Here is a 144,179-nt window from a genome sequence, read left to right on the forward strand (position 1 = left end):
TCTAACCCTACCATTGCCACAGACTAGCTATATACTCCTGAAAGTCACCTAATCTCTGTACATGTTTTTCATGTATAAAATGAGGTTGGACTAAATATTTGAAAGTTCTCAACTCTGAAATGTAATGATGCTCTATGGTAGAAAAGTCTGGTAGTGATCTCCAGCATTCTTAAGTACCGTCTACCATTCCTCCAACCTCACTGTTACAATGAAATATTGGATAGAAACTTCCTTCTTACATCTGTTGGTACCAGAATTGAAAGGGAACAAGTCTGCAGTGACAACCATCATCTAGCTCCTAAAGGCTCTTGGCAGCTCCTGAGCCCTGGAGATCTCAGGGTTGCTTCCAGTTTCTGACTGGACACTCACTCTTCAGTGAGTTCAGTCTACTAGACTCTCTAACTGAGGTGCTGATCCTTAGATCCTAATTTTGGATTAATTCTTTTCTAATCTTACATCAAGGCCCTCAATACTATTTCCAGGATTACTTCAGTAACTCACTGTTTCTCCCCACTTCAACATATTTTGGACTCTTGTCTTTAGAAAATGCACCTTGGCCCTGGCCGGTTGGCTCAGTGGTAAAGCGTCGGCCCGGCGTGCGGAAGTCCCGGGTTCGATTCCCGGCCAGGGCACACAGGAGGGGTGCCCATCTGCTTCTCCACCCCTCCCCCTCTCCTTCCTCTCTGTCTCTCTCTTCCCCTCCCGCAGCCAAGGCTCCATTGGAGCAAAAGACCCGGGCGCTGGGGATGGCTCCATGGCCTCTGCCCCAGGTGCTAGAGTGGCTCTGGTTGCAACAGAGCGATGCCCCAGATGGGCAGAGCATCGCCCCCTAGTGGGCATGCCGGGTGGATCCCGGTCGGGTGCTTGCGGGAGTCTGTCTGCCTCCACATTTCCAGCTTCAGAAAAATACAAAAAAAAAAAGAAAAGAAAAGAAAAGAAAAGAAAATGCACCTTGTCTAAAAGCTAAAAGGACCAATTCCAGATTCTTCCAGCAGCTTTGAAGGGAAATGGAGCAATAATAACCCCTCACAGAGTATCTTCTCTGTGTAAAGCCCATGGAAGAAATTTACAAAGATTGTCTCATTTAATCCTAACAATAATCCTGCAAGGTGTGTATGTATTATTGTACCTGTTTTAATGTGAGGAAACTGAGACTCAGGTATGTAAAGTAAATTGCCCAGCAAGGAGGTAGAGCAAGGTTGGATCCCAAGTTTGTTCCCCATATTCTTTGTGTGTGTGCTGTGGACAAACTGAACTCAGCCAGTGTTCCCCATGTGTCCCAGGTACTCTCTCCCTGAATCAATAAACACATGCCGAGTTCCTGAGTGACGCAGCTCTCCATGTACCCGTATATCCAGTGTGGCATGTTCGATTCCCTGTCCTTCAAATCCCAGTGTGAGTGTTATCTCTGCAGGATGTGTTGCACTAAATAGTCCCTAGCCTTTGGTCTGAGGTTTTCTGAACTTAAATATAGCATCATTCTACTGAGCAATGGGTTGTTCTCATTTGTATGTGCAGTCTAACCCTTTCTGTTGACTATGTTTTTACAGAAGAGTGAAAAGAATGTAATATGATGATGAAAATTATAATTTGATATCGCCAAGCAAGTGACGACACTTCCTGATTTAGTATGTTAAAAAATAAGGTACACAATTCCTTTTAAGAAATATGCACATAGTTTTAGTCATGAATATGACTAAATTTTAATTCAACTATGTAAGAGTATAAAAAATAGCTGGCAAACCTTGCTTAAATGAGGAACTGACAGCTAAGTATGGCAAGCACCTCTTAGATGCATAGCAATTTTATTCCATATAAGTTTTCACCAAAAAGGCATATACTTAAACTCAAGATTCTCTTTAGTATAACAAAAGCAAGATTCACCTGTAGTCTAATTTAATTAGAGTGAAACAGAATGTGCCCAGGCATGCACATCCTTTATAGGTCATAATGAATTATTCGTATTATAATTAAGGCCTTAGTGTTTAAATGAAAAGATATTACTATGTCATTACCATAAATGAGGAGACTTGGCTTTGCTCAGACTCAACTAACAATGGCTCGAGCATCTCTTTTCATTAGATTTAGTCTAGTATGCTTTTCAGGTTGAGTATTAAAGCTTCAGTTTTCTTCTAAGTGATATGTGACATAATATTGTGTATATTATGGATTTTTTCCTACTTTTCAGGGTCATTCATCTAAACGAGATAATTTAGCAGTCACTGCAGTTGCTTTACAAGATCACATTTTACTTGACCTTCAACTGCGAAATCTTTCATTAGCCAATCATTCCAAGACAAAGGTACAGAAGAGAGAGAGCACATCCAAATCTCTAAAAAGAAATACGAAAGCTGTGATAGATACAGGGCTTCCAAAGACTACCCAAGGCCCCAAAGAGGAAGACCCAGAAAAAGAATATGTTCTGGGTCCAAAACCGCCACCATTAACTTTAGGTAAGCCAATCTCAACATTCATATTTTGGCTTTTTTCAAACTAAAGAATTTAGTTGAGATTAGTAGTATAATTTTTTCTGGGACAGAAATAATTTGTAATCATAGAAATGTATATGCTGAAGTTGAACAATGATGATGGGAATAACAAAAAAGTAAATAGAGTAATGAAAAGTAGAATAAAATAAATATCCATTTATCCACGCTGATATAAATAACTGTATAAATGATGGAAAGAGAAAGCTCCATTTTTGCAGTATAATGACAACTAGCATACACAGTAGAGGGGCTACCATTGAAAAGTCACCATTTGGCAACCAGGACAGTGATAACACCCATCAGTGGGAAAAATCACGTTGAGATGCAGTCCCACAGGACCTCCCACATGTACGCATTCATGGCAAGGGCACAACCACTGCTTTACAGGGAGAGCACATAGCACAGAGCAAAGAGCACTGCACTAAGTGATCAAAGTGAACACCCCATTAGTGACACATTCTGACACCGGGTGCCTCTGTCTCTTCTGTGATATTCTCACCAAAGGGCACATCCAAATTTAATCCTGAGGAAATTGAAGGACATTCTACACAATTCCTGGCCAGTACTCTTCAAAAGTACTGAGTCCAGAAAAGCAAGTAAAAACTGAGGAACTGTCCCAGACTATAGGAGATGAAGGGGATGTGAGAACTGAGTGCAGCATGGAATCTGAGTCAGAAAAAAGGAATCCAAGTGAGACAAGAATGAAATCCAATAAGGAATAGATTGACAGCAGTAGATCAACATTAATTTCCTCGTTTGACCCTTGCACTGAGGTCGTGTAAAACACTAACATTTGGGGAAGCCGTGTTGAAAGATACATGAGGATCTTCTGTTTTTACAACCTTTTACAAGTCTGAAATTATTTTAAACTGCAAGTTAAAAACAGAAAAGATTTTATTTTATTTTTTTTTAAATAAATTTTTATTAATGGTAATGGGATGACATTAATAAATCAGGGTACATATATTCAAAGAAAACATGTCTAGGTTACCTTGTCATTAAATTATGTTGCATACCCCTCGCCCAAAGTCAGATTGTCCTTCGCCACCCTCTATCTAGTTCTCTGTGCCCCTCCCCCTCCCCCTAACTCTCCCCCTGTCCTCCCTCCCCCCACCCCTGGTAACCACCACACACTTGTCCATGTCTCTTAGTCTCATTTTTATGTTCCACCAATGTATGGAATCATGTAGTTCTTGTTTTTTTCTGATTTACTTATTTCACTCCTTATAATGTTATCAAGATCCCACCATTTTGCTGTAAATGATCTGATGTCATCATTTCTTATGGCTGAGTAGTATTCCATAGTGTATATGTGCCACATCTTCTTTATCCAGTCTTCTATTGAAGGGCTTTTTGGTTGTTTCCATGTCTTGGCCACTGTGAACAGTGCTGCAATGAACATGGGGCTACATGTGTCTTCACGTATCAATGTTTCTGAGGTTTTGGGGTATATACCCAGTAGAGGGATTGCTGGGTCATAAGGTAGTTCTATTTGCAGTTTTTTGAGGAACCACCATACTTTCCTCCATAATGGTTGTACTACTTTACAGTCCCACCAACAGTGAATGAGGGTTCCTTTTTCTCCACAGCCTCTCCAACATCCGTCTTGTTGATAATAGCTAATCTAACAGGGGTGAGGTGGTATCTCATTGTAGTTTTGATTTGCATTTCCCTAATAACTAATGAAGCTGAGCATCTTTTCATATATCTGTTGGCCATTTGTATCTCTTCCTGGGAGAAGTGTCTATTCATGTCTTCTTCCCATTTTTTTATTGGATTGTTTGTTTGTTGTTGAGTTTTATGAGTTCTTTGTAAATTTTGGAAATTAGGCCCTTGTCTGAGCTGTTGTTTGAAAATATCATTTCCCATTTAGTTGGCTGTCTAAAAACAGAAAAGATTTTAAAATGATGCTAGGCAAGGAAAATAGGTGTGTCTGGGGTACTGATCCCAGCACAGGAGTGACAGATGGAAGAGCACAGCATAGAGGGGAACCCGCTGCCGTTGTGATGCCCAATGGACACCTTCCTATTTCACTCTGAACTGCTAACAGTGCTGTGTTCCAGAAAAGGACACAGTTGGGGTCATTAAAAGCATATACGAGTACCATACTGTAAACTCTATTTTAACTCATTCTGTGTTGCTTTAACTCTAGCACAGAAGTTGGGCCTGTTTGAACTTCCCCCATTGCCACTCTCACCAGATGAATGGGAAAAAGTGAAACAGAGATCCATCTCACAGGGGGACTCCATGCAGCCCTGCCCAATATGCAAGGAAGAATTCCAACTTCGCCCCCAGGTAGGTAGCAGGAGGATTAGATGAGCAAGTCCGGTGGCCCCTCTCTAGGAGGACACTGAACTGGGGCTTAATATTCCATGTGCACTTAAATATGACTCATTAAGTACAAAAAAAAAAACAGGTTTCTTTTTCCCAGTTTCTTCCTACTGTGACCCTCAAATACTTACCTTTTCTTTTCCATTTATTAAAGTGCATGTGTGAGGAAGAGCTAAACGTGTAGTTAAGCAGTTCCGTTCACTTACCGGATATTAAGTACAAAACTTTATAGACAGAAATCTTCCATCCCACTGGCCATGAAAGCCAAACAGAGTCAAGGCAATGTATTCGTGGCCCGATGTAGGATACATGAAGGCAAAAAGGAATTTTTAATCTGTTTTGCGATTTGAAATATAAAAGAAAAGCTAGGCTTGAATATCTCTAAATAATCTGTGAAAGACTCTTTTAAGTAAAATCAATCTTCATCCATTAAACTTTGTCACAGTAAGATTGATACTATAGATTATATATAATCAATCTATGTCATAGGTTTTCTTCTACACATCTTTTGTCTGTCTAATTAATTGTAATCTGCAAGTTAGGGACACTTCTTTCCTAGAGTTTTCTTCTTTCTGAGCTAAGGGCCACCAGACAATGATTCTCACCCAGTAGCCTCATGCCTCCCACAGAGCAGGCACTCAAATGTTTGCTAGAAAAATACAGCAAATGGAGTTAAATGCAGGCATCACTTACTCCCCTTGCACATAGACTCTCAAACTTAATTTGTTTTAATAGGTTTTACTGTTGAGTTAGTTCACAATAAAACTTTTTGGTCTTTACTAATTTGAATTCACAACGTGGTTTAAACATACTATATTCCACTTCTCTACCAGGACCTAAACTTACATCTCTGAAACTCAGGTATTTTAGAAAGATTTTAGCCCTTAAACCACAGGATTATCATCTAGAATAATTTAGCATTTTAGTGTAGCAAGAGAGTTAATGAAGCCACAAAGAGTCTTTCTGGCCCTGGCAACCTCCTCCTTTTTTCATTTTTTTCAGGGGTTTTTAAAACCACTTTTTATTTTTCAATTACACTTCATATACATTATATTAGTTTCAGGTATACACCCCAGTGATTAGACATCTGACAATTTACTAAGTGATCGCCCCAATAAATTTTGTACCTATCTGACAGCAAACATAGTTATTAGAATATTATTGACTATATTCCCTATACTGTACTTTACATCCCCGTGACTGTTCTGTAACTACGAGTTTGTACTTCTTAATCCCTTCACCCTTTTCACCCTTCCCAACCTCCCCCCCATCTGGCAACTGTCAAAATGTTCTCTGTATCTATGAGTCTGTTTCTCTTTTTCTTTTTCATTTGTTTCTTAGATTCAATTGTTGATAGATATGTATTTATTGCATTTTATTTTTCATTATTCCTTTTTTTTCCTTTTTTTTTTTTTTTTTACAGAGAGAGAGATAGGGACAGACAGACAGGAACAGAGAAAGATGAGAAGCATCAATCATTAGTTTTTTGTTGCGACACCTTAGTTGTTCATTGATTGCTTTCTCATATGTGCTTTGACCATGGGCCTTCAGCAGACTGAGTAACCCCTTGCTCAAGCCAGTGACCTTGGGTCCAAGCTGGTGAGCTTTGCTCAAACCAGATGAGCCTGCACTCAAGCTGGTGACCTTGAGGTCTCAAACCTGGGTCCTCCGCATCCCAGTCCGATGCTCTATCCACTGCGCCACCACCTGGTCAGGCTTCGTTCTTTTTCTTCTCTCTCCTTCTTTTCTCTCTTTCTCTCTCCTTCCTCCTCCTCCTACTTCTTATTTTCTTCTTTTCCCTTTAACATTTCAATAATATGTACTGGTTTGGTGGTAATAAATTCCTTTTTCTTGTCTGGGAAGCTCTTTGTATATCCTTTGATTCTATATGATAACTTTGCTAGGTAGAGTAATCTTGGTTGCAGGTCCTTGCTTTATATCACTTTGAATATTTCTTGCCTATCACTTCTGGCCTGAAGTGTTCTGTTGAGAAGTCAGCTGACAGTATCATGGAAGCTCCCTTGTAGGTAATTAATTGCTTTCTTAATCACTCCACAAACAGCCTGATTTATCATAAATGGAGGGGTCAGCATATATCATGCCCACCATTTCTTGCATTTTGTTTTTCATAAATTTCTCACTAAACTCTCTATTTTTGTTTGATTATAAAAATAGACTCTTGTGTTCATTTTGCATTTCTCATTATTGTTCTCATACTTAGTTTTCCTTAGTAGTAAGCAACTATTGGCATTTTCCTGACACTGAATGATTTCAGAGGGTGCTTCGCTTAATCTCATGTCTCTAAGGCAGGCATTATACCCACTTAACACATGAAGAATAAACAATTTTAGTGACCACACACAGTAGGACAACTCAGGAAGTGTGCTCCAGTCTACCTGGAATCTAATCCTAACTTTTAGGATATTTTTTGTGTATTTTCCACCACTTAATCATTTTTTATAATCTCAGAGAACATTTGCAAATAACAGATACCTATAGACATTTAAAAGTATATTTTAAATATATGGAAGTATAATGTTGTTCAATACAGATCAAATATCTGTTGATAAAACACTCTGAAAGATTATTTTATTAAGGAAGAGTATTAAGTACTCTTAAATAGAAATTGCTATTTAATTAAATATCAATAATAATAACATAAAAGGACCCAAATTACTGAGGTTTTCCAGTTTAGGCTTATTGCTGGTGATAAGTTTCAAAGAAATATTTTAGGTTTTTGAGTTGTATCTATTGCGATATTTCTTCCACCTTTCCCTTTTAAGAAGTGTAGAATGAATGAAGGCAAAGGGATGGTCACTTTAAAAACTGGTAAGTTTAAATAAATTAAAATTAATAAAAATTTAAAAATACTTGAATCTATGTTAAAATAAAATTAACAAAAAAACTTTAAAAATACTAGTAAGTTTTCTGAGACCAGGCAGCCTGGGTGTTAGAGAAACACCTTTGCCCCAGAGAAGCCCCATGGCTGAAGCTCACTCCTTGCTGAATGCAGCCCTTGGGCTCCAGCCACACACACTCATCCTGGTCTCATCCCCTTGCTCTCCTTCCCTTCCAGAAGAACCAACTACCTTTTTCTCTCTTGGGCTTAAGCTTCTATCTTGTGTCAGAGACCATAATGTCACTATTTGATAAGATAGAAAGGGGAAATTTTCTCATGACCACACTTCCCCTGCATTTAAAAAACAAAAAGTGATTCATATGTATCTAAGATTTATAGCTATTTAACTTTGAGTATCAGAATTATCACTCAATGGACCCTGGCTGGGAGCTCAGTGGTAGAGCATCGGCCTGGCATGTGGAAGTCCCAGGTTCGATTCCCAGTCAGGGCACACAGGAGAAGCAACCATATGCTTCTTCACTCCCCACCCCCTACTTCCACTCTCACAGCCATGGCTCAAGTGGCTCAAGCGAGTTAGCCCCAGGTGCTGAGAATGGCTCCATGGCTTCACCTCAGGTGCTAAAATAAAATAGCTCAGTTGCCAAGCAATGGAGCAGCAACCCCAGATGGGCACAGCATCTCCCAGGAGGCAGCTTGCTGGATGGGTCCCAGTCAGGGCACACGCAAAAGTCTGTTCCTACTTCCCTGCCTCTCACTTAATTTAAAAAAATTATCACTCAATAAAGCTGTGATTTTCAAAAATTGAAGAGTGCAACATAGTTGAACAAAACCCTGCAAAACGCATTTGCTTCCCTGTCTCTGCTCCTCCTCCCTTCCCTTCCTTCCAGGATCTGCCCAGGAAATGCATCTACTTCATAACTGTCTCATTTTTAAATACACACTCATTTTAATGGCTTAATGGCAAACTTCATGTGTGTGTTTGATGTTGAACTGAGCTTTTCTTGTTGAGACTATATACCTGTGCCATGCTAAACTCAAACACTAAGCATTATGAATATCAAGGTTATTAATTTGCTTTTTTTAATTTCTCAAAGAAACAACACAGCGTACCTTTCAAGCATTCAGAATTTTTTAATTAATGCATTTATGCTATGTCTCTTTTAAACTCATTTAAACTTCAAACATTTTTTTTGTCTCCCTATGAACAGGTGCTGCTTTCATGTTCCCACGTGTTCCACAGGGTGAGTAACCTGCCCCTCTCCATCACCACGTGTGCAGCGTCACCCACAGCGTCAGGAGACGGGGCTTCGTCCTGTTCACTGAGCCTCCTCAAAGGGCCCATTTGTATTATCCATAATCACCATTTACAACTAGAAATATGACTTTGGGCTACAGTACAATTTATCCTGTTTAGAGCATCGTGAATCATATGTGACAAAAGAACCACAAATGTTTGTATAGCAGACTGTTAGTAATGTCCATCAGGGTGAGTGACAGCTCACGTCCTGTGACTATCTGCAGGGTAGCCCTGCACAAGGGATCCTCCACCTTTATGTGACTCGTTTTCAGAAGTTTTTGATGTATCTGCATGTATATTCTTGTAAAATATCATTTGGAACAAGTTGCATGAGGAAGGTGTTAACATCTGATGAAACTTCTTCATGATCTAAATTGGACTAAGTCTCATAATTATAAGAGAAAAGAACCTATAATTACATTAGAAGTAAAAAATGTTGTTTATAAGTAATTACTCATAAAGTTTTAAGTGAAATGTTTCTCTTCAGGCATGCCTTCAGGCCTTTGAAAAGTTCGCAAGTAAAAAAACCTGTCCCCTCTGCAGAAAGAACCAATATCAAACCCGAGTAATTTACGACGGGGCCCTGTTCTTCAAAGCAAAGTGCGCAACAAGGTGAGAAGGGCCTGCCACCTGAGACACCCCCCTGCAGCAGCAGCAAGGACATTTAGAGGTCAAGCCCCATTGCTCAAGCTGGAAGGGCTTCCCTCTCTCCTTGGCCACCACATCCCAGCCCCTGCCCTGTACAGCCACCTGACAGGCACTCTCCAACACCGTGTTCTAGGGTCCAAGCCTGCTGGAGGGGACATGTGGTTAGGAAGTGGTACCAAGACCTGAGGAGGATGCTGCCACCCACTAATGCCAAGTTGAGGAGAAAATTCTTTGAAGAAAAGGTAGGCATAGACCTTTAATTCTCCAGATACTTCAGTTTCTACACATTCTTTTAGCCATTACTTATCTTTTATTTTTACTTTTTTTTTTGGAGGGTCTTAACAATTTTCTATAATTGTGCCCCATACAAAAAGGACTGGCCGGTTGGCTCAGCGGTAGAGCGTCGGCCTGGCGTGCGGGGGACCCGGGTTCGATTCCCGGCCAGGGCACATAGGAGAAGCGCCTATTTGCTTCTCCACCCGCCCCTCCTTCCTCTCTGTCTCTCTCTTCCCCTCCCGCAGCCAAGGCTCCATTGGAGCAAAGATGGCCCAGGCGCTGGGGACGGCTCCTTGGCCTCTGCCCCAGGCCCTAGAGTGGCTCTGGTCACGGCAGAGCGACCCCCGGAGGGGCAGAGCATCGCCCCCTGGTGGGCAGAGCGTCGCCCCTGGTGGGCGTGCCGGGTGGATCCCGGTCAGGCGCATGCGCGAGTCTGTCTGACTGTCTCTCCCCATTTCCAGCTTCAGAAAAATACAAAAAAAAAAAAAAAAAAAGAAAGAAAAAAAAAGGACTGGCAAGGCAGAGTGGAGAGAGCCAGCTGACCATAGTAAGTTCAAATCCCAGTTCAACCCTCATCAGCTTTGTGGCTTCAGGCAAATAACAGCTGCTCATCACCTCTGTTTCCTAATCTGTTACATGAAGGAACAAATTTCTACCTTGCAAAGCTGTACTAAGAATTAGAGTAGTGTCTACAAAGGCCCAGCACACAGTAGGTGCTACGAAGTGTGTGCTCACTAAAAATGTTCATGTGTTGTTCCAGTTTGACTTTATCATTGCACCAGAGAAGAGCGGGGCATCTGGAGAGGATGTTAGCTCAGAAGCTAAGGAGGACCTTGTGGTCACTTTCTAGGGTCATTATTTATGGAGTGTAGATCCTGTCGGCACTTCCTTGTCGTTTACCTTGCCCTCTGTTTGGGATAATGATATGAATTACTCCTCATTGTAGAAAGGAACCCTCTGTACCCTGTTCCTGCCCTCCACATGGAGCATAAGTTGCCTTCCCTATGCTTTGGGCGAGGAAGGTGATGTTCACACACAGGATCCCTGCTTTCTCAGATGCCCAGTCAGACCTTCTCAGGCCAAGGTGCTGATCCTGTGCCCTCACACCATCCTTTTACATTAAAGTGTCCCAGAGCTGCATATAAATCCAGGAGGAAGTGGACTCTACCACAGTTGACATAGGGGTCACCCGATGCTATTCCTGGTCACTCAGCTGTCCCAGCAATGCACATACCAGAATGTGCAAAAGAGAATCAGAATCCTGGCTATGATGTCAGTATGCCTCAGATTTAACCGAGGAAATAGATGTGATTTGCTGTCAGCAGTAGGACTATGTGAGCAAATGACCTAAAATACTGATTATCTTGACAACAAAGCCGTTGAACCACGAGCTTGAAGAGATGAGCTTCCTTGGCAAGGGTCATGTGAGATGCCACAATCCCTGTCCTGGCATTGGGAGGTGTCCCTCCATGGGAGGTGCGGGTGGCTCTGGCAGAACGACTCTTGCCCCTAGGAGAAGTGGGGCAGCAGCAGAGTGCAAGTCCACACTTTTCTGCATATCTTTGAGGAACAATTTTAAGCAAGTCAGTCATTCCCCTTATTTAGGGAAAGGGGACAGAGTCCTGGTGAAAGACTCCCCCCTTCATTCTCCTTGGACTGTGAGCCTCTCTTCTTTATCTGCTTAGAAAACAATGTGTGCACCCCCTCCCTGGATCTCAGCTCCTTGGAGTTTATCACCTACTTTTAAAAAGTCCTTGTCCCTCAACCTCAATGATGTTTAGACCTTGCCTGTAGTCCTATGCTCACTCCCTACAGGGAACTTGGTTTACCAATCAGTTCTCATTTCCCAGCAGCATCTTTCTTCCTCCACAAGAGACTGGCCACCTTTCGTGCTGTCCTTCCTTCTCAAGTCTCAGCTGCTCCTCACTCTTCCCTGACATCCCCTCCAGGTTTTGCATACCTTAGCTCACTTGTTCCACTTGGCCATGAATATTTGAAATTTGTGAGCCAAAACTTCATTTTAAATAAATGAATATCTAATAATGCTGACTACAAGACAGCAAAAGTACTCAGAGACAAAAATGGTCATTTCATAATGATTAAATAAATGAAGACTGCATTTAATTTCAGACATTGTATTGGCAGTAGGCATATACTCTTGGCCAGGGCTCTTAGTTACCTTGTATCCTTAAATGCCTATATTAGCAGAGCCCAAGGGCTGTGCTTTAGGTTGTAAACCACTTCTTAGTCATTCTTTGGATGCCTCCTGCAACTTCATGGTCTTTTCCTACCTTTTCCAACTTGATGGAACTTACTTTATGAGCTATAGGCATGGCCTAGGAAATGATAAATTCCTAGAATAAAATTCAATATAGAGAAAAATCTCCTTGAAATTGGTCTTAGCAATGATTTTTTGGATATAACACAAAAAGCAAAAGCAACACAAGCAAAAAGAAGTGGGATTGCATCAAACTAAAAAGCTCTGCACAGCAAGGAAACCATCAACATAATTCCAGAATGGGGAAGAAGTGTTTTTGAATCACAGATCTGATAAGGGCTCATATCCAAAATATATAAGGGACTCATGAGACTTAATAGTAAAAAAAAATCTGATTTAAAAATGGACAGAGGTCCTGAAAAGACATTTTTCAAAAAGGACATACATATGGCCAATAAGTACATGAATAAATGCTCAACATCCCTAGTTATCAGGAAAATGAAAATCAAAACCACTGGAGAGATCACCTCATACCCGTTAGGATGGCTATCATCAAAAGACAAGAGATAAGTGTTGGCAAAGATGCAGAGAAAGGGAAACCCTGTGTGCTACAGGTGGGAATGTAAATTGGTGTAGCCGCTAAGGATGACAATATGGATGTTCCTCAAAAAATTAATAGTAAAACTATCATCTGATCCAGCAATCCCACTTCTGGGTATTTATCCAAAGGAAATGAAACCAAGATCTCAAAGAGCTGCACCCTCATTCACAATAATGCAGCATTATTCACAATAGCCAAGACATGGAAACAACTTAAGGATGTATTCATGGATGAATGACAAAGAAGATGAGGCAGGCAGGCGAACAGACAGACAAACATATATGATGGAATAAAGAAAGAAATCCTACCATTTGCAAAAACATGGATGGACCTTGAGGGTATTATGCTAAGTGAAGTCAGTCAGACAGAGAAAGACAAGTACCACTTATATGTGAAACTCACATAAACAGAGAATAGAATGGTGGCTGCCAGGGGAACTGGGAGGTGTTGGTCAGAGGGTACAAACTTCCAGCGATAAGGTGAACAAGTTCTGTAGATCTAATGTATAGTGACTATAGTTAACAAAACCGTATTATATGCTTCACAGTTGGTAAGGCAGTAAAGCTTAAATGCTCTCGCCACAGAAAAAGCAATGGTAATTACATGAGATGATAGAAGTATTAGCTAACCCTACTGTGATAATCATTTCACAACATGTAAGTATATTGAACCATCATGTTACATGCCTTAAACTTACCCAATTTAATGTGTCAATTAAAATCTAGAAATCACACATTAAGATACTTAAAATAAAACTATAACTCTTGGTCTGGGTTTCTCATTATCTATCTTCCCAGTTTTCCAGAACTAACAAGTCCAGCTTCACAAGAATCAGTGTCTGCAGGTTTCCTGGGATTACAGCCATTCAAAAATATTTAAACTCCACAGCCAAAATGAACAATGGCTTTATCAAAGCTCCTAGCTTTGGGACTAGTGACCTTCCTGCAGAGACCTGCCTTTCATCTGGGCCTCTGACACCTGTCCCTTCACACACCTTCACCCTATCACCCTCCCACAACCTAAATGTGCACAGAACTACTAGAAAGCCAATGTTCCGATTTTAGAACCTAGAAAGTTTACAAAGCAAAATGTGCAGTAACTGACAATATTGGATATGACGACTCTTCAATCATCTGTGGAGCAGGTCCAGCCTTTGATCTGGGATGACAGGTGCACCCTACAGCCACATTCCTAAGCCATATCATCTCTATTCTGACCACTGGTGAAGATTAAATTCATGCAAATTCACTTTATTTTAGTCTTTAAAGTTGAAATTGCCCCTTAATAGGAGAAATAAACCATGCAATGAAACCCACAGTCGGCAGTGGTCAACACGGCTCCACAGTCCCCACCGGCTGATGAATCCAACATGGAGTGGATTCTCCTTCCTCTCCCTACAGCCCATTCAGTTCTGTCCTCCACTGTCGCAAGACTGCTGGGATCAAAACAGCGTGCACCATCAGAGTCATCGCATAAAAGAAAACTGTTTTACACCAAAAAAAACAGGAATAGTGGGCCATACGCTAAAGGAGATTCTTTACACTGAAGACAATTAGCTGTATAAAACTTTTACTCCACTGAAGTTACTTTTTTCTTTGCTGGCAAGTGGGTGAAAACTTCTTTGCCTACTTGGGAACCACTGGTTTAGATCAACAGTAAGTTCCCTACAGGGAAAAAGAAGTCTAATCAATAGAAAAGAAAGGCAAAGAAGGGTAGTAGCAGGGTATTTTTAGGCACACTAAATTAGGAAGTGCTTGTTTCCTTTAAAATTTCAAGAGCTCAGAAGACAGATATGTTTTTAATACTCTGGAATAGATTAGCTCAGGCCATTCTATTTTTATAAACCAATCTATCTTCCTTGTGAAAGAACTGTGGCCTTGCATTTTCATTCCTCTATTACAAGGGGAATTAATGAAGTCTTTTCTTAGTTAACTTTTCATACACCTATTGGGTGTTAACTAATAAAATACAGAGGTCATCTTTCCACAAATCTAATGCTTCCATACACTGGGAATTCCTTTCCACAGCCTTGCCTTGCTTTAAGATGTCATTGGCACATTCCTAACAAGACTAAACCCGAGCAAAGTGATGTTGTGCTACAATGTAGGCCTTTCAAATAGACAGGCAGCCCTGGAGTAAGAACCCAGCAGGTCATATGTTGAGTTTCACACCTGTGAGTGTTGAGGACTGACCTTGAGTCAGCAGTGCTTTGTCAGAGAGGGCACCGAAGCTGTGAGGACAACACCGTAGTCCTGGTGCACAGTGAGCTCAGATCAAAGCCGCCTGGAGAGGTCCCCGAGCTGCCATGTTCACGCCTGTCTCCGGTGTGCACAGAGGGGCCAAGTGCTGCCCAGAATGCAGCGGCTGGTCGTTGAAAGCCTTTGATCCTTATCTGGAAATTCTGCTAGCATATGTCATATAATTGAGGCATGGTCTTTTATGGCTGCAATTAAAACTTTTCAAATGCATTATATTATCTCCACCCAAGCTAAAAGTCCTGACCATTGTTTAAAAAGTTAGTGATTTGTCAGACGCTATGGTTGACTTTAGGGGCTGCCCGCTCCCACACCCTCCTGCATGAGATTTCTCCTACTTTTTTCATTTACATCTCACCAAACAGTGTAATGGTCTGAAAGTTTGTTTAGTCCTTTGAGTTCCTTTATCACATAGAGATGGCAAACATTCTGTTGCTAACTTGAAGTGGCTCCAAGCAGCAAGACTGCAAGGATATTAAACCAGTAAAAGCTTATCAACTGATTCATTGATATGCTGTAAATTCCAGGCTTTTCATTTTGCTTTTGAGGGTGGCCCTAAGTCAACACATTAGTAAGCAATTTGCTGACATCAAGATGGATCACTCAGAGAGGCCTCCTGGGCAGACAAAGTTCACCTGGGTACTTTTGTGAGTATACTTTTTTTAATGTTTAGCCCATACGTTACTTGTAAATGACCAGTAATTGCTTTACATATCAATAACATGAACTCTTCTTACTAATGAAATATCTGAAATATGAGACTGAAAAGAAAAAAATATATGAAGACATTCTTATTAAAATTGAAAATTTTATGTATTTTGTCTATTTCTGTAGAATTAATAATAGTAACCATTAGTTTAAAAACTAGCATTTAAGGGTTTTTTCTGTTTGTTTGTTTCTGTTTTTTTGACAGTTCTTGCCCTTCACTTACTAAGGACATCTGACTCAGGTAACAGAGTTAGGAAAGGCAGGAGGATGCTGAGCTCATGAGAATTTGACATTTAAGAAATATTTCATAAAAGCTACACTTAGGACATGGCTTTGAATTGGCCATAGTAGGTAATGAATAAATATACATTGATTTAACTTTTTAAAACATTTCCCTTGCTAACTTTTGAATATCTGAAGCTACAAGAATGAAGACAGTCACACCAGCTCACATTCAGAAATTTGCCTTCAAAATTCACTGTAGGATTTTCAGTACATTTATCAACAAGCTAATGTTAATGTCAGGGTTATAAGCTAAACAATGATGTTTTGTGGAGTCTTGAAACTGGCAGTAAACTTCAAAATCATTCCACACGGACATTTTTTAATCTCATAAAGAAAATTGTTCTGCACCCCTTCAGAATATGTACAAACACTGGGCATGTGTGTTCCTCATGTCCAAACTATTGCAAGCTTAAATTCAAAATTTTTTACTGAATGCTAAGGGCCTTGTGGAGATGAATGGGCACTTTCCAGAATCAAAAGATAAATACACACAGGAAACGGACAACAGGATCCAGCCATGAGAGGAGTCAAAGGAAGGGACAGAGCTGCTCCAAGAATTGAGAGCGGGAACTCACTTCCAACCCAGGTGTGCTGGGACACACACACAAGAGGTCACAGATATGAAACTGAGGGAAGGCACTTGTCCAGATTCAAGATTCATGTAAGAAAATCATGAGAGGACGACAGGCACAAAACCCACAGGCCCTGAGCCTCCACAGGGTGCGTAGGGGAAGTGGATTAAATGGGAGGTGGGGAGGGCAGTACCAGCGACAATGTGGGCACCGGGTGCCCACCCTGCCACCCAGCCAGCCTTCCCTGAGGGGCACAATCCCGCCTGCCCTCCAGCCTCCTAACCCTCTGTTACGTGGCCCTGCAGGCAGAGCCAGTCCCAAGCAGCCCCATGATTCCCAGCTGTGGACACCACTGCTTCAAGAACCACTCCAGGCCTTCCGAGCACTCGCTGTACAAAAACTAAATGATGAAGTTAAAACTATTCAGCTGAGATGGAATAAACTGCAACTTAGTATAGTAGTCTTTAGCCATCATTCCCTATGAAGGCAATCGTTTTTCTCTCATTGACATAAAATAAAATCTTTATTATATGCCGGCTTAAGTGTCTGTTTGTCGCTGATAGCTTATTGGTTGCTTGCGTAACTGTACTAGCCAATGGGGTGAAGTTGCCACGGCTGAACGCAAATTGAGCGGGTCATGGGGAAGGTGAACATTTGTTTGCATTGGCAATCATCTGTTTTACATAAAAACTACGTCTTAACGTAATTTCTTTTAAGAATGCCTCCTAGAAAATACAGCAGTGAAGAGGAGAGAAAAGGAGCTATAAAGCTGCACAAAAACGGCTTTCTCGACAAAAAGAAACCACTGAGCAGAGAAAGACAAGGCTTGCTTCAGTCGCAGAGCAAATGCGTCTTTCTCGGCAAAATGAGACTGATGAGCATAGAGAAACAAGGCTTGCCTCAGATGCAAGACAAAAAAGCCTGTCTCGACAAAATTAGTCCCTTGAACAAAGGCAGGAGAGAAATGCAAAAAAACGAGTAATGCTGACCGAAACGCAAAAAGGATTAAAACAGTTCTTTGACATGTGAATTAACATTTTATTATTTAAATCACTTTTATTTATTGAGCTAGCGGTGGCTCTTAAGAAATGTACCACCAGTGGTTTTCCTTCATTGCACTCTACTTTAAGCAATTAAGCAAGTAGAAGGGGGAAACCCCGTGGGGCGCTAAGCGAAGGGGCGTCCTCGCCGCCTGCCCTGGGTAATTCAGTTTGAATTAGCAGACACCTTTGCACAAATCATTTTAATTACAATTTATAATATCTAGAACAGCGGTCATTTCGTATGACCGCCAGGCTTTCTAGTGTCATATAATCGAGGATTAAATGATAACTGAATTTCAACTGGAGAAGAAAACCTCATGCTTTGTTAACAAGTGTGAAAATGATCGTGTGTTCCGCAAGCCGAGTGGACATGAACTGTCCATCAAATGCAACTGGACCAGCACTGAAGGGGATCCCACGCCCTCTCCTCCCTAGCGAGGACACCAGTAGACATGCGCCCTGCAGACGGGAGCGGGGTGTCCTGCTGACAGAGAAGGGAGGTCAGCAGCGCAAGGGGCAGAGACCGGGGGCCGGGGTCTCGGGGCTGTAGGCAGCTGAGGATGGACTCCAAGGCCAGGGGGGGTATGCTGGGGCGGCCGCCAGGCTGGCCAATGACCCATGCTGAGGTCTGAGCATGACATGTGACGTCATGACCTAGCCGCAGTCATCGTGCTCGAGCGAGGCATCTGTGCAAGTGCCCGGGCACGTGCCTGTGCTGCTGCTGAGCACGCATGCGCTGGCCCATCCACGGAGACGCTTAACGACGGTGCTGCTCCACGCATGCATCCCTGGTACTTGGTCGTACTGCAGGGCGCTCCCGCTCTCTCTCTACTCTCTCTACACATAATAAAGTTTACACAGGTTGCTGGGACGCCAGTACCGCCCCTCGTGGTCACTGCCTCCCCACAGCAGTTTCCCCCATGCTCAATCCACATGTGCAGGGCTGCAGGTCTGAAGCCGCTGCGCTGTGGGCCACCCAGGAAGGTTGTCACAAGGCCTGGGTCACGTCTGCACAGGAGATTCCCGATGACATGGGCTGTACCGCGTCTGTGCTGGCTCTGGGAGGAGAAGGTTAAGCCCCGAAAATCCATTCTGTAGCCAAGGGGCATACAGTCATCCACAAAGTGATGGCACCGGCTTATGTTAGTAAGGTGACCAATTGTCCTCCTTTAGAGAGGACCATCCTTCTTTTGTAAGTTCTATCCTCCCTCGAAAAGTGTCCTCCTTTTTTTTTCTTATTCTTTTACAGGAACAGAGAGTCAGAAAGAGGGATAGATAGGGACAGACAGGAATGGAGAGAGATGAGAAGCATCAATCATTAGTTTTTCGGTGCGACACCTTAAGTTGTTCATTGATTGCTTTCTCATATGTGTCTTGACTGCAGGCCTTCAGCAGACCGAGTAACCCCTTGCTCAAGCCAGCAACCTTGGGTCCAAACTGGTAGCTTTTTTGCTCAAGCCAGATGAGCCTGCACTCAAGCTGGCGACCTCTGGGTCTCGAACCTGAGTCCTCCACATCCCAGTCCGACGCTCTATCCACTGCGCCACCGCCTGGTCAGGCAAATGTCCTCCTTTTTGATACTGGAAAACTAATCTGTCAATGTCTGTATTCGATCGATGCAGAGTCAATCCATTGCGTGTGATGTGACATATTTGTATCTAAATGAGTATTTTTCTTACAATTATTAAAAATTAATAGGTGTGCAAGCATAATTACAATATAAAATATTACAAATGTTTTTATTATGCATTTATCAGATTATAGTGTATTATTGTTGCAATGAATAAAATGTTTCTTTTATTTACAATATTGTCTTTTTTTCAATTTATTTTTGTCCTTTCCATTGTAAAAAAGTTGGTCACCTTATGTGAAGAGATGTCTAAGGTCCTTTGGCAAGTGGGGCATTTCAAATGGTGATTTTAAAGCTCGGTGAGAACACCAGCCTGAATAGTTAAACAGAAGGTGTTCATTTTCTCTTGATTTCCTTTTTTTATGGTCATGCTAAAACGATCATTCATCATCCGCAAGCACTAATAGGTACACCACGAGGTGGCTCTGGCAACCAGCCCTCCGCGAGAGCATGAGGAAATAGTGCGCTGCAGACCGTCCTCCTTAAATTAGGATCAGTAGTGCTAGGGCAGGATGCTAAGTGACTCATTTGGTAAAATTCTGGTCCCCTTCTTCAGTCAACTCTTAATTTCACTGTGTTTCTTTCTGATAGCCACCAAGGCCAACAACCAGGTGACCTTTTTAGTCATCTCACCATAAGTGACCTGGACCTGGAGTTACTGAGACAGCCAGCCATCTGTCTGTTTCCCCAGAAAGTATCATTGGAAGGAGAGACATGAGGGGACTTGGTGGAAAACGTGGTCGGGACTCCAGCAGGTGCTTCCCTTCCACCCACACCAAGAATTCCTGCTCAGCAGGTGAACTGGCTCTCCTGTCCTCAGTTCACAGAGATCAGTCAGCGCTTGCTCCGCTCCTACAACACAGACATCGACGAGCTGTTTGCAGAAATCGACCACTGCCTGGCCATAAACCGCAGTGTTCTGCAGCAACTTGACGGGCAGTACGGCCGCAAGCTCACAGAGTACGACTGGCAGGATATCCAGATACAGGTAGGCTTTGCTCAGTGACCAGAGCAGCACATCCACCAGGGTCTGCAGTGACCTCAGAGGGGAGATCCAGGGACCCTTGGACCTTTCCCACCCACTCTGGGGTGACTGCGGGGAAACAGACTGTCCCCTCCTGCATGTCACCTTCACATTTTCCTGCTTTCCCCTTGAGTCTTCCGTGGCCACAGGAGAAAGCGTGACTAATTCAAACCAAAGAAACACTTACTTGAACACCATAAAAATAGGAAAATTTATAAAGATATTTAGCAGCTACAGAAAGTTCATCGTTCTGGAAAAGACCACCCTACTGCTTAATTAAAAGGAAATCTATACTATCAATGTTCAGCATTTTATAAAGGATTTGTGTTTTTAGATTTCTTACTACAGGTGGGTTACTAACCCCTTTTCATATTCCAAAAGAGTAACAGAGAATGTGTACATAATTAATACATAATTAGTGTTATTTTACTACAGAATGGAACCTGTTCGTTTTGAGAAGATCCTGTCTGTAGGTATATCACTCTCATTTAAACTAGGATGGAAGTAAGAACCCGCAGAACAAGTTCACTCCTTCTCCTGTGTTGCAGGCCCTGCACCGGGAAAACTATGAATGTCCCATCTGCCTCATGCCACTGTCCATGAAGAGGGATGGCCACCGTGATCCATCGGGTACGGGCTGCAGCCGGCCTTCCCGGGAGACTGCACTCCTGTCCTGCTCACATATGTTTCACCACACGTGTCTCCTGGCCCTGGAGCAGTTTTCCTGGGGAGACAGTTCTCCCTTCCATGCCTGTCCCCTCTGCCGCTCTTGCTACCAAAAGAAAGTTCTTGAAAGTTGAATTCATAGGGGGAAAAAATTACATGATTCTGGGGCAAAGTCGACCTTAATTTTGGACAAATCAGGTGAAGAAAATCTTAGTTGTACATCGGGAAACATAACTATATTTTTACAGCTGACAATTCATCCAGTTTTAGCATTTAGTCTATAAAAAATAAATTTTCAAATTTGTGAGTTGAACCAGTTGAAATAAGTGAGGGATGGATAATTTGAGTTTCTGAGGTTCTGTATGTAACTCACCGACTTGATACGTATCTAGTGGGCCGGTTGGGATTGCTCAGAACAGTAAAACGTCCCTTCCTTTCACAGCAACCTTTTACCTGGCTTGTTTCCACAGAGCTCTAGTTGGCACTGCAAGTCATGGTGACTACACGTGGGAGGTGTCTCACAAGTGTCTCAAGGCCCCTCTGCCATCCTAACCCTGGCTTTGTGCTGATTGCTTTCTCCTGTATGTAATAAATCCCCCTTGTACTTGAGCACTTGAATACACAAACCCAAAATGTTAAAAATAAACTATTTGGTGGTTTTCAGCATCTTAAGATGGGTCAATTCCACTTTCATGACTTAGGGCCACAGGTCCCGTTTCAGCTCATTCATGACGAAATCCGTGAACTGCTTGATCGGAAGTGTCCTGACTTGGTAGACTCTTCCTGTGACCTGGCTGCTTGCAATGCCCAGGGACAGTTACATGGGACACCCACTTAGCTGCTGCCACAGACAAGTCCCCATGTCTCAGCAGCCGGGGGCAGGGAGGGGTAGAGGGTCTGCTCTCAGTGGCTCTGCTCATGGCTCCTTCCAACTCGTGGCTTGTGGCACCTGGCTGGTGGCCTGGCGTCCCATGCCAAGTCCCCAGTGACATGATGAACAAGTTGGGCATACAGGACCACATCACTGCAGCCACAGGTAGCAGCGGGCAGAGAGGGGGACATTCTGTGATGCTATTTAAATCCATCATAATCCACAAACCTCTGGAGTTACTTAAAAAGTTTTTACATTCCCATGCGGTTGCTATTTTATTACTATTTTGGTAGTAAATTCTAGTTCCATTTGATGAGGGAATAGATTTTATCAGCCTCATTGCTGTCATAATCTTGCCACAACAAGCGAATTTCTCACTTGTCGGATGGGGGCTAGGCTGGGCTTGACTTAGACCCAAATGTGAACGTTCCCTGAGCTTTGTGAATTGAGCTTCTGGCTCTGGCAATGAAAGGATTATGATGACTATGAGATGACAGAAACTCAGTGGAGACAAAGGGTCAGGAGCAAGAGTGGGAAGGTACACACTAGTTCTCAGCCAGCAGGAAGTGGAGTCTGTTACTCCCGTGTCCACAAGTAATAAACAAGGCAAGTGTCCAGGAAAAGAGGAACAGTCTCTTGTTGACAAGTTAGTACCTGGGTGGCCCAGAGGAGTAACCGCCCTCACCATCTGCTGTCCCATCAGCTCAGCCTCTGGCTCATCACAGCCACATGCTCCTGCTACTCCTAGACACTCTGGGTCCAAGCCCCACTGCCAGGCAGCGCTGCTCACAACCAGGGGTGCTCCCATCTCCTGGACAACTCCTTACACTCAACTCAGACATGACTTTTCCCAGGGAAAGGGCAAAATGCTGTTCATGTTGGTGTTCCTGCAAAGATGCAAATTCATGGGACAGATTCTATAAAGCATCCCTCACAGAGCTTCTGTGTGGGCTGCCCTGTGCATCATCGCACTAGCTCCAGGAAATCCCTCTACAATATCTGACAGCATGCTGACGGTGGGGCTTCAAGTAATTCTGAAGGGAAGTCATTTCTATATTTCTATCGCCTTGACATAGGTCTTCTAGCCATGAATGCCTGTGCTGTAGACAGACTCGGGGTGACCCAGTCCACAGGGGGTGGGGGAGGGGGAGTGCGGCACAGCCAAGTCAGGCAGATGTCAGTGCCCAAGAGCAGGTGTGCATGAGCCTTTACCACACCCGGGAATCAGAACCAGGGATAGGCGCATCCTCACCCACCAGCCTACGCCTCAGCATGGCACTGAGGAGGTGACCTGAGTGTATGCATGTATGCTTACAGCGAGTCTGTTTTACAGAGAATGCCCATGAAGCTAAGAAAACATTAAGTCTAAGAAATACCATGGAAAACCATCACACGTTATCATCTATAAGTTTTATAATTTTAAAATAACTGATATATGCAGAACCAATTAATTATAGTTAAGTCTCCTCAAGGAATCTATACCTGCAGTGCCTGATGCCTTTAGAACAGAGGCTGAAGGTAGGCAGGGGGAAAGGTCATGTGGTCAGTGATGTCACGGACACACTGCCTCCCACCCCATCTCAGCAGAAATGAGGCGGCAGCTCTAGCACCAGCCACCTGGATGGCAGGGGAAGCCAGGAAAGGCGCCTTTCCTCATCTGGCCTCACTTGTTATAGGTTCCTGCAGCCGACTTAGCGAGTCCCTGGACACTCCGCTTGGGGACTGTGTGACCAGGAGGTGCCCACTGACTGCACAGCATCATGTGGCTGCAGTCACGCAGGAGGCCGAGTATATAACAGGCTGTATGGTTGTCCACGGAGGCCCTCCCTGTGAAGATGCTGCAGGAAGGGTGCCACTGTCTCCTGAACAAGACTGGGCCCGGGCCCTCCACCGGAAACAGTTGCTGAACAAAAGACATGATGTCACTGAAGAGTGCCATTTCACTCATAAGCTTCCAGGCATCTAACGCATGCCTAGGAACTTCTCCATGGGATGAGCCCTGAAATGGGTATAACTTCAGAGGAACATTGTTACTGATACAAGTTTTTCTTCTTCACGGACCTGGTCTGCAGGCAAGCTTCAGTAAAAAAATCAAAGCATGCAATTAATGTTTAAGTAGGTGCAACTCCCAATGAAGTTAGAAAGCAGTTGATTTTCTCAGGATGGAGATCTTATGCTGACCAAGTCACCAATATGAGAACTAGTAGTGTTTGCCGAGGGGTTGTTTACAATCACAAAATGTTCCTTTCTTCTTTGAAGTAAGCTGCATTTTAAAAAGAGGCTCAGGAGGAAATTCAGAGGTATAAACAAAGGGCAGGTATAGTTAGTAGAGCTCACCAATATACAGATTAACTTTTTTTTCCCCCACAGATTGGAAGGGAAGGAAGGGACAGAGACAGAAGCATCCACTTGTTCCCCTTAGTTCCATTCAGTTGGGCACTCATTGGTTGCTTCTATGTTCCCTGACCGGAGATGAACTGCGACCTCAGACACACTGGGCTTCTAATACTTGATCCACTGAGTCACCTGACCAGGACCCAGATTTATTTTTCTGATTATTTTGGCTCTAGGTGGCAATTTTTTTGTCAAATATATACAACCTGGTTTTCAACATTTCTCACCACCCAAAAGAACTTGAAGTGCAATAATGTGAGAAAAAAGTTCTTTTACTTTTGTCTACACAGATGACCCAGTCCGTACACATTGTGCATGTGAAGACACGCGTGTGTTTATAGAGACCACATGGCAGCAGACTGTGCCATGGCCCTCGGATTCTGCATGCACGACTCTCCTAACTCAATCCCCCTGGATACAATTCAGGACAACTTTATTCAGTGGACTCAGAGTCACGGAACCATCCCAAGAATTATTTATAGCTTCATAATTGAATGGTTATCAGATCATGACACAGGGTCAAACTGTTCTTACATCACGAACACCAATGCTGTGCATTTGGTGTTCAAACTGGTCATTTCTACGGGTCTGAGGTTTAAATTGGCAAAAGTATCCGAAGCCTGAAGAGTGTGACAAAGAGATTTCTACCACCACATGTATAGCATCATAATGGACACAGGAGCACAAAGAATTAAGGGACTTCTGAAAAAAGGGGCTTAAAAAACTGAGTGTACAGATAGCCAATAAGGCAGCACTAAGTTACAAGTGTGTTCCACACTGGCAACCAGGTCACGAGAGGTAATACTGACTTACACACAGACTCTTGGGGACCCTGGTGAGTGCAATCCCCACTGCACAGATCACAGCGCAGGACTACCGAGGCTCAGGGGTTAAGAGTCTCCTATCAATCAACATCCTTCTGTGACATAAATCAGCGCCGTGCTGTGTTTTCTTCAACGATACAAGAACTACCACTGGGGTCACTGCAGTTCCCATGCCCCACTGCACTGATTCGGTCACCCCACGCTCTGCACAGCGTTGGCCTTGACCTCACACCCCAGCACCAAGAATGCCTTTCCTGCAGGCCTTGTCGCTCTGCATAAAACAGATCATGGGTTTAACCGAATCCTCAGAAAGCCCAAAGTTTCTCATGGGCTGTCTCACATGGTGAGCACATGTGGGTGTGTGGCTGGAAACCGCAGGGCTCATCACAGAGTAAAGGGGACCCGTGACAGCCAAGTTCTTCGTATATGATTAAAAAGTGGACAGAGAGCCACTGCAAAGCGCCAGTGACAGGTGGAATGTTGTGAGTTCGGGTCTCGGGTCTCTGCACTGTGGAGCGGTGCCGAGTGCCTCACAGGACTTTCTGATGCCCGTTTGCAGAAGGCTTGGTTGTTTCTGAATCCCTGGAAGTATTTGATAAGTGCAGCTTATGAAGCCCTGCGGAAAAAATAGAAAAATGGTGAAAACAGGTATTGCAGAGAGGCAGAATGGGAAGCGTCACTGTGGTCCAACCCCCTGTGGGGTATAAACTCCCCTCCCCATAGCTGGAGTCATCTCCTCCATCCAGGCGGCCCTGGGGCCAGTCCTATAGCACAGTATCCCATGGGGACAGCTGGGGCTTCTGCTGAGGTGCCTGTGGCCTGCCCACTTTGCATAGGGCTCCCTCCACCCAGTCCCCTCCCAGCCCAGCCCTCAGCACTGATCCTCCTGCAAGCCTATTCCACCCCCAGAGGGCGCTTCCCAGGGAGCTCAACTCCAGTCAAGCATGATCCATTTGTTTCAAAATACATACTCTACAAAGAACACACAGGAAAATGCATAAACACATCAAAATACCAAGCATATGCAAAATACCAAGCATGGAAAGAAAAAGAAATGGCGAAACAGCAGCTGAACACAGATCTTATTTTACTATCAGAGACATTTTAGTCTTGCCATGAGTGACAGGAACCTCCTATGTCACATGGCACTTACACACAGAACAACGCTGCACCCTCACGGGGACAGCGGGCACAAGGACACTGGAGCATGTCTGCACCACTCAAGGAAAAGCGTGTTAATAAAACAAAGCAGAGAAACAGTCAAGAACAAGAAGCACGACTACGGAAAGGATCTTGAGGAAACAATTTCTGTGAAGTTTAGACCTTTGTGAAACCTTAAAAACGCACTTTGCAAAGATGCTTTTCCCCCTAGAATCCCACATGGTTATCTACCTGACTAGTTTGCAATTTGATGTCACTTAAACCAACAGAGCACTCTAACTTTTAAATTTTCTATTACCTGCACATCTTGGTGAAAGTACAGATAAAGCTGAGCCTGTCTGTGCTGGGTGCAGGGTTAAAGAAATGAATCCAACGTAAAGCACTGCTGCCCCCAGGGGTGGCGGGCCACTGAGTGACAACAGCAGCCCAGCTGTGGGACGTGGGGAGGGGGTGTAGGGAACCAGAGAGGCCGTCCATACCCTGGCTGCCCCAGCATCTCCTCCTATGGGGCCACTTCAATCAGTTCCTTCTGATACTCAGGGGCTGCAGAGGCTGGGACTCTGAGAAACTGCCGGGTCTGTCTTCTGCAGAAGCTGTCACGGCACAACCACCCCATAGCTAAACTCTGAGTGTCCACTGTGTGCAGAAGCCCGGACAAAGGACACCAAACACAGAATGCCCGCTGTTCACCTGCATCTCAGCTCAGCGCATGCCGAGGAGGAACGAGTCTGACCGCATGGCTCAGGAGTCTTGCTGCTGTTACCAAGCAGGCTTCAGGCAACGTTGAATGCTGGGAACAGCCCACGTTACAAGAGTCAGGCACGGAAATCCACCTACTTTCTGGTGTGGAAGTGAGATGTGCCTTTTCCCTCTGAGACAATATTTCATCAGCTACCCCCTCTCTGGGTGACTATAAATCCCAGCACACATGAGGAGACAATCTGAAATCTTTTTTCCTTCCCAAAGGTCATCCTTTCAGTCACCTGGGTTGGAAAGCCTTGGTGAGCAAAGTTTTATTGCTGCTCCTGAGGTTCAAGTTATCTGAAAACAGGACCTCAGAAGTTGATATAATTATGTTGCCTTTTGCAAGAGCTAAAATCCACAATGGAATATGGAGTGTAAGCAATCAAATGATGTCAATTCAGGTGCATGAGCTAATGTCGGGGTTTTCTACAATAAATCACTGCCTCTCCCTTCTCTTATTATAAAAGTACACAGCCCCAGCCCCAGAGGGTTGATGTAGCGTGATACTTTGTATTATAGGGTTCCTAAAATGTGAAGGCTGAAACATGTTTAGCACTAATGTTGAAGTAAGCATGAAAACCTTAGCCAAACTAAAGGGTTTTTAATACTGTCACAATGCGTGTGACTCCAGGAAGTCACGATAAAGAATGCCTTCTCTCCTGTTATTGCCAAGGATACAAATATATCATCCTCAACTGTTATTTAGCTTACTGAAGAGAATTATGGGTCAGCCTGATACTTGTAAAATCCAGGCCTTAACAGGCCCAGCCAGGAGGCTCAGTGGCTAGATTGTCATCCCAAACAGCCAAGGTCGTAGGTTCGATCTCCAGTCAGGGCACATATGAGAAGCAACCAATGAGTGTACAACTAGATGGAACAATGATTGATGCTTTTCTCTCTCTCTCTCAAATCAGTCAAAAAATATTTTTTAAATATCCTTAACTAAAACACAGTTAATAGATACCATTACCAAAAAATAAGCCTTTCATACATTACCCTTCCCATCTCACAGAACCACCACCGTTGTAATAATAGAGAGCTAATGCTTCCTGAAGTCTTCCCACAGGCCAGGACTCTGCTCAGGTCCTTAGAAGAATGATGTCCGCTAAATAGTCACAATAGTCCTAAACCTTGAGACGATATCACCGTTTTACAGATAAGGGAGGGGGAGGCTTAACAAGGTGATTTCACACAAGAGTCAGGAGTACGACCGCAAAGGTTTCACTCATTTGGAAAAACGAATCAGTGAAAACGGAAAATGAACTCTAATCACAAAAGTATTAATTAGTAGAAACAGAAGAAAATACCCAGCACCTGAGGATTACCTAGGGCCTTGAGAAGTTCTTCCCGTACAGCAGAGGTGAACTTCCTGACCAGACACAGTGTCGTCACGATAGCAAAAATCAAATTGTAGGATAACACAATATAGAAATTTCCCAGCCAGTTAAACCTTCCAAAGTCTCCCAGTAGATCAAATCGAGTGATTCCTGTTAAAAAAATAAATAAACAACAGCCTTTAACCAAATACAATACATTTATAGATGGCACAAAATAAAGTGCAAATCAGATCAAGTTCCATGGATATTCCCATTTCTACCAGTGACGACTGAACCTCATGGAACCAGCCCTGCCAACCTCCTCACATGCTACTCACACAAAGTTCACACTCACCTGGCAGGAAACCGAGGTGCTATTTGAGTGCAGGGGGAGGGGCACTGACCCAGGAAGCCGGAGTTGTGACAGAAAAGACACCTGACAACCCCATCCTCCTCCACTGCATGTCCCCTCTTCCTGCAGGTCCCTGTTCAAAGTCACCTCCTCTGAGGGGGCACCTGTCTCCTGCTGTAAACAGCTGGACCCTCCGTGGTCCTCTATCCAAATTCTGTTTCTTCACTGCACACATGACCTGAAATGGTTTTTCTTTCTTCCTTTTTGGTTTATTTATTGCCTTCTTTCCCTACTAGAATGTAAGTTCTGTGAGACCAGGGACTTTGTCTTTTTTGGCTCCTGTGATCCCAATGCCCAGAGCAATGCCTTGCATATACAAACTTAATACTTACTGCATAAATGAATAATAAACAAGGTGAGTCCTTTTCAGAAAAAAACAATTATTAAGCTAAATCATCTTGTTGAATAAAAATGGCAAACCTGGTAATGTAATGTTGTGGTATCATATTGCATTTAAGTTATTTTAATTCACCTACACATTTGTTGTTTTTTTAACAAAAAAATTTAAACAGTCATTCGCTTTGGTGAGTATGTCCTCTGGCCCAATACTTACTGGAAAGAACATGTGAATGGTAAGATTTTTCTGACTGTTGGTATACTGTCAACATTTTTCAAGGAAGAAATTAAAAGCTATATGGGGTCACATAAAACTTTAATCATAAATGACTATAAAACAAAACCATGTACATTTATTTTTATGGGTGGCCTAAGGATTTCCAGAATAACTTTGAACTCAATTTCAACTTATTAGCCAACTTCTGAACTGAACTCTCATCCCCCCCCCCCACACACACACACAATGCAATACTATCACCTGTTTCAGGGCAGACTCTACAACAGCAGCTAACAGAGACAGTAGAAAACCCCTCCTATCTAAACAGTGTCATCAAAACAGGAGGTTTCAAAAAGTAACCCTTCTGTAGTCACACCTACCTGGAGCCAAAGACTCTTGAATTTGCGAGACAATGATCTACCCTCATATTTTAAGGAGATGAAAGATTAATGAACACATACAACAAAACTTTTCTAAAGAAAGGAGGGGCCCGGATGCAGCAGAAGGTGTGGCGCAGCTCACACACGGCCACAACCGTGGCTGCAGCTTCTCAGAAGCCTTAATAAAACTTTACTTGTTATGTATCTACTTATATATTCTATTTTACAAATAGAATACCCCTTAATTTAACCTAGGAAGTTATATGTAAATAAGATCTAGTCCTTTCAAACAAACAAGTGGTTTCGGCCCAGAGATCCCAAGTAAGCAGTTCATTTGATCTCTAGAGCCAAAGATGCCTTTGAGAATCTGGTGGGAACCATGGCTCTTTTCTTCAGAAAAATACACATATGCACACACAAAACTCTGCATATCATGATACTCATTTATGGAAAAAGCTAGAAGGTCACAGAACAAAAGTCCTTGACCAGATGCTACACAGAAGTCTTACCTAGTCCAAAAATGTTTGATCGTACACCACCATTAGCAAAAACACAATGATAGCACATATACTTAACATGTGTGTATGTAATTATTTATAAGCTATATATGGACTATAGACACTGACATAAATTATATACATAAATTAAAACAAAGACTTTAAATAAGAATTATAACAATTAAGGTAAATGCAGCCTAATGAATGACTGTGAATTCATGGGGCACAAGCCCCACTTTGAAAACTACCGGTATGACTAACGGTAATCAGCCACCAACCCAAATGCCGCCCCTGTACTGGGACTGCACCACCACACGCATGAGTGAAGTCGGGGCAGGCCACAGTCCACAGTGAGAATGGAGTGTAAGTATGAACAAGGGGAAAGTCATCTCACCACAGCTTCTCAGTGGCCTCAACGTGGTATACTGAGAATCACAGTCACGGCCCAAGATGAAACACCCAGCAAAGAGTAGTGCCTCTCACCAGACATTTCAGTCCCCAGGGTATCTCAGGTGGCCCTCACAGACAGAAATCCGAGAGATATCACTCACTACAGTGCACTGAGGCACTAGACAAAACAGTACACTAAGACATTGTTGTTTCCAGTTTAATATTTTTAAAAATCTAACTTATACTGACTAAAACATGACTTTGGACTATACGCACAGCTCTTCAATTCTGAAAATCTTCTGTAAGAATGGAGAGCAAGAAACCTTGAAAAACCACTGCTCCTAGCAATCCCGTGGTCACTGGCTTGAAGCCCAAGGTTACTGAATGAGCCCAAGGTCACTGGCCTAGTAAAGGGGTCACTGGCTTGGTTTCAGGGATACAATTCTATAATATATTAGCTATATATTGTATTATGTTCACCACCCCAAGTCAAATCTCCTTCCATCTCCATTTATCCCCTTTCTACCCTCTTCTACCTTCGCCGCACTCCCTTTCACTCTGTTAATCACCATACTGTTGTCCATGGGGGGGTTTTTGTTTTGTTTTGCTTAATCCCTTCATCTTTTCTACCCAGCTGTTATTAACTGATGGCATTTTAAAACTTTATCTTAAGGCTCCTTTCAGCTAAATTATCCTAACTGGAATTATTTCTATATGAAAAATATTTCATAACAAACTAGAAGTTCAAGTATGTAAATGTGTGTCAACCAATGGCTAAGTTATTTAGATCGTGTGTGGCCGTGACATTTTCTCCTGCAAAACCATGAGCCTGGAAGCAAGGCCAGCATCAGGGCACAAGTAGGCACTGGGAATGAAGGCGTGCAGGGGTGAGCACTGGTTACTCTCTCAATGCTTAGGCCTTGATTTAGAACACATCCTCTTTATTAAAAACCCTAACTAGATATACAAATTTATTGTTTAGACATGAGAACATTAGCAAGCATCAGAAGTTCATTAGCATCACTCATTTATTACTTTCTGCAAAATAACTGAACATAAGTAAGTCATACACAAATTTTTTTTGCTGAGAAATTTTCAATATGAGGTTTGAAAATACATATTTCTACATCAAAGTCATAACTAGGGGTGTATATTATGATTTACACTTTTATTTCACATTTATCATTTCCAAGCATCATTTACTCTGCTTCACACTGAGATCCCGAGAAGGAAAGCCCAGGGTCGAAGTGAGCAGTATTCGTGCAAAACCCAAGTGAAAACCTCTCCAAAAAGGATGGAAATTAAACAGGATCCCTTCATCAAAGAACAAACAAAATTAATCCACTTTATCTCCTGCAAGACCGTGGACTGTAAGGGACCCAGATGAGAAATATGCGATATAACACAAATTCAAGCTGATTTAAAGGGTGTTTTTCTGTTCATCTCACACGCACATTTTTTTAACCTGCATTTGGGCCCTGTATAACTAACAAGTCACAGAAAAACACTTCAGAATGAAAAAAGCAACTATGAAATAAAAGTTAAAATAGAAACTGGTTAAAGTACTGCGAGGTCTGTTGGTTACAACTGAGAAATTTCTTCTGGCTAAAGAAGATTTGAAATACAGAACAAAAAAATGGCAATCTCTCCATTATTTTTTGACTAAGCATAACAAAGAACATGTCAGCCACCAGACAAAATCTATTCTTACAAAATTCACTGCTACCTGTAAAATATTTTATTATAGAAAAGTTTGGCCATCCACAGATCCTTTATGAGGCGGATCCTGTTCTAATTTCACCTGTCAACCCTCTCCTCTAATCACCTGGAGAGTCTATTGTTTACTAAAACTACAGACATCAAATCCCCCCAGATGCTAGATTCTTCAGACTGAAGTCTGAACAGGCAGCAAACAGTGTTTTGGAAATCACCCATTGGCATGGCATTACTTATTTGTAAGAAGCTTTATTTATTATGTTTCCTATAAATAACAAAACTATCATCTATATTAATTGTATCTAAGAATACATGGTCCAAATTTTTCTCACAAACCTTTGTGGCAAGTGATATGCTTATAAAATCTACGTAGTGGTAATTTTTCAATTAGTACAATTAGTACTAATTTTTCAGTTAATGCAAAAATTTACATATTTAAATATAAGAAGCTATTCCATAAGAATTCTTTAATAAATGTGTCATATCCTACCATATACTTAAGTCTAAAGCTACAGCTTATGCCAACCAGGTAGCAACATTAGCAGTTGGCAAATTAAAGAAAAAAAAACCCTCACAGAACACCAAATTAATATTTTACACAGGATTCAATATATTTTCAATTTATAATTAAAATTATAATCGTCACGACAGTGTGAAAGCGAGTGAAAAGCGGCAGGTGGACAGACAGGGAGACGATGGTGTTCCTTGTTACTTCCTCTCTTACGTAACTGTAAGGTGGCTGCTGGCTGGACTCACCCCCAGGGTCAGGCTCTCCTTGTGGGAGGCGCGAGAAATGCTGCCTCCTGGAATTCGGGTGTTCTGCGTCCTCTATTCTAGCCTGATAAGCTCTTCGGCTAGTAAATCAAAGTCCTGTTATACTGCAGTGATATTCGTGACAATTCCCTATAGTTTATCTTCTTAAAAATCAAAGACTCCCTTCCAAAGAGTTAACAGATGAATGACCAAGTACCTCTCAAGTTTGCATTTCCCATAATACGAAGATAAAGCTTTTTCCTTTTCGCCTAGAAACATGCTTTTCTAATGCTGTGAAGAGCCTCCATGAATCTGTTGAGCGTATTTGCTCCGTTTCATCTATTCAGCGCCGCAGGCATCCCAGGTAGTGCGTGCATGGTGGCTGTGCGGAGAGCACGTGACTCACTGTACCCTCACACTCCCAGTTAATCCTGTTTGGACAGCTGGGTGCAGGCATTTGTGAACCGCGTTGTAATTGTTCCATTTTTCTTTTCTTTTTCTTTATCTCTATGGCAAACCACTGAGGAATCTAATGTGGTATTCTTCAAAAAGCAAAGTTTGCCATTAATTTGTTTTGTGTTAAAACTATACTCAGCATGCATTTTTCCCCATAAAATTAGGATATGATGCCATTAACAATTTTAAATAACAGCACAGTGAGTTCCATAAATGACAAAACGGTAGGGTGGCTGTAATATCACAGAAATTATTTGTCACACTGTCATAATACCTATGACAACACCTAGCTACAAATCAAGTTATGGAAGTGCACATTTTTGGCATATTCAAGATTAGCATACCATAAGCAGATGTCAAAACAATGACAAGTCCTTTAAAGCAAACACAAAGGAAAAAAATGAACGAGCTTTGTATTCCTCTGTGGAAGAGTGGCCCTTTTCCACTTACACTGAGGTCTCACTTTTTGTTAAACATGAAATTCCTCGTAAGATCACAAAGATCAGGATAAAGCATGTACTTTCTTGGCATGGCCTACACCCCTGATAGCTGAGTCCTGAATAAATAGTGATGCAACATAAGAACTAAACCAAAAGCAGTTCGGAGTTACTAGTCATTTGTTAGGAGCAAGTCACTGAGGTTGAATGAATTCTTTTCCTAATCATTTGTGAACACTCTCTAGTCAAACTCTAAGTCTAGAAAACCAAGCAGAACTGCCTCTTGCACATTTTTGTCTGCAGTAATATTTAGCCAAGAACTGAGTGCACAGAGTCTACCCGGTGCCTCACAGGAGACAAGACGGCCAAATGCAGAGCTCCAGCAACTCCTATGACAAACTGGAAATGCTTTACTTTAAAGGAGCAACATTCTGTAAATTAAAATACTAAGAAAATGTCATAAACGACAGGCAAGTGAAACCCTGAAGAACAAGTGTCTTTTAAACCAGCATGTACTTACTCATCAAGCTCTGATTGCTTTCAAGTCTATTTCATGGACACAAAGCCATTTAAAGTCAGTCTGACAGGTTTTCAGTTTTTTAAACTACATATGAAATTAGAAGTTTTAAAAACATTTCACATAAGAAAAACTTGTTTACTATTTTCTAAACATGAACATTTAAAAAAAATCAGTTTCCTCACCAGAGACTCAAAAGCTTACCTAGTCAGTAAACAAAAATGTCCATTGCTTGGAGAAGACATTTTTAAATATTGAAAAGAACAAGTGGTCTTTATTTGATAAAAGTACCTCTGGTGCAGCCCTATATATAATGAAGCTCAGAAGTAAAGGCATAAAATAACGTGGGAGGAAATAATGTTCCCAGGGGGAACCTCGTAGAAGCTGGAAGTTAAGGAAGAAGTTCAGAGAAGAGATGAACTTGGGGTGAGAATGTCTCACTTAAACTCACCCAGTGTTCTTGACATCACAGGCAGCGCGGAACTCAAGACCAAGATCGACACGCAATTCCCAATGATCTGTTACGGGAAGTCAGAACACCGGGCAGTTATGCGGTAGGATGATAATAATGGTACATTCCAGTTACCTCCTCAATCATACTGTTCACTATAGATTTTTAAAACGAGAAGAAACTGTCTACAGACACTTAAAGTTCTATCTGTAAGTTCTAGAAAATATCTACCATGCCTGGCACAAATACAGTTATAGGTCACTTAGGTTACATTACACCTCAGACAATGCATTTTACATTACTGAATGTGGTCACCAATTTCAGAAGGGCTCAAGTGTCAAGTAAAAATTAAAAATAATATATTTAATGCTTCTGACTCCATTTTTAAAGCCAATTGCTGTTCAAGGTATATATAAGATCTGCTTCTAAAATGTTTAACTATTATAAGATTTTAATACCAAAAAGCTAGAAATCTAAAACACGTACCTCCTAGTAATTCATTTTCAATGTAACCTATGCTTTTTCTTTCATAATAAATAAGTACTGAAAATAATATTTGTGATCACTTAAAATAGATGCTAAGTATCTCAAGAACTCCTAGTAATTTAGATAGACATAAGTTCTCCCTTAAAATAGAATGACAATATGGAATATATAATAAAAGAAACAACAGCTCTCCTTAGCTATTCTTCACTGTCAGCCTGTGGGAACATTTTACAAAGCTGCAGTCACTACACAACAGCCTGTGTTATTCCGAAGCCAAGGACATATTGTAGAAAGTCAAATCAGCCTCAGACGACAAAACGTTTCTGAATAGAACTCTTCCGTCTTGCTTTAATTATTCAAATTTGAAATACTTTGTCTCTACTACTTGTAGCGACTAGGTTCTTCAGATTTCAAACAAGCTCCCTGAAGTACAGTCAGCACAACCCAAGTAACTCATTAGCAGTACGTTTTCTTTAGAGGAAAAAAGAGTCCTTTCAGGGGCCTTCTATAGCCAGCTAACAAGCTCTGCGTCCTATGCATTTACAAGTGAATGGATGCCATCCAAATTAAACAGAGCACATCCTTTTCCCACTCGGTCAGCATTTTGAAAATCTTCCAGTTTGTGTTTACGCAATTTACAAACAAATACCTATCACTGCAAATGAACCATTCAGGGCGGTCACTAAATAAAATAGTTTGGCTTGGAAGGCAAAAGGGAGGTACAGTTGCCTTAGACTTCACCTTACCTTTGTCATGGTTGTGTCATCCTTCTTGGGAATAAAGTCTCCAAAAAATCGGAGGCTATAGAAACCGACGACAGAGGACACCATAAGATAGCTGTGAGAATCAAGGAAAAACCTCCAAAGAATGCAAGTTGCATTAAGTTCTCACTAGTCTCCAAAAGTCTTTAGGCTCAAAGGAAACTCAAAACAAAACCAAAAGCCACTTGGAGTGCTGGGGGAAGAAAGACTTGTTTTTTCTGTGAGGCAAGTGTCTTAGTAAATTAAAACTTGTTAACAGACAGAACATACAGTTAAAGAAAGGATACAAAATCAAAATGATTTCAAGGGCAGCTCCCACAAAACCAAAAGCAGAGAGAGAGGCATTTCCTATCCCGGGCCCCTGGGGGGAAAAATACTTTTCAGAATTCAATGACACTATTATATTTGGTTTCCCTAAAATATGTTGTTTCACAAATATAGGACAGTTGAAATTAGGAATGTTTAATATCCTGTAATAACATCTAGACTTTAAAGGACAATAAAACATGACATTAGACGAAATTCATCATAAACCACATGTTAACAATTTTAATAAGCTGAAAACATTTCTGATTTATCTCAAATTTAAGTTACTTATCAAAATAATTGGATTACGCTTACTGTGAAATCTTGAATATTCTTGAAAGGACTCTTTTAAAAATATAATAGCACAACAGGAATAAAATATATAAAATTTACACAATTAAAGTATGTCAAAAGTCAGCTGAGCAGGAAAAAAAAAGTGAATGTCCTATCTTGTTTCCACCCTTGGAAGTTTCTTTTCCCAAAATCTTTCTTGGAAATTCAGTTTTAGACGACATAACTTAATGAACCCAGATTTTTTTAATTACATGCTATAAGTTTTTTTCCTAAACATTATACCTAGTCTCAAAACCTATCTTTATCTAGGACTTAAAAAAACAAAACAAAACAGGAAAGTAGTATTTGCCAATAAGATGAGACAGACAATAAATTATTTCTTATTGAAGTAGGAACAATATTTTTACAGCTTACTAATTAAAGGAATTATATGTATATGAATGACTATTTTACTATCAGCTTCTATTATCTAACAGAAATACCAGGATAATTTAGAATAGTCACACCAAGAAAAAAATAAACAATGTAATATTTTAAGATAAGAGCAAAGACTTTATCAATTTTTCGTTAATCTTTTGAAGAAAGAATGAATAATGCCAACAGAAGCATACTGACTATGGTCAGGGTTCAGAGCGATCACCCCCAAATGTGAATAATTTCAAATTAGTTACTAGAGAAATAAGACAGTCAAGAACACTCTGACCCTCCTGTTTCAACACACAACACAAAGCTCCCCAGGCCACGAGGGAATGGCATTCTTATCTCCAGAGAAGGAAATCAGAACTGAGGTCGCTGTGCAAACAAACTTTGTTACTTCTTAAGTTGTTAACCCAAACACAAACCCTTTGTTTTGTTCCTCTTCACAAATTGTTTCTTTGTCTAACTAAATATGGTACATAGACTGCCTGCTTTGATCATTTCTTGAGGTCTCATTTCTATGCTGCCTTCTTACACACATATGTAATTAAATTTTATTTTCTCCTCTTTTTCTAGCTCACCTCGATTTAATTCTGAGACCAGCCAAAATAACTCACAAGGGTAGAAGAAAAAAGCTTTTCCTCCCCAACAACTGGAACAGAAAACATCTGAAGATATTCCCTGTCTCAAGAGAAGTTGTACAGGCAGGGTTCAGGTGACTGGTTTTATTTACACAATCACGCAAGGAGTCTACCAGGTGTGAGTCCTTCTCTACTATGCACTCAAGGGACCGCACAAAAGTGTATCTGAGACTCAGGACTTACCTAGCATACAGTATATAAGAACAGGTTAAAAGTGACTTCCTAGGCCCTGGCCGGTTGGCTCAGTGGTAGAGCGTCGGCCTGGCGTGCAAGGGGTCCTGGGTTCGATTCCCAGCCAGGGCACACAGGAGAAGCGCCCATCTGCTTCTCCACCCCTCCCCCTCTCCTTCCTCTCTGTCTCTCTCTTCCTCTCTGTCTCTCTCTTCCCCTCTGTCTCTCTCTTCCCCTCTGTCTCTCTCTTCCCCTCCCGCAGCGAGGCTCCAATGGAGCAAAGATGGCCGGGGCGCTGGGGATGGCTCCTTGGCCTCTGCCCCAGGCGCTCGAGTGGCTCTGATCGCAACAGAGCTATGCCCCGGAGGGGCAGAGCATCGCCCCCTGGTGGACAGAGCGTCGCCCCCTGGTGGGCGTGCCGGGTGGATCCCGGTCGGGCGCATGCGGGAGTCTGTCTGACTGTCTCTCCCCGTTTCCAGCTTCGGAAAAATACAAAAAAAAAAAAAGAAAAAAAAGTGACTTCCTTCTCTAAACAAAAGCCAAAGACCAGGCTGCAGGCAAGGCAGCCATTGCTGCTGTTGTTTGTTAATGGACTGCGGCACCTGGAGCCTGTTGTGGGCTCACACTAGTGAGTGCCTGTTCTGGACAGACACTGGTGAAGAAACAATGGCAGTTAACAGATGGCACAAGGTACTAAAAAGGTGTGAGAGGGACCTAAATTGAGAATATAGCTGAAAGATTTAGCTCTGGAAAGCGCAGGCTACCTTCACTGCAGATGGAAGGGAAGGAACTAAGACAGACAACGGCTTCTCTCTATGCGAGAACAGGTGTATCACCGGGTTCAGAGAGAGACATCAGAAGTCTAAAAGAGTTTTGAAGTTATTTCTGTGGGGAATGGGAAAGTGGGTATCTTAGAAAAATAAAATAAAATGTCAAAATTTAAATGCTACTTTAAGTATCCAAAAGCGTATAGAGATACCTAAAAAAACTATATCAAATATGAATATTAGTGGTAATTACCTTCTTTATGGAAAACACATACAATCAGCTAATTGGCAGAATTTCATAAAATCATCAATTTTTAAGCAAGAGAGAAAAATAAGTTAATTCATAAAAAAGATGTAGCTGACTCGCCTCTAATAACTGAACATTCTGACTCAGAATTATAAAACACGCCATTCTTTTGAAGCAGGACATTCTTCAATGAAACATTCAGATCTTTTGCAAACCAAATGAACCCATCTAATAAACTCTTCATATGTCACTACTGCAAAGAGTATACATTTTCTTGAAGAATCACAAACAACAAATTTCAGTAAAACAAACATAAACTCTGATATGAAGTATAAAAGGAAACTCTTTTTCTTATTGATTTTAGAGGGGGGGGGGAGAGGGAGAGAGACACACTGATGTGTTGTTTCACTTATTTATGCATTCATGGGTTGATTCCTATATGTTCCCTAAACGGGGATTGAACCTACAACCTTGGCATATCCAGAGGACACTAGTCTAACCAACTGAGCTACCCAGCCAGTTCCAAAACTCTGAGTGTTGATAAAAGGCCCAGACAACCCAAAGTAATAAAACAAAAATCATAGTTTATAAATACTGTTTATGAAGGTTTCTTATATAAAGAAATTCATACAACTTAAAGTGTACGAATGCAGAAAGGTGACTGTTTCAATTGGCTCATCTGAGATACTCAGGGCATATATGCAGAATATTTTTCAAAAGAAAGACATGTGAGAAGATTTTACTTTACCCTTGTTCCCTTTGGCATTGCTGTTTCATCAACCAACAGGCAAAGTATATTACAAGCCACCAGGAGGACTGAGATGGACTACAATACAAAAAGTAAGTCATCAGTTCTAAGTGTCACAGATATATTTTGCCAATACACATATAATAAAACCTAAATGAACAAACAACCGTTAGCCTCAGAAGAGAGAAAAAATTGTCAGGACCAAAACACTACGTATAAACCTAAAGTAATTAAACTATCCACAAAAATGCTAGAATAAATTCTCAAAGTCCGTAAATTATTATCATTTCAAAGCTCATGACAAAAGCTAAAAATATAGAATCATTTATTAACTGATTTCTCCAACTGAAAATCCAAAACTCCAGATTTTAAAAACCGGTTAAAATGTTCTCCTAAATTCACATCCTGTCACAGAATGTCAGTGAAACTAAAGAATGAATTTCCTGCTTTCATGAAGAAATGGATAAGCTTGAGGACTTTTTAAAAATTACCATTAACTTATATTTTTGCTCTGACAAGTTTTCACAAATAAAGGCATATGTGTACTTTAATCTTATTGACAGAAAACCAGTTTACCTGGAACCACTTACTTATAGGGAACTGCCATATTCAAATGGTCAAGTAAAAATAAAATAAGTTGACTTATATAACTGGGCAAATCAATTCTTACTGTCTCAATGAGAAGGAGAACCATAACAGCAGGATACACCAAATTTCTTTCCCAAGCTGACGCCTTTTTTCGCCTCTCTATTAGATGGAAAAACAACACAACAAAAAGTTTCAGTAATTGTCAAAAATTCTCTCCAGATTCACATCTTCATTCCTTACTATCATATATAGTAGCATATATTATTTTTACATAACTTTTTTAATTGTTTTACATTTTCCTCCACAAATTAAAAAAATCCATTTTAAAATCAGTTTGCTACATTAAATAGCTCAATCCTGTGATGCTTAAATTTAACTCCTTAAAGACATTTCAGTTGTTAATGAAATAAATTGTAAATATACAGCTTACTCTGAAAATAAAGAAATATTTGTATTTGACATAGATTTATATATTGATATATATTTGAATGAATAAAGTAACAGTAGTAAAAATCCCCTCTAATCTCATAACCCAAAAAATAAACTCTCCTGTTTTCTAAAGGCTAAGAGCAAACTTCTACCTCTACCTACAAGGGTGTACCTTGTATCACACCAATAGTCATGCCATAAACTAGAGAAGAGGGATCAAACTAATTCTTTAAAAATCTGTAGGAAGATATCAGAGAGTTACCATGACAATCAAAATTGAGGGAACAAGCCCTGGCCAGTTTGCTCAGTGGTAGAGTGTCCACCTGGCGTGTGGAAGTCCCAAGTTCAATGCCCAGGCAGGGCACACAGGAGAAGCAACCATCTGCTTCTCCACTCCTCCCCTTACCCCCCCTTATTTCTCTATCAATCTCTCTCTCTCTTCCCCTCCCGCAGCTGTGGCTCAAATGGTTCAAGCAAAGTTGGCCCCATGTGCTAAGGATGGCTCCATGGCCTCACCTCAGGCACTAAAATAGCTCAGTTGCCAAGCAATGGAATGGACCAGATAGGCAGAGCATCGCCTGGTAGGGGGCTTGCCTAGTAGATCCTGATCAGGGCACATGTGGGAGTCTGTCTCTGCCTCCCCACCTCTCAATAAAAAAATTTAAAAATTGAGGGCCAGTATTCTGTGAAATGAACTGAAATTAATATGCATTCCTTCCCCCAAAGGACATTTTCCAGTATGTCACTGCATGGACCCACAAGGTTGAGAAGTAAGGAGAAATCAGAAAGTGAAAGAAGACACACTTTGCTAAAGCAGAGCTTTCAGCAAACTCAGCAGAGCCAGAGAAAAAAATTGAAGTTTGGGCTTACTGAGGCAGTTACGATGACAGAGAAGAAGAAAGAGAAATAAGAGTCTGACAGGTAGCCACTATCCCCTTCAAGGCTTCAGTGGCTACAGGTTGAGGAGAACACAGAAAGGTGAAGCTCAGAGGCAGAGAAGCCAAGCAAAGCTCCATCAGCTTATGTTTCTTGAGAGATAAAAACTAGAGTTCAACGTTGAGGAAGAAGATGGCATGAGAGCCAACAAAAGAAGATCCAGGCTTTCAGGACCAAGGATGAGCTGTACTCCAGGAGCAGTGCCAAACTGGAAACAGACCAGCCCTGGTCAAGACCAAACCTCAGTCTCAAATGATTTCAAGCCCAGATTGATTAAATGGACCTGTCCCTACTCTGCCTACCAGAAGCAAAAGTAAATCCTCTCAAAAAAAAGAAAACATCACCCACATCTCTACAATTATCCATGAAATCAAATCCTCATAAAGGGAGGCACACATGGAAGAAGAAAAAATATTTGGAAAAGTAATAGCAAAAATTTCCCACATTAGATGAAAACTATAAATTCTCAAGTCAAAAAGAAAATAAATCAATGAACCCAAAGAATAAGAAACACAATGACAATTACTCAAAGACACATCACAATCCAACTGTTTGGTATCAATGATAAAGAGATTTGAAAAGATAAAGACACAGTAAAAGATAAGGATGACAGATGATTACCTATCAAGAATAATGCCAGAGAAAAGACAATGGAGAGATACCTTTAAACATCAGTATTTTTGAAAATTCATTTTGTATACATACAAAAAAAAGGGGGGAGTAAATACATGTTTATCCTCTCCCAATACTGAAACACGGTCTTTGTCAATGGCTTTGGAGAGACAGAAAACTTATAAACTAAAGATTTTTTTTTTAAATATTTCAGACTACAGGAAAGTCTTTAATAAGAAACCAAAAGCAATACACAAGTCGGGAAAAAATGTACAATACCTAATTTTGTTTTAAGAGTCTTGACATTGTCAAGTTCTTGTTCCAACTCCATTGCATTGTATTCCACTGATGAAGACAGTCCTGTTAAAAGCAAAAATACTTCAGAAGTATAGTGACAGAACTAAGAGTATACACATTTCATTAAAATATAGAAATAGCACATTGCAAATCCTGACCGTTGAGAATAAACACAAATGTTGTGATTTATAGAAAATTATATTTATTTTTTTACCACTTAAAACTTCCAAGTTCTCGCTGATTAAATACTATGTTTCCTAGAAAATGTGTTACTTTGGTAAAATTCTTATTTGATCTATTATTAATTTTTATTAATTATAAAAGTATCATATATTTATTATAAAGTAAAAGAAAATCAAGATCTCTTCTCCGTCCCAGCTTCCTATATAGTGACAAGCTGTTGTTTGATTGATTCTTCCATATCTTTCTTCATATTCATGTCCATAGTCATACATGCATATATATCTTACATATGGTTTTATTACATAGTTTATAAGAGTGGGTCAACCCAGACACATTACTTTACCAGTTGCTTTCCTAGTCAATGAAACATTCACGTTAACAGCGACAAGTCCTTAGCAGCTAAATAATATTCTCCTTTTTTTTTATTAAGTGAGCGGTGGGGAGGCAGAGACAAACTCCCGCATGCACCCCTACCGGGCTCCACCCAACAAGCCCCCTACCACGGCAATGCTCTGCCCATCTGGGCCACTGCTTCATTGCTTGGTAACCAAGCTATTTTAGTGCCTTAGGGGAGGCCATGGAGCCATCCTCAATGCCTGGGGCCAACTTTATTTGAACCATTCTAGCCATGGCTGTGGGAGGGGAAGAGTGAGAGAGAGAAAGAGAAATATAGAGAGGGAGGGGTGAAGAAGCAGATAGTCGCTTCTCCTGTGTGCCCTGATGAGGAATCAAACCTGGGACTTCCACACACCAGGCCAACACTCTACCACTAAGCCAACCAGCCAGGGCCAGTAATACTCCATAACACAGATATACTTCAGTTTTACTCAAAATTATTACATTTGTGAATATTCAAGTTTTCCTCAATTTTCTGCCACTAGAAATAACAACACTGCAGTAAACACTTCTGTGTCTATATATCCAATATATGCTGGCTCTATTATTTCTGTAAAACACATTCCCAAAATTCAGACTACTGAATCAAACGGTGTGAGCATTTACATATGAGATTTTTAAAGGTTACTTCCCCCAAAATATTTTAACTTATTATACTAGCTTAAATTATCAGAATAATTTACATTTCTATCAACAGCTTTTGAAAGTACCTATTTTCCAATATTTTCCCTGGCACTGGATGTTGTAACTCTTGAATTTTTGCCAATTTGACTTGTAAAATCTTTTCCTTATTGTTACTTAAACATGCATTTCCCTAAATGCAGTTGAGCATCTTTCCATGTTTATCCAACACATGGCTTTTCTCTATTCAGGTTATCTGCTTTGTTTCTCTAATAGTTTGTATATCTCCATCTTCTTCTACTTTACCTGTTGAATTCTGAAATAGGCATATTAAAATCCCCACCTCAAGTCCATTTTGATTAGGATCTCTTGGGTTTTATTTTTTTCATTATGTGTTTGCATTTGTCTGAGTTTGAGGAGTTCCTATAAGACTGTTACATCTTCCTTATGAATCACATCTTGTATCATTCCATAATGACCCTCTCTGTGCTTAATGCTTTTCAATGCTTAAATTGTTTTGTGGACTTTAAAGTTTACTTTATTCTTATTTTACCTGCCTACTTATTTACATATCAGAAACAAGGAAGGAAAGATTCAAATTAAATACACATACACACACACACACACTTTGAGGGTTAACCTTTACAGTTAGCATTCACTGGTTATAAACAACTGAAATTGACTCTGATAGTTAAAGCAGAAAAGGAACTAGAGGGAGACAGACCAGTCTTCAGGGAGTGGGCAGCTTCTTTACCTGCTGCTACTGTTCCCTATACACCTAAAATCAGGTCAGACACTCTCTCAAACTGTGACACACCATCTGGAGGGCCCAGCAAGTTCTGTTCTTGGGGGACAGGGGTTAAATTGGACAGAAACACAGATTCAGGAGGAAGAAGCCCACTACTGTGGGGTCCTCAATGTGTACACAGCACTATTTTCACAAGGGAAAGGACTGAAGGAGTCAGCCCCATGCAGGCATAAGACTGGAAGTGCACTGGGAAAACTTTGGGAACTCTTTTCAGAGCCCATAGTCCTACCCAAACTCCCAGGACAGGTGAATACTGACCCTCCATCCATCACTGAAGAAAAAAAGTCAACACCCTCTCGTTTGGAGAACCGGGGTCTTGAATGCCCTGGAATGTTTAAACAGTATTTCCAGAACTCATGAGTTTAATCATTTTACTTGTGAATATACCATTCATAAGAGAATGGGGTAAAGACAGTACAGAAATATTCATGAAGTGAGTCCCCAAACTACTCAATTTTAACTATAAATTTAGTTTCAAGTTTCTGGTAGGCAAAGCAAAAAGGGAATAATTAAGTTACAAGTTAATGGATATTTCCATATAAACCAGGGGTCTCAAACTTGCGGCCCGCCGAACAATTTTGTGCAGCCCGCAGACTAATCCACGAAGTTCAAAATATTTTGGATAAAATTAAGTAAGCCTAGGGGCCTACTTGTATTTTTCATTTCTCTAGCGTCCTAGCTAGATATTAGCTTAATTAACAGCAGTTGTGATGTGAACTACAGTTTCTGGTCGTTTTGTGACACTGAGTAAACTGCATGTACGATTGTGCTTGTTGTACTGATTTTTTTTTGTTTTCCACTGCAGTGAGAAAAGTGTTGCGTAACAGTTGCCTTTTGTAGACCTAGTGCGGCCTGCCGAACGGCTGTGATCTTGCTCTGCGGCCCACATGCTGAGTTGAGTTTGAGACCCCTGATATAAACCATGTTATAATATTCCATATAACAAGGAGATTGATAGTTTAAGGTGGCATAGCATTATGAAATTTTCAAGTGTTTTTGAATATCACAGTCTTCATAAGTACATTTTAATTTTTACTCAGTCTTTCGTAAGTAATATGGTATCAAGAGTTAATGATCATTTAACTTCTATATCTGATCAATTACAAATACAATTCCAAACTATATCCCATTCCCTATACTTGTAAAGAAGTATCATTCCAGCAACCAGCTCAGCGCTACAAAAAATAATCCGCTGAGTGTTCAGAATTCTGGAAGGTGGTAGGATTCAAAATAGACTGTATTGCTGCTACCACTTTAAAATGAAGAGAAATTACATAAATGCCTACTTTGTGGGCATGGTATCTAAAAACTGCGATACAAATGCCTAGATCAATCGACATAATCTTTTTCCAAAGGAAAATAACAAAAGTGGCATTTCTGAAATGCTGTGTTTATTTTGGGTTAACAGAATGGAGGCACAGTGAGCTGTTAATTGATACTGACTTGCATACAAAAATCAAGAAAACATTCTTACTGTCCTCAAAGAAATCATGCATTTATTAAATGACCAGATTCATCTGGAATAACAGATTTCAAAGACATTCCCATCCTTTACTGTACACATCATCACCTATGTGAAAACAGTAAGCCTTCTGTCTGAGCAGAATGCTCCACTGTAAGTGACCAGAAGGATATGATGGCTGTGGGAGGAACCATGACAACTGCAAACAAATCCCGGAATGTCACACAGACCAAAGTTGCACCAGCAAAATCACCACAATATCCTGAGAACTGTATCATCACTACTTTATTTCAGAACGAATCCACATTTTCACCATCAGCATTGTCTAGTCAGTAAGTCAAATTGGTAGACAAAACCTGTTTGGACTAGTCAGGAAAAATAAAAAGGGATTCTCCAAGACAACCACAAGGCAGCTTCATTTAAGGTCAATTTAACGGTATTATTCTGTTTTCCTTCCAGCCTGGACACAAGATTTCACTACCTCAAAGGAGGCTGTAAGAGTATCTATTCACATTCCCCCAGGTGATTGGCAGTTCAACACCAATTAGTTCAAAATTACACTGTTACTAGCGTGCAATAAAAACAATACCTTTCATCTTCCTAACATCGGTAAGAATGACTTTCAGAGTCAATAACTTTGATCAAATAAGTATTTTTGATCCTGCCCCACCTGTCTCTTTGGATTTAGGAAAACTAATAGCTGAAGGCAACTTTTCCCAGCTTTACTCTTAAGATGAAAAACGAGTGTGGTATTGGAAATGTTTTGATATTTTGCTTCCAAGATAACAGAATTTCCCAAAGTCCAGCACTTTTTCAATATCTGAGCTGTCCTTATACCTTTTCTTAATACACAGAACATCCCTGACTGACATTCAGATGTTAAAGGGCAGACACTATTTAATTGAAAATATACAATATTGTATTTGTTAAAACAAATATGTCTCCAACCTGGTATGTAAACAATCCAAACATGGAAAGCAATAAAACCATCTCCCTAAACAATACAGTGCCCTACACTTAGTCTCATAGTGAATATTATTTGGAAGTAGATACCTCCAGTATAAACAGATCATTTTCTTATTTAAACCTTTAAAAATTTTTAATATTTACTTATTGATTTGGAAGATAGAAAGAAACATCAACTTGTTGTTCCACTTAGTTATGAATTCATTGGTTGCTTCCTGTATGCGCCTTGTCTGGGGCACTACATTGGTATATATCCCAGGGGTCGGGAACCTTTTTGGCTGAGAGAGCCATGAACACCACATATTTTAAAATGTAATTCCATGAGAGCCATACAACCTTACGCATTATCCAATAAAAATTTGGTGTTGTCCCAGAGGACAGCTGTGATTGGCTCCAGCTACCCGCAACCATGAAAATGAGCAGTAGGAAATGGATTGTAATACATGAGAATGTTTTGTATTTTTAACGTTATTATTATTTTTATTAAAGATTTGTCTGCGAGCCAGAGGCAGCCATCAAGAGCCACATCTGGCTCGTGAGCCATAGGTTCCCGACCCCTGGTATATCAGGACGAGGCACCTGAATCACCCGGCCAAGGCCTCATTTAACTTTTTAATTTAGAATATAACCTAAAACTAGTTGATTAGAAGATCTGTTACCTAAGTAAAAAGAACTCTTAGTATATGTGCTGTCAAAGCGAGCATCTAAATAATAACTTTACATTTTTTATTATTATATATACTTGTTACTTTAAACTGACCAAGGTGATCTCTGTCGCCAAGAATGTGAGCTCACTCATGAACTATCCATTATTTCAAGTCACTTGGACAAAAAATTTTCTTGTTAAGTACCAACACTCCTAATAACTCACAGAGTAAACAGTCTCCAGCCCATGAACCAGCACTACATACTGTCTACCCCAGAGCCATGGCTGAGGAGGCAGACCCCAGAGAGCTTGTGAAAGACCGAAGCCTGGACACTTAAATCTCTGCCACACCTTTTCACATTGGACAGACACCTACAGAGGTGACAGACCACCCACACATTCAACAGCTCTAGTTCTATTCAATGTGCAATGCTAATATTCGTTAAAACAATAGTTTCTATTTACTTCTGACATATCCACAAATACATGGCTAAGTATGAAACCAAGAAACAAGAAAATTTCAATATCGAACACAATTTTGGAAATGCAGATATACTTTCATTATAACTGATGACAGGTAAGACAGAAAATATTAAACAATCATTTAGGAACATCCTATAAAAGCTCTGTACAATTCAAGTAACAGTTTGGCTTTTTTTTCCCTTTAGATATGTGTTATTGCTAGATCTTAACGTAGATTATTTTTCAAACTTCACCTATATACATATGTGTGTGTTACTATCAAGAATACCATTATCCAAATAGGTTGTGGTAGAATGAATCTTCTGTTAAGAAATTTGAACCATTCATATAGAGCAATATCTCTAAATGTCAGAGACTGTATGATATTGGACTCAAAATTAATTTATCGTTTGTTATCCAAAAGTATTCCCCATCCATTGATATTAGCTTACATCTCCTCGGTCACATCATCTCATCTTGCAACAAATAATCAGTTTGGGCCACATTTTATTTTCTAGAAAGTGATTATATGACCCCAAAAAACTGAATAAGTTGTAACATGGTATCTTTCTGCTTCAGACCCTTAGACCCAAATGTTGATACCTTACTAGAAAGAAACCATTTACGTACTTAGTATTGCTAATAAAATGAATAGTCTTTCCTGTTAGCTCAGGAAGTCAAGAATGACTAAGTACTTTCTTCCCTCACAGTGCTGCCAAAGGAGGCACCATTCACTGTCAACAGTTTTTGCTACGTGTGTTCTAAAGGAAAGCGGACATATGATCACCTTCATCCTGTCTATACCCAAACCTTTCTCAAAGTAGCTCAGAGTCGGACAAATCTGAGATATTTTTTATGTCAGTGATATAACCAACAGTAAAGAGTAGTGTAGACTGTAGAAGAATACCTAGAGAGTCTAGATGAGAGCAAGATGGAGGACCTAAGATAAAATTTGACCTAAGTTTCCTTCTACCGTAAAAGGTACTAGAAAAAGACATCAGATAAGTAAATCCACAAACTGTCTTGGCCAAGAAGACAGGAAATGCCTCTGACAGGACACTATGACTCTAGAGCAAGCACAAATACCTCCCTAAGCCTTGGCATCATCATATAATTGCCTGGCAAACTCAACTGTAAATGGCAAGATCTAAGAACTGATGAGGACAAAATGCTTCTGATGGGTCACGAAGGTCCATGAAAAGGTCAATGGGTTGGATTTTTTTAAGTCCTTTATTTTTCAGAATACAAAGGTATTACTACCTGATACTCAGCAAAAATGAAATAAGTACATCTTGTGTGCTCTTATGAATAAAGGATTGACCAAGCCTCAGTGAAACAAAGCTTTAGAAAAGATTAGAATCAAGCAGAAAAGTAATTGCTACCAAAAGTAACAGAGTAACTTTTTATCATGAAGATGAAAATAGTACCTAACAAAACTGCACTGAATCATTAAGTTCAAAGCTTACAATATTTTAAAATAAATTACATTAAAAGAACTGTAAAGGTTTTGAACTTAAACAACAAAAACTAATTCCTGTTCATTATGGTACTTCTAAGTTAACCCTACACCCATAGGCTACACATACAAAAACTAATTATTTCAATTAATGCTTCTGTATTGCGTAAACATGTAACATGCTAATGATATACACATTCCCTGAATCCTGGGCAGGAATTAAAAAGGACTTTCTACCACAATTAGTGTAATGGGACTTTCTGTTGGGCTACTCACAGGGGTCTTGGAGTAGAATAGATCTTGACTGCTCTTATTTCATGGCTTAACAACAGGGAAAATTCATCTTTTCTGCTTTCTCAGAACACCCCTCGATCCCAGCTTGTCTTCAGGGGTCTCCTCTATAGGTTTTCCTGGACAATCTGCCCATGTGACTCTGTCTTTCATGCTATGACCAGATTTTACAGCTTCCTTCCTCACATCTATGGTAAAGTGACAACACATCACCACACACGTTTTTCATCTACCTGGTGTCTGGCAGCATCACAGGACCAGGGCAGAGAGGAGGGGCAGGAGCATCACAGGACCAGGGCAGAGAGGAGGGGCAGGAACAGGCGGGACTTCGCAACAGCAAATCACATCTCTGAGGCTCACAGGGGGGGGGGGGGGGGGCAGAGGAGGGCAAAGACGGTCTGACGGGTCAGAAGGGAGACAGTATATCCGAGTACCCTGGGCAGGAGGGAACACAGTGAGACAACTACTGCAGGGACACTGCAGGAGAGGGGTCTGCATGGGGTACAGACGGGCCCATTGTAAGCACATGGGCTTCTCTTTTGGATTGAAACAGGACACACTGGAGGACTCTGAGCACATGCCATCCACACTGAATAATCGTAGGAAATGGAGTCCTACAGAAAGTGAGTGGTAGAGTGGCCAACTGGCGATGAAGCCATGAAGACCCTGAAGGACTGCTAATGGCAGGGCTGGGTGATAATCTCCCATGAGCAGCTGGGGGAGGTCATTAGAAGAGAGAGCTCAAAGAACATCCCAGAGTGCTGCAGTCATCCATAGGGACACTGCAGTCCCGAGAACCACGGCCGTGATCAGTGGACAATGTGGCCATGGATGAGGAGCTATCCCCCGGGAAGGAGGAGGAAGGGCCTGGGAAGTGAAGAGTGACTGAGAACGGAGAAGTCATCAGCTCACAGTCTCATGATGTGAGACTTAAAGTGTTTAAACGCAGCAAAGGAGAACAGGAGGACACTTACAACAAGAGGACACCTACCAGCGCCCAGAAGTAAAATGAGGGTGTGGGAGAGAACACAGCACCCCTAGGGTGCGGGAGAAGCAGTGGGTGCTAGGACAGCCAGGTCTCTTCAAGTGACAAAAGGAGGTGGAGCATGTGAGGGCATCGCGGCTGGGTTAGCACTCTGTTCCAAGCCATAAAGCAGAACATTTCAAGAAGTAGGGGACAGTGGGACATCAGGTCAGAAATCGGGGTACAGATATATGGCGACAGCCTGATGTGCACGGGACCTGGATGCCCAGGGCTCCTCCTGGATGCTGATCAGCAGAAGAGGAAGGCCACGGTTCCTGCCACCTCTGTGCGGCCGTGTGCTGCCACGGGAAGGGGCAGGAGCTTTGTCAAGATGGTGGTGAGCTCTAGGGACAGGTCTCTATGCTGCTATGGTAACGTGGGCACCAGGAAGAGCTGTCTCACCCAGGTGGTGAGAACTGGGGCTCCCTCCTGCTCCAGGAACACAACTGCTTCACCATGTGTCTTTTTTCAAGTGTTTTAACACTATACAAAATCTTGCAGATTCTCACCTCTTTTCTCCCCTCGTCAGTCAACTAGTCCGTGACCTTGAGATGCATCTGCACAAACCTGCAGCTGGGCAGAAGACTCACAGTCATCAGAAGAGGGAGAGGGGAGTGAGAAGACTGGGGATAGGGTGGCTCCTTCGGGACACTGATGTACAATCACACACAGCTTAGTTCCACCTTATTAACATATCTTATGAGGTGATAATATTAACAAAGCAAAACCTCTGGCACCAGCATGTGTCAAACTGGAACAATGGAGAAGTCACAGGCTAGCACACCATCAAAGCCATGCTGAGATTTGAAAAGCTGGCACAAAAATTCAACTCTAGGGCCCTGGCCAGTTGGCTCAGTGGACAGAGTGTCGGCCCAGCGTGCATACATCTCAGATTCAATCCCTGATCAAGGCACACTTCAGAAGCGACCCTCTGCTTCTCTTCCCCTCCCTCTCCCCCTTCTCTCCTTCTCCTTTCTCTCATTCCCAGCCCCAGTGGCTCAATTTGAGCATTGACCCTGAGGATAGCTTGGCTGAGTCAAGCATCAGCTCTAGACAGGGGTTGCCTGGTGGATCCTGGTTGGGGTGCATGTGGAAGTCTGTCTCCCTATCTCCCCTCCTCTCACTAAAAAAAAAAAAAAAAAAATCAACACGTGATATAATAACTACCAAAACAAGTCACAGTATTCTCCAGAAAAAAAAGTCTAATTTCTTCTTGATATTAAGTATCACGTGTTTCCAGAGCCCTGGAAAGCTGGGCTCAGAGCAAACCAGGCAGCTGTCCCGCCGAGCCACATGGTCCATGTCGCATGCTCGGGGTGCCTCTAGCAAAACACATCCATATATTCTGGGTGAGTCACCAATGTACTCTGCATTATTTTTTAAATGTTTTTTATTCTGATCATACCACAATTCTTTTTAGTAGCCCAGAGTAAAATAATTAAAACTTCATTTTTAAAAAATAATTTAAGGCGTTGGCTATTTGGCTCAGCAGTACAGTGTTGGCGTGTGGAAGTCCCAGGTTCGATTCCCAATCAAGGAACACAGGAGAAGCGCCCATCTGCTTCTCTACTCCTCCCCCCTCCCTCTTCTCTCTCACTCTCTCTCTCTCTCTTCCTTTCCCACAGCCATGGCTTAAATAATTCGAGCAAAGTTGGCCCCAGGCACTGAGGATGGCTCCATGGCCTCACCACAGGCACTAAAAAAAGAATAGCTCAGTTGCCGAGCAATGGAGCAGTGGGGCTCAATGGGCAGAGCATCGCCTCACAGGAGGCTTGCCAGGTGGACCCTAGTCAGGGCAATGGAGGAGTCTGTCTCTGCCTCCCTGTCTCTCACTTAGTACAAAATTATAATAATCATTTAAAATATAACTTATAACACATTTCACATAATACTAGATTAACCACAATCATCCTGATTTCTATTAGTAATGCCTAACAGGCGTCCCCAAACTACGGCCCGCAGGCCACAATGCGGCCCCCTGAGGCCGTTTATCCAGCCCCCACTGCACTTCTGGAAGGGGCACCTCTTTCACTGGTGGTCAGTGAGAGGACCACTGTATTTGGCAGCCCTCCAATGGTCTGAGGGACAGTGAACTGGCCCCCTGTGTAAAAAGTTTGGCTACCCCTCGTAGCCTACGAGCTCCATTTTCTTAAAAACAACACATCATAAAAACTATTTTGTGGCATTGTGGTTTTCTCCCCTGCACAACATTGGTAAATACACTGTACTGATGATCACCATTCTATTCTTTTTTTTTTTTAAGACTTGATTCATTTTAGAGAGAGAGAGAGAGAGAGAGATAAGGGGAAGGAGCAGGAAGCATTAGCTCCCATATGTTCCTTGACCAGGCAAGCCCCAGGTTTCGAACCAGTGACCTCAGCGTTCCAGGTCAACGCTTTATCCACTGCACCACCACAGGTCAGGCTGATCACCATTCTTAATGTCCATTAGTCAAAATGTCCATTTTGCCCCAGAACTATTTATGTTACACCTGGAACAACCCACCAGCAGCAAACAGCAAAACTACAGGAATTGGCCCAACAGATGGTTGGAGAGTCTCACCAGAAAGGCTGACAACAACCCACCAACAGAGCAGTCAGAAGTGGTGTATGGTTGACTAATCGGTAGAGAATAAATTCTACTGGGTGGTTGCTGTCTGGTCACCCATAATCCCCTCCACATGCTAGCATTTCTGCGAGGCTTGGGTACATTGTTCATTTTGGCCTATCTCCCTTTTACAGCAACATGTTAGCCTCCTGGCAATCATTTTCCTTTCTAATTCTTTAGATGTGGTGAACCCCTTCTGATTTGAGGAGCCAAAGGATCTACAAAGATTCTGGGGTCACCTTTTTTCCTACTATGGAAGGGCACAGTGAGAAAAGGCTATGTTCTTGGTTTGATCTGGTTTTGATTAGATTTAACCCAAATTCTTGAATTCACAGAGCGCTATATTTTACTTTTTCTAGGTCCTAGCCTCCTGACTCCATAGGTCAGAAACAGCATATTGCTCAAGTGGAAACAGTCCCACACTGTAGATATCTGTTTGACATCTATTCTTTATAATTCTGTTTATTATACAACAGGATGAATCTAAAGACACATTTATCATTGTATTTACCACTGTAATGAAATGTTATAAAATTGAGAGTATTGATTAAAGTTATAATTCTGGAATTAAATAGGCTTAAATCTTAAAGTAGCTGTGATAAGATTAGCAGAAGAAAAGACACATGTAGTTCCAGTTTAAAAGTTAATAGTATCAAACTACATAATATTACTGCCCTGGACAGGTGGCTCAGCTGGTTAGAATACCATCCTGAACACCCAGGTTACAGGTTCAATCCCTGGTCAGGGCACATACAAGAATCAACCAAATAATGCATACATAAATGGAACAACAAATCCATTCCCCTCTCTCTTGCCCTCTCTCGCTCTGCTCCTCTCTCTCTAAAGTCAATAAATAAAAATTGTTTTTAAATACACAATATTACTGACAAGAATTCTCCAGAATAGACACAATCTGAAATTCTTTCATCTAAGAACAAAGCTCTAAATGTTACCAACACTCTTGGGTTGATGATTTAAATTCACTATTTGTAATTAATGAAAGTAGGTATATTTCTTCCTATTTCTCAATATTTCATACTGAAAGTAACCTTCCACTTTATACCTACCCTTGAGTTATGATTATGAAATACAGTTAGCTATTAATAACTTGATCTTGTTGTGGGTTTTCAACATTAAAAAAATATATATTCTGTAAGAGAAAAGCAAGCAGGGTAAAATCATCTGAGTAAAATCAAAACAAAATGTAGACAAACTATGTCATTTCTCACTATGTCATTATTCTTTCCTTCTCTGGTTCTTCATTTAAAGCCAAAAATAATCAGTAATTAAAAATTAAATTTTGAAATCTACACTGTGCTTAAGTTGGTGATCGGCTGATAATGAACAGCACCCCAAGTCCTAGCAGAGTTCCTACATACAGCTTAGTCACTTGGGCACCTTCATGTCAAAGAAACACATTACTTTCCAGCTTAGCGACTGAACAGGGGAGAAATGAAATACAGATAGGACAGTGACTGGGTAACACGCAACAACTCTGCTGGACCTCAGTCACCTCACGGTGCTCACGACCCACGAGGACTTGGTGGTGGAGGCACATCCTAGTGACCAGGGTCTTGGAACTGCACTGACCATGCTCCACTACAGCTAACCAGTCAGGAACAGATGGGAACTTGACCAAAATGCAAGATGCCACTAGTGTTCCGCCAACCTTTGGTCACCCGGGAAGCTTGCTGCTCTTAAACCCCAACCTCATGTGATGTTACAAGGTACTGAGAAGCTTATATATTTCCCCCTCAATTATCGGTCCCCTTTTAAATAAGTAATTGGGGGCTTTTTTGGTCTAAATATGTAATACATACGTACCATTGAGTCGTCTCTGCAGTGCTTCTTCCTCAAGGGTGATGATATAAATTTGTTCATCCAGGTCTTCAAGAATCTAAATTTAAAGATCATACTGTTGAGTGATGCAACATTACAGAATCAGTGCTTACGAGAGTATGCAGGCTATCTGGCCTGTGATTTAGATTACCATTCAAATTACTAGGAATCTGAAATAAAAATGCTCAAACTATTCAATTTATAAATTAAGTAAAAAAATATTTCAGTATACAACTAAGCACATCAAAAGCTGATTATGACAAAACCTACATATATCTAAATTGAATAGTTTTTTTACTTTAAAGGATTAAGTTGTTTTGCAGCTCTCAATGGCAAACAAAGGTACAAATTCTAAGCACCCAGACAGTGGGACACAGTCACATCTTATCAGGGACACGGTCACATCTCATCACGCCCTGGCCAACGCTTTAGAGCTGGAGGGAAAGGCCACCCGCCCCACACTGGCACTCCTCACTCCCCTACCCAGCGTGTACAGCAGGGAGCCTGTACACCAAATCACTGCCAGGCGAAGCTCTCCATGTATATTACCATTGTGCACTAAAGACTTCCCACTCTGCTGTCACCCCGCAGACAAAGCCCTCGAGAAAGAGCAAGCTGACATATCCACCACTTGCTATCACGTCACACAACACGAGCAAGGAACAACAACCCAAACCACTAATCAATAACCAGTTACATGGGATGTTATCTGCTCTGTCTCCAAAACTGATAAACCCTACATGAGCCAATTGCAGCTTTGTTCACAGAACTGACCTTATAAGGCCCCCAGTGTGCCCCGGCTCTGGGAAAACCTGAAGGAGCCCGGAGCTGGTGTCATGTTCTATATAATTCAAACCCAAGCAACACAATGAGCTGAGGAGCAGTGGACCCACACACATGAATGAACCCTTGCAGCTCCCTGCTGAGGTGTTGTCAGGAAAAGGAGTCTCAAATCATGCAATCCCTGTTGGGCACCAAATTTGCAGAAGTTACATAAAGTCGATTTATAGCAATCTACCAATTCCTAGGATTTCAATAATACAGGTATACTCTACTATGGGCTAGAACTAATAACAAAATAAAAATAAATAATAATGAATATAATAACAATAGAAGATGCACGTCCTGTGAGTGAAGGATGGGAAGAGCCCTACTTGGGGCTCCAGTGAGGATCTCTCCTGGGAGAGGAGCTGGAGTCTGGGTGGGAAGGAGCGTGCCCCACAGAGAGCCCCAAGGAGATCCCCTCGGAGGCTGTGGGTGGGGCTGGGAGACTCAGCATGGACTCTGGCCGTGAGGAAGGCAGGGCCCTATCTTTCCCATCCCGGTCCTCACAACCTCCTACTGTTTGGACCACAATTGACAGTTTTTACTTTTCTTAAGGTCTAATGCATACTGTCCCACATGACTCACCACCATGGGTGTGTGCTGGTGTAAGTGACAATGAGTACAGCATACAAGGTTGGCAAAGTAGCTTCACAGTTGTGAGTCAGGTGACACTGAGTGAATGAAGCTATTGTAATCACCACAACCTGCATGTCTTTTTCCACAGGAGCAGTTGTACAGCTGCTGTTGCCCGCCCTGCATCTATGTTCAGTGTTGGTGTGCATTGGGCCTGTGATTCTGCAGCAACCCTAAAAACACACTGCTGCCACTCCCATCTTATAACATGCCAAGAAGCAAAAGGTTGGCAGAGAAAATGTATCTGCCATCAAAACCTATTCCCTCAACCATTATGGATGGACAGGGACCTAAATATGGGACAGACATAGTCCTTGACCTCAAATGATGTATATTCCAATGTCCAGGAGAGATATGATGAATTCAAAAAAAATATCATAGAGAGAAGATAAGATGGCACTGGAGTAGGCAGACGTACCAACATCCACCTCCCAGAACCAAAGTGGATTACAAACTAATTTTAAGAACTATCATCTGGAAAAACCAACTTTGGACTAAACTAAAAGGACTCTTCAACCAAGGAACACTGAAGAAGCCACACCAAGACTGCTTAGTGTATCCCAAGGTTCTCTTTACCAAGCCACAGTCGCAGAACTCCACAGAAAAGCAACCTGGTCTCATCTCTCCAGGCAGAGGAGAACAGAAGCTCTATCTCCACACATGCTGCAGATGGTTTTTCCAGTCTACCTGAATCATTACCAGCTAGAAGCAGCAGTCACTGGGACTTGGACGTGAGCTGCAAAGTGTAGAATTGTGACAACAATTCCATTGCCATGCGGACTTTTCCTGGATGTGGACTCTTCCTGGACTCCTGCTCCTTTTGACAGCTCCTAACAGACTGAACTGGGGTTGGGTTGCATCTTTCAGGGATTTGGCATGGTGTTGGGGCCAACTTGGACTTGGTGAACATGTTAAGGACACTACTCTTTTATGGATTCTTGCTGTATTGGCCAAGAGTTTGCTTAAAGGCTTTAATCACTGTAAAAAAAAATAGAAGACTGAATAAAGAAGATGTGGCACATATATACCATGGTATACTATTCAGCCATAAGAAATGATGACATCAGATCACTTACAACAAAATGGTGGGATCTTGATAACATTATACGGAGTGAAATAAGTAAATCAGAAAAAAAAACAAGAACTGCAGGATTCCAGACATTGGTGGGACATAAAAATGAGACTAAGAGACATGGACAAGAGTGTGGGGGAGGGAAGAAGGGAGAGGGGGAGGGGTGGGGGAGGGGCACAAAGAAAACTAGATAGAAGGTGACGGAGGACAATCTGACTTTGGGTGATGGGTATGCAACAGAATTGAATGACAAGATAACCTGGACATGTTTTCTTTGAATATATGTACTCTGATTTATTGATGTCACCCCATTAAAATAAAAATTTATTTATAAAAAAAAAAAAAAAAGATAGGGCCCTGGCCAGTTGGCTCAGTGGTAGAGCGTCGGCCTGGCGTGCGGAAGTCCCGGGTTCGATTCCCGGCCAGGGTACACAGGAGAGGCGCCCATCTGCTTCTCCACCCCTCCCCCTCTCCTTCCTCTCTGTCTCTCTCTTCCCCTCCTGCAGCCAAGGCTCCATTGGAGCAAAAGATGGCCCGGGCGCTGGGGATGGCTCCATGGCCTCTGCCCCAGGTGCTAGAGTGGCTCTGATTGCGACAGAGCAACGCCCCGGATGGGCAGAGCATCGCTCCCTGGTGGGCGTGCTGGGTGGATCCCGGTCGGGCGCATGCGGGAGTCTGTCTGACTGCCTCCCCATTTCCAGCTTCAGAAAAATACAACAACAACAACAACAACAAAAAGATATAGGAAATACACCAAAAATATATATATATCATAATGGAAGCTAAAATAAAATGTTATAAAAGGTCAGAAAAAGTAGATCTCCAACTTCTAGTTGGGGAAAAAATGTCTTGGCAAATGTTGATGGTACCAGCACCTTGCCCAATAGCTTAATTTACCAAAAGGAGGAAAGGCATTTCAACCAGAGGTTGAAACTACAGCAAAACACAGAGGGGACAGGTGCGCAGGACACTTGGCAGTAGAGCGCGTGAATGACTCTGGAGCTCCGGGCAGATGAAGGGCAGTCCAAAGCCCAGGCTCTGACACCAAGCCCTGCCCCATCCTCACAGGTTGATGACCTTGACCCAGTGGCTCAAGCTCCCTGATTCAGGCACAAAATGAGAATACCACCTCCTAACCATCAGGAGTAAGTGGAATTATGTGTGTAAAATAAAGTACTCATTGCAAATATATACTTAGTTACTCAATAGAAGACTATTATTATTGGGAGTATTATTGGGAGGAGACTATTATTGGAAAAAGAAGCAAAGATAATGTGTTCAGAATAGTGTCAACGGTACACAGTTTGGGAGAAAATTAGCTTAGGGAGGAGACATAAAGAAGGTATCTGATTTTATACATGCTGAGTCTTCCACTCTGCAGGTATTTGATCACAGCACTTAAAATACACTGTAGTTTAGTTAGTCTTCACTGCCTTCTTGTCACCAGAATCAGGCAGAGGAAGGATGGGCAAGTGGCAGAGGTGGCCAGGAGGACAGAGCACAGCTGCTCAAGACCAGTCTCAGAACTTTACACATCTGCCTCCATTGAGGGGCAGAAAATGGAAATGGAAAAAGAGACCAAGATAAATAAACAAACCAGAGAGTCAGAAAATAATTAATTGCATGTGTGTCACAAAATCTGTTTAAAAGGGTAGTGGACTCCAAGATCTGATAGCATATATATGGTATGAGTACATTTAAGCAGCATGGAAAAAGTCCAACTTTTTTTTTTTTCCCCAAAGCGAGAAGGGGGGCGGCAGACTCCAGCATGTGCCGACTGGGATCCACCTGGCATGCCCACTAGGGGGCAATGCTCTGCCCATCAGGGGCGTTGCTCCACTGCAACCGCCCCAATTCTAACGCCTGAGGCGGAGGCCATGGAGCCATCCTCAGCACTCGGCACCTGGGCCAACTTTGCTCCCATGGAACCCTGGCTGCGGGAAGGGAAGAGAGAGATAAGAGAGGAAGGAGAGGGGGAGGGGTGGAGAAGCAGATGGGCGCTTCTCCTATGTGCCCTGGCCAGGAATCGAACCCGGGACTTCTACATGCAGGGCCGATGCTCTACCACTGAGCCAACAGGCAGGGCCCCAATTTTCTTTTTTTTTTTTTTGTATTTTTCTGAAGCTGGAAACGGGGAGAGACAGTCAGACAGACTCCTGCATGCGCCCGACCGGGATCCACCCGGCACGCCCACCAGGGGCAACGCTCTGCCCACCAGGGGGCGATGCTCTGCCCCTCCGGGGCCTCGCTCTGCTGCGACCAGAGCCACTCTAGTGCCTGGGGCAGAGGCCAAGGAGCCATCCCCAGCGCCCGGGCCATCTTTGCTCCAATGGAGCCTTGGCTGCGGGAGGGGAAGAGAGAGACAGAGAGGAAGGAGAGGGAGGGGGGTGGAGAAGCAAATGGGCGCTCCTCCTATGTGCCCTGGCTGGGAATCGAACCCAGGTCCCCCACACGCCAGGCCGACGCTCTACCGCTGAGCCAACCGGCCAGGGCCCCAATTTTCTTTTTAGAAAGTTATAGAATGTCATTTATTAGAAAAGGAAACTTTCCAAATTAAGTAAGCTTTTACTAAAATATTATCCACTATATTTCCTTAATTTTTTTCCCTAAGGAAGACAAACACATGACCATAAAAATTTAATGAGTACAACTAGTAAAATACAAAGAGGAACGTGAGAAATGCAGAAGGAGCTTATTATCTCAGTTTGACGACATGAGGCAAGGTTCAGAAATGAGCAGTGACGGCAGCTGAGGTGAGAGCTAGGCCTAAAGGAGACGGGGCCGGAGAGATCAGAGGCATTGTGGGAGAAGACCCTGGACGTGCCTGAACATGAAAGAACACAGCTGCTCTGAGTCAAGCACGTCAGCCAAGTCTAGAGTTAGAGTCAGCTGGGGGCGGGGCAGGCAGGAGGCAGGAGCTACAGGTAAACTCAGTGCAGACAGGTTGTGAAAGGTCTTGTAGAGTTTATAGGCAGTGAGGATCCATGAATGTACCATGAGTAACAAACTTCCTAGATACAGCTAAGAATTGTTTTCATATGATTCAATAATTGACAAAATACCCCAAGGCCAAAGAAATTTAGGAACAAATAATTAGAATTACTGCCGATTAAAAATCATTTGAAAATGAACAGATAGTATTTCTTTTTATTTTTCAATTGAATGTTATTGGGGGGGTGACCCCGGTTAAAATAATTATACAGGTTTTAGGTGCCCGATTCTACAGTACATCTCTGCACACTGTATTGTGTGTTCACCACACTCAAGTCAAGTATGCATCCATCACCATTTATCCCTCCATACATCCATCACCATTTATCCCTCCATACACCTATCCCCCGGCAATCACCACACCATTGTTCATGTCCATGAGATTTTTTCTTTTGTCTTTTTTTTTTTGTCCTTTTTTGTCCTACCCCTCCAATTTCTGAGATTAAAGGGACATATGCAGACAAATTTTCAAAAAGATAACTGCTTTATAAACAAATAATATATGTGGTAAATTTTGAAACATAATGGTTACTATTTGATATAAGGTAACAAATACCTAAAATACCTGTAAATATTTTTAAATCTTATCTTGAAACCTGCTACAGAATTTTTGCCTGAGTGCCTATATAGTGCCTATAGTTAGCATTTTAAAAGCAAAAGCAAATGTGGTTTCCAAAAAAAATGAAAAGATTAAAATGAAAACAACAATTGGGTCATAAACCCATAAAACACTCTTTTTCTGTTTCTGAGTGCTGATTCATAACCTAAAGTCGCTACTGCAAACACATTCACCTAACAAACAGTTTGCAGCCTCACTTACCGCCGGCTTCACCAGCAGCTGGCCCATGACAGTGAACATGCGGGACAGGCCCACCGGGGTGCACACTGTGGGGAGACAGCACAGAGAACACTTACTGCCCAGCAAGCACATAAACCCCACTGCAGAGACCTGCTAACTCAGATTACAGCTCGGAAAGTCTGTCTCAGCATCAGACTCTCAGTGTCTGGTGGAGGGCAATTCAACATCGTCAATAATGGGGCTGGAATGGATGCCTTCCTATACTCGACGAAGGACAGATGACAGCTAAGGCTGAGGACACGCGAAACTTAAGCAGCTGAATTATAATAGTATTTTCACTCAAAAGAAGTAAAGAAAACCAACTAAAGACCAGATTCAATTTCAAGTACAAATGAAACTGAGAAGCAGACAAGAATATCTAAATGTGACAATTATAATCTTAAACCCTAACAGCATTTTAACAGCATTCATCTGTTTATAATATGAGATATGTTGTGATGTCTTAAGTAAAACTAAGCAAACTTTGAAATAAAAACGACAAATTCATCATATGAGATTCTATCATTACCAATCAAGAGTAGAATCTACTGTTGTAATGGCAAGGTGTGTATGTATGTACATGTATGTATGCGCCAAGTCTGTTGTGTGTCTGTGTACACAACTGTTGTATATAATCTGTATGTGCATGTCTGTACATGTCTTTGTATATGTCTGTACATGTATGCATGTCTGTGTCTGTACATATGTGCATGTCTTTGTGTGTGTGTGCATATACACGTGTGCAGCATGCATGCATCTCCCAACCCTGTGGAAGAGGCTTTTCTTGGAGAACAACACAAGTGTCTTATTAATTCAAGGTTCAAGTTTGTAAAAAAAAAATTTTTTTTTTTGTATTTTTCTGAGGTTGGAAACGGGGAGACAGTCAGACAGACTCCCGCATGCGCCCAACCGGGATCCACCTGGCATGCCCATCAGGGGGCGATGCTCTGCCCATCTGGGGCATCACTCTGCTGCAATCAGAGCCATTCTAGTGCCTGAGACAGAAGCCACAGAGCCATCCCCAGCACCCGGGCCAACTTTGCTCCAATGGAGCCTTGGCTGTGGGAGGGGAAGAGAGAGACAGAGAAGAAGGAGAGGGGGAGGGGTGGAGAAGCAGATGGGCACCTCTCCTGTGTGCCCCGGCCGGGAATCAAACCCGGGACTCCTACACGCCAGGCAGACACTCTACCACTGAGCCAACCAGCCAGGGCCTTTTTTTTTTTCTTTCTGAAGTTGGAAACGGGGAGGCAGTTAGACAGACTCCTGCATGCGCCCAACCAGGATCCACCTGACATGCCCACCAGAGGGTGATGCACTGCCCATCTGGGGCATAGCTCTGTTGCAACCAGGGCCATTCTAGCACCTGAGGCAGAGGCCATGGAGCCATCCTCAGCGCGCGGGCCAACTTTGTTCCAATGGAGCCTTGGCTGCGGGAGGGGAAGAGAGAGACAGAGAGGAAGGAGAGGGGGAGGGGTGAAGAAGCAGATGGGCGCTTCTCCTGTGTGCCCTGGCCGGGAATCGAACCCTGACTCCTGCATGCCAGGCTGATGCTCTACCACTGAGCCAACAGGCCAGGGCCCAGTTTGTCAAAATTTATCTTGACCATAAAAAAAGTTGAGGGGCAACTTTTTAAAATTCTCCAAGCTATTAAGGAATGTCATCAGGAAAATTTTCCATAATTTCCTAGAACATGGAACAACTCTATTTTCTGATCAATATTAAATCAGAAAAATACTTACAGAGAAGTAACAAACATCCCATCAATGATATACAGGAATATAAATAAGGTAGGTAGAACTCCCAGAGATCTATAAAAAAATGTAAATATAGTTTAGTAAATCTGAAATACTGTGCATGAAGATAGGGGCTGACTAAATTAATGTACAGTAAACATCATAATTGCCTATTTGAGTCCACTAAACCATATAATTTCTAAACAGTACAATAAAAAGCTCTAAAATAGAAGAACAGGAAATAGCCCCTTTGTAAAACCTGTTTGGAAGGAGAAAAAAAGCCTTCATGGAATTTTAAGAACAGAAACCAATTAACAACAAAAAAAATTTTTTTGAAAAGCTGCTTACGCCCTGGCCGGTTGGCTCAGCGGTAGAGCGTCGGCCTGGCGTGCGGGGGACCCGGGTTCGATTCCCGGCCAGGGCACATAGGAGAAGCGCCCATTTGCTTCTCCACCCCCCACCCCCCCTCCTTCCTCTCTGTCTCTCTCTTCCCCTCCCGCAGCAGAGGCTCCATTGGAGCAAAGATGGCCCGGGCGCTGGGGATGGCTCCTTGGCCTCTGCCCCAGGCGCTAGAGTGGCTCTGGTCGCGGCACAGCGACACCCCGGAGGGGCAGAGCATCGCCCCCTGGTGGGCAGAGCGGCGCCCCTGGTGGGCGTGCCGAGTGGATCCCGGTCGGGCGCATGCGGGAGTCTGTCTGACTGTCTCTCCCCGTTTCCAGCTTCAGAAAAATACAAAAAAAAAAAAGAAAAGCTGCTTACATATTCTGCATATAGGAAACACATGAGCATTCATTTTTTTCTCAAACATGTCTAAAGACTTCTTAATTCTGTAAATTAACAAGGGCTAACTATACAAAGAATTGTTTAGATATTTTCAAGAGGGAGTGTGTGGTTGTAGGCTCCACCGGAGAAACTGGTTCATACCAGTCAAGCGTACCATACAAAGATTCCATGCTCGCGGTGTCATTGTCGATGAGCGCAGAGGCAACCCACACCATCCCAAGGATCAGCAGCGCGAGAAGAACCAGCATGACCAGTGTTTCTAAGATTCTGGCTCTGATTCCCTGAAAATAAATAAATAGAGATACAATTTTAATATTTTATTACATTCCATGAACTATTAGGTTTCTGTCTATAGAAAGTATAAAATTTCTTGGGAAGGGGAGAAAATTTACATTTTATCAGCAGGACAAAACACACTAAATACAGTTTGTCACGTTTACCCTGACTTTTCAAAATTATGTAAAACACCATTAGCTTTGAAGAAAGTATCAAAAACAATTCCTTGTAAAAACCTTTTGCACAACCATTCTAAACAATTACTTTCCTCACACTTTCCACCAAGGAAGTAGATTAGCCAACTTTTATCTGTGATTCTAATCAAGGGGCTTGGGGCTGACTAAGGCACAGAGCCAAACAGATGCGTGAGCCCTGAGTGGCTGGAGGCACAAAGCCCAGATCTCCGGACGGTCAGCACGGGCTTCTCCACAGTCTGTGGCCTCCGGCGCCCTCTAGTGTGCAGAGAAGGACTCCTCCTGGGGCCCGACAGCGGAGTCCAGGGACAGATGGAGCTTACACCAAGGACAGAGCACTCCCCTTCATCGCAGAGAGACTTCTCTTTAACCATGATAGTCAAGAATCTGTCTGCACAATTTGTTTTAAATATAAAACAAGTCTTGCCTCAAGGCCAAACTAGAAGCCAGACCTTTAAACTAGAAACCTATTGGACAAGGCAAAAACAAAACTTCCTTATGTTCCTGAAAAGGCACCAAAGGTACAGATTGAATCTGTACCTAAACTTAAAAAATCATATTGATACTGTAATGCACTAATCTACAAGAGCTACCACAACAAACTAAACTATATGTATATTCATGTTTCTCAATAAACCATGTAATCTTTCCTTCCACATTGAAAAGAACTTAAAGATGTGAGTTATAAAGATCCCAAACACACAAAATTGAAGTCATTCAATTTTGCCCTAAACATTATTCTCTAGTGTCTGGATTAAAGAAATACACTGCACTTAGATCACAGCACATTTGTTCCTTGGACTCAACAGAGGACAGGGCGTGTCCTAAGACAGTGGGTGAGAGGTATTCCTCACCCTAAAAGGTGACTCAGGGTCGAAGTGGCCTTTCTCACTGGGGCAGCCCCACCACAGGCGGCCCTGGACATATCAGACTGCATAAGAGTTGGCTCCTAAGTGCTCACAGCATGGAAGCAGCCACGCCAGAGGGAATAAGGCTTGTATTTTATGGAATAGCAGCTATTTCTCCTATGAGATAAAGTATGAACAAGTCACAAAACACACTCCCACTTTATGGAAGAAGTCTGAACTTCACAACTTTCAAACCACTTAGGGCAGGGGTCAGGAACCTATGGCTCACAAGCCAGATGTGGCTCTTTTGATGGCTGCATCTGGCTCACAGACAAATCTTTAATAAAAAAAATAATAATGTTAAAAATATAAAACATCATGTATTACAATCCATTCATTTCCTACCGCTCATGTTCATGGTTGCGGGTGGCTGGAGGCAATCACAGCTGTCCTCCGGGACAACACCAAATTTTTATTGGATAATGCATAACGTACACGGGTCGTTGCATGGCTCTCACGGAATTACATTTTAAAATATGTGGCGTTCATGGCTCTCTCAGCCAAAAAGGTTCCCGACCTCTGACTTAGGGTGACAAAACAGGACCCACTTTTTAACTGATTTTTTTCCCTTCTCTCTGAGCAAAATCTTTTTTTCTAAGCAAGAATCTTTCTATGACAGACACATTAAATATTGTATGGGAAACCTATAAAAGAGGTAGGAAGAGTACGTACTCTGGTGCGTTCACAATTGCTGCCTGCCCTGACCACCCACAGGAGTAGCAGGGCTCCCCCAACACATGGCACAAGTAACCTACAAGAAAAGCAGCATGATACGGAGCAGTGGAGTGACAGTGCTCCCTGGAGCTATCCCTGGAGACCCGCTCTCCAAACAAAAGTGTTCTATAGTATGTTATAATTATTATATTAAACAATTACAATAGTGGGGCCATAAGTATAGCGTGAGTGTTAAGATGATGATGATAAATGTTGGGAAATTAATCTCTGTAAGATTTACACATCTTCTCTGATATTTTGTTAAGAAATATTTCTTGGCAATTAAGTTTCTCTCCAGGCCCTGGCCGGTTGGCTCAGCGGTAGAGCGTCGGCCTGGCGTGCGGGGGACCCGGGTTCGATTCCCAGACAGGGCACATAGGAGAAGGGCCCATTTGCTTCTCCACCCCCCCCCCTCCTTCCTCTCTGTCTCTCTCTTCCCCTCCCGCAGCCAAGGCTCCATTGGAGCAAAGATGGCCTGGGCGCTGGGGATGGCTCCTTGGCCTCTGCCCCAGGCACTAGAGTGGCTCTGGTCGCGGCAGAGCGATGCCCCGGAGGGGCAGAGCATTGCCCCTGGTGGGCAGAGCGTCGCCCCTGGTGGGCGTGCCGGGTGGATCCCGGTCGGGCGCATGCGGGAGTCTGTCTGATTGTCTCTCCCCGTTTCCAGCTTCAGAAAAATACAAAAAAATAAAATTAAATTAAAATTTAAAAAAATAAAAGAATAAAAAAAAAAGTTTCTCTCCAAATGCATGAATGTGTTGGGAGCAAAGCTCCATGGGCCCCTCCCCTTCCTGCACAGCTCACAAGCAGAGACAGTATTCTTTGCAAGGACCTTTGCACAGCAAACAGCCTTGGAAGACAGAGATGGTGTCTCTGAAGCAGGGGCAGGTCTGTTTACTGTCTAGTGCAGTGGTAGTCAACCTGGTTCCTACTGCCCACTAGTGGGCATTCCTGCTTTCATGGTGGGCGGTAGCGGAGCAACCAAAGTATAAATAAAAAGATAGATTTAACTATAGTAAGTTGTCTTATAAAGATTTATTCTGCCAAACTTAGCGAAAATCCAATATAAAGTACTTGGTAAGTAATAATTATTATATGCTTTAACTTGCTTTATAAATTTATAAATAAATTTATTTATAAATAACTTGTAACTCTGCTTTATAAATTTTATAAAGTAAAGTTACTTCCCTACTTTATAAATCACCATTACTGTGGAACCGGTGGGCAGTCAGAAAATTTTGCTACGAACAGAGATACAAAAGTGGGCGGTAGGTATAAAAAGCTTGACTACCCCTGGTCTACTGTGACAAAGATCATGTTGCCTACAGAGCAAAGGACAGTGGGTCCGCTAGCCACCCACTGTAAATAACATGGGTTCCCTAAGCTTGGGGATCCTCAGCTGGGACAGGGTCCACTGTGGGAGTAGCCCCCTGTTCGTGTGAATTCTGTGGACCTGGGGGTTCAGGGGGAACCGACAGGAGCAAGAAGCTCATGCACCTGCTGTGCTGTGAACCATGAGGTTCTGTCACTGACCCAGGAGTCACCTGCACACCAGCTTCTGGAGGCTGACCTGTTGACGTGCAGGTGCGCACCAGAACCTCCTGCCACCTCTGTGGCTCTGGACAGCTTTGGGTGTCCAGAGGGTAGGAAGCAAACATGGTGTTCTGGAGAACTCATAGGGGCCCATGCAGAGTAGGTTAGGCCAGGAGGAAACTCCCAGGACCTGGCAGTGAATACTTTCAAGCAGGTGAAAAAAGGAAGAGCCCACAACAACCATGACAGAGGTCCAAGGGCTGAGCTGTGAAGGCACTGAGACAACCCACAGGCCCCTCGGAGGCCACCTTCTCCCCTCAAGCGGAAGCAGGAAGGGGTGTCCTGATGATGGTGGGGCAGCAAGCCCTGCGAGGCCAGCCAAAAGGGACTGTCCCATTGTTAGAACTATGGCCATGAGGAACTATGTTTCTTGTATACTTTGAGCTTTTCTGTATTTTCCAAATTTTCTAGAGTAGATATGTATGACTTACTATGAGAATAAACCGTTATTTTTAATTTTCTATTTTTTTCTTAAAAGAATTAACTTCCAGGATACTGCACCCACGAGGATAGCCTTTTAAAAACATCCCAGTTCAGTTTACAAGACAGACAGGGAGCCGGTCAACAGTCCAACTCTAGCAGCAGTCTGCTAGGGCTCAAATCCTGGTCCCATCATTGACTTAACTGTACAACTTTGGACAATTACTAAAACTTGCTGTGCCTCAGTTTCCCCCTTTGTAAAATGGGTTTATTAATTACATCCTTGCCTCGTCGGGTTGTTACAAGATCAAATGAGTTAATATATGCAACAAGCTTAGCACAAGGTCAGGGGCTGAGAAGGCACAATGGAAGGATTTGCCACTGTGACTCAGATTATTGCCTTGACCTCTGAAGTACCCAAGGATTGAGAGTGCATATACATCACTAGTGCTGCTGAACTAGATCTACACTACCTTCTAATGCCAGCTTATACCTACATCCCATCTTTGTCACCTACCATGCATAATCTCATCCTTCTTATGATAAGAGCAGCTCGCTGACAAGTATTTCTCACCACCTCCCCTGTGGTCACAAGGGACACACAAGCTCTTTCTGCTGTCTCCCACATTTCCCTCTTTCCAACACATTCAGTCCTCTAACCCACTCTACGTTATTAACATCCCACCACCTCTCCCATCAGTCTTGCTTCACCTGCCTGAACTCTATGCTGACCTCATCTATCTTAATGACAATCCAGTAATAGTATGTTCTAGTACTCTCAGTTCCTCTGACTTCCACCAGACCAGCTTAATTATACCAGCGGATCACTTCTTTAATTCTCAGCCCTGTTAAAGAAATGTCCAGAATCATAAGGAACAGTGGCTACCACCTTCCAAAAAGTGGGCCCCATGTTACACAATCTCTGGTTGACTCACACATTCACCATTCTCCGTGACCTTAACCTCTTCCCACTTTCTTACAACTGCAGCTGACCTCACCGCTGCCTCACTAAGACAGAACTGGGCAGCCTACACATCCCCTCTGCTTCCTGCCCCAATAGTCGGTTTCTCCATCTCCATCTCCATCCTGTTTCTTTCATTTGGTAAGATCTCTCTCCCCATGATGCAGCCTTAGACATTCACACTTGCACGTGCTGGACCAGCATGCATCAGAACTACCCAGGAGCTCACCAGTTCCCACAGACTAGCCCCAGCAGCACTGCCTTTCTCCTGACGAGGATGTCCCACACTGCTCTGCTCCTCCCCTGGGGGTCCTGCCTCTCATGGGGCCAGGACTTAAAGTTTGTACCTTTAGTCCAAATCTTAGCACTGAGGCCACGATCCATGTACCCAAACTGCTACCTCCTTCAGGGATCTCACAGGTACCTTCAACTTAATTCTAGAGTTAAACTCACCATTTATCCCCTAAACCGGCTCCCCTTTTAGTGGCATACGCCTTCATAAAGGCCAACATTATCCATTCCACAAGAAACTTTGGGAATATCCCTGCCACACACACACACACACATACACACACACACACACACACACACACACACACACACACACCCTGGTCCTTCTGATCCTACTGAGTCACCATGACACAAACTCATCTGCATCTCTCCCTACTGCCACCATGTTCCCGCCTGACAGCCCCCTGGGTCCTGGCCCCTGGCCCCCTGGCTAGTGGTTCTGCCTCTGCACTGTCTCTGCCTGCTGCCTACATCTCAGTGTAAATGTGATCTTATCAAAACTCAAATCTGATCCTGTCACCCTCAGTGACAAAACCGGGAAACAGATGTATGGATGCAATGACACATAGGAACAATCCAATCTGTGAGCACCACATCAACCAGCGAGGGTTGCGTGAGTGAAACCCTGAAGCCGGCCCTGCTCCTCCTTCTGCTGCTGCTTAGGCAACACACAAAATAGTTATTTACGATATGACAGCGGAGAGCAGTGCTATGCAGTAGACCCTTCTGTGATGACAGAAACATACTATTCCACCCACATGTGCTTGTTGAGCACTTAGACTATACCTGCTGTGACTGAGGAACTCATGTCTCCTTTCATTTAATTTTCCTTATTCTGAAGTTTATATAGTCACACTTGCATAATGGTTACCATATTAGAGCAGACTAGTAATGCCTGCTTCTAACAAAATCTGATACAAGTACTCTGTGTTCTCAAGTACTTTCTGGTCATTTTTCTAAACTTAACCTTGATGTAAAATTCTCTGGAAAACAGTTTAGTTAAAGCAATCTCCTCATTTCATAAGCTATAGCTCTACATAGTGTTTTAAGTAGAATTTAGGTCAAAAAGACGAAATCTACTAAATTCAAAAACTACCCCCTTTCTGTATACATTGGGAAAAAGTATATTCTCTCCTTGAGAAAAATAGTATTTAAAATCTCAACAGAGGAAAACCCCATCTAAAAGTGATACTAGGGTTAAATACCCATGTATTTGTCCACATATACTTACAGACTAACCCCCAAAAAATATTATATGTTTTTTTAAATTGTATATGAACAAGTCTTTCTAAAAAGAAAAAAGCTATATGATTCCAAGAGGATGCTTTCTCTCTTATAGATATATCAATAATACCAAGAATAATTGTCTAAAATGTATAAATATATTCACAGGCTTAAGTGGTCAAATAAGAAACACTTAAGCAAAATACAAAAAAAAAAACCTCTGCAGGCAAAACCTATAAACTCTTCAAGAAGTACTTCAAATAGATTAATATTCCTTTTGAAAGAGTGTAAATAACTCACAAAAGAAAATCTGTCCCTTTTCAACTATTAACCTAAATTTAAAAAGACTAAATTGGCAATATTACATTTATAAAAAAGGCTGCCACAGAGCAAGCCGTCCAAATTATTAAATATGATTATGCTATTGATGAAATATTGCAGATAATAGATATAGTAAGAAATAAATGTTATTCTAACTTAATCCATTAGGAGGCTAGAACAATTATGTTCTCCTTTTGTTAATTTTATTCTCTCTTTGTGATCAAATGAGACAAAATCAGTTCAACTTGAAATCAATAAAGTGTCTTATATGGGAGCTTTAGCTGAACTAATAGAAAACATACACTTGTTCATTAAACACAATGTGGCAGATTTTATGTTCAACAGTTTTAGGACAGAGAGAGAGAGGTAATGGGAATACAAATAATCAGAACTTTCATTTGTTAATTCAGCATCAACTGGCTCATCCAACTACCAAAAACATATTAAACTGTTGTCAGTAACCTTTCTTGAGATCATAAAAATATCACAAAGCCTACGGAATACAGGCTTTGTGGCATGTAATGTGTGAGGTTTTTAAACTTTTGCATGTGATTCCGTCTACAAAGTAATGAAAAGCATTGTGAGAGCCTTTATCACCACCATTAATCACCAGCAGGACAGCATATAGGCAAAAAAATATGCCTGCTGCTCATTTTTCCATTAAGAGTCAGAATCGGGAGCAAGGAAGCCCCAAGGGGAAGGTTCCTATCAACTCCCTTCTTACATACGCTGAGCTAAAAGATGGCCAGATGTCAAAGTAACTTACTGAAATATCCTGCGAACAACAGTGGCAAAACACTACCCGAGAGGAAGAAGGTTTCCATTGTTCGTCTCAAAAAGGAAGAAGAGTTCCCTGAATGTACAATCACAGAACTGTAAGAACTTGCACTTACTATCAACAGTTGTACTCCCTGCAATAATTGTGAGGGCCTCCACTCTGTCATGGATTACCAGGATTCCATGAATTTGGTAACATTTTATCCCCAGTATGAATACTTTCCTATTCCCAAAAAACCATAAATCTAAGTTATTGTGATGAAACTCCATCCTTTTTATTAAAATCAGAGTGTAATAAGCACTCAGTGTTAGTAAAAAGCACCAGCAAAACAAAGTATTCTCTGCCAATGAAATACCATATAGTTTTTAAGAAAAGTAAGCTCTAAAATGAATTACATTCGTTTCATACCAGTATGATTTTGGAAATTACAACTATCTCAACAGCATAAGTTTATATTAGATTACACAAGCTAGTAAAGACTAAATACATGTGTAGACTCGTAAATATCTTTTTAGATCTAAGTACGGAATGTGCAAAGTTAAAACACTAAAATAGTTGTAATTGATTCTTAAAATTTTTTTGCTAGTCAATCACACATTTAATTGTTCTATAGTGAACATCAGTAAAGTAAAAAATACAATGTATTTACAAAAGCTCTAACAATAGGCTGATATGTTTCTATGGTGATGAACACTTAAACAAGATTTTGCCTGGACATCTTGACCTCTTGGAAGGTATGTAAACACCACTTTATATACTATGTTTCCACCCATCAGGAAAGCCTGGGAAAAATTTCTACATTCAGAGAACTTTTAAAATAAATATCAAGCCATTGTTTTCATTTAACAAAAAGGGTCTCTTAGTCACATTAAGATGAGGTTTGCTCAGCATGACGCCTGACTACACCAAACACACACGCAGTCATCTGGGAAGATCGACAGAAGCACTAATAAAGGCAGAAAATAAAGGCAGGTACGAGTTACGTTCAGCCATGAAACAACTTGACACAAGCATCTCTACAGAGTGTCAAACACTTCCCTCTTTGCTCTCAAAGTAATCAAAGAGTTAAGACAAAAAGAATTTTGATCCCAAGTCAAAGAAAACAGCTTTATAGAAAGCTTTATTAAACTCTATAGTGAAACATTTTTTAATATTAATATTTTCTGCAGCTGTTATATACACACTCATTTAATGTGGTCTATACAAGATAGAAAAATTAAAACTATGAGGCACTCGAGATGTTAAAACTTGACAAAAAGAAAGTACTTTAGGCTAATTTAAAATAAAAACACTAACATCATTAGTTCACTGAAGTAAGATGTGATGATATTCAAATTCCTGGGCAAAAGTTTCTCATGATATTAGCCAAACAAAAATCTTCCTGATTGCAAGTAAATAAATGAATACAGCAAGTTTCTAACATGTAATGAAAGAACAGATTTGTAAAAAGACTGCTGGGACTTTATATGAAAAACTTGAAACGTAACTAAATTTGGAAGAAAACATGTCTCAGCACTCGGCATCACATCCCGAAGGGTTACCTCCTTTCCTGCTCTAACCGGTCTCTAGTTATGAACTTGACAGAGGAGAGATGGGAACTAACATGTGGGGAACTCCCACGAGTTGCTTTCAATGTCACTGAATCTTCACAATCAATTGAGAGGTAAATTTTAATATAACCAAAGAAGCTCACACTAAAAGAGTCCAACAGTCTGCCCATAGTCACCCAGCTCAGTGGCTGCCGAAACAGTTGGATTCAGGTCTGTCAGCTGGGAGCCAGTGCTTTGCAGCTCCCCACCCGACAGAAACAAGACACAAAAGACTGACCCGGTAATAGGTAGGGGGAAGAAATGCTGAAAACATACTTAAGGCAAACCTACCATCTTAGTAAAGAAATCAAACAAAATATACAAAAGTTGCTTCTACTAGAACATTCACTTTCCATAACAGCAAGCTCATCCTAGGGTCAAAGGCTCAGTCCTACGAGACACTTTTAATACTGGCAGGACATCGCAGCCACCACCTTGCTGTTCACCTCATAAAACCCCAGGCCTGAGCTCCAGTGAGACACAGCGGAAGGAGGATCATTGGGGTTAGTAGTTAGTACATTGCTAAGGCCAATATTAAGATATTAAGGTGCAGAACAAAATATAAAGCAATGCCACACAATTTAGATAACAGTGTCATGCTGCTTATGTGGCAAAGTGAGCATTTATTTATACAAGCAGTAGGAATGGCAAAATACCACCAAAGAGCACACCCACACATGCATGCACACACATGCTAACAATGAAAGGCCATCTGCCATCACTCCAGACCCAGCTCTCTATCTGTGCTGGGCCCATCTCCCTGCCCTCCACACTCTCTCCCCTGCTCAATGCAGCTGCTTCAGGTGGGTCGGAGTGCACACATGTATGAGTATTTTAGAGTTTTCCAATGACAAACAGTAAACTGGCGTCTGCTTTACATATCTGCTTGTTTGGGCAATGTGAGCCCACCACCAAGAAATAAATCACCTTTTTTCTTTCTATTTTTAAATAGTGAAAGTACAGTATTTAGCTTTGTATGTTTATAAAAATACCTGTGGGCATACCCCCCTACTTAGAGGAACATCAGCACAACTGCTATGCCACCCAGGCAGCCTCCCTAACTGCAACCTTAGCACCAACCTGCCCCAAGGTAACCACCAATTTAAACGGCTGTGCTCATCATTTATATACTTTCTTATTTTGTTAAATTATACATAACATAAAATTTACCATTTTACCCATGTGTAAGTGTAGATACAGTTCTGTGGCACTGGGCACATTTGTAGCATTGTTCAGGCCGTCACCACCACCATCCCCAGAACTTTCTCATCTCCCAAACTGAAACTCCGTACCCATTCAACACGAACCCCGCACCCGCCTCCTGCCAGCCCCTGGCACCTGCCATGTTCTCTCTGTCTCTACAGATCTCAACCCTCTAGGGACCTCCTGGAAGTAGAATCACACCGTGTGTCTTATTGAGTCTGACATTCACTTAAATAATGTCCTCAAGATTCATCCACATTGCAGCAAATGTTAGAATGTCTTCCTAAGGCTGAATAAGAACCACAGTTTTATCTACTTATTTATAATACACTGATGGATACTTGAGTTACCTCCATCTTTTGGCTATTGTTAATTATGCTACCATGAAAATGGGTGCTCTGAGTTCTTTTAGGCACATGCCCAGAAGTAGAATTGCTTTTGAATGGTTTTAAGCAACCACCATCCTGTTTTCTATTTTACAGTAGTCTCACCAACAGCACAAAGAGTTCTGATTTCTCTATATGTCCCACCAATATTCGTTATCTTTCTAGTTGTTGGCTTTTGTGTTTCTGGGTTTTTGTTTGTTTGTTGTTGTTTTGCTAGTAGATATTCTAATAGGACGTGAAGAAGCATCTCGCTGTGGTTTTGATTTGCATTTCCTAATTACTAGTGATGCTGAGGTCTTTAATGTGCTTACTGGCCATTTGTATACCTTCTTTGGAGAAGTGTCTAGTCCTTTGCTCTTTTTCTAATACTTGATAAAGTTCCATCACCATTTATGTTCTTCATTATTGCTTGGGCTGTCTTGGCTTTCTGCTCTTTCTAAAACATTTCACTATCTGCCTCTCACATTCCATAAGGTAACCCCTTGGCATTTTTATTGGAATTGCCCTGACTCTAAAAAATAATTTGAGAATATTGTCACCATATAAAGAAATTCATAAGCATAGAAATATCTATCCATTTATTTAGACCTTAACATTGTTCAATACGACTTTTTGTTCCCATAATAAAGGTTTTACATATCATTTGTTGGCTTTATTTCAATATACCTTGCTATTATAAAAGGTATTTTTAATCAGATTTTGTTTGTTGCTAGTACTTATTGATTTTCTATATTAACCCTATATCCATCTTCCTTGCTATCTTTTCTTATTTGAATTAACAATTTATGTTTAGATTCTATAGGATTTTTCAATAGGCAATATCATTTCTTAATAATGAGTATTTTGTTTTTTCTTTCAACTTTTCCTTTTCTTCTCTAATTGTATTGGTAAAGAACTCAACTACAGTGGTATTCATTATTAGAAATAAAAAAATTTAAGTTGACTTCCAAATTAAATATTAAATACTTTTCATGTCTTACCATTAAGTACAATGTCATTTATAGGCTTAGAGTAGATGTCCTTACCAGGTTGAGAAAGTTCCCTTCAGTTCTCAGCTTGTTTTTTAATCATGAATGGTTATTGATTTTATTGAATGTGTTCTGTGCCCCGTTGGAGGTATTCACTTGATTTTATACTCATTTACTCTTCTAATATGAATTCCAATCATAGGTTTTCTAATGTTAAACCAACTTGCATACCTAAAAATACATTTTTTTGGTGGTGATCTTTTGCATGTACAGCTGGATTAAGCTTCCTGTTTTCAGATTCACAAATATTCATGAGGAAGAATGGTCTACAAGGCCCCTTTCTCAGGCTATCTCTGTCTACTTTCAGTACCAAAATTATACTAGTCCCAGAGAATAAAATCATGAAGGTTCCTTCTCCAAGTCTCTGGACAAATCTGTATGAAATTGGAGTTATCTGTTCTTTGACGTTTGGTAGACATATCCTGGCAAATCTCTGTGTCTGATTTTCTTTTTATCAGAATGAATCAGTAGAACTTCCATTTCTGGCAATATTGAAGATGATATATCCTTAATTCCTTCTGCCAGAAAACACCTAGAATGCTAGATCGAATATCTTAAAATCGCCCTGAAATCTTCTCCTTGTCTACTAACTCTCTGAGTCCAGTGCATCTGGTACCTCTCACAGTGCTGGCTTTTTCCAAACATCTGGTCATCTCCAGAGTCCTTCTCATCTTCATATTTATAAAGAGTTTTTGTCCTGCTTGCTATTTGTCACCTCCTGCCTCTTGTGACAGATCTGGTTCTGCATGAGATGTCTCAGGAGCTCCCACCATGGTGGACACTTGTACGTACTGACTGGACTCTCACACCCCTGGTTCTACTCTCTGTGCTTCAGCTCGCAGCACATGTTCTGCTGTCTGCACCTCCCCTAGGCACCTGGTCCCCCACACTCCTCAGCAGCACAGTGACATGGTTTCGGCTTTTGTTAAAACCACATCAGTGGGGAATATGAAGAATCCAGATATACTTAAACAACTGGAAATGCTAAAATCAATTTGCTAGTAGTAGATGGAAATATCCAATGGGACAATAAAATGAAAAATGTTCTGGGCTATCTCACATGTAGGGAGGAAATAAATTATGTCTCTATCAGACAAAATTTATTTGCACTGCTCTGGGTTTCCCACAAACTAACTCTAACCCTAAGGTTATGTCCATCAGCCAAGTGAACAGAAAACCTGCCAGGCTGCTCAATGCCACTACACACACCCGGACTCAGGACAGAACACCCAAGGTCTCCTCTGCTCGCTTCCAAGTCTTGGACAATCTTCCTACACCAGAAAATTTATGTATATAAAACAAATTATTAAAGAAAGGACATAAAATATATGTACACACTAATTATAATTACACAATAATCCAAGCACAAATGTAATTTGGAATGATATAAAATACAATGTGGGGTTAATTGGCTTCTCTAAAATTATTTCAATTAAAATGAAAATATTAATGAAAAGTCAACAGAAGTCAAGATGCACAGGAAAATCAGACTAAATCAGCCACCTGGTCAGTGTGGCTCACACCAGCCAAGTCAGACACAGGAAAACGAAACATGGAGGGCCGGGGGTACAGCTGCAGTCAGGAAGGACAGACACGTGCAGAAACTATCTCAGGATCTCGAGAAGGAATTTCTGAAGGCTAAATTGGAAAAGCTCTTTTTTAAACAGCATTAAGGCCACAAGAGGCCAAAAGAGCTGCAACGCTAAAGGGGAGAGGCCGGAGAAAAGCACTGGCCCATCCTTGTTGACAAGATCGGAGCTGATTCAAGCAAGGAACACAAAACCTCACAGATCTGGAAAAAAAGTCAGGAAAGCCCCCCAAATTAACAAATAACTGAGTTACTACTAAGTTCTAGACAAAGGGCCAGGAAAGCTAACAGGTAGGGAGAAAGAGCACCCAGAGACAGTGGTACAAACGGGCCAAGAAAATAAGCTGTAAAGCAATACACCAACTTTAAGCTACATATTGGCAAACATTTCATAGAGATCAGATTAGCACTGTGACATGCTAAATAAGTGAATTTATAGACAAATAAATAAGAGTTTAAATGCCAAATAAATAAGAGATTTTAACAATCTAAACTCCAGCCTCTTAGGTGAGCTCTTGTCTTATAGGTCTGTGGAATATATCATAACTATGTAAAAAGCTCTCCTGTCAGCATTAAGTTCTGACATTTAATTTTACTTTCAAACAAAGTTCTTTCTAACCAAGAGTGGTAGTTTTCAATTCCCCCAAAAACCGCTTTAGAAAAGAGACTAATTGACAATGACCATTTCATAAAACTGTTTCATGAATATTGGAAGTATTAAGGCCAGGGTAATTATAAGTACAATTACTTTAAAATCTAAACCTGGTGACTTTTTATTTCCTCCCTATCAAAACTTTTCCTCATTTAACAAAGAACCCTGGATTATGAGACATTTGTTAGTAATTTAATCATCACATAAAATAAAGTTTGAAGTTTAGTTACCTATTAAACATAATACCTATTTTTACAACCAATACTGGTATAAGATAAAAAGTGAATCAATAAAGCAATGTGTATGCCACTGCAATTTCATATACCGCTTTGCCATCATAAAAAGTAATCCACACAAATCTTCCTGGTGTTTTGGCATCGGCTTTCACACCACCGACAGGTCTGCGCGCCTAACAACCTCGGCGGCTTTTACCACGTCATGGGTATGGTGTACACAGATTAGGTGAGGTATCCATGCCCCTCGGCAACCTGACAGCGAGGGAAGAACTGTCAGCCCATTTCAAAGGTGTACACACCAAGAAATGCACCTTAAGTCCTGGGTCAGCCAGGAGAAGAGTCGGGATTTAAGTCCAAAGCTCATGATTTTGCCACTATACTATTCAGCACACAGAGATAATGTAGTTTTAAAAGTAGAAAGCTCCCATTGTTTTGACAACGGGAGAGGATGATAGTGCTACAGAACAGTCCATTTCAAAGTCCTGGACCGTCACAACGTCACAACGTGCCGGGGACTGAGTGATGTAAAAACTCAGCTGCTATGTAACAAAAGTGGAGACAAAACTTGTTATAATTCATTCCCTCCAAATGCAACTGTACTAAGAATAGTGACAACATTAATGTCACTCCATCAAGTGAATGATTTTCAGTTTAAAATCTTCATAAATGCAAATAATTTTTAAATGAAGTAAGTGTATTCTTTTCTGCAAAACAGTAGTTTTTTGAGGTCTGGCCGGATAGCTGGGTTGGAACATTGTTCCCATATGCAAAGGTTTTGGGTTCGATCCCTGGTCAGGGCACATACAAAACAAACCAATGTTTCTTTCTCTCTCTCTCTCCCTCTCCCCCCAAATATCAATAAATTCTTTTTAAAAATTTAAAAATAATACAGTTTTATGACTTTCTCTGAGATGCTATATGCTAAGCTTCAACATCTAATATGCTCATTTATTGAGATAATCACGCCTTTTATAAGAAAGTAACAGTTCCAAAGGGAACCTCAAATAGAACCCCACCTCCAGAATTGAATATTTTGAAAATAATCATTCTTGTCCATGTTATCTCTCTGGAACAAAAAAATAAAAGATAAAAATAATAATAAAAACAGTCCTCCCAATTGGAGGAGGGTAGAGAAATTCTATTAATAAATTACTGAATGATTTTTTCTTGAAGGTGTTGGGAAAATCAAATTAACACATAACAATAGTTAGTGAGATATGACTCCATTTTCCGTAATAAACACCAAGATCAAAACGCGACCCTGGGTGAATTTCCTTGAAAGGCTCCCAGCAGGAGTTTTCCTTTTTGTATGTGACTTCCTCTCACCCGCAGAAACCAAGCCAAATATGAGCTTGTGCCACTAACACTAAGCAGCACTTCCTTAATCACTCATTTCCAACAATTTATGGATGATCAGTGGCAAAAACGAGCAAAAATAATGAAAGAATGCAATGAAAGCTCCCCGAGACCACGCTGGACTTCCTACTCATTCCTGCGTCTCTTTAAGGTGGAGGCCTGATACAAATTAGCCACTGGGGGAAAAAGTCATCTGGTCATAAAATACAGTACAAGGTCACTTTTATGTAAGTTTGCCAAAAGGGACATAAACCAGGACAATTTCAAACTGTGACACAGGATAGAAGTATATTAAAGAGATCTCTGTTCCTCGTGCACTGCGCTGTCATGGCGCTTGGCTTTATGGACCTTCCAGCACCAGCAACCAGCTCTTCACTCCACCTGGTCCGTCTAATTAATTAAGAAAGGAAGTTACCCCAAATTCTGTACTTTTTGTTTTTATTATCAAGCACTTCGTTTGAAGTTACAGGAGTTAACCTCTTAATCCTACAGACCACGTGCTATGCTCTGGACATTTGGGGATGTCTGGATGGCTTGGGTAATTGGTCAGGATGTTGCTGTCACTTATGTTAAATTTTATGCTATGACTCCAAATCAAATATAGGCATTAAGGTGAGGCACAGTGTTAAGTTACTCACAGCAACATCTCTGGTTTAGAATTAATCTGTCATTCATGAGATTTTTTTTTCACAACATTTTAATTCAAAATAAGATGTTAAAATACAATATAAAACAAACACACTCCTAATTCCCTCTCAAACCCTGGCTGGAGGGTCAACCTTAGGGTTCCTTACACAATGGGAGGCACCTTTGGATGTCACCCAGATAATCCAGGGTCTCTCTGAGGTGCAATGGGCAGAGGCAACTGCCCCGCTATCTGCAGGGTGACGTGCAGAGTGCACGGTCAGCCCCAAAACCTCACACTCTGTACACATCTGAGAGACCAAGATAAAAACTGGGGAGAAAGTAACTCTACCACAAAACAAATAAAAACCAATAGATGCAACTTTTTGTCAGAGTTGAAACATTAGGATGTAGGTGTGGGGTCAGGTTTAAACACATATGAACATATATTATACTCAATACATGGTAGGTGACAAGGAAATAATCGAATTTATTAATATTTCACTTCTAATAGTGAGAGTTCCAAGATAAGTTACCCTGTCACTAAATATACATACATGTGTGTGTGTGTGTGTGTGTGTGTAAGGTCTACCGGAAAGTTCTGTCCATTTTTGGAATAAAACAAAATACAAATTTTTCTTACCTTCAATAAACTTTATTAAATAATATAATTGCCATTATTATTAATGATTTCTTGCCAGCGTGAGGGCAATTTGTATATCCCATTTTTGAAAAATGTTTTATCTTTTGATGCAAAAAATTGAACCAGTGCTTGTTTGATATCTTCTTTATTTTTGAATTTTTTGCCCTTCAAAAAATTTTGTAAGGACAAAAACAAGTGATAGTCAGAGGGTGCTAAGTCTGGGGAATATGGTGGATGCGACAGACATGCTTCTGTAGCATTTCTTCCTTGTTGAAATTCATAAAAATTACAGTGGTGTAAATGAACTTTATCAGTAGCCATGGGTACACTATCGCTTCACACATAAGACTAACGTGAATCAACTTTGTTTTAGTTAGTTTGCTACGTCAGTATGTATACATTAAGTGATAAAAATAGAGAGGCACACATGCGCCAAATAAACGTGCTTATGTGTCGAAACTTGTGATAGAAACGGACAGAACTTTCCGGTAGACCATATATATATATGGTCTACACACACACATACATACATGTGTATATATATGTATATATATATGCCTATCAAAACCATTTACATTCTCCTACCCTTGAGAATTATAAAGAGTAGGAACAGTGAAGAGATGGCCTCCTAAAATAGAAACATACGCCATAGTAAGGAGAAAGAAGAAAGGCTACTTAAGACCCTTAAAAGGACATGATTAGCCCCCCAGGCCTGAAATGTCCTGTTTGAATTAACATAGTGGTTTAATTAAAAACTAAGCAGAGAATTCTGCTTAATTTGATTTTCAATTCAAGCCCTACATCCGCCTGTGGCTAGTGGCCAATTTCCGCATCTCAGCACAATATGCAAGAGGCTGTTTTAAAATCGATTGCCCAGGGGAGTCAATGGGAGGATGGTGGGGCCATATGCCATTTAGGGACTCCACCAGACTTAGACATAGTAAAACAGCACCAGGGGGGTGGCCAAGGAATATAAAGGGACTTTAACTCAACCATATTACAAGTTTGCATTACTCAGATTATTGTGCTGGATCTACCAATTAAAGGTGTTTTCTAAGCTCTCCTCAACATCACTGGGAACTGATGGGTCAGACGTCACCAGTGAGCAAAGAGCTTCAAAGGACGATACAGAAGTATATGTACTTGCCAACCAGCTGTGCAAAACATGTCGTGGTTCTGGGAAGCAGCAGAGTCAGTGACTGATACAACCTATGGCCATGAGGGCCCTGCACCAGTAATGCTGTGTTATGAAAGACCTGACACTAAAGGCTCAAATGTGTACTGACACATCTGCATTTAACTATGCAATGCTTGTAGCCCTTGAAACCTTCATGTAATTGATTTAAAATGAAAAAAAAAGGAGTATTTTGAAATAACATGTCATAATCACCTTAATTTTAAAGCTTTCCAAACATGTCTAATAAGGTCTAGAATACACCTTATCTTTAGGCAGGTTTGATTCTGTCTCAATCTATAATATGGTAGTCATAATTTGAACCTTAAAGTTGTCTAAGACATGTGAATAATTAAAAGCCAACTATATAGTCAGTGGCTTTTGGGTAAGCCCATACCACACTGGTACTCTCTAGAATAGTCACTAGGCCAAATGCATTAGGCGCTAGGATAATGGCAGTAACAGCTAACATTTACTGAGCTGAGCCCTGGGCTATGGGCTCTGCTTTACATGAATAATCTCCTCTTGTTTGATCCTATCAAACAGTGTTTTCCTGGTTGTTTTCTGCACGTGGGCAGATCCACACAAAGCAGAGAAAGGAAGCGAGAACCCTGCATACTTAAAGCAAACACCAACATGTTAATTTTTGAGGCCTGTGTCCCAGCTCTGCGTGACCAGCCCAGGTGGTGATGGCTCATGTAGTGGAGCCTCCACAACACAGCATTTCACCTTCCCTTACTGACATGTCTAAACTCCGACATTTGCATTTATCCCGAAGTATCCTCAAATAAAACAGTAGAAGCAAAGATCCTTTTCAGAAATTCTGTGCCCACTCCCTGCCATGACAGCATAAAATCTAATGACCTGGAGGGTGCTCTGTGGTTCACCACTGTCCATCGGCATCAGCCCTGCCGCAGCCCAGCAGAGCCCAGCCTTTGCTGAGGCCTGCTCACCTGTCAGGTCTCAGATACACAGCGGGCTGGCCCCATGCCACCCGGACCGGGACACCAGGACGTGCACTCCTCAGTGCCTCCACACAGCCTGCAGTCTACAAGGCCACCACATGGCAGGCTGCTCTGCTGCCTCCGATTTCTCCCTCTGGCATCCTTCAAGGCAGGAGCTCTGTCTTTTCATTTCTGTCCCCCGCAAGCTCCTGTAATCGCAGAACTACCTAGTACGTGCTTAGTAAGCTCTGTCAAATGAACGAATAACCGTCAAAAGTCTCCTAAATTCTACAGAACTGGTTCCTCAAGTGTCTCCAAGGACTTCATCTCTTCTCAGTGTTTGTTCTTCTAAGCGCCTCCTGCACATAGTATTTTACATGCCGTTCTTTCCCCTAATACCCCTGCCATGGTTCGGGAGCCACTCCGCCCTGGTTCTCAGGCTGTGCCCACTGAGGAGGCGGCACTCATCCCGCAGCCTGTTCCCTCCTCCCCGCTTCCCCATGCCCTCCACAGTGCTGCGCAGAAGCACACACTCACTCTGGCCGCTGCAGCAGCCTCTGACTTTAGCGCTAGCTCTACAGATGTATGCGTTCCGGGACAATTTAGTAACATTTTCTAGCGCTGGACCTCAGATGTCTCCTTAGAAAAGGAGGGTTTGAACTAAATCCCTTTCAGCAGCATCCTCTTCCTATCATTTCTTCAAGAAGTTATGAACCAAGAGCTTTTTAAACTGAAACCATATAATTTTCCACATTATGCAGATGAGTTAAATAATTTAAATATATCATAATAAAAAACAATGCCAACATATTAAAAGCCAGTGTCCTCAGTGTCAGGTTGACTGCCAAACACAACCGTCCATTCCGATCTCAGAACATTCCCTAAACGTGGCACCTACTCAGTGGTGAGCTGCAGACTGCTGAGTGTGGAATAATATTTAGCCACCAGAAACCTGTGTCCGCCGACTCCACACCAACCATCACCCCAGTGACTCTTTCACGGCCCCCTTCAGTGTCCAAGTCTAAAGTGTGCTGTGCTTCAGGTTTAAAACTGTAGGAGTTGACCAAATGTTGGACAAAACAATTCTACTCCTAAGACACCCACAAAAAGCGACATGTTAATCCCAAAGCACAGCTTTACTCACCTTTTTCAGGCCAGCAAAACCTTCTGATTCCAGGAAGAAGAAGGCAAAGGGCATGAAGACAAACAAGCAAAGGTTGGAGAAGAGGGAAACGAGGTTCCACAGACCTACAGAGGGCAACATGGAAGTCAGACAGGTTAGATACCAACAGGCCTCATCAAAGAAGCAACCACACTAAATTATGCTGCATTTGTCAGAGCTATACTTTTTAACGGTACAAATGAGCATAAACTTGAAGAGAGTAGCTTAACAAATGACATATCCTTAGATATCAGAAAGTAATGACCTATTTACATTTTGTGTAACTTTGTGATATGTACCTATTGGTAAAAGCCAATATGGAAATTAATTTTTCCTCACTCCCTGAAATAAACTCACTAAAGATATGACATATGCCGAGACCCAAAGATACCACCTCTTTAGACATATTGGCACCTGAATATTTAAATTAGAGCCACTAGCATTTATTGAGCACTTAATAAATGCCAGATACTCTACTAAACATTTTTACATACATAATCTCATTTAATTTAAGCCTCATATAAACCCTAAAAGTAATAATTAGCATTTATTGAGCCCTTATGTGCCAAGCACTACTCTACTAAGTGATTTACAGATACAATGCAAACTCATTTACTCGTCACAGCAGCCACCCAACACAGAAGCAGTGGACGCTGCTCACACAATGCGCCCAGCCTGCAAGGCCAGCCAATGGCCACGCCAATTCCTGGGATTTTTAAAAAGTACACAGCACAGCTGCTCAAAGTGGAAAAGACAAAGGAAGAGAGGCAGGCAAGCTCACACAGCCTCTTCCCTTTCTGGTGTATTCTGCACTGTTGTGGAAAACCACAGTAAAAAAAAACAACTAAGAACAGAGTTAGAAAAAGAGAACCTCAGGTATCCTCGGGACAATGCTGGGCCCAACATCTCCTCCTTTTTTAAAGGTAAACACTAAAATTTCAAACTGATTTTCAAAATGATGACTACCATCTTTATAAAATCTATAAAATCTACAGTTAAAAATAAAAAATATGCTCCAATTATAATTTAGTGCTTTTGAAATGGGCAATTGCCACTCTGTGCACGCCCTATTTATAAGGTGCAGGCAGGCCAGGGCCTGGGGACCCAGGAGTGAGCAAGCAGGACACAAGCTGCTCTTGAAGCTCTCGCTCCCAGGTCCCAATATTGCACATGAACTCTCAGGGAACCGACAGTGCTGGTTACAAATGTACATACATGTCTCCTAACTGCCCTAAATCCTTCCAGAACAACGTGGAATAATTCAAAAGGAGACAATGTGGTACTTGTACAGGTCACCTAGAGTGGTGCTATTCAACTGCCAGTACACAGACTGGTCCACCAGAAATTTCCTGCCAGTCCACAAAAGAGTTAACCACCCTGATACTGTATGAACGTTAGAGACCCAATAATCTTAGTTGAATTCCACTTACGCTCAGGGTGATTTCTGCCTAAGCAGCCCCTGAAATAATTCTATTTTCACCAGCCCCAAAGTGTAAAAAGATTGAAAACCAGTGACCTACAGAGATTTACCCCCTTTAGTCAATAAGTCGATGGAATTAACAAAATCAACGTAGTTTCTTACTCAAAAATTTAGACAGGAGAGAATGAATGAAATTGACAATATACTTATCTTAGCAGGAAATAAAATGCTTCACAAAATTTTTTAGAAAACAGCTTACATCTTTCAGGAAAAAACTTTAATCTGAACTTTTTAAAATAGAAATTATTCTGGCCCTGGATGATTGGCTCAGTGAACAGAGCATCGGCCCAGCCTGTGAATATCCCGGGTTCAATCCCCGATCAGGGTACACAAGAGAAGTGACCAACTGCTTCTTTTCCCCTTCTTCTCCCCCTTCCACAGCCAGTGGCTCTGTAAGTTCGAGTGTTAGCCCCAAGCGGCTAAGGATAGCTAGGTTGATTCAAGCCTCAGTCCCAGACAGGGGTTGCCGGGTAGATCCCAGCCAGGGTGCATGCAAGAGTCTGTCTCACTATCTCCCCTCCTCTCACTAAAAAAAAAAAAAAAATTATTCTAAAGTACTTTTCTACTTTCCAGCCTTCCAACATCTTAACCCTTTTCCTCATTCAAAGGGGTTATGATTAGAGTCAACTGTTTCACTGTGTCAATAATTAGAAGAGTTCACAGGATGGCAGCTAAATGTACAACCTGGAGGTTCAGAGACACCTGGGTTCCAGCCCCATTTGCAATTCCATGTGACAGCCCTACTAAGTCACAGGTCCGTATCTATAAAGCCGGGCTGAGGACTATAAGTGGTGGTGAAAATTAAGTGAAATAATATATGTAGATTAAAAGCACTTAATGACTTTCTGCTTTGAGGAACAAGCACATGCCCAGAGGATGCTGACACACAGTGGGACTAGCTCCTGAACCAAACCTTCCAAGAACCTGTCTTCACTTCCTTCTATCTCCCTTTCTGCTAGGTGTATCAGCTCTTGCTTTTTGTCACCAGCATTTTTCATGTGTCCAATAACAATCTCTCCCCTCCCCCAAGAGGTGCTGAGTACAGGCTTCATCTACACAACTGTGCCTAAGAGTCAATGGGCCTTGATCAAAGCTGTGGCCTCTGGGTCAAGTTCACAAACTTCAGTACCCGTCTCTGGCCTCTACTTTGCTCAACAGCATTTAGCTCCATCTGGTTTCCAAGTAAGTTACTTCCAGATACGAGGTAGAATTATAATTACTCTTCTCTAAATGTGTCCATGACACATTGCCACTCCTTTGGGCTAGACAACGAAAAACCCTCTAGGTCAGTGGTCGCCAACTCCCGGTCCGCAGACCAGTACTGCTCCGTGGGCCATTTGGTATCGGTCCGCAGAGAAAGAATAAATAACATTATTTCCATTTTATTTATATTTAAGTCTGAATGATGTTTTATTTTTTAGAAATGACCAGATTCCCTCTGTTACATCCATCTAAGACTCACTCTTGACATTTGTCTCGGTCCCGTGATACATTTATCCATCCCACCCTAAAGGCCGGTCTGTGAAAATATTTTCTGACAATAAACCTGTCCGTGGCCCAAAAAAGGTTGGGGACCACTGCTCTAGCTAAAAGCTCATGGGCCAAACTAAGCAAGTAGATTCAGAATTTATTCTCAATTGTCAATGAAAAATGAAGGTAATCACAACAATAAAAAGTAACAATATTAATTTTTAACTTAACGAGTTACAACTGTCATAGGTTTTGACACAGCACTCACCAGGGACAGCATCACCACAATCGAGGTCATGAGCACTCCATGTTTCCTCCTGCCACTTTGTAACCAGTGCCGCCGGCCTTCCCATCCTCTGCCCACAGCCACCACGTCTGCACTCCAGAAAAGACTGTCTTTCTAGGATTTCTGATACACAGTATGTGTCATAGGTACTATTGATTGTGTTTGGCTTCTGTTTGCTTGCACAATTATTTTTGAGATTTTTCAACACGATGACGTGTGTTAGTGGTTTGTTCCTTCATGTGAAACAAACTGGATCCAGTTACTGGGTTGCAGCCGTTCACCTGCAAACTGCTATCAGGGCCGTTCCCAATTCATGGCTATTTCCACTAAAGCTATTATGGACACCCATATCCAAGTCTTTATATGGACATAGGCTTTCATTTCTTTGGAGTAAATATGTAGGCATGGAATGGCTGGCTGAGATAGTAGGTGGATGTTTAACGTTTTAAAAAACTGCTGAAATGTTTTCCAAAGTGGTGGTATAATTTTACATTCCCAGCAGCAGAGTTCAAATCACATCTGCATTTTGCCACAATATGGAATGAGAAGTCTTTTTAGTCACCACCACTCCAGAAGGTGTACAGTGGTAGCTCATTATTGTGTTAATTTGCATTTCCCTAATTAGTAAGTAAGGCTGTGAATACCTTTTCATAAACGTATTTGACATATGTTTATATTGTTTTCGGTGACGTCCCTTCAAATCTGTTGCCATTGTTCACTGGATTGTCTGTTCATTTGTTACGAGCTTGGCAAGTCCTTCACCTACTCTGAACGCAGTCTTTTGTCTGGAATGTGACCCGCAGATCATTTCTACCAGTCTATGCATTGTTTTTGCATGCCCTTAAGAGTATCTTTCAAAGAACAAATTTTCTTAATTTTGATAAAGTCAAAAAACTGGCATAGAGCCCTGGCCGGCTGGCTCAGCGGTAGAGCGTCGGCCTGGCATGCGGGGGACCCGGGTTTGATTCCCGGCCAGGACACATAGGAGAAGCGCCCATTTGCTTCTCCACCCCCCCCCCCTCCTTCCTCTCTGTCTCTCTCTTCTCCTCCCGCAGCCAGGGCTCCATTGGAGCAGGGTTTGCCTGGGCACTGGGGACAGCTCCTTGGCCTCTGCCCCAGGTGCTAGAGTGGCTCTGGTCGCGGTAGAGCGACGCCCCGGAGGGGCAGAGCATCGCCCCCTGGTGGGCAGAGCATCGCCCCTGGTGGGCGTGCCGGGTGGATCCCGGTCGGGCGCATGCGGGAGTCTGTCTGACTGTCTCTCCCCGTTTCCAGCTTCAGAAAAATACAAAAAAAAAACAAAAAACATAAAACATATATTTAACCCCCCTGTGAAATTCAAATTCTCCATTTCCCTATACTACAGGGCAAAGGACAGCAGAGATGATCGGAGCTGGACATGCCTGTTGGCCCTCAGCCACACTGTCCCCTTGATTCACTAGTCTCCCCCAATGCACAGTTCAAATGCCAGCTTCACTGAGCCTGCATGTTAGCTGCCAAGTGGCAGGGAACTTCAAAGACTGCTCTCAAGTAGTTTGCAACCATGAATATTAAGCCTTTGAATGCTTAGGTCCTCTATACTCTATAATCAGGGTGGGGTATTAGTTTGTGCAATTTAAAATAATCAACTATCATCCATAGCACAAAGGGAGACCTTTTATTGTTAGTGATCTGTCAATACACATGCATCCAGAATTTATCTTTCTGATCATACATGTCCCTTTCAGGCCATGAAAACTACAAAGTCAAATCATTCTCTGGAAGTCAAAAGTTAAGATATAAAACTTTGCCTTGGGCAAAAAGCTGACTAACCACACGCTGACAATAAGAGTTATGAAAAGCTGAAGAATAAAACCTGGACCGACAGGTGTTAACCACCAGCAGTGTCTGCCGGACCCCCATGACCACAGAGGTTCGAACACCAAGCCCTGAGCTATCAGGAAAGTGGATGCCTTCTTTCACATATGGAACTTTAAATACATACTGTATAGAATTTTTTTTTTTTTTGCATTTTTTCTGAAGCCAGAAACGGGGAGAGACAGTCAGACAGACTTCCACATGCGCCCGACTGGGATCCACCCGGCACACCCACCAGGGGGCGATGCTCTGCCCCTCCGGGGCGTCGCTCTGCCGCGACCAGAGCCACTCTAGCGCCTGGGGCAGAGGCCAAGGAGCCATCCCCAGCGCCCGGGCCATCCTTGCTCCAATGGAGCCTCGCTGCGGGAGGGGAAGAGAGAGACAGAGAGGAAGGAGAGGGGGAGGGGTGGAGAAGCAGATGGGCGCTTCTCCTGTGTGCCCTGGCCGGGAATCGAACCCGGGACTTCTGCACGCCAGGCCGACGCTCCACCACTGAGCCAACCGGCCAGGGTAAATACGTACTGTATAGAATTTAAAATGTTATTTTCCCCCAACCGCCCTTTTTCCAGGAAACTCAGCATGACTGCTGACAGATGGTCCTGAGAACCACGACCCCAGAAGGGACATAACGTCACCGAGAACCTCCACTCTGCAGTCCTGCATCACATCACAGTGCGCTGGTGGATGGCCGACAGCATCTACAGCGGTGGTCCCACAGATAAGGGGGCAGAGAAACTCCTGTCACCCAGTGATCCCGCAGCCATCCCAACGTCACAGCATATCACACGATGTGTCTGCGGTGATACTGGCGTGAACAAACACAGCTAGGCACTTACGTCCAGGGCACGGTGCTCGGTAATGATAAACAGCGACAGCACTATTCTGGGTACTTCCTGTGCTTTTATTGTTATTCTAGAGCAGGGGTCAGGAACCTTTTTGGCTGAGAAAGCCATGAATGCCACATATTTTAAAATATAATTCCATGAGAGCCATACAATATGTTTAACACTAAATACAAGTAAATGTGCGCATTTTATGTAAGATCAACACTTTTAAAGTACAATAAGTCTGAATTCTTTCTTTTTTAATATTTTTTTATTATTATTTATTCATTATAAAGAGGAGGGAAAGAGAGAGAGAAGGGGGGAGGAGCAGGAAGCATCAACTCCCATATGTGCCTTGACCAGGCAAGCCCAGGGTTTTGAACCGGCAACCTCAGCGTTTTCAGGTTGACACTTTATCCACTGCGCCACCACAGGTCAGGCTGAATTCTTTTTAATAACGTTATTATGCTGTTGCTAACCAATGATGAATATAGTACTTCTTACCATTAATGCAACTTCTGGTGCTGCATGGTTTTGCTGATGGCTTTGTTGTCTGGTTGACACGTGGTGAGGTTAAGCTTCATGCAGGCATTGAGACTTTCATCCGTTAAACGTGATCGTAGGTTGGTCTTAAGGTTCTTTAGATGTGAGAAAAACTGCTCACATTGCATACATAGAGCCAAACACTGTCAGTACAGCAATACTCACACGCTGCAGTGTGTGGTATGTGATGGGAAGCACATTCCAAATTTTGACAATCAGCTGGTCCGCAGGTTGAAGTTTTTTCATTTCTCCCCACTTGTGTTTGCTCGCCAACTCTGCTTGCTGTCATGCAAGTCTTTCCAAATCTTCATTCAGTGACTTGAACTTATTCACCCATATGTCTGAGGCCTTCAGGTCAGCAGCTTGTAGCTCAAAATCTCTGACGGAGACACCGGGGATATAACTCAGGTCGGCGCTGTCCACTGCACACTGGTGTGGATGGGTGATGAACTTAAAAAGATGAGTGCGCTCACGAAATTCTCCAAAGCATGCTTTTGAATGACTGTGATAGATATGTGGATTCCAAACTGCCCTCTTGATGTTCTGCTTATCTGTCAGACCTCACCCTTACTGGACTATTGCCCCTGAGACAGGAATTCCAAAAAGCTGACAAGCCGCCCCAAGGAGAGGCTCCGGACATACCATGATTTTTGATTCAACACCCACATGCTCGAAGCCCCCCAAGGAGGAGCATTCCGGACATACCAGGACTTTTGCCTCAGTATCCCCTCAGGCTCTATATAATTCACCCCTAGTCTGTAACCTGGTGCACTTCTCCTGGAGGAGTGCCCTGGCAGATCTTTCTCCTCTAATAAAGCCTGCACATCTGGTGATCGAGTGCCGTCTCATTCTTACAGACTGCAGATTAGATGTGAAGCCCGCTAGCTGCTGGAGATCAAGATGTTGAGCAGGGTCACTTGCTGTGCATGCATCTTTAAACTCTCCCAGTTTTTCAAAGTGTAGTAAACGACCTGTTTCAATGTGGGAGATGAAGAGTTCCAGCTTGTTTTCAAATGCAAACACTGCTTGTTGAAGGGATAAGACTATATTTCCAACGCCTTGCATTTTCACATTGAGCTGGTTCAGATGTTCAGTCATGTTCATGAGATAGCAGAACTTCAGAAGCCACTCAGTGTTAGCTAACTCAGGATGCTCGATGTTTTTCATTTCAAGAAAAGTCTGGATTTCGCTCAAACAAGCCGCGAAACGGCTGAGCACCTTCCCGCTTGACAACCAACGCACATGCTTATGCAGAAGCAGACCAGGATAATTATTCCCAATTTCATCCAGCAGTGTTTTAAACTGGCGATCATTTAAAGCTCGGGCAACAAGAAAGTTGACCACCCGAATGACCAGTGACATCATCTCACCAAGCTGCTCGCCACACATCTGAGTACAAAGCGCCTCCTGATGTAGGATGCAGTGAAAACTTAGGATGGGTCTCTTTTCATGTTCACAAAGAAGTGCTACAAATCCTCTGTTTTTCCCCACCATGCACAGAGCACCATCAGTACACACCGAAATAAGTTTATTCATCCTGCAGATTTTTTCTTTAGCGAACTCAGTGAAAGACTTGAATAAATCCTCCCCTCTTGTTGTCTCTTTCATAGGCAAAACAGCAAGACTTTCCTCACGTAGTGTGTCACCTACAGCATACCTTGCAATCACGCTGAACTGGGATAAATGGTTTATGTCTATTGACTCATCCAAAGCAAGAGAAAAAATGGTGCTGCATTTATGTCCTTCACTTGTGTTGCCTCAATCTGATTTGCCATCATGATAGTACGATCGTGAACAGTTCTTGCTGACAGAGGCATGTCTTTTATTCGTTTGATTATCTTGTCTTTATCCGAAAAGTCGTCAAAAAGTTCACTGGCAACATCAAGCATGAATGTTTTGGCATACTCCCCATCTGTGAATGGCTTTCTGTTTCTCACAATTGTTAAAGCACCAGCAAAGCTAGCCGAATTCCAGTTACTTTGTTGGGTCCAAACATGGAGTTGCTGCTGACTAGCTTGCACTCTGCAAAGTAGCTCTTGACATGCTTTCTTCCTGCTGTTCCCCGCTGGATATTTCGATGCAAATGTAGTATGGCGTGTATCGAAGTGCCGCTTTGTATTTGTTTCATCGATGCAATTTTATCATTGTGTATTAGACAAACTGCAGAACCTGCTCTCTCCACAAAGGCGAATTCCTCTGTCCACTCCTGCTGAAATGTATGATACTCTTCATCTTTTTTTCTTTTAGCCATCTTCTTCATCAAAAGGGTTTCTGCAATTAGCTAGCTGACTGCTTGATTAAAAGAAGGGAAGTTTACTTCCTGACCTCATAACGACCTGTGTACATTATGCATTATCCAATAAAAATTTGGTGTTGTCCCGGAGGACAGCTGTGATTGGCTCCAGCCACCCGCAACCATGAACATGAGCGGTAGGAAATGAATGGATTGTAATACATGAGAATGTTTTATATTTTTAACATTATTTTTTTTTATTAAAGATTTGTCTGTGAGCCAGATGCAGCCATCAAAAAGAGCTACATCTGGCTCACGAGCCATAGGTTCCCAACCCCTGTTCTAGAGTGTGCTCTCTCAACTTAAAAAAAAAAAATGTTTGCTGTAAAGAGTAGCCATGTTAAGCATGCAGCAGCCTCACACATCTCACGTTTCTTGATCGTGTCTCTGATGGTAGCATTTCTTCTTGTGCTGGATTTCATCTTGCAGTCCTGTGCTGCACAGGCTGATAGCTGGGGAGCAGGCTATACCACCTGGGCTTGTTTAAAGTGCCTCTGTGATGCACACACTGACGAAACTGCCTAAGGCTGCATTTTTCAGAAGGGAATCCCACGGTTAGGCTGCTCATGATGGTGCTTATTTTTCTAAGAAATATTCACTTAACACAAAGAATTTGAGAGTTGATGATTTATCCTACCTAACAGGATAATCATCCACATAAATAACCACCTCTTTTCAAAGTCCAAATAATTAAAATTAAAAAATATGTTTATTAACCAGAATAAATAAATGTGGAAGCTTTAGACTTAGCATATGCTAATTTAATTATTGCATTTGCAACATAAAGTTACAGTTACTGTGAGAACATCTATTATACAGAAAAATACTAAACCTAACACACATTCCTAAGTAGTATTCTTACCAACTGTCTAAAACTTGGTAAGTTTCCAATATCGCACACACATACTTCAAACATATACACAAACATATCCCTAAAAATATTCTATACTTTTGATAATATATTTCTAAATTAAAAAGTAGTGCTAACACACATAACATACTACCACTGCCTTTATTTTATTACATATTAATTTTTAAAATAAAAAGGAGAAATATTAGTGAAATTTTTCTACTCCAGAAAGTTAAAATCACATACTCCAGTAGAGTAATATAAACTTAGGAATTCAGAACCTTTGTAGTTTGTCTAAATCAGTATTAATGACAACCTTTTTGAAAGATAGCCAATGCCTATCCCTAAAAGAAGTAGCTGAATTTAAACAAAGATTACTTAATAATCCCAAATAATTAGTTTAAAACCAAACCAAAGAGAATGCCAGACCCCCACAGGATAACCTATAGCTCCATCTGCTGGTGTCACAAAATATTTCAAAATACTGTACAATGTACAATACTATCAGGCAAATAATCTATCACTTTTCATCACATATTTAAATAAGAAAATTCGAGTTCAGCCATATTCAGTAATTACCAAAATACAGAATTGCCATTTTAAAATGAATAATTCAGTGGCATTTAGTACATAGTGCCAAAACATTTTCATCACCTCCAAAAGGAAAACCCATAAGCAGTTGTATCGTTTCCAAGTTAATTGAACTAGAGCTTTTCTTTTTTTTTTTTTTTTTTTTTTCATTTTTCTGAAGCTGGAAACAGGGAGAGACAGTCAGACAGACTCGCGCATGCGCCCGACCGGGATCCACCCGGCACGCCCACCATGGGGCAACGCTCTGCCCACCAGGGGGCGATGCTCTGCCCATCCTGGGCGTCGCCATGTTGCGACCAGAGCCACTCTAGCGCCTGAGGCAGAGGCCACAGAGCCATCCCCAGCGCCCGGGCCATCTTTGCTCCAATGGAGCCTCAGCTGCGGGAGGGGAAGAGAGAGACAGAGAGGAAAGCGCGGCGGAGGGGTGGAGAAGCAAATGGGCGCTTCTCCTGTGTGCCCTGGCCGGGAATCGAACCCGGGTCCTCCGCACGCTAGGCTGACGCTATACCGCTGAGCCAACCGGCCAGGGCTAGAGCTTTTCTACTAAATTTTTAACATACAAAAAAATGAATACAAATGAAAACTTTCTTTTTTTCTATTTTTACCTGTTAATATTTATATTTGACAATAAAAATAACTATAGTTTAGCTACCATTTTAATTTGTCATCTCTGCCCCCTGTACTGTCCCTACAATAAAAGGTAGTTGCTGGCAGGTCACGGCCCACCCTGAGACGACAAGACTCACCTCACAGCATCGTGCTGACAAGTGGCAAAAACTCCTGGCCAAAATAGTCAATGCCCAGAGAATTACCATGCTGATCTGTGGAGCGAGGCCTGTTACAGGGAGACAGACCAGTTGAAGCTGGCAGAACTGCCTCTAACTAGGAAAATTGCTCACCGAAGCAATGCTGCAGCCCTGAGGAAATGCAGAGCTCAGTGCCCTCATCCGGGACCTGAAAGATCCTGAAACAGATGGATCCTGGGGAAGGACAGTGGATCACTGCAAGCTTAGCCAGGCGGTGATGCCTACTGCAGCTGCTGTGCCAGACGTTGTAAATTAACACATTCCCTCGTACCTAGTATGCGCCGAGGTGACAAAAGCCTTCCTCCATTGCTGTCCCTGAAGCATCTGGCTTGATAGAATGGTGGAATGGCCCACTGCAGACCAGTCACAGGGCCAGCTGGGTGGCAACACCTAGCAGCACTGGGCAACGTTCTCCAGAAGGCTGAGTCTGAGGAGTCTGAGGAGGCCCTGAGTCTGCATTCAGTACATGGAGCACTTCTCTCAGAGCTAGGAGTCATAGGTCCAGAAATCCAGAGAAATAAAGTGGACTGCTCATAACTACCCCTAGTAACCCACTAGCAAAACATTTGCTTCCCATTCCTGTGGCCTGATGCCCTGCTGGCTGACACATTAGCTCCAAAGCTTCTGCTCCCGCCAGAAGACAGCAATGACTCAGCCACCCAGCCACTTTGGAGTCCTCACACCTCTAAATTACAGTCAAGGAAGGGAGTTACTGTGCTGGCTGGGGTGACTGATCCTAATGAGCAAGGGGAATCTGAACTTCCATTCCACAGTGAAGGGAAGGAAGACTACATCTGGAATACAGAAGGTCCCTTAGGGCATCTCTTAGTTGTAACATGCTCTGTGATCAAGGTCAATGGAAAACTACCACTCGATCCAGGCAGGAATACTCAAGGCCTAGCTAGACCCTTCAGGAATGAGGTTCTGGTCACCCCACCAGGTAAAAATCAAGCCAGCTGTGCTTACTAGAGACAAAGGGACTATAGCATTGGTCATGGAAGAAAGTAGTTATAAATATCAGCTATGACCAGGAGACCAGTTACAGAAATGAGGACTGTAATTGTCACAAGTATTTCCTCCTTAGTCTGTTCTGAATACTCATGTGCATGCATCTGTATTAAGTAAATACCTTTGTCTTTTTCCTTCTCTTATCCTTTCATTACGTAACATAAGAGGTATTCACTGACTTTACATTACAGTATATAAATATTAATTTTACAACATAGTGTTTGATTTAGGGGCCACAGGAGAAGAATAAACATCACTGGAGAACCTGACCTCCTATTCCAAGGATGTGGTCAGAGTGCTTCCAGGGGCACACAGGACAGCTGTGTCATCTCAGGTGGAATCAGGACCTGCGCTCCCTGCATGTACAGGTTAAGTGTGTGGATTAGGGGAGGATGAACACGGGGGCGAGGGGCAGATGTGAGACAGTTATTATGTGTCAACTTGACAGGACTGAGTCTGTCTGAGAGTGTTTCCAGAAAATGAACATTTGAATCAGTAGAATGAGCAAAGCAAATTGCCCTCCCTCTCAACGCTGGCGGGCCTTAATCAGTTGAAGGTCTGATTAGAACAAAAGGGCAGAGAAGATGGAATTCTTTGTTTATGCCTGTCTTCAGGCTGCGATACCAGCCTTCTCTAGCCTTTGGACTCAGACTAGAACTTACTCCACTGGCTTCCCTGGTTCTCAGGCAGTCAGACTCAGCTGGAACTATATCACTGGCTCCAGGATCCTGCCTTACAACCATTTGGCCCTGTTAATGGTTATAACTGGTTAAAAGCCAAGAAGCAGGCATATCTAAGACTGACAAATCTTCAACCTCAAGGCAATCTAAGGGAATAATAAGCACTCCTTTGGATGTCATCTACAAGGTTAAAGAAAGATATAAATTCAGAAGATAAAGATGAATATGAAGCTTTATGAAATTAAAAACTTCTACATGCAGCAAGGATACAGATTTACCAAGCAACTGGAAGTAGAAACAAAGCCAGGAGTCATAAAAGCCTTAAGAACGAATCCCCAGGCTGGCCTCCCAGGCCTCCTAAGACCTGTCCCGGAAAATACAGGTAGAAGCAATGACATCATTTAGAAGGTTCTTTCTCTAGTTCCCCAACTTTTGGCTCATGTAGTTTACTATACATTGTTACTGTGCCCTATATAGTGTATTCATTCAGCATGTGTTCATCAAGCAAGCACTATGTGGAAAGCACTAGCCTAGGCCCTGGTTTATAAACAGAATAAAATGCCTGAGCTACACACCTTACATTATAATGAGGAAAACACCCAATACAAACAAATATTACTTCCAAGGTTAAAGGCACCAAATATACGGCATGTCATGTGTTGAAAGCTCTTACTTACAGTTCATAACCAGAATTAAAGAAACAACCCTGATCTAGAGCATTTGAAGGTCATTAAATATAGCCTGCGATTTCTACTCAGTAAAACTGAAAACAAAGGCAAGTTCATTTGTCACAGCAGTCAGACCACCTGCACTACCAGTGAAAACACCTGGCAACACTCAAATGTATGCACCGCAAGACCTGCAGCCCCACAGAAAAGCAAGGCCAGGGCAGCATGCCAGTCCTCTTCAGACACTGCAGACAACACATACAAATGCCACATGTAAATTACACGCCATCCACGTATCTGATCACACAAACAGCACATCATCTACAAACTACTCACCAGAAAAGTAAGAGCCATGACTGTCCAGGTGGGTCCCTGCCTTTCACAACAGGTAACTTTTCAAACTTACTTTTTTGTGTTAATTTCAGTAAATACCTTAATCCCTTATTTGAGCTTTTCAATTGCTAACCAACAAAACCAGAGTAATATCTTCATATTCACTAAGTAATAAGCCCTGACTTTACTGACATCATTTGGTCCTCAGAGCATCAGTGACTCCATTTGTTTCCACTTTCAACCATGACAGAAACCACAGGCTAGATTAAAATACACAATTAGACCACAATGTTAAAATTCTTATGTCAAAAAACAGCTTATACAACATTAAAAGACAACTGGAAGTAAAATATTTGCAATTAACCTGCTGTACAGCTAATTACGTAAAATAAGAACAATGCAAAAATAGGTCAGGAGAATAAAAAAATATATATATATATATATATATATATATGAGTGACCTATAAATGTGCTTTGTAGATTCCACCTGCACTAGAATTAAATTATCAGTATATTTAAATATAAATATAAAATTTTAAGTAAAATATAAATTTAAAGGGAAAAATTTTTTTATCTATTGAATTGGTAGTTTTGTTTTTTAAACTAACAACCATAATTGTTAAAGATACATTCTGGGAATAGAGACTCTTGTGTACTGCCCATGAAAGTGAAACTGCTTGTAAAAATCATACAGTTTTTCTGGGGAATAACTAAGAAATCTTTTCAAAAACTTTTAAAGTATGGTTACCTGGAACATGAATTGTATTAATTTATCCTAAGGACAAGTATTTATTTATAAAGATGTCAATGTAGCTTTTCGAATTCAAAACTTGGGAATAAGCCATGATTGTAACAGCTATAAGTAACACTGCCCACAGGGAAACAAAGACCAGTGCACACAGAGGGCTCCCTGGTCCTGTGGCGTCCTCACAGTCCTCATGGGCACAGGGAGCTGCAGGGCACAGGCCACGGAACCCACAGCACTCTCCATGACACAGCACGACAAGTAACAGTTTCTTCCCTATCAATTCTGCTTTTCAAATTTTCTACAGCAAACATGTGTTTCCATAAATATACACAATGAGATAGGCAAAAAGGTATGTGTATAAATTGCAGATGGATTAAATAAATATAAACAGGACCACTGTTCAAAAAAAATAGAGAGAGAGAGAGAAAGGGGAGTATTTGTCACATCTCAGGAAAGGAAAGACTCTTCTAAACACAAAAACAATTAAGAGAAACCAAAGGAAGAAAAAGACTGGACAACACAAAAATACAAAACGTCTATAATCAAAAAAGGAAATAAAATTCAAAAGCAAAATAACAACTAAAACAACATTTATAAAAAATGGATAAAAAGCTGCTTGGCACATAAAGAGACCCCATAAATCCATATAAAAAAACGGGCCAAGGACTATGAAACATACAAAACATACACATTATACCTTTTTATATTTCTTATAAGTTGTAATTAAAATACACTATCTCACTAAAAATTTCTAGAAAATGGCAATGCTAAGATTGGAATGCAGGTCTATCTGGCTTTGAAGTCGTATACCATGTTGTCTATAATAAGTAAGAGCCCTGGCCGGTTGGCTCAGCGGTAGAGCGTCGGCCTAGCGTGCGGAGGACCCGGGTTCGATTCCCGGCCAGGGCACACAGGAGAAGCGCCCATTTGCTTCTCCACCCCTCCGCCGCGCTTTCCTCTCTGTCTCTCTCTTCCCCTCCCGCAGCCGAGGCTCCATTGGAGCAAAGATGGCCCGGGCGCTGGGGATGGCTCTGTGGCCTCTACCTCAGGCGCTAGAGTGGCTCTGGTCACAACATGGCAACGCCCAGGATGGGCAGAGCATCGCCCCCTGGTGGGCAGAGCATCGCCCCCTGGTGGACATGCCGGGTGGATCCCGGTCGGGCGCATGCGGGAGTCTGTCTGACTGTCTCTCCCTGTTTCCAGCTTCAGAAAAATGAAAAAATGAAAAAAAAAAAAAAAAAAAAGTAAGAAATTACTCTTTTTAAAGCCACATCAGTTTTAAAGTCTGTACATCATAAAAGAGTTTCCCTGGTCCTGGCCGGCTGGCTCAGCAGTAGAGCATCAGCTCAGCACATGGAAGTCCCAGGTTTGATTCCCGGTCAGGGGACACAGGAGAAGCGCCCATCTGCTTCTCCACGCTCCCCCTTCTCTCTCTCTCTCTCTCTCTCTCTCTCTCTCTCTTCTCTTCTCTTCTCTTCTCTTCTCTCTTTCATCCCCTCTTGGAGCCATAGCTCGATTGGTCAAGCAAGTCAGCCTCAGGCACTGAGGATAGTTCCATGGCCTCACCTTAGGCGCTAAAATAGCTCAGCTGCCAAGAAACGAAGCAGCGGCCCCAGATAGGCAGAGCATCTCCCTGTACAGGGCTTGCTGGGTGGATCCCAGTCAGGGGACATGCAGGAGTCTGTCTCTCTGCCTCTCACTTAATAAAAAAAAGACAGAGAGAGAGAGTATGTGTGCTTCCTCCCTTCTAGCACACATTTTGAAATGACTAAAGAAGCTAACAGCAAATAAATAAAACAGAAACTACTGCTACCTTTCCTAGGTTTTAAGTGGAGGCTGAGTTCTTCTGACGTGTCCAGATAAACCAAAATCCTCTTGCTGAGTGTTGAAGTGAAAATTTACCTCTCACAATCATGGTCAGTGAAATAACTGCTCCTTGATTAAGTACAATAGAGAAGCCTTTCACAACTAACCAGGGATAGGGACAGTAAAATCTGGTTTTCTAGTTTTATTAAGGACTCAAATGGTCTATTGAAGGAAGATGCAAATTATGAAGAGATTATGAAAAGAAAAACCTAAAAATGCAGTGCAGCAAAAAAATTAAAACATTTTGATTAAATTAAGGAATAGATACTAACCATGAATCAGGGAGCCATTTAGCCATTGAATATAGTAGTTGTGAGGAAAAGAAAGCAGGATTTCATTGCTGATTATTGAGAAGGGTAAAAGCAACACAGCCCCGGCTGAGACTGCGAGAGTGAGTGTGCTCAGAAACAACCTGGAAGAGAAGAGAGGAGTGTCACCAGTGATCGCGGAAAGCAAGGAACATGGAAGCAATTCAAAACCAATAAGAACTCTTACATTTTTCATCTAAAAAGAACTATGGAAGAACATCATGAAATATATGTAGTTGGAAGACAAATGATACATGCGTGACCCTAGAAACAAGATGAACTCTAGAATCCCTCACTCTGAAAAGATCAGTGAGCCAACCAGGAGTCCTTAATGGGTACATACACTAAAGACAGAGTACATCATACACATTACAAAGAACAAACTGCAGTCTCGTTCCTCTTTTAAGTGTATCTATACCACATTGGGTTTAACAACCTTGGCAATATATGCTAAAACCAAGGCAACACTGTTTCAGGTGAAAAAAAATTTGTAAAAGCTGTATGAAAACTAATAATTTCCGGGGGGAAAATAACTTAGAAAGAGATTTGCTGCCTCTTAAAATGGGTAAACTGTAAAATTATACCAGTAAACAGTAGGGAATGATTATTAAACAGTACTTAAAACACTATTTGGTCATTTTTTTAAAATAGGATAGCTCTAACAGGTATTAATTTAGAAAGGTATCTAAAGTTATGTCAAAAAAAACAAACTGAAGGAAAGCACAGACAATAAATAAAACAAATGCCCCCCCATCCCCAAAAAAGTGCATATATCTACACAGAGAAAAATAGAGGCACAGAAAAACCTTGCATAATACAAAACAATCCCACAGGAGAGTGGAACTATAAAGAGCTTTCACTCTGTTACACATGTATGAAATGTTTAAAATTTTAAATCTACTTTTTAAAGATTTTTTTTAAATGGTAAAGAAGACAGGAATCTCACCAGCATTAGAAAAGGAAACTTAAATATTTATCCCATTAAAGTAAATATAGAAAGAATGTGAAAGTGTAAGTAGGTGTAAGAAAAAACAATCATACTAAACACTCAAAAGACACATGTAAAGGAGTAACTTTGAGGCCAATGCCATCTTGTGGCAACCCACAGAAGTGTTTTCCTACTGCAAAGCCAAAACCACCACAAAACCTCCTGTTCAGTAAATCAGATACATTTTACATGAAGACCATATGGTACACACCAAAAATACTATCCAAACTAGACACAGGAGACGTCCTATGAAGGTTCTGCTGACTGGACATGTTACCTGATAAAAGCAGGAGCACAAGTCCTCCTAGGGCCACTGCCCACCCCGCAGTAACAAGCCAGTGACCTTGCGCAAGTGTCACCAATCTGTCCTCACAAGTCGAGTGAGGAAGTGTCCTGTTGGCTACCATCCCTTCCTTCCAATGCTAATGCTCAGATCAAAGCCACAGCCCACCACACCAGGTGCTAGACAGTCACCCGTGGCTTTTCCACACTCCTCTCACCACAACAGTCCCACATAGTTAGTCACCTAAATTCTCTGCATCCCAGATTCTACAGCTTCACACCTGAGGCCCAGCCGGCTATCTCCCTAGGGTCCCCCTTCACATGACTCACCCTGTGAAGCATTCCTCAGCATCTCCCCTGTCCCTCCTCTCAGCTCCCATGAACTCTAACCACATACCCAGCAATGAAGGCCAACCAGTTTCCAAATCAAAACCTGAGATGTGTAATAGCAACTGACTCAGAAAATGCTGATGACTGTATGGCCACCATAACTATAATGCTCTTTCCACAAGACTTTTAGACTCTACTGTATTTTCTGCACAAAACAGACAACACTGTCCTCCCTAAGTGCCCTGGGTTAGCTATGAGGCTGATGAGAAGGAGGGAAATTCTGGCATGAGGTACCTAAAGTAAGGCCTGAGTCGTGCGACAAAGGGTAGAGGTGGCTGCTTATATAACTACAGAAAAGTGCCCTCAAAGTTGAAGAACAGTTTCAGAAATGCCACCTTCTGGCAGGGAGCGGATTCTGTGGACAGAACACATAGGACTTCCTGGTGTGGGAAGGGGTGTGTGTGTCAAGATGACTCTGAGCTTTTAGCCTGAGAATGGGACAGTCGGGTTGATCAACAATAATGGAGAACACTGCAGCTGGAGAGAAGGAATTCCACATGTGCAGGTTGCCACATCCATGAGACAAACGGCACAGAAGCAATCTCTGTACTTCTCTGTACGTGTCTCCACACAGGCTCCAGGTGGCCTTGAATTTGTCTGCCCCATACTGGTGATGGTCCTTCGGGTCACTGATCAGGCGGTATCTGGCAGGGCCCTCCTATCTAAAGTGACTCTTCCCTTTAATTATAAGACATGTGTGGGAAGCTAAGTTTGAAACTAGGAAAATACCATTCCTTGTCAAACAAGTTATTAATTTAGTGATTGCCATCAGCACAGGCTCGGACACTTCTATTTATTCTGTCTAGAATCCCCTACAACCATTATTTTGATGCTCAGATTGTCCCTGGTTGGCGTGAAAGCCCCCGAAGGCCTCAGAGTCTGACAGGCCCCATCACTCGCTGGGCACTCCCTTTCACCCTAGCCTGACAAGGGGTACAACATCAGCTGGAGCACTACCTACCCTAGCCCCACACCACCATTCCCACAGGAGTCCTGGGTCCTTCCAACGGAGAGCTGCACTCAGAGCAAAGATCTGGGTGCACTTGGGTGTCACGCCCCCAAGCGCTCAGAGGCAAGATGTCCGAAGGGTGCACGTGTGCAGTGAGTGAACACACATGTACTCATACTCCGTCTAGTTGCTTGGGTAACTCTCTCTGAAGTGAAAAACATGACCCACATTGACACCTCCACCTCCACTGCAGTAATGCACTGTTCACTTCCATTGTCTCCCTCTCCTGTGACTGGTCCCATCATCTTTAATAGACCTATCCCCTGGAGGTGACCAGTCTCCCACTCCAAATGACACCCTCACGCCATGCAGAGGTGCCTTACTGCTCAAGTGACCCCCATTTTAGACTGTCCTCCCTCCCCACCTGAGCTCACACCAATGCCAGGCCATCCCTCTGGGCCTCTGCCATCCTGCACAGATGCCCTCCCTACCCTGCATGGGCTCCGACTCCCTGTGACCAAGCATCCCCTAAACTACATGGGTGTCCCTCCTCACCCCCTCAAGATGACAACTGTGCCAGGACTTCCCTCTGCAGGGGAACTTCCCTCCCTCTCTCAAATCCTGAGAGCCCACACCAGGTCACCCTCTGGGGCTTGACACCATGCCAGGCCCTCTCCTGCATGGAACCCTGCTCACCTGCTGGGGCTCACAAGCCCACCTCACAGGCAGCTTCACAGTCAGACACTGTGTCTTTATGTCAACTGCTTTAATTCAAGTCCAATGAGCTGTCAGAAAGTTTTGGTTGGGAGGGAAGAGGGAGTCACTTTGGGGGCACGAGCAGAGACACAGACAGAAGGCAGAACGAAGACCCCTGAGGAGCAAATGAGAAACCCAAGATGGGCTCTGAAGGGAAGTGGGAGGTACAGAAGGGCTCTCTACACAGACGGGGTGTTGGAGTCCACTGTGGACAGCCCTCTCAAGATGCTGGAGGTCACCTACAAGTCAGGCCTGTCTGAACTCTTTCAGAACACTAGACGATTTCCTCATTTCTTCTTGTTAACCTCAGCCTCTCATTCTGTTTCTCTCTCTCAGTGGGCCCCCAACTCCCTTCAGTGGGAAGAGTGGGAGAGGAAAACAATGAAGAGGGTCAGAGAGCAGAGGGGCAACCCCGAGTCACACCCAGCTCTGCATAAGTATCTGGCCCGAGCTTTTCCACATGTTATTTAATCCACACAACAGCACTGACCCAGCTCACACATGGAGAACACAAATCTTTGCTTCTCAATCTCTTCTGGACTCAAGTTAATCTTGTGTTCAGAATTTGAACCCAGGTTCAAGTCTCACTCATTCCATCACAAAAGGGAAGAAAAAAAGGCAGAGAAAAACAAAGAGTGCAATGGTGTGGGGACTAGAGGGACAGACTTGGCAGTGAGTGCACACCCATCTCCCTTCAGGAAGAGTGCCTGTGTTCATCACATATGCAGAGCCTCCCTGGGAGGACCCAAACTCTCAGACATGCCACCTAGCCAAAGTTAGGTAGAGGAAGGGGCCACTCCTGAGCCTCTCCATAAGGTAACAGCACATTTTCCTAAAAGGTACTGCAAGGGTAACAGCTAAAGTGACGTGTTCATGTCTACTTATAAATTATTGATCTAGAAATGCATTTTGCCCAGCAGAATAGCTCGGTTGGGTTGGAGCCTTGTCCTGAAATGCATAAATAGCTGGTTCTATTCCTCATCGAGGTACATACAGGACAGACTGATGTTTCTACCTCCTTCTCTTCCCTTGCTCTCTCTAAAATCAATTTTAAAAAATGCATTTCAGGCCCTGGCCGGTTGGCTCAGCGGTAGAGCGTCGGCCTAGCGTGCGGAGGACCCGGGTTCGATTCCCGGCCAGGGCACACAGGAGAAGCGCCCATTTGCTTCTCCACCCCTCCGCCGCACTTTCCTCTCTGTCTCTCTCTTCCCCTCCCGCAGCTGAGGCTCCATTGGAGCAAAGATGGCCCGGGCGCTGGGGATGGCTCCTTGGCCTCTGCCCCAGGCGCTAGAGTGGCTCTGGTCGCAACATGGCGACGCCCAGGATGGGCAGAGCATCGCCCCATGGTGGGCGTGCCGGGTGGATCCCGGTCGGGCACATGCGGGAGTCTGTCTGACTGTCTCTCCCTGTTTCCAGCTTCAGAAAAATGAAAAAAAAAAAAAAATGCATTTCAGGCCCTGGCCGGTTGGTACAGTGTTCGCCTGACGTATGGAAGTCCCGGGTTCAATTCCTGGCCATGGCACACAGGAGAAGTGCCCATCTGCTTCTCCACCCTTCCCCTTCTCCTTTCTCTTTATCTCTCTCTTCCCCTCCTGCAGGCGAGGCTCCACTGGAGCAAGGTTGGCCTGGGCACTGAGGATGGCTCCATGGCCTCCACCTCAGGCACTAGAATGGCTCCAATTGCAGTGGAGCAACGACCCAGATGGGCCAAGCATCGCCCCCTGGTGGGCATGCCGGGTAGATCCCAGTAGGGTGCATGCAGGAGTCTGTCTCTCTGCCTCCCTTCTTCTCACTGCAGGAAAATACAAAAAAAAAAAAAAATGCATATCAGTCAACACACCACCACAGTGGAACAGAGACCTAATGGACAGGAGAGAGGCCCACATGGCACAGGGACTTCAGCCTGGAGGGTGTCACTGGAAACAATTCCTGCATGCCCTGCCCTGCAGTCAGCCTGTGCTCCACTGTGACTTTCTGAAGGAAGTGAAGAGTTACTGTGTTTCTACAGGAGCAGTAACTGAGACAGAGAAAATGATGAATTCAATTAAGAATATTCACAGAGGTCACACTGCTAGGAATAAAACTTAATTTAAGACCCCTAATGCTATAAATTTAAATCATCATTTTTTGGGTGGCCTAAGTTTTAAACCCATCAGAGAACTCCTAGTGTAAAGTTACAGCTGTTTTCTCTAGGGCATTTAAAATAATTTAAATACTACTGACCTGTGATGGCGCAGTGGATAAAGCGTCGACCTGGAAATGCTGAGGTCACCGGGTCGAAACCCTGGGCTTGCCTGGTCAAGGCACATATGGGAGTTGATGCTTTCAGCTCCTCCCCCTTCTCTCTCTCTGTCTCTCCTCTCTCTCTCTCTCTCTCTCTCTCTCTCTCTCTCTCTCTCTCTCTCCCTCTCTAAAATGAATTAAATAAATAAATAAATAAATTTAAATACCAAATCCATTAAAGCAGAGCCCATCTATATTTGTTATTCAGTTTTTTGCAAATCAGCCCTATTCAAGTCATTTATTAATTGAAAGCATTTTTGTAGTGAGGTGAAATGCACATAAAATCAGCCACTCTGAAGGTGTTTAGTTCATTCTCAGTGCTGTGCCACTAGAACATGGCCGCCACCCCAAAGTGTAACCTCACACCCATCAGGCAGCCGCTCCTCATTCCCCTGCCCCTCAGGCCCTGGAAACTGCCCACTTGCTTTTCAGCTGAACGTTCCTCATAAATGGAACCATGCACTGAGCGGCCTTGCATGATAGGCTTCTGTCACTCAGCATCATGCTTGCAAGGTTCATCGTGCCATATCAGCTATTAGTGCTGTGTTCCTCTTCACAGCTAAGCAATGCTCCAGGACAGCGAAAGCATGCGTCTGTGCATGTGCCCATGTCATCTCTCTCCCTCCTCCCTTTCCTCTCCTCCTCCCACCTCCACATCAGCAAAAGCTGTCTAATCTGAGGCTAATTGGGAAGGGACAACAGACAAATCCCCACTACCAGTCTGTAATGTGCAGCAGTGCTGAAAAGGTCGGAGGGAGTCAAGGAAACACTGCAGGTGTGTTTCAGTCTGCAGGCAACTGCAGGGACATGAGAGACCCCTGTCGTGTGGGGTTCTGAACTGGACCCTGTTGTCACCAGGGAGGTTCCTGGGACAACTAGTGAACTGGAAGACAGCACAGCTGAGGCTGTATTAGTGTTAACTTCATGATTCTGATGGTTGCATGGTGGATTCGCAGGAGAATACACTGTTTACAGGAATTAGATACACAAGTATCCTGCAGAAATGGAGCATCCTATCAGCAACCTAAGAGTTCAATGAATAAAAGTCTTTGTATTACATTTCTAACTTTCCTATAAACTTGGGACCATTTCACAAAGATTTTTTTAAAGTATCAGTAAAAAAAATCCTGGAGTACACTCTCCTTTGTAACAGGCATGTCTGTGTAATTTCAAATTTTAATCAAGAAAAATCTGACAGAAAGAAATTTACTGCTTTCCATCTAGTTTGATTCCTCAAAAAATAAATAAATAAATAAAAATAAATAAAAATAAAGGGTAGTTCTACCCTGACCTGTGGTAGCACAATGGATATAGCGATGACCTAGAATGCTGAGGTTGCTGGCTCGAAACCCTGGGCTTGTCCAGTCAAGGCACATATGACAAGTAGTCAACAAACAACTAAAGTAAAGCAACTATGAGTTGATACTTCTTGCTCCCCACTTCACCTCTCTCTCTCCCCTCCCTCTGTAAAACAAATAAATAAAAATATTTTAAAAGATTTAAAAACCAACAAATAAAATCTTTTAAAAAAATTAAAGTACGCATTTCCTTTTACCCTACGATTCAAGCTCTAGAAATTTCCAGTTCTAGAAACTTATAGATGTCCACAAGGAAGTTTGTTCAAGGATATGCACAGTAACATTGTTCGTAGTCACAAAAAGGGGGGGCTGTTTCCATGCCATATCATCAGCATACAGAAGCAGAAAAAGACCTCTAAGGACCCTGAATGGGCTGCCCCTGCTCACAGGAGGGAGATGAACCAGAACAGACGTCTGCTCCCCCTTCCAAACCACTGCAGCCTTATCAGCAGACCACACAAAAGCTGGACCTTGCTTTCTTATGGCCCAGCAATTCTCCCAACCGGAAACCCATTTCCTGGTTAAATCTTCTGAAGATAGAAATCTGTCCACTCCTTAAGCAAGCTAATTTTAACAGGAGATGATCAGTTCTCCAGTATTCAGACATATTTGCTGATGCCTGCTTTCTGAGGATAGGATTAATATCTCTGAAGGTGTTGTAAGACTTCAAGTAAATTTCTTCTCTTTTTCTTCCCAAAGAGTAGAATTAAATTTTGAGAATTTATGACTCCAGAATTAAAACCAAAACAAACATTAAAATACATACGAAATCCTGTTGACTATGGCATCTTCATCTTCTTGTTCATCTGCAAAAAATGTTTAAGGTGTGAATATTAATTTATCCTTCAACAAAGTGTTTCATTCATTTATGAAAAACAGACAAGGCCCTGGCTGGTTGGCTCAGTGGTAGAGCGTCAGCCTGGTGTGCAGGAGTCCCGGGTTCAATTCACGGCCAGGGCACACAGGAGAAGCGCCCATCTGCTTCTCCACCCCTCCCCCTCCCCTTCCTCTCTGTCTCTCTCTTCCCCTCCCACAGCCGAGGCTCCATTGGAGCAAAGTTTGCCTGGGCGCTGAGGATGGCTCTGTGGCCTCTGCCTCAAGCGCTAGAATGGCTCTGTTTGTGGCAGAGCGACGCCCCCTGGTGGGCATGCCGGGTGGATCCCGGTCAGGCGCATGTGGGAGTCTGTCTGACTGCCTCCCCGTTTCCAACTTAAGAAAAATACCAAAAAAAAAACAAAACAGACAAAAACATAAAGAAGCAATTATTGAATGGAAACAATTTTTAAACAGCACTGTGTTTATTCTGCACACATCCAAATTTAAATTTCATGAAGTCAGATAGGATAGAGTACAGTTAGAGAATAATGTTATGAGTAGTCAAAAATCCCCAGAAACAAAATGACCAAAATATTAATTAAATGTTCCATTCAGTGCTCAAGAAAATAAAACTCAGTAGATCCTTAGGACCACTGTCAAGTTTACTGTTATACAATGTAAGTGAAATTGGTAACAAATAAAATTTTCTGTTGATAATCTCCAAAAAAAAAAGGTTTACTATAAAATTAAAATTCAGGCCCTGGCCAGGTGCACGTCAGTGGACCAAGCATCTTCCCAGCATGCCAAAATCGTAGCCGAGATCACAGCTTCGATCCCCAGTCAGGGCAAATGTAAGAAGCAATCAATAAGTGAAACAAGGCCCTGGCCGGTTGGCTCAGTGGTAGAGCGTCAGCCTGGCGTGCAGAAGTCCCGGGTTCGATTCCCGGCCAGGGCACACAGGAGAAGCGCCCATCTGCTTCTCCACCCCTCCCCCTCTCCTTCCTCTCTGTCTCTCTCTTCCCCTCCCACAGCGAGGCTCCATTGGAGCAAGGATGGCCCGGGCGCTGGGGATGGCTCCTTGGCCTCTGCCCCAGGCGCTAGAGTGGCTCTGGTCGCGGCAGAGCGACACCCGGGAGGGGCAGAGCATCGCCCCCTGGTGGGCGTGCCGGGTGGATCCCGGTCGGGCGCATGTGGGAGTCTGTCTGACTGTCTCTCCCCATTTCCAGCTTCAGAAAAATACAAAAAAAATAATAATAATAAGTGAAACAAGTTGATGCTTCTGCCCCCCCCCCCCACAAAATCAATGGAAAAAATAAAAATTAAAATTCAGAATCTTAGTGCTTTTCTATCATCTGAGTTTGTCATTAGCGGTGGTAATGACGAGGACTCTCTTGAGCCACCCTAAACCATGACCCTTCATCTGTCCCAGTCACAGACAAAAGTGTGTCAAGTTCCACCAGTACTGGCTCATCCTCCCCCTCCTCTCTCTCCTTCTCTCCCATGGCTGCCAGCCATTTCCTCTGTCCTCCCACATGAATTTACCAGCCAAAGAAACTCTGACCCAATTACAAGGATGTTGCGCAACACCCAGCCCCCTCCTCCTTCTCCTCAATACCTAACCGGCCTTCTCCTCAAAGGCCCTTTCTGTATGTCTCTGCATTCAGAGTGCCCACCTGCTTTCCTGTCAATGGTTTGTGCAGACCATTCTCTTAGGCCCGGCTCCATTCTTAATTACGGGCTGCTCAAAATAGCTTTGCAGCCAAAAGGACTACAAAATAACAGTCGCAATTAATTTTACACAGCTGTGCCCACATCCAATCAACCATTAAACCTTTTAAAGAATGCTTTTTTTCCAATTCTATCTCAACACTCTACCAACCGGGTCTGGAGTCCTCATGACTCCCTCTTTGTTATTACTCTAAAAAGCATCTAATAAATCTCCAATTTTCCTGCTCATCATCCCCTGACTACCTGTAAAACAATGTTTTACATTCATTCATTCATATTCCCCTCTCTCTCTTTCTCTTCTTCTGTGTACATAATCTATGAAATCTGATGCCAAAACATCTCTTAAACTAGGGGAGATACTGTCTTGGATCGCAGGTCTTCAAAATTTTGAGTAATTATAAGATGCAAGGAGTATTTCAGTGCAGTCACAGAGCCATGTTAACAGTACTGAAGTAATGCACCAGAGCAAGCAGTATTTCCTGACTGCTTTCAAAGTCTGCCAGGTGTAATATGCTAACATAAGAATCTTTAATACATGAAATCCTAAAGTATTCATATGGCACCTAATATTAACCCAACATCAGAGGTAGAAAATCCTGAGATGTCTAGAAAACAGCTGAGATTTGACAGAAGGCAGTAGAGTAACTGCTTAGGTACTTATAAAACCCTGTCACAAAAATCTGTGAATTAATCAGCACAAAGTTCTTTTAAAAAAAAAGAAAGAATAAAGATTTAGTGGTCCCTTTGGCGAGACAGGCTATTTATGAAATAATAAAAGAATATGGTATTGGGGAGACTCTAAATTCTGTATCACTTTAGAGAAAGAAAGATATTCTGGTAGTCAGAGCAAGGATGAGATGGGGATGAGTATATTCAATTCAGAGCCAGTCCCCAGGAACCAAATACCCTCACAAACACTGGAATTTCCCAGGTAGTGAAGAGCCTGCACTATTCTTAGCTGGGACTGAGAATGTGATAAACAAGGGTTCAGGTCTAAGAGGATAACCCTACAGTAGTCAGATTTCCCAAAGGTTATTTTTAGTGCCCTTATTACCATACAACTGCTTGCTTCAGTCATGGGCACAGTGAATACACCACCACACAGATGGGTGCTTTGGAGCCCGTAAGCCACACTTAGCCCACCTGGCATGAAAATCAAAGTTCACTTGGACGTTTCGACTTGCCTGACTTCCTCTTGTATCTTGTGATGATGAAGTAGGAAACGATGTAGAGAACAGCAAAAAGAAGGAAACATATCTGAAACAAAACAAATATAAAACATCATTCATATTTTTTGCATTTTTTTAAATAACCGAAGATACACCCTTGGTAGTTACAGGAAAAAGAATTTAATCTATTAGAAAGTAAACACTTTAAATATTTCAGTAATATAAAGTTTGGGTGAAATATTAATTTATATGAACTAGTTTTATACCATTCCAGAAAAATAAATAAAAGCCCAGTGGAGATTTTTCTTTTCATAACTTGACCAAATTGTCTTCAAAAGTATAAAAACCAGAACATCACCAACAATTCTAAAAAATAAAGTCAGTGAAAGGCTATTATCCCCACCAAATATTAAAACATACCATAAAGCTTCAATAACATTAAAGAGTGTACTGGCAGCAACACTTGACAGATCAATAAAACAGATTCTATTATATGGAAGTTTATATAACATGGTTATACATACAAAGGGTATCACCAATTAATGTGATAATTAGTCAATATATAAGCTATGTATCAAAATAAACAGAAGTTGAACAAGAGACTTTAATATTAAATTCCATTTAATTTCTATCAGATCCAAGGGCTAATACATAAAAAGGATGGGTCAAGAAATAGATCTAGACCTGGCTGGTTATCTCAGTCAGTTAAGTGTCATACCGAAACGGCAAGATTGTGGGTTCGATCCTCAGTGAGAGCACACTCACGAAGTAACTAATGAATGCACAGCTGAGTAGAACAAATGAATGCTTCCCTTCCCCCTCCCCTCTCACTTCCTCTCTGTCTCTTTAAAAAGAAAAAAAAAATTAAGCCCTGGCTGGATAGCTGATTAGAGCACCCTCCTGGAGCACAGAGATTGCCAGTTGGATTCATAAGTCAGGGCACATACAGGAGCAGCTCAATGTTCCTGTCTCTCTCTCCTTGCCTCTCTCCCCACCTCACCCACAAAATAGATCTCATTATAGTCAAAGACCAGGTGTACTAGAAATAAATGCTTATTAGCACTGTGGACCATGGTAAAATATTTTGAAGACTCTCAAATGAGAGTATCCCAGGTGATAATCAAGTCTAGGGAGCACCCTATGTGTGAATTTCTGAGAAAGGGTCTGCAACATATGGCTGAGAACAACCTTGGACCTACACAGTGGACATCCACTGTAAAATGTTATCTAGGCAACGACAAACTAAGGGTGGTGACGAAGTCTATGAGCCTCCTGTCAAAGTTCTCCCTATACACACGGGACAATGACAGGAGATAATACTGACAGTGACCCAAAGAAGCAGAGTCAGGAGCATCCAAAGATGGCCTGCTGCTGGGAGCATATAAAGAACCATCATAGATAAGAGAAGGTTAACAACATCACCACCTCCTCCCAAAACCATCTGGAGTGTGGGAGATGGGTCAAAAAGGAAAACCAGTTATTGGTGCCGAAATGTAAGATAAGTCAGGAGACATTGTTTATGGGGCGGAAGTCCCAGCAGGCTGGAAGAGCAACACAAAGAAGAGTGACTGGGCAGAAACACTGTGAAATATAAAGTCAAAGTCAGAGAGATCAGATGACCAAGGGGGTAGGGGGAGGGAAGTGGGGGGGGGGGGAGGAAGGAAGAGGAGGAGGAGAAGGAGGAGGAGAGGAGAGACACTCCAGTGTCACTGCAGGTAAATAAGTAGACGAGTGGTGGAGGCAAAGACATTCTCTTTAGGTGACTTCCATTTTATCAATGAAATGGAAGCAAGTTTATGGAGAGTGGGAGAGTAAATGGAGTAGAGAAATACAACAGACATGAGATGACATGGCTTTAACGTTCCAGACCAACCCATGCCAGAACTCCAGGAGGCTGGAGGGTACTATATGGCATAAGGTTTGGTTCTCAGATGCTGGGGCCGATGAAGGTAGAGTCTCCAAGAAACCTCAGAGGCCTGGTCCTAACAGATGCCCTACTCTCTCCTGCCCTTTACAGTCTACACCTACAGACTTCACTTTCCACCTCTGCTCACTCTACCAGCCACTAATCTGACTTCACACCCACTGCCCAACTCAACATGCCCTGGCAGTGGTCAGGAGTGGCACAACAGCCAAATTGAACTTACATGATTTCACCCTTATGCAGCAACTTCCATGCCAGCATGCTTCCTCCTTCGCTGTTCTCCAAATCAATATCACTGTCTTCCCTTCCTGCGAGCCTTTCAATATTACCCTTCTCTGGAAGTCCTGGGCTGAGCCAGCAATCTAGTCTCATTCCACAAGATCTTCTGAGGTAACCCCTTCTGCATCAGGGATTTAACTGCCAACACCCAGAAATCCCTGGACCACTGTATGAGAAACACTGGTTTAAGGCACTAGCAAGAGCAAGAGAAATGAGCCCTGGCCAGTTGGCTCAGTGGTAGAGCATCGGCCTGGCATGCAGAGGTCCCGGGTTCGATTCCCAGCCAGGGCACACAGGAGAAGCGCCCATCTGCTTCTCCACCCCTCCCCCTCTCCTTCCTCTCTGTCTCTCTCTTCCCCTCCCACAGCCGAGGCTCCATTGGAGCAAAGATGGCCCGGGCGCTGGGGATGGCTCCTTGGCCTCTGCCCCAGGCGCTAGAGTGGCTCTGGTCGCAACAGAGCAATGCCCAGGAGGGGCAGAGCATCGCCCCCTGGTGGGCAGAGCGTTGCCCCTGGTGGGCGTGCCGGGTGGATCCCGGTTGGGCGCATGCAGGATGACTGTCTCTCCCAGTTTCCAGCTTCAGAAAAATACAAAAAAAAAAAAAAAAAAAAGCAAGAGAAATGACTGGCCATGAACTCCCAGTACATCAGGAGAAACAGCTGCAATAAAAGTTCTCGACCAAGGAAGCTGAAAGAATAGAAAGTTGTACTTAAAGGATATTTTAGGATTTTTTAAATTAGTACCCAGTAGTTTCAGGAATTCCAGGGAGGCAAGTTAGGGCATAAGTAGTGGATGAGAAAGCAATGCAAGTTAATGAACAGAGGAAATCAAGGAACCAAAATGTGAGGCATGGAATGAAAAGACTAACGTAACGCAATTCATTCAAGAGTATAAGAAAGATAAGCAATTGCAAAAGCAAACGTATTGCTTGCATATCGAAGCTACAAAGCATGAAAATAAATAGAAAATAGAGTGAGCAGAGGTGGAAAGTGAAGTCTGTAGGTGTAGACTGTAAAGGGCAGGAGAGAGTAGGGCATCTGTTAGGACCAGGCCTCTGAGGTTTCTTGGAGACTCTACCTTCATCGGCCCCAGCATCTGAGAACCAAACCTTATGCCATATAGCACCCTCCAGCCTCCTGGAGTTCTGGCATGGGTTGGTCTGGAACGTTAAAGCCATGTCATCTCATGTCTGTTGTATTTCTCTACTCCATTTACTCTCCCACTCTCCATAAACTTGCTTCCATTTCATTGATAAAATGGAAGTCACCTAAAGAGAATGTCTTTGCCTCCACCACTCGTCTACTTATTTACCTGCAGTGACACTGGAGTGTCTCTCCTCTCCTCCTCCTTCTCCTCCTCCTCTTCCTTCCTCCCCCCCCCCCACTTCCCTCCCCCTACCCCCTTGGTCATCTGATCTCTCTGACTTTGACTTTATATTTCACAGTGTTTCTGCCCAGTCACTCTTCTTTGTGTTGCTCTTCCAGCCTGCTGGGACTTCCGCCCCATAAACAATGTCTCCTGACTTATCTTACATTTCGGCACCAATAACTGGTTTTCCTTTTTGACCCATCTCCCACACTCCAGATGGTTTTGGGAGGAGGTGGTGATGTTGTTAACCTTCTCTTATCTATGATGGTTCTTTATATGCTCCCAGCAGCAGGCCATCTTTGGATGCTCCTGACTCTGCTTCTTTGGGTCACTGTCAGTATTATCTCCTGTCATTGTCCCGTGTGTATAGGGAGAACTTTGACAGGAGGCTCATAGACTTCGTCACCACCCTTAGTTTGTCGTTGCCTAGATAACATTTTACAGTGGATGTCCACTGTGTAGGTCCAAGGTTGTTCTCAGCCATATGTTGCAGACCCTTTCTCAGAAATTCACTGCAACTGTAACAGACTGCAGCAAAGTCACAAACTTGGCTGGATTATCTCCCAGTTCCTCTCAACGAGCAACTTAACAGAACGACAGACCCACGGGATGTCTGCGAAGTGAAATGAAAAACAAGCCATAATGACACCTGCTGGTCTCCCTCATACAGTGGGACAAAAGAAGATCCCTAACCACAGACAGGAGAAAATCACAAGAAGAGAAAGGACGAGCCCTCATGGTTCTCAGAGTAGACTGAGCTTCTCTCCTGGTCAGGGAAGGAAGAGAGAGGTGACCGGAACTCACTGGCAGAAACCACAGGGGAGTGTGTCCTCTGTGCCAGCTGACCCAGAGGACAGGTGGTTCGGCACTCTCTGGGGACCCTTTTAGCCCTGATGCTGATCATCAATGGCTAAGCACTTCAGAGCTCAGTTACCCGGTCACAAGTAGCCTAATAAATAAATTTAAAATATATTGTTAAAAGCTGATATCCTTAAATTCCAGGTGTAAAACTTGAACCTGAATTCAAACTAGTCCATTCTAATCAAGCTGTACCATCCAGCTTTTCATTTAAGGGCTACAGGTGTCAATGAATTTAGAGTGACATAGAAGAGCGATGGTGCAGATGGGCTCAAGGACTTCAACCACCAACACATTTCTAACAAAATCGTGGGAGGGGGGACAAGTAAGTTATAATTCAGCCAATAACCTCATCCCTCAGCAGAGAGCCAATAGACACAGCTTTATTTCAAAGTTGCTAAATCAAAAGCTAGAAATGTTGAGTATCCTTTTCTTTTTTTTTTTTTTTTGGTATTTTTCTGAAGTTAGGAGCACAGAGGCAGTCAGACTCCCAAATGCGCCTGACCGATCGGGATCCACCCGACATGTCCACCAGGGGGCAATGCTCTGCCCATCTGGGGTGTCGCTCCATTGTGGCCAGAGCCATTCTAGTGCCTGAGGCAGAGGCCATGGAGCCATCCTCAGTGCCCCAGCCAACTTTGCTCCAATGGAGCCTTGGCTGCAGGAGGGGAAAAGAGAAATAGAGAAGAAGGAGAGGAGGAAAGAGAGGGGGAGGGTGGAGAAACAGATGGATGCTTCTCCTGTGTGCCCTGACCAGGTATCGAACCTGGGACTTCCACATGCTGGGCCGACACTCTACCACTGAGCCAACCATCCAGGGCCATTGAGTATCCTTTAAAGTTACAAGCTAACCACTAAAATACTAAAAGTAAAATTATAATTCTTTCAACAAACTCATAGAAAACAAACTGAGAATTGCCAAACTGGGGGGGTTCTTTCAACAAACTCATAGAAAACAAACTGAGAATTGCCAAACTGGGGGGGGGGGGGCAGGGATTGGGGGACTAGCTGAAAAAAGTAAAGGAATTAAGAAGTACAAATTGGCAGTTACAAAACAGTTATAGGGATAGTAAAGGAGTGTTTTTCAGCCACCAGTCAGCGGACCAGTGCTGGTCCACCAGAAATCGGTGACTGGGTGGTTAACTCTTTCATGGACCTGCAAAAAATTTCTAGCAACCGGCACCAGTCTGCAGACTGATGCAAAACACTGATGTAAAATATAACATAGAAAACAGTCAATAATATTGTAATAACTATGTATGGTACCAGGTAGGTGCTAGATTTATCAAGGTGAGTGCTTCATAAGGTATATAAAAGTCTAACCACTATGTTGTACACCTGAACCAATATAATAATGTATGTCACCAATAACTTTAAAAATCAATTTTTTAAAAACTTAGTCTTGGCCCTGACCGGTTTGCTCAGTGGTGGAGCGTCGGCCTGGTGTACAGGAGTCCCGGGTTCAATTCCTGGCCAGGGCACACAGGAGAAGCGCCCATCTGCTTCTCCACCCCTCCCCCTCTCCTTCCTCTCTGTCTCTCTCTTCCCCTCCCGCAGCCAGGGCTCCATTGGAGCAGGGTTGGCCCGGGTGCTGAGGATGGCTCTGTGGCCTCTGCCTCAGGCGCTAGAATGGCTCTGGTTGCAACGGAGCGACGCCCCAGATGGGCAGCGCATCGCCCCCTGGTGGGCATGCCAGGTGGATCTCAGTTGGGCGCATGCGGGAGTCTGTCTGACTGCCTCCCCATTTCCAGCTTTGAAAAAATACAAAAAAAAAGAAAATTAATTAGTCTTAAAAAAAATAAAATATGGCCCTGGCCGGCTGGCTCAGTGGTAGAGTGTCAGCCTAGCGTGCAGGAGTCCCAGGTTTGATTCCCGGCCAGGGCACACAGGAGAAGCGCCCATCTGCTTCTCCACCCCTCCCCCTCTCCTTCCTCTCTGTCTCTCTCTTCCCCTCCCGCAGCCAAGGCTCCATTGGAGCAAAGTTGGCCTGGGCGCTGAGGATGGCTCCATGGCCTCTGCCTCAGGTGTTAGAATGGCTCTGGTTGCAACAGAGCAATGCCCCAGATGGGCAGAGCATCGCCCCCTGGTGGGCGTGCCAGGTGGATCCCAGTTGGGCGCATGCGGGAGTCTGTCTGACTGCCTCCCCATTTCCAACTTCAGAAAAATACAAAAAAAAAAAATTTAATTAGTCTTTCAAATTACCCTAAGAACCAGGAAAGTAAATATAAAAGAAAACTCCACACAATGAAGTAAAAGTCAGGAAAACACAAAATAACAATTAGAGATGAAACATATTAAAATCATAATTGTAAGTGAGACAAACTATTAAAATGCACATGATAACAAAGAAAGAAGTTGAGCTGCCAAATTTTTCCCCTCTCTCAGACAAGGCTGAATTAATAGCAAAAGGTGTGAAGACAAAGTCAGGCACTTCATGAACAATAGTATAACCCACCACAATGAAAGAATCTTCATGCACCAAAAAACAGTACCAAATTTTTTTGAGAGAGACAAACAGGAAGGGAGAGAGATGAGAAGCTTCAACTCATAGTTGTATCACTTTAGTTGTTCATTGCTTCTCATACATGCCTTAGGGAGGGGCCTCCAGCCAAGCCAATGACCTTGGACTTCAAGCCAGTGACCATGAATAAGGTCATGTCAATGATCCCACACTCAAGCTGGCAACCCTGCACTCAAGCTGATGAGCCTGCACTCAAGTGGGTGACCTCCAACCTCCGACTTGGGGCCTCAGTGTCCCAGGTTGACACTCTATTCACTGCGCCATCACCAGTCAGCCCCAAAATACATTTTTTAAAAACTAAACATGAAAAGGGAGAAAAAACTACTTTAGTTGGGAGACTTTAATTCTCCATAAAATAAGGAAACCCAAACCAAATACATAATAATAAACATGCATTTTTTAAAATAGTAAGATTGATCTAGTAAATAGCGGTTCTCACTCAATGCTCTATGCCTTTATGTATCGCATGTCCTGCCACTCCACTGCCCCCAGCCCCCTTCCAACCACTAATTTGCTTTCTCCTTCCTCAAATCGGCCTATTCTATAGATTTCATATACACAAATCATACAACACGCAGCTTTTTGTGTCTATCTTCTTTCATTGTGCATCGTGTTTGCAAGGTTCGTCCATGTGGTAGCATGAATCAGAACTGCATTGCTCAAGAGTTTTATGAGCATATGCCCCTATTTGACTTAAAACACATGGATATTAAGTTGCTGGAAACTGAAAGCATTCCTTTCAGATACAACTGCATAGATCCCCACATGGTATGTATAAATAAAGAGGTCCTGTTGAGATGTTGGATCACATTAAATGACTTCTGAGTAACGCAAACCAGCCTTGCATACCTGGGATACATCTTCCAGGTCATGGTGTGCAATTCCTTTTACACACGGTTGGATTCAGCGTGCCAGTCAGGGCACACATACAAGAATCAACCAACGAATGCACCCCTAAGTGGCACAACACATCGATGTTCTTTGTTTCCTTTCTCTCTTTCTCTTCCCCTCTAAATATTTTTTAAAAGGTTTAAAACACCTTTAAGAAAAAAAAAATAATAAAGCAAGAAATGCATCAATTAGCCCATGGTCAACCACAACTTTTTTTTTTCCACCTCAAACCCCAGAGTGCGACTAAATTTGGGAGAAGCGAGGTGGCGGGGCCGAGGCGCACACACAGGAGCAGGTGCTGCGCGCACCATGGGAAGGAAGAGCCTCCCCGCGGACTCCGGAGGACGCGCAGCGCGGGCCCCGCGGGGGACGAGAGAGGCGCCTTCCCTCCGTCCTCGAGGGCAGCACCCCACGCACCGCCGGCCTTCTCACCCACGGCGGAAGGTTCCAGCCTCAACCCCTGGGGGCCGAGGCGGAGCGCTCCCCACCGGCCCCCAGGTGACGGCCCGGGGCACGCGGGGCCCGCGCGGGGCGGAGCCGGGCGGGAGGCGGCGCAGGGGAGGCGGCCGCGGGGGTCGGCTGGCAGCGTAGGGGACCTCAGGGGCGGGGACCGCGCCGCCGCCGCCCGCTCACCGTAGACTCCCGCACTTGGCTGTGGAAGTGCTGCTCCCGCGCCGACACCTCGTCCTGCGCTTCCATCCTCCTTCATGCCCGCATCCACGCGCCCCGCCGCACCATCGCCTACCGGCCCGAGTGGCTGGGCGGCCGCTGCGCTGACCCGGGACCACAGCGGGCAGGCGATAGCCGGCCGGAGCGGGGCCGGGACGACAGCACGATCACCGCCTCAGAAGAAGCGGCTCGGGACGGAGGGCGGGCGCCGCGCGACCCGGGGCGGGGCTTTTTGGTGTTACGTCACAGAAATGCGCCGTACGTCCGAGGCATGCGCCACGGTGGCTGCGGGCCTAAGGCAAGGGGCGGGGCTTTGGGGCCACGCCCCCAGGGGGCGGAGTGAGGGTGTGATTGGAGGCAGATCGCGAAGGGTGTTCACACCTCCGAGGTGAGGGTGACACGCGACGGATGGAAAGCGCCCGCCGCCGCAGTGTCAGCGCTCTGTTCCCGCAGTAAACATTTACGGCAGTGCGGGTTAGAGTCCAGCACTGGGCGCCCAGCTCAGCCTGCAGAGCACTTAGGCAGTCGTGCAGGAGCTCTCCCACCCACGGGAACGTGCACTCCGCCGATGCCAGTGTCGGAAATAGGTTGTTTCTGCACACACTTTGGGCGAAAACCAGGATTCTTCTAGGTATGATAAGGGGCTTGGGCTGCCGGCGGTCTCGGGCTCGCCCACCTGGAAAACATAGATAGCCTTGAATATGAGCCCCGTGCCAAATTGCAGGGTGGCCCTGTGCCTGTTGGCGGTTTATGACCCTCTGGAGATCCCCGGCAGCACGTTTGTTTGGGGGACCGCCAAACGTAGTAATTCACCCCATTCTGCATTAACCATCTTCTGTTGTTTTTTTGCAATAAAACTGCATTTCAAGGAATATTTATCATTTTACCTAATGATTTATTTGACCATAAGGAAGTCATTAAAATTCCTGTGGGCTGTGACTTTTTTTTTTTTTTTTTTTTGGTATATCTAACAGAATTATTAGGAAGCAAGAAAACCTACAAATTGCTTTCAAATGAGTGTATGGTCTATATTATTTTATATTTTAGTATCTTTTTTGCAATGTTGAATTAAAATTTTTTTTCACGACCCAAACTTTTTTATGACCCCTGAAAAGCTTGTAGGCGCCCAAATACTGCGCATAGCTATGGCATCTTTCTTATGCAGGCAGGGTGGGGTGGGGGGTGTTGGTAGTGGGGGAGGGCTTAGAGAACATGAGACTTGTTCTGAGTAACCGTTCCTGCTACCCTAGGCTGACGAGAAACCAGCTGGTTATACTTCAGTGTTCATCTTTATTTTTAAAATGTACAGAACCCTAAGGAACCAGGGAAAGATGGAGAAAAATCTGAGTCTGTTTTTCTGAGAGCCCTTGGTCTGAGAGGTAGGTAAATACCTTTCTGAACTGACCTGGATAATTTCTGGGTTAATCTCTCTGAATGAGCATGTAAGCAAATTTGATTTCTCAAAGTGTGTAGCATTTCTGGCACCTATACCAGAAAGCAAATGCCTGTAGCACTTCTAGTTTTCCTAACCCAATATGCCAACCATCTAGACCTCTTTTTTTCCTCTGCAAGATTGTCTATATGAGTCCTCCCACCTTGGTCTTAGTCCTTAGTTCTTAGTACTTACTACTTAGTTCACCCACCCTGGCTTTGGTGCTTACCTCACTTAGCCCAGGGTTTGGCTTAAAATGGCCACAAGGTTACCCTTCCCTATATACACTCACCCCTTTGCCTCTGGCTTTGCCCCTCCAGCCAGAAGTGGAGTCTATTTTCCAACCCTTGAATCTGGGCCTGGACATGTGACTTCCTTTGGCCAAAGGGACATTAGAAAATAGCAAACTGTTGAGAGCTGCTTGTGTACTAAGGCTTGTCCCTTCTTACAGCCCCTGGGTGCCCTCCAACTGTCACTGAGTAAATTTGCCCCAACCAAACTGGAGAGAGAGAGTGGGTAAGACAGGGTCATGGGGAACTAGCTTTCGTAGAACAACCACTACATTCCAGGGTCTCTGTAAAACATATAATGTAACCATCACAATAACCCTGTAAAGTAAGTATTTTCAGCTCTATGTTACCTTGAAGACACCAAGGCTTGGATAGGTAAGTACCTGGTCCAGTTTACACAGCCCACATTTGAACCCAGATCTGTCTGACTCACTGACTCCTTTTTTTCTTTTTTTTTTTCTTTTTTTTTTTTCTTTTTTTAAAATATTTTATTTTATTGATTTTTTAGAGAGAGAGGAGTGAGAGAGAGAGACAGAGAGAGAGAGAAGGGGGAGGAGCAGGAAGCATCAACTCCCATATATGCCTTGACCAGGCAAGCCCAAGGTTTCGAACCGGCGACCTCAGTGTTCCAGGTCGACGCTTTATCCCACTGCGCCACCACAGGTCAGGCCTTTTTTTTTTTTTTTTTTACTTTTAGTTTTTTTTTTTTTGTTTTTTTTTATTTATTCATTTTAGAGAGGAAGAGGAGAGACAGAGAGAGAGAGAGGAGAGACAGAGAGAAGGGGGGAGGAGCTGGAAGCATCAACTCCCATATGTGCCTTGACCAGGCAAGCCCAGGGTTTCGAACCGGCAACCTCAGCATTTCTAGGTTGACGCTTTATCCACTGCGCCACCACAGGTCAGGCCCCTTTTTTTATTTTATGTTTATTTTATTGATTTGGGAGAGAAGAAGGGAGAGAGAAAGAGAGGAACATCAGTCTATCCTGTATGTGCCCTGACCAGGATGATGCTCTAACACCAACCGAGCTATCTGGCCAGGGCAACTCCTGTTCTTTTCACAACACCGTTGCCCCCCTCCAGGCAGTAGAACCAAAACCTTGCATCATCGTGAGAGACACCTAGTAAAACCCCAGGTCCTTTTGTTAGAGGTTCTGCCCTAACCATTCACCTTTCCCTCACCCCTAAATTCTTCTGCATGCATTAGTGTGCCTGAGTGCGTTTTTAAACATTCCAGAAAGTACTAACCCCTCTCTCTAACATTGAGGTCCAGGAGTGGTATATTAGTCAAGGCTCTCCAGAGAAACAGAACCAATAGGAGATAGACAGATGTGGACAGATAGATGATAGATAGATAGATAGATAGATAGATAGATAGATAGATAGATGATAGATAGATAGATAGATAGATAGATAGATAGATAGATAGATAGATAGATAGAAAATAAGGAGTTGGCTCACATGATTATGGAGGCTGACAAGTCCCACAATCTGAAGTCCATAAGCTAGAGACCCAGGAGAGCTGATGACATAGTTCCATCTCAAATTCAAGAGAAGAGCAATGTCTCAGCTCAAAAACATCACATCCTTTTGTTCTATTCAGACCTTGAACAGACAATTTGATGAGCTGTGCCCCCCTGGTGAGAACTATCTGTTTTTCTCAGTCTACAAATTCAAATGTCAATCTCATCCAGAAAAACACCTCATCCAGACACACACCATATCATTTCAGACCAAACATCTGGGTGGGTGCCCATGACCCAGCCACATTGACACAGTATTAACCCTCACAAGCAGGGCCTAATGTCTTTACTCAGGAGGCCCAGGGAGCAATGGGTCTCTTGTGTTATAACCATCACCCATCTTACGAGAGAGCCTTTCCCCTCATCCTCACAGGGGGCATTAATGTCATGCCTTCCAAGCAATTATGCAAGGCACTGCTTGGGCTCAGTGAACTAAGAGACAATTTAGTACAATTTCTAACAGCAATATCATAAATATACATTAACTTACTGCAGGTTGATTTCAATCATTTTTATTGGCTTATAATGAATTCAGTCCTGTACTATCTTTCTTGGCTTTAATTACCCATCTTAACTCTTTTTTTTCTTGCAACTTCAACACAAAAAATTTAGGAGGGAAATGAGTCAAAGTGGGGAAAAGGAACAATCAGTCAAGTGAGCCTCATCTTGCTCCAGAGGGAGCGAGACTTTTCTAGGGACCACCAGAGGAGTCACAGGTGTGAAACAACAGAAGGAGTTAGACACCTCCTGACCTAGTCCAATTGCAACAAAAACCGGGGAGAAATTTAGGGACTTTCCTAAAGAGATACAGGTTAATGACTGGAAAACCCAAGCTCTCCACCCAGCATTCCACCCACGGTATCCCATCCCCACAAAAGGGAAATTCACCACATTCCCAGCTACTGACTCACCCCTTCAGCTGGGTCCCTTTCCTGTCCTGGCTTCATCCTGCACTGGAGGAGACACTTCCTACCCTTGCCTTCCTACAGATGGCTGCCAACCCCTCCTGGCTCTAGCTGCAACTTCTCTGCCTGGGGCCTGGAGTCGGGTCTGCTTTCATTTCTCGAACATCTCACACACAATTTTGCACCATCATTAAGACCTCCTTGTTTTTTGAACTTTCATTGTTTAATCAAAATAGCACTTACTGGGCCCTGGCCAGTTGGCTCAGTGGTAAAACGTCGGCCTAACATGTGGAAGTTCCGGGTTCAATTCCCAGCCAGGGTACACAGGAGAAGCGCCCATCTGCTTCTCCACCCTTCTCCCTCTCATTCCTCTCTATCTCTCTCTTCCCCTCCCACAGTCAAGGCTCCACGGGAGCAAAGTTGTTGTACTGGGCGCTGAGGATGGCTCCATAGCCTCCACCTCGGCACTAGAATGGCTCTGATTGCAGCGGAGCAATGCCCCAGAGGGGCCGAGCATTGTCCCCTAGTGGGCATGCCAGGTGGATTCCAGTCGGGTGCATGCGGGAATCTGTCTCTCTGCCTCCTCACTTCTCACTTCAGAAAAATAATAATAATAATAATAATAATAAATATATATATATACATATATATATAGCACTTACTGTTTGCCAGGCACAGTTATAATAGCCTTGTTTGTATTATCTACTGTAGTGTTGGCCATCATTCTATCTATAGGTACTCATTGTGCCCACTTTACAGTTTAGAAAAGTAAAACACAGAGAGGTTAGGAATTTGCTCAAGGTCACACAGCAAAATAGATAGCAGAACCAGAATTGAAACTCCAACAGACGATTCCAATACTTCTAATCACTTGATATATTGCCTCTTAAAGACTAATGTTCCCAGAGTAAAGAACTGTTTAAAGTATCACAGAAATCATGAGGTAATTCAACGGTTAATCTTCTTTTTTAATTTATTTATTTATTTATTTATTTTTGCATTTTTCTGAAGCTGGAAACAGGGAGAGACAGTCAGACAGACTCCCGCATGCACCCAACCGGGATCCACCTGGCACGCCCACCATGGGGCAATGCTCTGCCCACCAGGGAGCGATGCTCTGCCCATCCTGGGCGTCACCATGTTGCGACCAGAGCCACTCTAGCACCTGAGGCAGAGGCCACAGAGCCATCCCCAGTGCCCGGGCCATCTCTGCTCCAATGGAGCCTTGGCTGCGGGAGGGGAAGAGAAAGACAGAGAGGAAGATGTGGCGGAGGGGTGGAGAAGCAAATGGGCGCTTCTCCTGTGTGCCCTGGCTGGGAATCAAACCCGGGTCCTCCGCACGCTAGGCCAACGCTCTACCGCTGAGCCAACCGGCCAGGGCCATGGTTAATCTTCTTAATACAGATAAAAATGTAACCTCCTAATTTTACCAAGGACTTGGGACAGTGTTCAAGAAAAATGCCTGAATTTTGGTAAGAACAGCAAGCTTTGTGGTGAAGAAAGACAAAACAAAGGTGGACATATTCATGAATTTGGATTAAGTGATGGTTTATTTTATTTTTTTATTTTTTACATTTTATTTACTGATTTTAGAGAGAGGAGAGAGAGAAAGGGAGGAGGAGTAGGAAGCATCAACTTGTACTAGTTGCTTCTCGTATGTGCCTTAACCAGGCAAGCCTGGGGTTTCAAACCAGCGATCTCAGAGTTCCAGATCGACATTCTATTCACAATGCCACCATAGGTCAAGCTAGGCAATGTGACACCAAAAGCACAAACAACAGCAACAAAAATTAAGTCAGAGTTCATCAACATTAAAACTTTTGTTCATCAAAGGACACTGTCAAGAAAGTAGAAAAAGCTTGAAGGTGCCCAGGTGCTTTCGGTAAAGGCCGCCCTGGGCCCTGCCCCACCACAGCAAAGGCCTCCTATAGGGGCGGAGCCAGAGCTGGCTGGCAAGGAAGCAGGTCGCATCTTGAGTCTTCACTTGCCACCAGACTTGGTGGGGGAGACAGTGCCTGTGGGAACCTTGGGGAATTCGCCCCAGGGGAACACAAGCCTTATCTGGCTGTCAAGCCCTGATCCAAGTCCTGAAACAGGCCCACTGAGGGTAAATGAAGTCAGCAATGGGTGGGCAGTCCATGGGGACTTCTCCCTGGCCACTGAGATTTAACCCCTGAGAGCCCAGGCTACACATTGAGAATGGCCCAGAAGGAAGGAGGTGGAGGCGAGAGGGGCTGGGGGCAGGGATGGGGCATCCACTGAGTGTGACCCCTTGTCCCTACTAGGATATTTATTTTTCCAGATGATCTTTGAATCATTTGTCATTACCTCCCAACCGCCAGAATTCTCTTGGCATTTTGGTTGGAACTGAGTTAGAGAGAATTGACAGTTTTACCACATTTGAGGCTTCCTCTCTATACAGAAGGGGACACTTCTATATGCACTTCTAAGTGCACTGACATCGTTTAGTCAGCTCTGGGGCTGCAAGCCATGCCAGCAGACAAAACACTTGAAGAGTTTTTCTGGGAATAGGGCTCCACCCTCTCTAGTCTTCTCTACCAAGGGTCAGGTCAAGACCATGGTGGCAACCTGGATTTCCACACAGCCCAGCCCCAGGACCACCGCCATGGTGAGCTGCTGTGAAAAATCGGCCACCCTGGCTGTGGGCTGCAACCTCACCGGCTGGAAGAGGCCCTTCTGCCAAGTGTTACTTAAGGAGCTGAAAGGCAGATCGAGGCAGCTTATAAACCATGTGACAAATACCTCCTCACCTTTATGCACCCTGAGCGGCAGCTGCTCCTAAACATCCTGCTGCTAATGTTCCTCTTTTACAGCAGTTTTAAACCAATTTTCAAGTGAGTGTCATAAAATCATTCTATCCAGGAAGTCTGCTCAATAATCTCAACGACATAAACTTTAAAAGCAAGATGTAAGATGCTGTAGGGACACCCTGCAGTGTGATTTCATGCTGTGCATCTGAGACTCTGTTAGCAAATCTCATTGGGATGTGAAGAGCCACACCAGGAATAAGACTGAGAAGCACCCGCCTGCTGGGGCTGGAGCTGGGGCATGTTAGGTTTGAGGGAGCTATGACCTGGCTGCACAGAAATGTGACTCCATCCATGTGGGGCTTGCTGATGTCCTAGGAGTTTGCCTTCTGGAAAAGTTTCTATGACTGTAAAATGTCAAGACACACCCAGACATACAAACAAAGAAGCCTGAGTCCCTTGTGTTGCTTTGTGTGGCGATGTGCAGTCCTGGCATAACAGAAGTCCTTGCTGTCATTGTTTATCTTTTCGTGAGTATGACCTGTGTCCTTAGCCTCAGCTCTCTCCTGGTAGGGACCACGCCCCTGTCATTTCTCTGTCCAGACCCCAGCACAGAACTCAAGAGTGCTTCTCCTGAAAGGCTTGTTGTAGATGAGGACTCAGGTGTCACCAAGACGGCTCATAGAAATGCCTTATTTGTTTACCTTGGCAAGAAACCTTCAAGTGAGACAAACCACCCCCTAACCATGCACTTGGAAATCCGGACAATAACCACACACAGGCGTGTACCTGCCAAACAGAGCCTGCAGAAAATGCTTTACCGACTTGACATTTGTCTGGAGGGTACACACCATGCAGCGTGAAAACATTAGCAAAAGGTAGGGACCTCTCTCTGGGACACTGCTTGGGGCTGCCACTCCCCTGCCTGCTGGCCCAGACAGAAGCTCGCTCTCTCCATCTGTCCTGCTATCAGGGATGGAAACAGCCAAGGATGCCGCCTGGTTGCACAGTGAGCCCAGGTTGAGCTAGGGGGCAGTAATGGTCCATGAAATGCTGCTGATGCATTGTGACCAGCACAGTTCAGCAGAACCCTGCAGGGCTCGGTGTGTTCCTTCCAGCTCCTCCTCCACCTCTGATCCATCATCCATCTCTTTTCTGGCTGTGGTCCCCAGTTTAGAACCCAGGAGCCCATCACGAATTGTAATGCTGGCCCATTTTTGGACCAATAGGGCTATTTATCCTACTTATCCTTTCACTTAGGTTTTTTATTCCTTCCTCATGGACTTTGCCTGAATTATAGGGTGATGACTTTTAATGGAGTCAACTGAGGATGTTACAGAGGGGAAACTGAGGCAGAGAGAGGGTGAGTGCTCAGACTACATCCACTACAAAGTCCTTCCTGCCCCCACTCCTCTTCCAACAGTAAAAATATTTGTGATTGTTTTATTGTTATAAAATTAAATTATAATTTAAGAGCTCCAAAACATTCCTAACTGTGGTAGATTTTAAGGTAATTAAGTGTCTCTTCAGTAATATATTTGCTATCAACTTATTGCATAAAAGAATTGCTTGTGAATTCAAGATTATTTTTAGATTTATAGCCCTTTCAAGTGAAGGGGGGGTTCAGAAGTACTTCCGATTTTCAACGTCCGGTGAATCTTCCCTTCGCCATCAATAATGCTGCCTGCAGAAATCCACCTTCGTATAAATCCTGACAAACAATTCTATAATGCACAGCGCAAAGAGTGCTCTCAGGGCCAGAGATAGTACCTGTGAATTATATCAGGACAGCCTGCGGAAAATAGTCACCACAGCCCATGAATTCTGAAGCTCCCAGAACACCTTCTGGGTTTCTAAAGAGGTGTGGGTGTTTTTATATTCCTCGGCTGTCTTGATGGGTGTTTATCGTGGCCACAGTGAAAACTGCTAATTAGATAAAAATAAATAAATAAATAAATAAATAATTGTAATCATCTTCCTGGCATACCTCTAATGTTTTTTATGTTACCAAAATTGTATAGTTTATTGCCCAGCCAAAGGTCGGTTTTGTTGTTGTTTTAGTTTTTCCAATGCAAAGACTTTGTTAATGGCATCGCCTGAGACCTTGGAGTCCCCTGTGGCTGTGCTCAGAGCCCCATGTCATAGACCAGTCCACTGCTTCCTGGGTTCACTATCCAGGGAGTTTGTAAAGGACCTGGGGAGGTGGCAGAGATGCAAATAAAAATGTTATATAGTATATGATGTTACATTGTATTGCTTTACATTACCTTATGTTGTTACATTATGTTTCTGAGCATAGTGTTGCATTGTTGCTCATTTGTATTATAATATATATTATATGATATTACATTACATTATATTACATTGTATTTTATTTTATTATACTATAGTGTCTTATGTTACAGTCTGAGACTATGGAGCTATAGTTGCAATGCAGGCAAATAAAATTTTATCTGAATTGAGGATGGAGTAAGTGTTTGGGCTAATGATACACACTGTCTACACCATCTACAGTCATCTGTAGTTGTTATTCTCTTCACTTCCTGTTCTATGACTTTATCACTAAAATATGCATTTTGATTCTGATTTATTCATTGGGTTGTTTTAAAAGTTAAATTCCAAGACCTTAAAACTTACCCAGCCTCCTGCCTTCAGGTGCGTGCATCTGTGTATATATAAGTGAGTGTGTGAGTGTGTGTGTGTTCATGTGTTTTTGAAGATCTCAGGGAACTGGGATTCTACAATTTATCTTAGTAGCCAACTCTAATGTCTGAGCTCCTGAGCCATCAGCCTTTACTAACACAAACATTGAAACTGGCAGACACACCTGGGTGTACACTTGATTCTTCCTGCAGTGATGTCTGTCTAGCTTAGCTCCTGACCTGTGTCCAGGGTGGAATTAAATCTGTTATTTGAATAAAGATCACAAAAATAAAAAGCACACAAATAAACATAGCATTAAACGGGGAGTTATTTTTGAAAGTCGCTTAGTCACTTTCTGAAGTTAGGTCGTTGAAAAGAAAGCACACACTGTTCATTTTCTGGAAAGTTTGTTTTACAAGCTTTAGAAATCCAAGTGAGAATAAATGAGATTAATTTTCAAACGTAAGAGGGATCAGCTTTATCCAAAATCACAGATGTTCTCTTCTAATCAAATTCAAGTGTTGTTAATTCTTCATAGGCTTGTGACAATCATATAATAGTAGGCTGGGGGTGGCAATGAATTTCCTGGGTCCTTGTAAATAATTAGATAATGCATAATACCTAACAATGTAAAAAATTCCCACCTTCTACCTCTGTCTCACTAGCAAAAATAAATAGGTTTGTGTGAGGCACAAGGACAACGCAGGAATTCAGGACCATTCAAGGACACACCAGGAAGGCACAGGGCCACCGCGGCTGGCAGTGGTTTATCCAACTAGATCTCCTCCTTCTTAAAACGAGAGTGAGAAAAAGCCATGAGATTAGCAACTACAGTATTGAAGTCACAGTGCTAGTGGACCACGTCTTCAGCCAAGGGGTAGAGACAGGAACCAGTTCTCTGAAGTGCTACGAGAACTGGCAAAGAGCTTCCTTCTGCTTCCTGGAGGACGGGCAATTAAGGTTCAGTGGTCACTGTGAGCCCAGTGAGACATAAACCCACAGCTGTCCCCATGCCCTGCCCTTTCCTCGATGTAGTTAGAGAACCAAAATGGACATCGGACATCCGGCCATTTGTTCACAATCACAAACAAGCAGAGAGCCAAGCTTGCCCTGTGACATCTGTCACACTTGATGAATCCAAATGAGAACGTTGTTGTCCTTTCTTCTCTCCTAAGTGGGGTGACCCATTGTCTTGTTTGGGGGTGAAGAATACTTCTATAATCTCTTTTTTTCTTTTTAGTTTCACTCATTAGTTTACCAGGATTGACTTTCTCCATGCTCAACCCTATCCAGGATTACTTACATAAATAGAGTTTATCAACATATATAAGACAATACCAACAGGACTCAGACATCCTCTGCTTTTACTTTAGGAGAGGGACAGTATCGAAGTATCAGCTTCATCTGGAAAAAAGGAGGTTTTCCACTCAGTTGATAACCAAGAAGCAGAGATATTGCAAGTAAGACACTAGATAAACAGACAGGGGACCACAGCAGATAACGGACATGAGAGAAGCAGCCCGCCCTAACGGTGAGAGCTCCATGTTGTGCCAGATACTGCCCTGCCCCCGCTTGGGAGCCTGTGGTCTTGTGCCTGAGTTGCTCTCTCCTTCATGGGACCTCCCTGCTCACCTCAATTATGGCCCTTTCAGGTGCATTCTTCCCCAAGAGCCAGTCTCCAAGGGGATCACGGTGAGGCTGGAGTGGACACTCGAATCCCCCATATCTGGCCCTTGAGAATGGCTTTCCTTTGCCCCACATCTGCCAAGGTCCAGGCTTCTCGTGTCCCCTGGTGTGACAATTTAGTGGGTCCCCACAGTGTGAGATGTTTCACTCCAGTAGGACCCTCGTGTCCCCTTACTTGGATCTGTCTGGGCATCTACTTCCAGGTTCTACAATCTTGGCCTCTACCAGTTGGAGATTGGTCACTGCCATCCTGTCCTGTCGTCATGCTGTGAAAGAAAATGTGACCACAAGAAGGATGCCAAGATCACTCTCTAACATTTCAGGGACCTGGGCAGTCTCATCCAACGGCGTCTATGGTGGTCTCAGGTCCACGTCTGGCTGCCACAGGAAAGGGACTAATTGCCTCCTGTACCTCCTGAATGGGGACAAGATCTTGCCCTCCACCCTGCTTGGGACCAGCAGCCATAATAACAACACTGCAGGTGTCCTTGGGGCACCACTTGTGTCCCTCACACATCCCCAGTGCCTTCATCTTGTCTCAATTAAATGCTTTTCATCCTGAGCCTGATCAAAATCTCCAGAGACAGCAGGATTCCTCCCACCCTCTAGAAAAAGTGGACTCAGCAACATCCAAAGGAGACACTCTCTCCCAGCCCTCCTTTGGCCTTTAGCTGTTTTTCCTACTCCCCTAAAATAAGACCTGGGCTCCATAAGAGGTTCTGCACCATATCAGCCAGTTTTGAGTCTTTAAGAATTCATCTGTAAGCCTTGAAACATTATTGTAAGTGAAATACGCCAGACACAAAAAGACTAATACTGTGTGAGCCTCTTGCCTGAGGCGCCAAGGGTCGTCAGAGTCACAGACAGAAGGTAGCTCTGAGGAGGAGGGAGGAGTGAGTGTTTAATACAGGGGTTGGGAACCTATGGCTCACAAGCCAGATGTGGCTCTTTTGATGGCTGCATCTGGCTTGCAGACAAATCTTTAATAAAAAAAAAAAATAGTAACATTAAAAATATAAAACATTGGCCCTGGCCAGTTGGCTCAGTGATAGAGCGTCAGCCTGGCGTGCAGGAGTCCCGGGTTTGATTCCTGGCCAGGGCACACAGGAGAAGCACCCATCTGCTTCTCCACCCTTCCCCCTCTCCTTCCTCTCTGTCTCTCTCTTCCCCTCCCGCAGCCAAGGCTCCATTGGAGCAAAGTTGGCCCGGGCGCTGAGGATGGTTCTGTGGCCTCTGCCTCAAGTGCTAGAATGGCTCTGGTTGCAACAGAGCAATGTCCCAGATGGGCAGAGCATTGCCCCCTGGTGGGCATGCCGGGTGGATCCCGGTCGTGTGCATGCGGGAGTCTCTCTGATTGCCTCCCCGTTTCCAACTTCAGAAAAATAAAAAATAAAAAAGATAGAAAGAAAAAAATATATATAAAACATTCTCATGTATTACTATTACAATCCATTCATTTCCTACCGCTCATGTTCATGGTTGCGGGTGGCTGGAGCCAATCACAGCTGTCCTCTGGGACAACACCAAATTTTTACTGGATAATGCATAATGCCATACAACGACCCGTAATTTCACGGAATTACATTTTAAAATATGTGGCGTTCATGGCTCTCTCAGCCAAAAAGTTTCCCGACCCCTGGTTTAATGGAACAGAGCTTCAGTTTGGGAAGTTGAGAAAGTTCTGGAGACAATGGTGGTGATGACTGCACAACAATGTGAATGTGCTTAATGCCACTGAATGGGACAACTTAAAAATTATTAAAGTGGGAAATCAATGTTATGTGTATTTTTATTACACATAACATTGTATGTGCAATGTTTTGCAATAAAACATTTTGCAAAAAAACATCTATCTGTAAGATACTGAACTATAGGTACTTCCAGGATAAAATAACATCACATCAGAGGTTTCGTCCAAAATACTAGTGGGAAAGATGAAGGTTTAGGAGGAGATGAACCAAGGTGGGCTACCTTGGTTTGAGCTGTGCGGTGGGTAGCTGGAAGTTAATTATACGATTGTCTCTACTTTTGTGTATTGTAAAATTCTCCACAGCGAAAAGTCAGAGAATAAAAGAAGATTCTACCTGCCATTTTTCAATACAGGGTGCTTCCTCTGTGATTCACCCTAACATCTGAGATTTGCACAACTCCCAAATAAGGCCGGGCACCTTATTTACAACAGTCTTACTGGTAACAAAAAGTCAGCACGTTTTTATTTGCTGTGCATAAAGGACAGTTGTTAAAGATAGGTTCACCCAAGGATTTGGAAATGAGGGAGATAAGATTTCAGAGTTAAATAGTAAAGAGGTAAGCAAACAAACAGAGCTGTCCTCAGGCTTGTGGGATAAAAGGCAGCCTCTGTCTTCAGTGGGAAAAGCTGAGTCCTGGAAGGAGAAGCTAAGAAGGCCCCGGGCTGGCCCCTCTGCCTTTGTCTGGCTCTGGATTCAGGGTGTTAGGGGGCAGGGTCTGTTTGTGGGTAGGCTGTGCTGTGTCTGTACCTGTTCATGGGTCCTTCTGGTTTGAGTTGCGTGGGTCAGATGGAGGAGGTGAAGGAGTCTTCCAATAAAGGCAACTATAGACTAACTGGATGCATTAATATATCTAAACATTAAATGCATTCATCAGAAAGGGTTCAGTGAAGGTGCGGGGTAAGGTGCCCAGGCCCTCCCTACACACTGGCCGCTCACGAGTGAACATCAGGTCCTGCACAGCCCACCAGAAGGCCCTAATTCACTGCATCCTGGGCACAGAAGTTGCTGTTAGTGGGCATGGGTACCATAAGGATAGAGAGGCAAGGCTGCTGCCACGCAGAACACCTCCGGTTCTGTTGGCATCATGTCTCAAAACATAGCGGTAAGCCAGCGTTGACCCTTCCCATGAGCCTTTGCTCTGCAGGCAGCCCATGATGGCCTTGAAGCTTCCTTCCTTCCCTTGAAGCCTGCCTACCGGGAAATGACCATCATCCTGTGGCCTCTCACTGGGCATGAAATAGACCAACAGGGTGTTTTCATCACCACGTCCACAAACATGGCGACCGTGACCCTTGCCTGAACTGATTTGCTTCTAGGTCTCCTGCTGAAATCAGGTCTCTGAACCTGCAAAGCTCGGGGCAAGAGCCCGAATTGAGACAAATGTGCTGAGTTGATGAATCTGACCCTCGGAGACCCTTCCAAGGAGGAGGCTCACCCTCGACTGAACCTTTTAGCATCCTGCAGCGAGTCCTTGCCACCTGCAGGATAACAGGACAATGAGCAAGAGGAATCAAGGAACACACTCTCTTGGGTTTCAATTGCCTGTCCTTGGATAATACCGGATTCACTGAAAATGTTCCCAGTGTCTCAAGAAGTCTGCTGCTCTCTCAGACCACCCACGGTGGAATCTGTTAGCTGGCAAGAGTCCTGGAGCCCAACAGGCCCAGTATTCCACCAGCAGCTTCTTTTCTTTTTCTTTTCTTTAGTTTATAAACCACGTTGTCATACTGTATGTGACTCTGTTTGTATCTGTGTTCACTTAGAAGTAATACCACAAATAAAACACTAAATAAAAGTGTTTCTGAAAAAAAATAGAACCTAGAATATTCTGAGCCACTTAACCTCCTCTGGGAAAGTGAAAGGGGGACAGCCATGGAAATGTTAATATTTATACTGTGCTTGGACCACGTCTTGAAAGGTCAAGTTTGACTGTGATTGTGAGATGTATATAATGGAGGAATTATTATAATTCTATCATAATTTACTACTTGGCCAAAATAAACTAATAAGATAAATAAATACAGCAGCTCATGCCCGGTTGACTAATATGACCTGAATAGAAATAAAATATACGATGAGCTGAAGAGGCCAAGTTTAAACTAAATTCACCACAGAATCTCAGTATGCTGTTTCAATATAATTAACGTGATGATTTAATGTGTTTTTAGCTCAGAGTCATTGCAAGAGGAGTGTTTTGGGTTTTTTTGTAATAACACAGAAATGAATACACGCTCATCCGAGCCACAGAGGAATAAAAGGTTGTAATATTTCTGGGTTCACTTGGCAAGAGTAATCCATTCTCATCAATCTCGTGCTCTGTGGGAGAACGTGGGATGTTTTTCTTCCCATCATTCACAGCAATTATTTAATGTCGGGGAGCAGCCACCATCTTTATTAATATATTAACCTATGGCTCAAAAAGGCCTTTCAGTAAACCAACCAACCACACCCCCTGACAGGTTTATATCCTCTATTAACCATCAGAAACACTGACCTCAAGAATGAGCCTCGTGTTAATAACCAATGGAAGAAGGCTGGCTCACCAGCAAGAGGGGGAAAGACAAGAACTGGCTCCTAGAAGCCAGGTGCATGCTCCCCAGGAGGGGTCTGTACAGCTGCAGAAAGAATGAGGGGGTGGTCTACATGCTGCCAAATGGAACAAGCGATAAATACATTTTATAAAGAGATGAGCATTGCCCCCTGGTGGGTGTGCCGGGTGGATCCCGGTCGGGCGCATACGGGAGTCTGACTGTCTCTCCCCATTTCCGGCTTCAGAAAAATACAGAAAAAAAAATAATAATAATAAGTAAATAAATAAAACATCATTCAGACTTAAATATAAATTAAAAATAAAAAAGAGAGAGAGATGAGCATGTAATAAGTTCTATCTGCTCTGCATTCCAGCATTAAGGACTTCCGAGGAACAGCAGACTCCTGGCCGGATCACCGAAAAGCAAGCCCGCCCGAGGCTCCCTGGCATCACGCAGGTGGTTTCTTAATGGCCCCAGCTTCCAGTCCGGTCCGATGAAAGGGAATCACAGTCCCTTGGAGAAGTGGAACTGGATGCCAACGCAAGTGTCTGGATTCCATTTCTCCGCTTCCAAATGATTCTTCGTGCAAAGCTCGTCTCATACGAGCCCATCCCATTCACCCTGACACGCAGCCTGATACGGGTGAGCTTAGGCAGGAAATATGAGGCCTGTTCTCAATATGCCCTTGCCTCCTTCTTTTTTTTTTTTTTTTTTGTATTTTTCTGAAGCTGGAAACGGGGAGAGACAGACAGACTCCCGCATGCGCCCGACCGGGATCCACCCAGCATGCCCACCAGGGGCGACGCTCTGCCCACCAGGGGGCGTCGCTCTGCCACGACCAGAGCCACTCTAGCGCCTGGGGCAGAGGCCAAGGAGCCATCCCCAGCGCCCGGGCCATCTTTGCTCCAACTTTGTTCCAATGGAGCCTCGGCTGCGGGAGGGGAAGAGAGAGACAGAGAGGAAGGAGGGAGGGGGTGGAGAAGCAAATGGGCGCCTCTCCTATGTGCCCTGTCCGGGAATCACCCGGGTCCCCCGCACGCCAGGCCGACGCTCTACCGCTGAGCCAACCGGCCAGGGCCGCCTCCTTCTTAACTTGAGGGTCAACAAAGAATGACCAGGCATTTCTGAGAAACCATAAATACGAAGAAGAGCAAGAGACACAGAGCAACGGTACAGATGGGCAGAGCATCACCCCCTGGTGGGCATGCTGGTGGATCCCGGTAGGGTGCATGCGGGAGTCTTTCTGCCTCCCCCCGTCTAACTTCGGAAAAAAATAAATAAATAAATAAAATTTTTAAAAAACTAATATAAAGCAGTGTTGAATGCAAACTGTAATTTAAAAAATCAAATACAATAGTTAAGGAGAGAATAAAATGTAAATGTATCCTTAGATGAATATATATAGAATGCTTACAAAACACTGACAAATGTAGTTTGAGGAAGATTTTTTTTTTTTTTTTTTCTGAAGCTGGAAACAGGGAGAGACAGTCAGACAGACTCCCGCATGCGCCCGACCGGGATCCACCCGGCACGCCCACCAGGGGCGACGCTCTGCCCACCAGGGGGCGATGCTCTGCCCCTCCGGGGCGTCGCTCTGCCGCGACCAGAGCCACTCTAGCACCTGGGGCAGAGGCCAAGGAGCCATCCCCAGCGCCCGGGCCATCTTTGCTCCAATGGAGCCTTGGCTGCGGGAGGGGAAGAGAGAGACAGAGAGGAAGGAGGGGAGGGGGTGGAGAAGCAAATGGGCTCTTCTCCTATGTGCCCTGGCCGGGAATCGAACCCGGGTCCCCTGCACACCAGGCCGACGCTCTACCGCTGAGCCAACCGGCCAGGGCGTAGTTTGAGGAAGATTTAACTGGAGTCAGAGATGCATTCCTCAAGTACAGTGTTTCTTCCGTTGCAGCTGAGAGAGGAGCCAAATACTCTATGACTATGAGAACACCCCATTTCTTTTTTTACTTTTTTTTTTTTTTTGTATTTTTCTGAAGTGGGGGAGGGCAGACAGACTCCCACATGCACCCGACCGGGATCCACCCGGCATGCCCACCAGGGGGCGATGCTCTGCCCATCTGGGGCGTTGCTCGTTGCAACCGGAGCCATTCCAGCACCTGAGGCAGAGGCCATGGAGCCATCCCCAGCGCCCAGGCCAACTTTGCTCCAATGGAGCCTTGGCTGCAGGAAGGGAAGAGAGAGACAGAGAGGAAGGAGAGGGGGAGGAGTGGAGAAACAGATGGGCGCTTCTCCTGTGTGCCTTGACCCGGAATCAAACCCAGGGCCTCCACACACCAGGCCGACGCTCCACCGCTGAGCCAACTGGCCAAGGCCAAAAGTTTTTAATTTTAATGCAATCCAGCTTATCATTTCTTTCTTTCATGAATCACAACCTTTGGTGCTGTGTCTAAAAAGGCATCACCATACCCAAGGTCGTCTAGGTTTCTCCTATACTCTCTTCAAGGAGTTTTTCATCTGTATTTAAGTCTATGATCCATTTTGAGCTACTTAGGCTAAGCTTTTTTACTGTATATTATGGATTGTTCAAAATCAAAATTGATAAGGTTCATCAGGATCTCAGACAGCTAACTGCACTCCCAAGATCCATGCAGCATGAATCCTCAACAGCCAAGATATGGAAACAACCTAAATTGTCCATCAACAGATGAACAAAGAAAATGTGGTGAATACATACAATTGAATATTATTCAGCCAAACTCATCACTTTGTACGCATTAAATCTGTGCCTTTTTATATATCGATTGTACTTCAATAAAGCCATTAAAAAAAAAAAGGTGACTATAATACACTTACTCCAAGTTATTTTGGAAAAAAAGAAAAGATTCGTATGCTTTAGAATTGGCATTGGTATTTAGGTAGCAAGGGGGGAAGTTGTATTTTAAACATTTAGCATACTGATTTAGATACCTATCCTGTATCTTCCCATGGAGTAGGACAGCAAAGGCACCAAAAGCAACCAGAAATTTAGTTAAATACCCAACAAGTGTTAGGTACAGAGCCACCGTTCTGTTCTACAAAGGGAGAACAGTGGCTCCATTTACCAAGCAACGGGATCAAGCCCAGCATTAAACTCTTTTAATGTTTGTTAAGGACTATTTCAAGGGCAACCTCTTCTATCGTGAAAACTGAGCAAGGCTTCTGGAAGTGTGTACACCAATGGGCCCACCAAATAATCAAGTAAGTTGACCCATTAAATACGCTTGCTTAGTGTTATCAAATCGGAGGCCAGAGTTAGTCTGACAGGATGACTGTCTTGATGCTGGTGTCACCAATATTCTGTTTCTCTTGACACTGGCTGACCCGTGCATTTTGGCATTTCTTGAGGCCTCCAGGACCATCACTGTGGGTCTATCTCCTCTTGCTTTTTTAATTTTAGAGGCCTTGTGACCAGAACTATCCTAAAAATCTTTAGTTATAAGGGCCATGTAAAACAGAGCCATCTTCACATAATTAAACATGGAATTTGATGTCAGAAGGCCATCCCTCCCCACTCTGATTTTCTCCGTGACATTATGATAGAGGCAAAAGGTGCATTAAAAGCTTTGGATCTATACTGAGGTCATAAAAATCTCACCCAGAGACAGTTCCTGTCTAGGGAGTCAGATGCCAGAAGTTGATCGATAAGTGCAGTGAAAAGTTCTGCAGTATTTCCTACCAACGGCTCTATTAAGGATGCTGGCTAGCTGAACACTCAAGTATTCCCGTCATTACAGCATAAAATACACAAGCCACCCAAATAGATTAATTTGTTTTATTTTCTTGGGAAAATTAGTTGAGAAATATAAGATTTGTGTTGTTTCTCAGGGTAAAGTCCTGACAAAAACTACTGGTCTACACCAACCCCGGAGAGGTGCCCTTCCCACCTCCAGAGATGCTGGAGACTTTTTCTTGGGTTGTCAGTTGAAATTTGATGTCATAATGTTGTAGTGATGGTACAGAGTTTGTAATCAGAGAAATGCCTTGTCATGACAGAAGCCAGCTTATTGCCAACTGACCAGAAAGATGACGAAATAGGCAAATGTGTCTCAGCATGAACGTTCACTCTTGACAACCTATACAAATTCACTCTGAGTGACGGATGTGTTACAAGTTTCTGTGGTGCTAACATAGATGGCAGACAGGTGGATGGATCAAACAAGCACTGAGTATCCCCACATGAGGGAACTTTCAGATTCACACCCTATCTCTCTTCCAGGAAGGATCACTTTTTTTGGTGATAGGGATATTAATTACACGTTTCACAAAGGAGACACAAAGTTCGGTGATGTAAGACCTTGCTTTACAAACCACATTATTTAAAACACAGACCACTTAAAACCAGTATTTAGGCACCATTTGATTGTTTCTAAAGATTTCTCTGTGCTAATAAAAAAAAACTGTTTATATTATCCCAGGCATGATAATACATGATCCAACCTCCAATAAGACCACTTGTTAGGTGATGATATTGGTTTTCTTCTGGGTAGTTACTATTTGTCTTTTTTTTTTTCAAATGTTACAGAAACGACAGAAGAAAGATAGTTTGTAACTAGGTGAAACCAAATGACAAGTATCTTTAAAGGAGCTTCTCCACCTGTAATGGCCCATTTAGATATCTGGGAGCCAGCAAGGTAAATACAGTTGACACCCTCCTTTCATGGGGGACAAACAGACTGGTACCTCCACTCAGAAAAGTGGGGGGCCATCAGCAACTCTGCCTCTAACCTGTCCCTTCCACCTCTGCCTCCTGGGATTTCGGGGGACACCAAGTAACAAAAAGTTTAGAATAGGGCTTGACTCATAGAAAACACCTAATAAATGTTACACACCCCTCTTATGATTAACAAGAAAAACTAACTTCTACTCAAGGTCATTGTGCTAAGTATTATTAGTACAAGACTTTAGAACAAGTCCAAAAAATAATATTTAAAGGACCTATTAAAATTCTCCAACATCCTAAATAGTATCCCTGGCCAGATAGCTCAGTTGGTTAGAGTATCATCCTGAAGCACAGAAGTTGCTGGGTTTGATCCCTGGTCAGGGTAGAAATAAGAACAGATCAATGTTCCTGTTTCTCTCTCCCTTTCTCTCCCTAAAATCAACAAAATAAACATTAAAAAAAAAAAGAGACAGTAACAACAAGTAATGAGAAATCCTATATAACTCATAAAAATCCGCTTAACTTTTACCAAGAAAGTTAAGTATGCTTGTGTCAAAATGTAACTACCTCCTCTTCATTCACAGGCAGTGAAATGACATTCACCGTGAGCCAGGGCAGTGTCTCTGCGGAATGGACAGACGCACTGAAAAGGGGGATAAAGAACAGGAAAGGCTAATGAAAATCAATAATGCAGCTGAGAGAGAGCCAGAGGATGTGACTTGATGCTACTCAGACGCATGAGAGCTGACCAGCGGGTACGTGCCCCGGAACAAAGGTTTTTGCAGGGACTTTGGTAATCAGGAAAGAGATTGATAGTGGTAGCGAAAGCCACACCATTAATAAAAAAGGGATCAATGACACAGACTAATATATTTACAGATCATTGCCTCAACTTGGGGCCCGCAGAGGCCCAGGCGTATCACACTGCTTTCAAATTTATTTATAGATCAATGTCTTAACATGATAAACAGTTAGCTTGTAAACTTAAAATACAAAAACTCACAACATATAACTATGACTTTTTTTCACTTGTCTTTACTGAGCAAGAGCTGTCAGCACAGGTCTATGACCCAGCAACATCTCCTGAGTCATCTGGTGAACGGTGTCAAGTGGTGAGCGTCTCTGACAGCTAATGTCTAATAAACAACAGGCCCGAGGCCCTGGTGACAAGCTCAGCTAAGGCCAACTTTCACTAGAAGCCTCTCCCACAGAAACGTCCTTCTCCACATCTCATCTGACAGGTTGCTACAGGTGAGAGCTGTCTGAGCTCCTCCTGGACCTTGCAGCTCTTGGCACAGCTGCTGCACAGACAACCACATCCAAGAAGGAACAGAGAGAGGGCATGGTGGCTCTGGAAGTTAATTTCTGCCTCAACGTGACCTCCGTCACTAATCTGTTCATTTGTTCATTCGCCCTGCCCTAGGAATTCTTATAGAGTGCCAGGAATTGTGCCCTGGGGGTAGAAATGCGTTGCAGGCAGTGGAAGGGACAGAATCTAGCTCCTCCCTCAGCAGACATAAAGTCAAAGGGTGGAAGACAGGGCTGATGGCAGACTTCCCAAACAAGAAGGGTTACCAGGAGTAGACTGACCACTTCGGGGATGCAGGGAAACTGTCTCTGAGCAAAGAAAGTATTGGTCAAGTAGAGGAGGGGACAGTGATCTAACAGAGGGCAGACTGGAAGTCAAGGGGATGAGACCCATCCGTCCTGCCAAACCCAGGGTCCCTGGGAGGGGGACAGGCTGAAATGAACGCCAAGGGCTCTTGCATCCCAGACAAAGCTGCATTGTTTGGCTTTATATCATACAGCAAGCCACCAAAACATCTCAAGCAGGGGAATGACCAGGAGAGGTGTAGGTTAGTAGGCATTCCGACAGCAAGCGGACTGCAGAGGGCCAAAGGGAGGGGCTACACAAAGACTGTGGTCAGAAGGATGGAAGAAAATAGACTGGGCGGTACCCAGGGTCTGACAGAATGTTCTCCACTAGGGTTGATAGGGTAGAGGCGAAGGAAGACAGCTGGGTTGTGGCTCATGGCTGACCGGTGAAGGAAGCTGAAGAAGGGGGTGTGGGTGACCCTGCAGCCCCAGTTCCCCCTCACAGGGTGACTCTGTGCTGACCTTTCACCTAGCCAATGGCTGAAAACCCTGAGACAAGTCAGTGAAGGTGGGGACATGGGGAATGTTGGAATCCATGGGAGTCAAAAAAGACCAGAATAACAGGCTTTATTGAAAGGAAGAAAGGAACCCTGCTGGGCACTTCTCCAGGGAAAAGAGCTCTGGTTACATACTAGGGGTGAATTATATAGTGTTTGGGAGAGCCTGAGGGGATACTGAGTCAAAAGTTCTGGTATGTTCCCTTTTATGGTTTTAGGATTTCAGCTTTCTGGAATGCTCCTTCTTGGGGCAGTTTGACCAGCTTCTTGGAATTCCTCTGCCTCAGGGGCGATAGTCCAGTTAGTAAGGGTGAGGTCAGGCAGCCAGGTGGGACAACTAAAGGGCAGTTGGAATTCAGGTAAATCTACATATCTATCATTTCTCAACTCTGTGGTATGATAAAAAAGGAAAAGAGGTGGGGGGAGGGAAAGGGCATGGGGTTCAGGAAGAAGGTTTGTATCAGACCGGCCATCTTCTGGAGCTACTTCCTGTAGTTATCCCTATAGGGGGCCTCCTTTGTGAACCCCCCCTTGGGGTAGTTGGAGTAGGGGTTGTAAAAGCATTTGACTGTAGGTAATCCTGGAGATTTATCTCATTCGAGCCTGTAGAAACTTGATAAAGAAAGAGGCAAGAAAAAAAAACAACAAAGAGGCAAGCATTAAAATTAGGTACAAAATTAGGATTGGTCCTATAATTGGTGCCAGCATTGAGAATAAGAGGTTTTTCCACCACTGTTCGGAGTAGGGGTGTTTTTATAGGGTTCCAGATTTTTCTGTTTCGCGAGGGCAGGTTTCAGGGTTGGTGTGTAGGGTTAGGTAGATTTTTCCAATTTTCTGATTGGTGAAGGTCTGCATGCGGTTCTGTAAGAAACTAGTGAACAAATGTAAGAGGCAGGATCCAAAAGTTAGAAAAATAGATAGGAAAGTGAGTGGACCAATGAAAGACAATAGTCAAGACACCCAGTTTGTGTGGAACCACTGATTCCATGACTTGGTTTGTTTTTTACAAATTCGCTGGGCTTCAGAGAGAGAGAGAGAGAGAGGGAATAAGACAGGGCAGTGGCCAGTCCCCCTGCCCCTGGACCTACTTCTGTAGAGATTCCTAAAGCAACAAGAAGAGGGATTACCTGTACAGCTCGTTTGGTCCTTAGATTGACGGGTAGTATACTAGGAATTGAAAGAGGCTCATGGGGTAGGATTAGGTTGATATTTGGGGTGAGATAGATTAGGGTACAAGTTTCTGTTCAATTAGTAGGGAGACACATATAGGTGTTATGCCATTTTTCTACTTTAGCAGCAGTGGGAGTGTAAAGCCAGAAGTCACGGCCAGGGCCACCATCAGAGCAGCCGCCCGGCCCATGCAGGTTCGCATTGGATTCGGACAGTCGGTAAAGAAACAGCGGAGCCAAAAACTGATGGGCCATAGCCTTTAATCCTACCTTGCACCCGGCGGGCAAGTAAAAACATACACTGGGCTCCAAAACCCAGTCACACTCAGTGCTCACAAAGCCACTGACTTATCCGAGTTTCCTAGAATCAAAGGTTTCTAGCTCACCAGCCTTCTTCTCCTCAGTTCCCCATCTCCTTCCTTATCCCAGATACAAACTCTACACAAACTGGCATCTCACTCAGCACTCCG

The 144,179-nt window shown here is 43.1% G+C and overlaps 2 protein-coding genes across 5 annotated transcripts; one reads left to right on the forward strand and one right to left on the reverse strand.

Annotated features, from left to right (window-relative positions):
- The first annotated feature begins 1,630 nt into the window (after positions 1–1,630).
- RNF32 (ring finger protein 32) lies at positions 1,631–22,899 on the forward strand. 2 transcript variants are annotated; one of them, XM_066384921.1, is made up of 9 exons: positions 1,631–1,645; positions 2,189–2,453; positions 4,642–4,784; positions 8,889–8,921; positions 9,465–9,589; positions 9,759–9,867; positions 20,034–20,201; positions 20,786–20,832; positions 20,881–22,899. In XM_066384921.1, the coding sequence occupies exons 1-9, from the start codon at positions 1,631–1,633 to the stop codon at positions 21,035–21,037; spliced, it is 1,062 nt and encodes a 353-aa protein (XP_066241018.1). In that variant the 3' UTR covers positions 21,038–22,899. The 2 variants fall into 2 exon arrangements, with proteins under 2 accessions (XP_066241018.1, XP_066241017.1); XM_066384920.1 differs by having other exon boundaries at positions 20,786–22,899.
- A 1,523-nt stretch (positions 22,900–24,422) lies between these two features.
- Positions 24,423–120,429, reverse strand: LMBR1 (limb development membrane protein 1). Of its 3 annotated transcripts, XM_066385605.1 has the most exons (17): positions 120,175–120,429; positions 111,716–111,788; positions 108,754–108,793; positions 100,946–101,085; positions 84,356–84,459; positions 64,266–64,392; positions 63,335–63,403; positions 61,578–61,642; positions 55,222–55,294; positions 42,458–42,538; positions 40,284–40,360; positions 39,614–39,691; positions 36,310–36,383; positions 36,008–36,098; positions 34,776–34,842; positions 28,223–28,384; positions 24,423–25,608 (listed from the first exon to the last, which is right to left on the reverse strand). In XM_066385605.1, the coding sequence occupies exons 1-17, from the start codon at positions 120,238–120,240 to the stop codon at positions 25,523–25,525; spliced, it is 1,473 nt and encodes a 490-aa protein (XP_066241702.1). In that variant the 5' UTR covers positions 120,241–120,429; the 3' UTR covers positions 24,423–25,522. The 3 variants fall into 3 exon arrangements, with proteins under 3 accessions (XP_066241702.1, XP_066241703.1, XP_066241704.1); XM_066385606.1 differs by lacking the exons at positions 100,946–101,085; positions 120,175–120,429; XM_066385607.1 differs by lacking the exons at positions 108,754–108,793; positions 111,716–111,788; positions 120,175–120,429 and adding an exon at positions 106,570–106,588.
- Between the last annotated feature and the right edge of the window lie 23,750 nt (positions 120,430–144,179).

Source organism: Saccopteryx leptura, chromosome 5 (genome assembly GCF_036850995.1).
Source record: "Saccopteryx leptura isolate mSacLep1 chromosome 5, mSacLep1_pri_phased_curated, whole genome shotgun sequence".
Lineage (NCBI taxonomy): Eukaryota > Metazoa > Chordata > Mammalia > Chiroptera > Emballonuridae > Saccopteryx > Saccopteryx leptura.

Coding starts and splice junctions, on each gene's coding strand:
- RNF32 (XM_066384920.1), top strand. Junction 2,454..4,641: donor ACCGCCACCATTAACTTTAG/GTAAGCCAATCT, acceptor CTTTAACTCTAG/CACAGAAGTTGGGCCTGTTT. Junction 9,868..20,033: donor GAAAATTCTTTGAAGAAAAG/GTAGGCATAGAC, acceptor TCCTGTCCTCAG/TTCACAGAGATCAGTCAGCG.
- LMBR1 (XM_066385605.1), bottom strand. CDS start 120,240: ATGGAAGCGCAGGACGAGGTGTCGGCGCGGGAGCAGCACTTCCACAGC. Junction 55,295..61,577: donor AGCTGCTGGTGAAGCCGGCG/GTAAGTGAGGCT, acceptor CTTTAAATTTAG/ATTCTTGAAGACCTGGATGA. Junction 40,361..42,457: donor GACTCTTAAAACAAAATTAG/GTATTGTACATT, acceptor TCCATCTAATAG/AGAGGCGAAAAAAGGCGTCA.